Below are 144,179 nucleotides of genomic sequence, written 5' to 3'. Positions count from 1 at the left end.
TCACTAATAAATGGGTCAACAGATTGAGGGGGAGATTTTCAAAGTGGCACTGGGTGCAATTCCCAATAATTTTAATGGGAATTAAGCATCCAAATCCTTCAGACAGCTTTGAAAATCTGACCCTTCAATTATATAGATTTATGTTTTTAAAATCCCCTCTTCACTATATATAACAATTTCTGAAATTCATCCCAACCCCCATGCATAATAAAAAAGCCAATGGACTTAACATCCATGTGTTACTGGGCTCAATAGCATTCACTTATGTGTTAAGGAAGAAGAATTCTTGGCACTGTAGGAATCATTGGGTGAAGCTGTAGGACCTGTCTGAGGCCGGAGGTCAGGTTAGATGCTTTGAGTGGTTCAGTTTGGCCTTCAAATCTATTAACTATTGTCCAACTTTGATATCCCAGGATATCTCAGTTAAGAAATTGATCTCTGTTGACTATTTGGAGAACTAGCATTCTAACAAACCGATTACTAAGTTTTTGGTAAAGGTGCAGCTTCTACGAAGTTGTGACTAGGGTGGTGCAGAAGGTTTGTCCCTGGTTCATCAGAAGGTTTGACAAGATTCTGTGGAATTGGGCAAGTTTTGAAGAACCCAACAAGTGCAAGAAGAAGGAGAGGATCGTTTGCTCCCATGTGGAAACCATGCAGAACCAGACTGTCTTTACCCAACTTCACTTGGAATTTGGTTTGCTCATACTCCAAACTCAGGAGTTGCAGACCTGGGGGGGGGCTGTGGAAAAGCAAAGGTCATTGATACCCCTGCAAGTCCAAACCATGGAGCTAAATAGCTCTGGTAGGAACCCAATCAGTATTTTTTGGTTTCTTCTTTGATTTATTTAGTGTGTGCATAGTCGTCTAGCCAAGCGATGGCATCTTCAGTGGCGTGATGCAGTTCTTCTAGGCCACTGCTGAACCTAGTCAGCAGGCATTCATTGACAATGTGTGTCATCGTCTGTGTTGCACCGTAGCTGCACAAAGGTCTGTCACGAAGGCCCCAACGATACTGGTTGGCTGCGCAGAGCTCTTGCCCGGTCAGGAACCTGTTCAACAGGGACCATTGGTGATGGGGCAGGTCAAAACCAGATGGGCAAATTGTGGGGTTGGCGACGAGGGACTGGTTGGGGATTATAACAGATATCCATTCCTCTCACCAGAGGGTTTCTGCCCTAACATCCTGGCTTGGCGAATGGGACCATAATGGGCAACATGAGGGCAACTGTGCAGCTGGTGGTTTAAAAAGGTCATTGTGCAGTGGCAGGCTTGAGTTGGCGCATACTTTCTCTAGTAACTTGCCAGTGGCAACCTCTCGCCTGGTAGGAGGAGGGGCAATATTGCTCAGAACTGGAAGCCAGGGGAGTGGAGTCGGATGCAAGATGCCAGAGATGATACGCATGGGTGGCATGTAACTGCGTATCCACCAGTTTGGTGTGTGACAATTGACTCCAAACTGGTGTGCAGTACTCCGCCACCAAATACGAGGTGGCATGAGCTGATATCCGCAGAGTTGGAGCATGAGCACCCCATGACAAACCTGCCAGTTTGCTAAGAAGATTATTGCACATCTTAACCTTAGCTGCTGTCTTCTTCAGGTGGGCATGGTAACTCAATGTGCAGTCTAAACTCACACATACATAGACCATTGGGGGCAATGTATCAGCATCCTCATCACGCCACCCGCCAGTACCTGACAGCAGTCAGGGAAGCTAATGATTCAACCAGCGAGCCGAATTCCAAGAGCATCAGCTCAACGAATCCCGACACTGTCGTCACCGACAACCCCAACGTGCAGCCTGGTGACTTCTATGTCTTCTTTGATGATTGATGGTAGATTCTAACCTGTTAATACATTTTTACCATTTTATGGGCTTGTTGATGCTTAGCATGTGGTTGGTGTATAATGCAGTATAATGTATGATCTTGGACAAGTTTATCTTTTGGCTTCATTAGGGACCTTCATTGCGCCAGATTCTAAGGGTGCTGAAAACCAGACTTGAATTGAATTATTCCTTGGGGGTTGCAGGCTAATTCTTCTTTCATCTAAAGCCTTTTCATCTTTGTCCCCCTTATCTATAATGGGTAATTTGATTTGAACTGTTATTTCAAAACAATTTATTTTGGTTCCCTTTATGAGTTGAGAAAGGCAGGACTTAAGTCTTTAAGTATCAGAGGCTGCTTCCAAGATCTGCATTGAAAGGGGTGGGGGGTGGGGGCAAAATAACTAAAGCAGTAAATTATCGGCAGATTTCATTAGAATTCCATCTCACATTCACTTAAAGGAAGCTGGCACAGTGATGCAATCGATCATGGTCCGGTCTGTCAGAGCCCTTGTTTCTTAGAATCCCTGTTCAAAGTCCTGGTGCTGCTAGTCTGTTGAGCAATTTATTCCGAGTGTTGTGCCATAAAACTCCTCTAGTTAAACTTTGCTGGCATTTGGTTCTGGAGAGAGGAAAATAACACACAAACACGCAACCTCATGGCTCCCAGTCTCCCACTAGTCTAAAAATATGGAGTCTTGACTCTTGCCTTGGGTCTGGAGTAGCTTGTTTCCTGAGTTCACTAACAGGGCAGCCAGCAGGTAGCCGGTTCGGCCCTCCCTAAATAGGTGTTCGCCTTGCCAGCTGAAATTACAGAGCACGAAAGGATGTCAACATGCGCTGAGCAGCCAAGGGAGGGATAGAAAATCGGGGGTGGAGATGCCTGTAAAGAATTAGCTGAGAGCAAATGAATGATCTCATGATGACAAATGGCCACACGTACAAAACCACCTCTGATTTACACTGATTGGGAGGAAACACTCTCTCTCACACACACACACACACACACACACACACACACACACACCTGGGATTAACTGGAAAGAGAGCTAGAGACTAGAGTTTGTTTCTGCAGCACAGAACATAATCCTTGCTAGCAGAGATGAACCAAGGGGAAATCTCTGAAGTTTCAGACAGTGCCAGCATTACAGTATGGGAGGAAGTGTGAAATCTCTGAGGATAAAGAGAAAAGAATCAGTATTTCCAATCCCCCACAAGAAAAACCCGGCTGCTCACCTGCCCTCCTCAAGAGGCTTTCACCAATCTTATTTAAAAGAGAAATATAGTTTACAAGGTGAATAAGGTTATATCTTTTATTGGGACCAACTTCTGTTGGTGAAAGAGACAAGCTTTCAAGCTTATACAGAGCTCCATGTGATCTTGAAAGCTTGTCTCTCTCACTGGCAGAAGTTGGTCTAATAAAAGATATTATCTCACCCACCTTGTCTCTCTAATACCCTGGGACTGACAGGGCTACAGCAATACTGTTACAAATATAATCTATATCAATCACTTCTAACATGAGCATGGGGTTTTTGCTCAATGGGGTGTCATGTTAGAGGTGCTCAAAAAAGGCCAATTTTTTTTTTTTGTGGGGAAACTAAAATAATTCTTAATTTCCCATGGGAATTTTCTGTTGTTCCTCTGAAAAAATATGTTTGGTTACAATTCTCAGGTTTTGGTTTGGTAATATGAAAATCTTTACTGAAAACTGAGAATTTTCCCTGCCAAAGTTTTTGGGTTTTGTTTTTTCCTCTAAAAGAGAGCAAGACTTTAAGCCAAAATGAAAATTTTCTGTAAAAAAATACATAATTTTGTTTGAAAAGCCACTTTTCATCTAAAATTTTTTTCAAGTGAAAACATTTCAGCCAGCTTCAAGTTACTTGCAGTTGCCCCATTTGGAGCTTTCTTAGGACCAGCTCTGAGTTCAATGCTTCCATAATTTTTGCTAAAGACTTCCGGACAAGAAATTCTTGGATTCACGTGGAACCTGTCTGGTGGGACTTGGCTGTAGTTTGCTTGGAACCAGAGAGTGTAGAGATTTATGGCATGGAAAATGAAGTACATTGAAAATAAACATTCCCTGAAGTTGTGGTAAAAGACTGCTTAGAGTACAGGCCCTGACTGGGTGGTTTGAGCCTTGTTCTCTAACACACTTGTTAGAGAATTATGGGCTCTCCCAGACTAAGCACCCCAGGCCAGCAGCACATTCCGAAGTAGAGCTTTATATTTCACTAAAGAGTCTTTCTCTCTTTTAGGTAATGGAGCTCGAATTTCTTGGATACAATAAAAAAAATTCTCCCTCTTTCTAAATGATTCGATTCAGGTTTCCAGTTTAGAGGTGGCTGGGCTTCGTTTCACCTTCAAATCCAGATTGTTCCCATGAACAGAAACTACTGCAGTTACAGCAGGGAACTATGAATCGGGGAACCTACCTTCTGGTCCCAGCTCTGCTTTTTCAATGTGTGACCTTGGGTGTGTCATGTCCCTTTCCTGTGCCCAGGTTCTGCAGCTGAAAGGCTATTGCAGATTCATAGCCCCCTATATGTGGATTAACCACGAGGGGAGAACAGAGCCCCACAGTCTCTATGCATGGGGTACACAAGTATTAAGCTCATTTGCACTTCTCAGGGCTGTTTGAACGTGTCTGTGTGCATATGGCCTCAATGGGCCATTCCTGTAGTTGGAAGCAATAGGAAGTACAGATGTGCTCGGGCCATGTCCATTAAACTAGAAGCCCAGGAGTGCAAGTGGCACAGAGCTTGGACGTGCCTCCTACACTGGGGAAATTCCCAGCTGGGCAGATCCATCTGGTTTGCAGCCCCTTTGGGCTGGCAGAGCCACGCAAAGCTGGAGAATTGGGCCAATTTTTTTCTTTCAACCCCTTTTCTCTGTTACCAAGTTACTGGAGGTTCACAGAGACAGTAGATCTAAACAAAGCAAGGCCCACCTCCCCTCCCCCCCCCCACCTGCAAACAGTGCCTTGCTCAAATCCAAGGAGTTTAAACTCACGGAAATGTGCAATGCCATAACTATCCCTGAAAATGTCTTTTATAATCCCCTCCACCCTCCTGCATAGGTCATATCAATCCTAGCCAATCAGGGAGTGACATTTCCTATTCTTTTCTGCACATCTTGAGCCTGGAGGTCCACCACATCGCTGACATGGTCCACAGTCCTTCCCTCAATAAGGAGACATGGGAGAATTAGGGCCTTGGAAAGTCGAGAGCATTGGGCACCAACTCCCTTAGCCTTGGAGCTTTGCTTAATGTTTCCAATTCAGAACAGCTCTGAGGGAATGGATGCCTTTCATTTGGGGGAGAGGGCCATGTGATGATTAGCCATGTATTTTCCTTTACTGTTTCTCCTTGTTTCTCTGATCTATGTTACTCCATCAGCCAGGTCTAATCAAACACCCTTCTGCCCTAAAGTCTGAGGATGTTTCCCTGCGTTGATCCTGTATCAAAATCTTCATTACCTGCGTTCAATCCTCTGTCACTCAATGCTATCAAAGCTATTGGCTTATTACTATCCTGTCCCACAGAAAGGGGGCTCTAATGGATTTGAAATAAATATGTAGAAGGGGAAGGTGATTCCTGCAGAGACACTAAACAAACCAATCCTCCATTGGTCTGTTGGCATGTCACAGGAAATAATCTGCAGGATGCTGAAAATCCCTTTAGGACAAAGAAGCAGTGAGGCCAGACTGGGGAGGTAGGTCACTGGTTAAAGTTGGAGGAGTTATCAGCCTTTCTCATGACTCCAGGACCATATCTTTGTGCGTGCTTGTACAGCACCTAGCACAACCGAGCACTAGCAATGATGAGGGGATCTCTGGGTGCTAATGTAACCCAAATAATTAGCAGTAATAATAATAATGCTGTCTAAATTGTTTAACAATTATTTCCTATCCCAGGACTGTGTAAAATCATTGGCTTAAAATATTACATGTGACTCATATTGGTTGCTGGGGCCACTTCTAGACCATTGTCTTTTCTAATGTTGTACTTCATAGCAATCAGTTTGTCTGTCCTTTAGGAGTCTCTAAGTCACCCTGATTAAGGTGACCATATGTTACTGTTCAAACGGGACTGTCTTAGTCCTTCATATAGTGTCTGTGTCCTGGGAACATCAGTTGGGAACTCCTAAATGTTCCAGTTTTGAATTGAATCAGTCAGAATTTTGGGGGAATTTGTTTTATAACTAAGAAACGTGTGTACAAGATGTATAGCTAGAGGGAGTAGAGTTTGCTCTGGGCTGATCAGGAGCCACAATTCAGTGTAATGACCAATGTTTGGAGTGCAGAGAGAAGCTGAATGACTGTAGATCCTATTCTGTTGCTCAAAATGAATGGTAAGACTTGGTTAGTGGTTCATGATAAATACATATATACAGTAAGGCACAGAATCTCCACGGTATTTAAATGCCTAACTCCCATGGATTTCAATGGCAGTTCAGTGCCTAAATACATTTGAGGGTACAGGCCCTCATTACTGGGAGAGAAATATACTTGTGCTGTTGTGGAGTCAGAAGTTGGCAGTGGTGACACCAGCATGTATTTTTTTAAATAAAAGCATACTTTGATCTTGAGATGAGTAAGTCATGACCCTAAAAGATGTCCCTATTCTTGATTTCAGAAATACTGTCACCTTAGCCATTGCATCTCAATGTGATGTGGTAAGCGATGCGGTGTGGTCTAGCAGGCAAAGAGAGTCGAGAGATCTGGGGGGAAATCTTGGTCTTACCGAAGTCAGTGATGGCTTTTCCATTAACTTTAATGGAGCCAGGATTTCACCCTATATTCTATCTCTGTCTCTGCCCCAGGTCCGCTGTGTGATCTTGAACAACCCACTTCACCTCCTGCATCTGTTTCCTCGCCTGCTCTCAATCGATTGGGCTTGTCTTTGTTTGTTTGTAATCTCTGTGGGACCAGGACGCTATCTTACTATGTGTCTAGTCAGCACTCGGCTTGATGGGGCCCTGATCTCAGCTGGAGCCCCTGGGCATTATCCACACATACTAGTGAGTAAAATGAGCAGCAAGGGATTTTGCCGTCTCATAAGAAACTGGGGTAAGATGCACAAACCTTTGTCTCCTAAAACTGTTTGAGCTGTGCCCCTCATTTAAAAAAGCACAAAAACAAAACAGAAAAACTCCACATAGACATCACACAGAGAGACAAGCCTGGAAAATGTCAACCATTAAGATTGCCAGTGTTTGTAATGGGGAAACTCTTGGAAATGCCCTTAATGAGCGGGCAGTATAGTTTAGGCAGGCTTATTTGCTCTGCCTTGGGAGCAGATGGGGGAAAGAATATTGATGTTTATGAATAATAGGACCCCTGAACAAGAATGTGCCTGTGTAGCAGTATCCTTTCACCCATCTCAGCCAGACACGACACTCCATGTCACATCAGCTAGGAGCTGTGTCACATGGAAGCCATTTGCAGTGCACATCAACAATAGCTTTATTGATCCTACAAATGAATAATCTTACAGAGTTGTATGTACCAGTAGATGGCGTACTTTATATTAACTATCTGCATATACTTACACATACACATACAGCTACATCTCTGTTACATATGATCCCTGCAAAATCAGCCAAACACTTCTTCTCAAATTAAACACACAAAACCAATGGGGATAGCTCAGCCATTATGAACAATGAGACGCTAACAAAGCTCATGTTTATGTTTGTGATTGGGATGGGGTGGGGGAATTGGAAAGGAAACCTATGTCAGCTTCTAGCTTCTCTGTTTATTGTTCTAAAGCATGGGGAAGGGGACGTATAGTTGATTTTTTGGGTGGGGGGGTGGAGCTATGAGAACTGCAGATGACTCGATATCTTCTTAAACTGTATTCAAAATTTCGCAAGAGGGGCACAATTCCCTGGCTGAGCATGGCATGTCAGGATGCATGCGTGCAAACCCAGCTTGCAGCTGTGCATTGGGAGTCTGCATACCTCAGTCCCACAGTACACATGCACTTAGATGTAGGATATCTGAGCATCAATGTACATAGCTCAGCCCACTGTCTCTCTGCTATAGCAGGGCTGGTTTGAACTGAGACTCACGCCTGGTCGTTTTCCCTTTTGTCCTGCAGCTGTGTGTTGTCCGAACCCCTTTTAGTGGGTGAGGGTTTCTGCTAGTTTAATTGCTCCTTCCACACAACCTAGTGCTCAGTCCTATTGCTCTTCTAGTCATAGCAATGGAGATCTGGCTCTGGCTCCCCCGTTACAGAGATGACTGGAGGGGTCACAGTAGAGAGATGGGAGTTGCTCCTTCCTGCCCAGAGGTGGGACACAGTGCTCCTGGCCTGTAGTGATGGCCAGACCTAGCATCTGGCTTCCTGATCTCTTCCAGAATGGGACTTTGACTGAAGATTTTTGCTGGACTGATTTTGTTGAGGCTTTGTTTTAAAATGTGAATGTGTCACCTGGATGAGGGCAAAGTTTTCAAAACTGGAAGCTTAAAGTCAAGCCCCTAAGCTTCCAGCAGCAGTCAATGAACCCAGCAGGAGTGGCGGACAGAGATCGGAAAGTCAGGCTTCAGCTCAGTCCTTTCAGGTTAGCTGAGAGAGCTGCCAAAGGTGGATGTAGTTAGTCTACTGGCTGCGTGACTCTACACCTGTCCAGACCACCGCTATAGCTACACACCTTATAGTGCAAATCGATGGGCCTCTGGCAGTGACTGAATGACTGATATTCCAAAGGTGAAAATCTCCCATAACACAACCCCTAGAATGGCCACCTACAAGGTAGGATGGGACCCTGTAAGGAGATTGGTTTGACTCCTCACCACATGTGGTGTAACCATTGTAATCAATTAAGCCTGTGATCCTGCTGGATGCTACAGAGCAGCAGACAGTAGTGCCCATGCAGAGCAGCAGGTGTAACGAGTGTTCTGCCTGGGGGTCTAGCACTTCTCCTTTTCAAGGCTAAATAACCCTAGATTTTGCCATATCTCAACATATGTGAATTTTTTCCATTCTGGGGAAAGTGTCTCAAGTTTTGAGTCAATCCGTTTACCCGGGACATGGGGCTTTCTTAAAAAGTCTCATTTTCAGGGAAGTCACGGTGCTGAGTGCCTGACCAGACAGCTGCTTGCAGTGCGAGAACCCCTGTTGATTGCTACATCCCATCAAGATCAAACGGGAGGCAGGCTTTATTTGCAGAGGAAGGGACATTTGAATCAGACACAAGAAACTGCAGTGACGCGGGGAAGGGGGCTGCCAATTGAAGTATGGTCTTATGGTTAAAGCACTGGGCAGCAACTCAGGAAATTTGAGCTCAAGTCCTGCCTCTGCCACAGACTTCCAGTGTGGCTTTGGGCAAGTCACTTAGATCCAGATCCTCAAAGGTTTTTAGGCTCCTAACTTCCAGTGGGAGTTAGGCACCTAAATTCCTTTGAGCATTTGGGCCTTAGTCCCTCTGCTTTAGGTCCCAATCTTTAATGAGAGGATAACAATGCCATTTCTCTGCCTAGTCAGTTTAGATTGTAAGTTCTTTAAAGCAGGGGCTGGCTCTAACTGTATGTTTGTACAGCGCCTAGCGCAAAGTGGCCCCACTCCTGATTGGTGTTCCTGTAATACAAATAATAATACTAACCCTAGTCACTGTCATTTTGTATCATTTCTGTTCCCCTGGGGTATAGATCCACTGGGAAAAGCATGTCTCCCTGTAAAGTTCCTTAAGAGCTTGGTTCTGTTGCTCCCCCGCGATATTATGACAGACTCTTCTTTCTCTGAGATGCAATCCCGTGATGACAAGGCATGGCCTGTAAATCTCCCGTGCGTGGCTTTAAGCAGCCTGCCATTAGCCGCCCATGGTGAAGTTTAGTGTTAGCTAAATCAGCATGATTACGGTGCAGTATGCAGGGATTTAAGCCGCTGCTCCTATCCAATGCATGTCCCTTTCTGATCCTGACCCGTGAAAGCAGGCCATGTATGGAAGGGGGAGAAAGACTTTGAAGTCCAAAGCTGCTGTATCTCCTTTTGAAGTCATTAAGCAGGATCTCTACTTGATTGAATTAGCATTCCCTGCTTTCAATGGAGGTGAACGTGGGCCGCAGAGTGGCTGGGAGCACGCAGTCTGGCTGTGCAGACTTCAGTGTGCAGCACTTATTGTTTTGTTGCACTGGGTGCAAAATGGTATGTGCTGGCGGGACTGTCCACACAAAGCAGCGAGTGCTAGCATGACCCAGGAGACCCGGAAAGGAACCCAAAGGGAGCTGCCTCCTCCTGCTTGCAATCAAGGTATCCTCGTGCATACAGCTCCTTCGATTCTTAAGCTGAGAAGTAAAGACTGGGGAAGCCAAATGAATGATACTCAGTTGGGAGGAAGCAGAACCCCAGCTATGAGAAAGGGGGTGGGAAATCAGCTGAAAGGGGGGAAAAAAATCTGACCCAGCCCTGAACTTCTCTGGCAGGGATGTGAAATGCATGAGGAAATACGGTGCAGCCTGCGATTTCTCATTATATTAGAGGGAGCGACATTATTGGGTCCAGTAAATCAGCCAGATGGCAACACCAGGGATTATACAAGAAGGTGGGATCAACAACAGTGTGTTGTGTTCTCCCACCCTCCCTTAAAGAATTTTAATCACCACAAATTCCAATGTGCTGTGGTGGGTTTGTTTATAATAAAATCTTTACAATGCGGAGAGTATTTCTCTCTCTCTCTCTCTCTCTCTCTCTCTCTCTCTCTCTCTCCCTCCCTCCCTGCAGGACAATCCCATGCAGCTTGACACACAGGCCAGAGGGAGGGTGTGGAGGTAGTCACGTGTTCTGTAGGCTTGCTTCGATTACACTGGTCTACAATTTTTGAGAAGTCGTCTGCTTCAGAGATAAAATGTGCTATTTATTATGTATTTTGATGTGCTGAATTCAAATATGACAATTAAAACAACTGATTGGCTACCGTTTCTAAGATATTTACGTTTTTACATTTCATGTCTATGTATATTGTGTAGATAGTAGTTTTAATCATAAATTGTAAACCTAGGTCTTTTCATGTGTTTATGGTTGCTTTACATGATATTTCACCTGTCCTGTTTATGTAACACTTTAAAAATCAGCAAAATGGTTATATAAATAAAATGTATTATGAAACAAAAGGCAAAAAACTATTATGTACATAGTTTAGACCAATTCAGTGTCTACTCGGAGCTTCTTGGCTTGTCTCTTGTATTCATTAAATGGAGCATCTCTTATCACTGTCCAGCAATAGTCTGCAAGCATTGATGGGCTCCATTTGCCCTGATAGCGTTTCTCCATTGTTGCAATGTCCTGGTGAAATCGCTCGCCGTGCTCGTCGCTCACTGCTCCGCAGTTTGGTGGAAAAAAATCTAGATGAGAGTGCAAAAAATGGATCTTTAGTGACATGTTGCAACCAAGGCTTTTGTATGCCTTGAGGAAGTTTTCCACCAACAACCTGTAGTTGTCTGCCTTTTTGTTTCCGAGAAAATTTATTGCCACTAACTGGAAGGCTTTCCATGCCGTCTTTTCCTTGCCACGCAGTGCATGGTCAAATGCATCATCTCGAAGAAGTTCACGAATCTGAGGACCAACAAAGACACCTTCCTTTATCTTAGCTTCACTTAACCTTGGAAATTTTCCACGGAGGTACTTGAAAGCTGCTTGTGTTTTGTCAATGGCCTTGACAAAGTTCTTCATCAGACCCAGCTTGATGTGTAAGGGTGGTAACAAAATCTTCCTTGATTCAACAAGTGGTGGATGCTGAACACTTTTCCTCCCAGGCTCCAATGACTGTCGGAGTGGCCAATCTTTCTTGATGTAGTGGGAATCTCTTGCACGACTATCCCATTCACAGAGAAAACAGCAGTACTTTGTGTATCCAGTTTGCAGACCAAGCAAGAAAGCAACAACCTTCAAATCACCACAAAGCTGCCACTGATGTTGGTCATAGTTTATGCACCTCAAAAGTTATTTCATGTTGTCAGAGGTTTCCTTCATATGGACTGCATGACCAACTGGAATTGATGGCAAAACATTGCCATTATGCAGTAAAACAGCTTTAAGACTCGTCTTCGAAGAATCATTGAACAGTCTCCACTCATCTGGATCGTGAACGATGTTGAGGGCTGCCATCACAGCATCGATGTTGTTGCAGGCTACAAGATCACCTTCCATGAAGAAGAATGGGACAAGATCCTTTTGACGATCACGGAACATGGAAACCCTAACATCACCTGCCAGGAGATTCCACTGCTGTAGTCTGGAGCCCAACAGCTCTGCCTTACTCTTGGGTAGGTCCAAATCCCTGACAAGGTCATTCAGTTCACCTTGTGTTATGAGGTGTGGTTCAGAGGAGGAGGATGGGAGAAAATGTGGGTCCTATGACATTGATGGTTCAGGACCAGAAGTTTCATCCTCTTCCTCTTCCTCGTCTGACTCAAGTGAGAAGGATTCTGGTGCATCAGGAACCGGCAGTCCTTCTCCGTGGGGTACTGGGCGTATAGCTGATGGAATGTTTGGATAATGCACAGTCCACTTTTTCTTCTTTGACACACCTTTCCCAACTGGAGGCACCATGCAGAAGTAACAATTGCTGGTATGATCTGTTGGCTCTCTCCAAATCATTGGCACTGCAAAAGGCATAGATTTCCTTTTCCTGTTCAACCACTGGTGAAGATTTGTTGCACAAGTATTGCAGCATATGTGTGGGGCCCACCTCTTGTCCTGATCTCCAATTTTGCAGCCAAAATAAAGGTGATAGGCTTTCTTAACCATAGTGGTTATACTGCACTTTTGTGATGCAAAAGTCACTTCACCACAAACATAGCAGAAGTTATCTGCACTGTTCACACAAGTACGAGGCATCTCTGCTCACTTTGGCTAAACAGAAATGTGTCCCTTTGCAAAATCAAACACTAACAAATAAGAGAGCACGACACTGTATGATTTCTAGAGCTGATATAGGGCAATTTGTTCAGCAGAGTGATGTAAGCTTCGTTATGATTGCATCATCCATGACTTCTAGGAATAACATGATGCAATTCATATCATGTATGACGCAATACCAGGTTCAGATTGCATCATTCATTGTTTTGCCTAAAAAGCAAGTACTGTCCAAACCCAGTCATAGATTTATTCATAGATCCAGTCAAAGATGTATTTTAGTCATTTCTGGTTTAAATTGAGATCCCTTCCCTTTATAACTCACTTATCCTCCGCCATTCCCAAGTCAAGAGTCGTATATACTGACCCAATAGCATAACTTGAAAACTAGAGCCAATCAACAATTTTAAGCAACATTTTCGTTCTCAGTGACCCAGAATTAATACAGTTTGACTACATTTGTTTCAGAAGCATTTTGGCTGTAGAGTAGTGTTACCTATCTTTTGAAATGATGGTCTTGCAGGAAAGGTACCAGATGGGGAGACAGGAGGCCTGGATTCAATTCCCAGCTCTGCTACAGACTTAATCTGTGCCTCAGTTTCCATCTGTAAATGCAAATGCTAACATGTCCTTTCTTGGTTGGCTTGTCTGTGTGAGGTTTAATCCCATGTATTCCCACCACCCCTTTTCACCATGCCCCTGGGTGGGGTTGTCTGCAGGAAATGAGCCTGGCAGCTCTGGTTGCAAAAACTTGAGCCTCTCCTATTTGAGATAAAGACCTTGGTCCATTCATGAGGGTGTAAATTGCAGAGACGCATGTGGTCCACTACAGCAGGGACATGGATTCACCCTGGTATTCATGGGGGTCACACTTTGGCCCCACCTGGGTTGGAGCATTAGGAGTGGCCAGCCCTTCATGTCCCCATGCAGACAATCACTTGTAACAACTCCCCGGCCTGGGCTGTCTGTGGGGATTGAATCTGGAAAGCATATGTTGCAACTGCTGGAGCTAAAGAATTGATGTAGCATCTAAGGGACTGCCTCTTACAGCTCTCTAGCACAACGGAGCCCAGATCTCAGTGGGGCCGCTAGGCATTACTGTATACAAACAATACTGATGGGCCCCAGCCAGGCAGTGTCTGTTTTGTGCTTTGTAAGACTTCTGAAACAGCAGGGAAAAGAGTGTTCAAAAAAATAAAAGGAACCAATAAAAAACTCTGTGAAAATCAACTGACTGGCAAAGAAAATAGCTGGCATCCTTATTCTTGGGTTTGTTTATTCTCCATAGATATCGAAGCTGTCCTCTTTTTGGTCCATCACTCCAGGAAAAAATCCCTGACTGGCTTCATCTTTCATTGTCATTTAGAGATCGCTGCATTAACAGGGTAGCGCCCCTCCCCTCTTACCTGTGTCCAGTTCCTTTCAGCCCCTTATTTTCCTCTTCTCCTTTTCTGGCAGGTTTTTGCTGTGTGAGCTGTGAAGCATGGGCAGAATCTGCTGGAGCCGGGGGGGGGGGGTGTGCTTCCCCAAGGATTCTCTGTGATTTCTTGCAAATGTTTACAGGATTAATATTGGCAAAAATCAAACATGCAAACTACGGGCCAAGATATGACATCAGAGGGCTAACAGACTCGAGAGCTACTTGGCTAGATCTTGAAGAGATAAAAGGGTAACTGTGTGATTAGACTGGAATCCTAACTGATTGCCTGAAGTAGACTTAAGGCACTTTTGGGGAGGTAATAAATACTATAGCCTGGAAAGATGCAGCTTCAAACAACAAACAAGCAGATGGGTCAGCAACCCTTAAGAGCCCTGCTGAAAGTCCAACCATGACCAGAAGTTACAATGACCCAAAAGGAGTGTGCAGACTCGCACACAAATGATAACTGTCTAGCTGCAGAGATCCAAATTCTAGCAGCCCACACTGGGGCCTGCAGAACTCCCTGGCTGGTTTGTGGTGTGGTGGCTGAAAAGCAAGAGTATAGGGTGGGAGAGTCAGCTTTCCTCTTTACAGGGGGACAGGAATGAAATGGCGGTGGGGCATGAAAGACTTAGTCAATCTGAGCTAGTCCATGATGTGCTTCTGGCTTGTGGGCTGTTATTGTCAGGGTAGCTATAAGGTGGGATTTATCCAGCAGTTCCTGTCCTTCACTAGTAAGAGGTGCAAGGGGCGTGAGTGGGCAGCCCAAAAACAGGTGGACTGGGACAGGCAATGAAGGCGGCAAGAATAAATGCCTGAATGGGCATGCTGTCTTGGTGCACATGTAGCTAGCAGTGTAAAATTGTGTGGGTGTAAGTAGTTCAACAAGACATGCCAGGCTACACAAGTGCTGCCAAAGGGTAAAAAAGAGAGACATCTTGCAGGGACAACAAGGAGTCTGGTGGCACCTTAAAGACTAACAGATTTATTTGGGCATAAGCTTTCGTGGGTAAAAACCTCACTTCTTCAGATGCACGGGTGAGTGAGCTTTGCTCAGGACTGAGCTCCCATTGTTTGGGATGTGGTCCCCATTGTCCACTGGCACTGTCCAGCCCTGACCCGGTGGGCCGTTGCTGTGCAGCACCATGCCATCTCTGGCATCTCTCTTGTGGCTTCCAGGATTAGGCAGAGTTTCTCCTCTTCACTTTTTGGAAAAATGGTGCCTACCCGTGTAGCAGAGGATACGCAAACACATACCTACCCAGGCCCCGATCCTGCAAAGACTGCTAACCTGCTGCCTGAGAGTAATCTTATTGAAGTCAATGGAATTACTTATGTGTGCAAGGGGAGCATAAGTCTTTGCAGAATCAGGACTGAAGACACATCGATAAACACACTCATGTGTCATCTTATAGAATGGCACTAGCAGATCCATTTGGAAAGGAAACAGGTAAGCTAGATACCAGTGTTAACTGGACTACTTCACCACTATCTACTATATAAGCTCCCATTGAAAGTCTCATTTCCTCACTCATAACCCTAAGCCTGTCAACATGTAAAAAAATAGATCCTTCTGAGAAATTTAATTTTCCTTATCCCAGATGATTACAGTTTAAAACAGATGCACTTAGTTCAATGCAACCAGCAGGATCCCAAAGTCTGTGTATATTAGTAACTTCAGCGTTGAGAGTACGGCACTTGAAATTGATTTAGGGGCTTGTGTGAAAGGAAATGGAGATCTCTTGGAGCAACAGATGATTTTTAAAGTGATTAAAGCTGCCAGATTTAGAGCCTGAATTCTTTCATCCACTGGGCAGCTGTAGCATGGACTGTCTCCGTTTTGAGAGTCAAACTAGTTACCTTCAAACCATATACACGGTGTGGGGCATTGTGATTTTATAAACCGAAGGAATTAAATGTGGTACATATGTATATGTGAACTACTATCATCGCATTAGGTTCAGAACTGGTTTAAAAATTTGCATTCAGCCAGTCGGATGCAGTAAAAACACATTCTGTAGACACCTATTATAATGAAATGAAACCTGTGCATGTTTGTTTTAAACTGTGACCTTTTGGAATAGCATGAAGGAACCTGTGTTTCCCTGGGAGATATTTACTGATTCATTCTCATTTGAGGAAGCTAGATGCTCAAAGACATGTATTTAAACTTTCACCCAAGGGTACAAGCCCTTCGGAAAACACGGGCCTCTGTCTCTTTCCCTGTCCCGCAGCGTGGCAGAGAAAAGAGCCTTCTTCATGTCTTGGGTGATGTATTCAGTTATCAGTATTCTTCTAATAGGGGATATCAAGTGACCCAGGTCCCTTGCAGGATCTTGCTTTTCTTGATTTTCATCTGCAGAAATTCATCATATTCAAGCCTGATTTTCAGAAAGTGCTGGGCACTCACTGCTTCTTTTCATCCAACCCCCTGAAGGTGCTCAGGCTGAGAATCCGAAATCATGTCACTTTTTTGAAAATCTTTGCTTCAGTGACTTGCCCAAGGTCACACAGGAAGCCTGTGGCAGAGCAGGGATTTGAACCCATGGATCTGGGTAGCATCCTAACCACTGAGCCATCCTTCTTCTCACTCACCTTCCCACAGTGTCTTAGGGCTCGTCTACACTTAAAATGCTGCAGGCGCGCCACAGCAGCACGTCAGTGAAGACACTACCTATGCCTATGGGAGGGATACCCCCATAGTTACGCCACCTCCTGGAGAGATGATAGCTGGGTCAATGGGAGAATTCGGTCATGAACCTAGTTCTGTCTATGCTGGGGTTAGGTCGGGTTAGGTTAACAATCTAACTTCCTAGTGTAGACCAGGCCTTATTTCCAACTATTTCTGTGTTGGTGCTGTTGCTAACAGGTTGCTCCTGTAGTAGGAAGAGAGCCTGAGACATAATTGTGACATTTTTTCAGAATTTCAAAGCCATTTCTGTTTTGTCTTCAACATTTTTCAAAAGAACTACTCTTTGGGGGCAGCTTAGCTACATTAAGATGTTTCAAAACCCATCTTTGAACATCTTATCTTGGAAATGGAAAATGACAAAGCAATGAAGAAATTGAAAACAAAAAAAATCCATAAAATGTGCAAAAAATGCAAGGAAAACTTAAGAAATATTCTTTATGAGAGATTTCAATGTCGGCAAAAGGCCATTTTGAAACAAAAGCATTTTCCATTTTAAAAAATCCACCCAGTTCTAATAAGAACTTTTGGCAATTTGTCCGGGCTGAACCTTGGGCCTTTTTTGGGCTTCACTAATGACTGACACAAACGCCACTCCTCTGGAACAGTCACTGGCGCCATGAGCGAAGTAGCAGCTCTGCTCCATGTCTGTACCATTACCAATAGGGAACATACCAGTCTATACCACTTCCTCAGATAGGCTAAGGCTGGGAAAACATTTTTTTTATGATGGTAACTGTGATATTGGCAGGGCTGTGCTTGCCGGGCTGGAACTGGACACAAAGAGAATAAAGCAGAGCCCTAAGCACTGAGTGAATACTGTTCACCACAGTAGCACCAAGATGCCCCGACCAAGGTTGGGCCCCATTGTGCTAGTGTATTTAGTTTGAAAACTCTTTGGAGCAGAGACTGTCTTGTGTTTGTACAGCACCTAGCACAGTACCAATTCATTTCTCATCAGAGCAGTATGTGCTAGTGGACAGACAACACTGGGCTTGGATTCAGGAGAATGGAGTTCTGTTCCCAACTCTGCCACTAGTCTGCTTGGATGACCTGGGACAAGTCACTTCACCTCCCTATGCCTCAGTTTCCCCATCTGTAAAATGGGGATGATGACATGGACATCCTGTGTAATGCACTTTGAGATCCAGTGATGAAAAATGCTATATAAGAGCTAGATATTATTAAATAACAATAATGCATGCATGCAGTGAGACACAGTCACTGCCCCAACCAGTTTAAAGTCCAATCAATCAAAGAGGAGTAGGGAAACAAAAGTAAAGTCAGCTGTCTAAGGACAGTCGGTCAGTGGCAGAGTCAAGTCTAGCCCTCCAGTTGTTGGAGTTGCAATTCAGTGCTCTATTGACTAAACATGCTACTTTCCAAGTGCTTAAAGATAAGCACTCGCTTACCTGCTTCTCTAGAACAAGGCCTAACTTTACAGACCTTTCAAACTTACACAGAGCTCTGACGGGACCAAAGATGAGATCTGTATAAGCTTGAAAGCTTGTCTCTCTCACCAATAGAAGTTGGTCCCATAAAAGACATTACCTCCCCTGCCTTGTCTCTTTACAGACCTTGTCGATCAATAGTGGGCCACATGTCCAACCCAGTGAAGCTGAGCCATGAGGAGCCTCGATGCCACAGTTCTGATGCCGTTCAAAGACTTCAGTGGTGGGGATCCTGACCTGCCACTATATGTTGCAGATGGATCTTAGGCAGTGAAGATGGAAGCTCTCCAGCCGTTTGATGTGGCATTGGTAAAGTATCCCTGTCTCGCCGCCATAGAGGAGAGGGGTGTGTCAGGACCGGTGCAAGGTCCCTAAAAGTGGGGGAGGAGGGCACTGGCATCTGAACCATGTCCCCGCCTCCCCAGCACTGCCTGTTTCCCCCAAGGCCCGGCCCCCATGCTTCCCCTTCTCCCTGCCCCCCTGCCCTAATGCCACAAAAATCCCCCTGAGGTCCGCCCCCACACTGCCCCTTCCCCTGCCACCTCTTCCCCCCCGACCCCTCCACTTCCTCCTCCCCATCATTTGCCCTTATGGCTGGGAAAAAGTGGGGAGGCCATGGCCCCCTGCGGGCCTCCCGGTTCCAGCGACCCGGGTGAGTACAACAACGTGGTAGGTTTTTATCAGACTCCATGCTCCTTCCAGAACCTGTGGGTCAGCCTGACAAATGCCAAGCTGGCCTTTGCCAAGTGCTGAATGGTCTTATCCCACATGGCATGGCTGGAAAGCACGTTAGCCAGAGAACAGAATTTCCTGACCGAGTTGAGGGGGATGTTGTCAGTTGTGACTATGGGATTGTGGTGCTTGGAATGTTGATGGGCCGGTGCTGACTGGTACAAGACTCAGTCTTTTTTAGGCTGATTGTAAAACTGAAGCATTTTTAGGCATAGACAAAGCAGTCCACAATAAACTGAATGTCCTCGAGTGTGGGGGCAATGAGAGCAGAGTCGGCAGCAAACAGGAGCTCTCTTTATAGCTGTTCAATTACTTTGGTGTGGGCCCTGAGTCGCTGTAGATTGAATAGACCCCCATCAGTGGAGGTTTCCTGTATGCAGAAAGCAGTGCTCTGCAGCCAGCTGAACATAGGAACCTGCTCTAAGAGTCAACCCATCCTCAGATATAGAGACACCTTGAAGGCCAACCTCAAAGCATGCAAGACAGACATTAAAACCTGTGGACTTGTTGCACTGGACAGCCCTACATGAAGAGGTCTGTACCCTGAGGCCATGTCCGCTTGTGAGGATTGGTGTGTGAGGTGTCCGCAAGAGAGGAGACCACGTCGTACGGGCAGTGACTCAAACCCTCCCCCTAGTAACAACTACATTTGCAAGACATGCAGCCACATTTGCAAATCCAGGATCAGACTCGCTTCCCATGTGAGAAGCCATCAAAACAAACCTAGAACTTAAGTCAACATCAGCTGAATGCTCATCTGTCAAAGTGACGGGAGATGCCAACAACAACAACAAGGTCAACAGAGAAGGGTTTTCAGTTTTATAGTTTGAAAGTTGCTCTTATCAGGCATAAATCTAATCTTGTTTTTAAGAAATTTTGTAATGGTAATGATGAAAACAAAAGGAGGAATCTTTTACGTGATGTGAGAGTGGTGCCAAAGGAAAACTGCTGAAACTAGGAAACCTTTTTTGTAGCTACATGTTGACATCTCTCTGAGTACTTTTGTTTCAGATCAACTTAGACAAAATGGCCCTGAGTTGTCTTGGCAGTGTAAATCAGGAGTAGCAACTTTGAAGTCAATGGAGTTTTATCCCAGTGTGTGAGAGAGGAGAATCAGACCCCAAATTCCAAGCTGCATTTGGGGTGATACAAGCTGTATTGCTGCCTGTTACATCCCTCAAGCAGAAAAGTGTTTATCCAGCCACCACAGTGACTTACTGCTTTCATACTGCGTCTAATGAGAGATCCCAGAAACCTTACATATTTACAGAAATTAGACTGTACCATGTGATCTCTGGGGCAACATGATCAACAGTGGCATACAAAATATTTTAACAATAAGTAGAAATATTGTTATATTTTTTTAAAGTTTTCAAATATTTAAAAAGACTGCGAGGTAAGTGCGGATGCGCTTAGCAGTGTTATTGTGCCAGGAAGTCTGGAATGTGAAAGTTGTACTGCATGAAAAACCATGCCCTTATGGATATACAATGAATTCCAAAGGGAGCGGGAGATCTGAATTCACAGGGCCCAATTCTCATTTATGCTTAGACCCCCTTTTATCCTACTCTGGCATACAGGGGCCTTGGTGTCATTGAAAATCAGGGCCAGATTGTGAATCCTCTACACTGATGAGCAGTAGGGGTAATCCTACTGACTTCAGTGAGACTACGTATATGAGTAACTGATCCCCAGCAGGATTGATGTGGGGAGGAAAGGCGGGGGGGAGGGACAACTGTACTGGGGGCCCTTGCTCAGGCCCCCCAAAAAACCTCAGTAACAGGGTGAAATGGGAGGGGGTGGGCCACAGAAAGCATGGAGTATGGTGGCCCCAAATTTCTCTTGACAGGCCTGATCCCCAGTATTAGTAAGGAGTTCACAATCTGGCCCATGGGCATTTATAACATCAATGGGATGAACTAGCATTTCTTGGAGAACTGCTATATTAAGCAACATACCATATTCCAGCACAGGGCAGCGGTTACTCCTATCTCCACACAAGTCAATACCTCAGACATACCACAATCACACTCCTCCTCTAAAATATTTGTGGCTGATGGGATAACCTGACTCAACAATAACCCAAGCAAACATTGGTGTCAGTTCTCTGTCAACCTGAACCAATTACTGGGAAATGGCTGTCTGGGGTTGGACCTAATACTGTCTCGTCAGCATTCAGTCACCCAGCTGCCATAGCAAGAAGAAAAAACAGGAGAGAAGATTAAAAAGGAAAGCAGTGCAGGAGAAAATCATGTTTCTTAAAAGCGCAGAGGGCTTCTGCTTTAATGGCTGGCCCCCTGCACTCAGAGGTTCTCAGCTGAAAGGAAAGCATCTGACAGGGCTAGATGTGTTGTTACTGGCCTTATCTATAAGCTCCATTGTGCTAGGTATGGTACAAATACATTGTAAGACTTCCTGTCCTGAAGACCGCACAACCTAAATAGACAAGACAGACACCTGGTGAGAAAGAAACAAAGAAGTGACTTCCCTGTGGTCAGTGGCAAAGTTGGGACTAGAACTCGGGTCTCCTCCTGAGTTCCAGGTGATTGGCCTCCCACCTGGATCATGCTGGGTGAAGAAAATGGTGACTTACACATAGCTGTGTCCATCTAGCCCACAAGTATTGGCAACTATGACAAGCATGAGCACAATATTGTTACCCCTTTTGACTTGAGAGGTTAGCCAAAATTCAGCATTTAGCAGATTGTTTCAGTTAAGAGATGAAATCAGTCATAAAAGTCAGGTGTTTCTTTGATGCAATCCTGTTTAGTTACAAAGAATGTACAATGTCCTGTTTTCCTGAGCATGGCAGGAATTGAACAATAGGAAACAATTTCCTTCATCACAGTTCCACGTCACTTTCCAGCCAATCGCTCTCTCTCTCTCTCTAGGTTTTTCTCAGGTCATGTTCCCAATGCTTCTCCTAACTGCATCATTGGCTTTCTGATGTTTCCTTCTCAGCATCTCTGGGGTTTCTTCTGTTTCTTTCCCACCCCCACCCGAAATCCACCAGTCTATGCCCTTGCCCCTGCATTTACTATCTCAATCCTCAGGGAAACTCTGTGGGTCACATGGGTTGGCTTCTACTCCAGTTTTCATGAGTCTGTGTTGTAGATTGAGACTCCTATTGTTTCGGCCATCTGGTTCCATAAAGGAGCTTCATTGTTTCTTATATTTATCCCGAATGAAGGGTGGCTGTTACACCCACCAGTGTGTGGTTTAATCCAGCCAGTAACAGTAACATGCATATATCCTGGGTGGGAAATCTCTCACCAGTGTGTGTAGTTCCACTGGTGCAATAGTGGAGACTGGCTGCTGGCATTTTGCTGTACTAGCATTTTGGTACCAAGGTAGCAGTGTAAGGAAGCCTAACTTCTATTTGTGCCTTTGAAAATCTCCACCTCAGTCCCCAGGTTGCCAGGACAACTGCAGAAAGTTCCATCCCAGGCCCAACCTGCACAGAACACCAAACCTCTTTCCTCCGGGCCTCCTACCCATCCCCTTTCCGCTCCAAAGCCTGGCTCTGTAATAACAGCCACTGGAGTCAGTGGATACTGACCCCTGTCGTGTGACAGGGCACTCACCGTTTCTAAGCCTCACCCATGGCTGCAGCAAGGAAATAAAGTGCGGTCCCTTACCAGCACTGCCATGTGTCAGACTCTTGTTAACACACTGCCCCTGCACATCCCTGGTCACTCCCGGTGGCCTGTCCAGATCCCCATCTTTCCTCCAGCTTCTCTCTCCACTCATACTAACTCTGGATCCCTGAGGAGGCAGCCTAGAAACTAGAAGATGGAGCCCAGTACGTCCACTGGTTATTCTTGGAGCAGCTCTTTATAATATTGGACCAGATTGTGATACCTTCACATTGAGGCTCAGATCCTCAAGGTATTTCGGCACTGAATGCCCGCTGAAATCATCCTGATTTGTCGAAACTGAAATTGTTCACAGCAAAGGGTTGGCTTTGGCAAAATCTCCTGATTCGTAACATGTTTAAATGTAGTTTTTAAAGTGTCAAAACGGGATGCGTCGATATTTGGTTGGAAGCGACTTTTCATTTCGAAGTTTTTAGTTAATATAGGCTAACAAATGGTTAATTTATTTAAAAGGCCAAAACCCAAACAAATCATTCCAAAATTATTGAAATGAAATATTTCAGTTGGGCCAATCTGAAATTTTTTTCTGATTATCGATTCATGAAAACTTTGGAGATTTCGTATTTTTGTCCCAATTTTGGATGGGAAAAAATTTCAAAATTTCAAACATTCTCCTGGGTTGGGAAAACCATTTCCTGATCATCTGCTAATACCGTAGACAACTCAGTGGTTCTCAAACTATGGGTCGAAACCCCATTTTAATGGGGTCGCCAAGGTTGGCGCTAGACTTGCTGAAGCTGATGCCCAAGCTGCCCCACCTGCCTGGGGCTGAAGCCCTTGGGCTTTGGCTTTGCCCCCCTCTGCCAGGGGCAGTGGGGCTCAGGCTTTGGTCTCCCCTCCTGGGGTCGTGCAGTAATTTTTGTTGTCGGAAGGGGATCGCAGAGCAATGAAGTTTGAGAACCAGTGTTAGGGTAAAGGCCTGGCCCCATTGAAGTCAATGGCATAAATCCCAATGACTTCACTGGAGCCAGGATTTCACACTTAGTGAGCAATATGTGCAATGATGGATATACCAAAGAATTTTCATATCAAACCTTATCTATTTACATATTCTTTTTACAGTGCCCTTCGGTACATTATACACGGTACAGTGTAAACAGTCCCTGCCCAGAGTTCCTTTTCGATGTAACATGACAACTGGGCGTAACAAACAGTTCAGGGTGATGGCGTGAAAAAGACAATTTTTACAAAAACAAGATAGTACAGAGACTGAGCCTTTGTGCCTTTACAAGGTTCGGATTTTATATTTTGTCCTTTGCTTGTTCTTTTTAAAATAGTGTAATAACTGAAATGATATGAGTGTATCGGTTCTATAGTTAATGTTTGGTAATGTGTTTCTTGTTGGGTTAGGTTGACATTAATTCCTGCATCTGCCTACTGCCCTCATGCCTCATGGGAGCTGAATTTCCAGATTCTTCATACCCCCATTCTTCCCTATGGCCCTTCTCTCCAATCTCCCTACATCTCCCATGAGGTAAAGCAACAGCTCAACCACAGGGAGAGACTGCAGTGCATCATGGGAGATGCAGTCTGGCCAAGCAGCATTGTCAACTCTGGTTGGATGTATTCTGGGAGGTTTCACCATATGCCAGAATGGCGTTAGGGATTGAGCTACTCTGAAACTCATTTACTGTGGGGCGAGCAGTTTGCCCCCAGTGGGTGTCTATCAGATTTTTCATGTGCACTTAAATTTCAAGCACATTACACAACTAAACAATACTGAAAAATCACCAGTTGTAATAATGTGAACCTTATTTTTACAAGGGTGATGGGATCTAGACTACCAGCATCAGTACACCCATAGGATGGTTGAGGGGAGGGCAAGCTCAAGTTGCCTTGACATTTCAAACACTGGCAGGACTATGGCATCTCCAGGAATGTCTGAAACTAACGACAAGCTGATGACAAGGTAAATCTGATCCACCATTCAATATTCATTTTGAGAATTCCCTATGATCTTTCTCCTGGGTTGCTTGCAGCCATGTTCAGGAGGTTAATTTTCATTTCCTGGAGACTCCAGGACAATCCTTGAAGAGCCACTGGCAAGAATTGGGGGCATGAGGGACCCATAACTGTTTCCCAATGGAAAATGTTGCCAAAATCAATCTAGTCCCACAGAAAATTTCCATGTCAATGGAATCCTTTTTCCAACAGGAACATGTTTTCTTCTAAAATTTTTGGCCAGCTCTAGAAAATACTTTCCATGTGTAATGCACGAGCCCTGCATGGGCTATGTGGGACTCCCAGCAGAATCAGCCAGCTACAAAGTGGCCAAGCAGGAGTCGAGGTTTCATCATAGTCCAGTGTTCTGGCTGATTTCTCTTGCCTGGAGGGTGCATCCACATCTCTCCAGAAATTGTTCTGCCTCTCTGACCTCCTCAAAACACAAGTCTTGCTTGAGTAGCTTGATACTTATCTTCACAGGAGCCAAGATGGCTGCCACAGGCCTTCTGCCAGGAATGCCTGCTTGAGTGGAACTGAAAATATCCCTTGTTGCCTCTGAGCAGCAGAATCCAGTCAGGGAAAAAACCACAGGTTTTGAATTAGCAGAGGCTTTCTCTCTTTCTCATGCCACGCTTGCTATCCTCTCTTTGTCTTTCAGGTCTGTTTCAACAGCCCCTCCAGCTTGTGGTTTATTTTGTTGTTCTGACTTCTTCCGAAGAACCCAGCTCAAATCAGATCATTGTTGTCTTCTTCAACATGGGAAACTGCCACCCCTTTCCCGCCACCCACTCCTGAAACTAGTTAGATCTTCGCCACCCACATTAGAATTGGACACTTCAATTTGTGAGAAGTGAATGCCAGTTCCACCCAGGTTGAATGCTGATCTGATGAGATTCCTGCGGTGTCTATAAACAGTGGTCATCGGTATGGGGAAGCCTTCATGTCCACACATTATAAACTCCATGGCTTGCTATGTGTTTGTATCATGGACTACAACTAAATAATAATATTAGTACAATTTCCAAGTAAATGTGTTCTATATAGAAACGTATGCTGAAAACGTGCATGTATTGAACTGAGAGCACCTTACTTATGCCTCTAGAGCCTTTTACATAGGTTTGGCAGAATTTGATTTTTTTATTTTCAATCACTTTGATAGTTAATCTCAATGTTTATTTTAAAGCATTTTTTAAGAACGTTATCGATGTACATTTTCAGTTACACAAAGTTATGGGTTTTAATAATTTGTATTTATATTTATCAATGTACATGTTCAGAGCTGCGGGAAGTCATGGGGGGGACACCTAGTGAGGGGGTCAGACAATAATGCTTTAATGACAGTAGATGATTAGATTCCAAAAGTTAAAGCTTTATAACTGTTAAAACACTAATTGTCAACATCACGTCAAACTATACAAAGTGAATATCTTTAAATCAAACTCTATTAAGTTCTCCAGCAGCATTTTTCTTACTTTGCCTATCTGAAAAAATTGATTTTATCAAAGTAAATATTTTTGTTGGTTTGTGTGTGCACCATGAAATCGATGTTTACCAATTAAAAAAAATCTTTCCAAGCCTACGTTCACAATACTAATCAGCGTGACAACAAGTTACCCTCTAACTCCCCCTAGTGGGTATGTAGCAGTAGCTGATAGTCCTATTTGTGTCAATGACCACAGAGGGGGAAGTGAAAATAATATCCTGTTGTATAATGGGTTGTTACGTGTTAATGGTGTATGAATGCTGCGAGATTGGAGTCTATTTAGTTTTGAGGTGGACACACACAGAGCATTTTCACTGCTGCCAAGTTTGGATTTGACCTGTGACATGGTGTGGGGGAGAAGGGAAGTCACACCCTGCAGCTTCCTTTCTTATATGGGTAAAGCAAAAGTGCCAAGAATTAGATTTGTTTAAAGAGGAAACTCAAAGAAATTAAATTGGACTTGGCAACAAGGCCTTCCCGCCCCCCCATACAAGTTAGCTGAGTCTGAATGTTTGTTATTTGGAGAGTGGCTCAATAGTTCTGACACATAGAAGAAAGAATGAAGGAGAATGATGTTGTTAATCTGATGCTGTGGCTCAGGTTTCTAATACTCTCAGTTCCCCAGGGAGTTAAAATGACTATGAGAGAATACAGCCTTCTGCACTGGTGACTGAATAATAAGTATCATGCGAGTAGCTTCCTTCGTTTTCCTCCTGTAGCCCCAAGAGAAGTTTCAGAAGTGGCTGTACTCTGTGTTTCACAAACAAACCAACCATTTTTGTGCATATCCTTCTCACTGAGCTTTTGGGAGAACTGTACAGGCTCCTGATGGTGAAGGAACTGAGAATGCTGGCTGGCTCCAGGCTTAGCCTGGGGTCTGTTAGTGTCTATAGACAACATCGCCATACCATTTCAGGTGGGACCTCCATGTACTAGTCTAATCTGAGGCAAGAGTCCTGCAGCAACCGCTACTGTGGTTTAATGTTTAAATCCCCACTCGGGCTTACGTTAGGACCTACCACGCTCATTTCACTTTTGAATTGAAGAGAAGGAAGTGAGACATGGGACTGAAAAACTCCCAGTTCCCCCCTCCCACCCAAACCATCAGCACCTCCTTGTCCCTGGGAACTGAATCCCTTCCCTGGGAATCTGTTGTGCTGCATAAAGTAGCTGTAGGATCAAATCTAGGCAGTTCCATGTGTATGCAGTGCAGATGTGTGTGCATTCCAGCCTCAGACGCAGATTTTCAAAGCCCCAATATTTTTTACTTTATGCACCGAGCCTGTTTAACAGGAGGTCTGAGGCAAGCAATTGACAGTGACACCACTTACGAGCTGTTGAACTCTCCATGGCTTTCAGGCGAGTCTTTTTCAATTTGTTGTTTAGAGACCCCCCTTCTAAGGGCCGCAACATTTCAGTCAGTGTTGGCTTCTAAAGCTAAGCAGACCCTGTCCCATTGATAGGGCAGTGGTATGAACTGAAAATGAATCTGGTGCTGAATTACTGAGCTGTTGAGAAGAGGCCACTCCAGAGAATTCTGTATTGATGAGTTAGAGCTGGGTGAATAAGAAATTTTTTCAGTTTGCTGGCAATGCCAAAAAAAGGGGAAAAGTATCATTTTGAGTCAAACCAAAAAGGAAGCTTTTCAAAACTGTCAGCAAACCAAAACTTGAAAAAATAATTCATTTTGGCTTCAATGGAACGCTTCGTTTTACCTAAAACAAAATGTTTCATTTTAATTTTGATCACTTTAAAACTGTGGGGAGGGATAGCTCAGTGGTTTGAGCATTGGCCTGCTAAACCCTGGGTTGTGAGTTCAGTCCTTGAGGAGGCAACTTAGGGATCTGGGGCAAAATCAGTATTTGGTCCTGCTAGTGAAGGCAGGGGGCTGGACTCAATGACCTTTCAAGGTCCCTTCCAGTGCTAGGAGATAGGATATCTCCATTAATTTATTTATTTGTTTTAAGGACATTTTGAAATGAAAAGTCATTTTAAAAAAATCAAAACATTTCATTTACAAAATACTGAAACAAAAAGGTTTGATATTTTTCAGATTTTTGTTTCATTTTAAACAAAATTATTTGGCGAAATTGACACAAATTCATGAAAACTTTCAGACTTGCCAAAGCTGCACTGTTTGCCCGCCCCCCCCCCAAAAAGTTATGTGTGAAAAATGTTGCCCATCTCTACTGATGAAGGCTCAGTTAGCAGAATTTTTTTAATTTAAAATTTAGGGCTGTCAAGCAATTAAAAAAAAATTAATTGCGATTAATTGCACTGTGAAACAATAATAGAATACCATTTATTTAATTTGGGGATTTTTTTTTTACATTTTCAAATATATTTATTTCAATTACAACACAGAATACAAAGTGTACAGTGCTCAGTTTACATTTATTTTTATTACAAATATTTGTACTATAAAATACAAAAGAATTAGTATTTTTCAGTTCCCCTATTGCAAGTACTGTAGTGCAATCTCTTTATCATGAAAGTTGAATTTACAAATATAGAATTGTGTAAAAAACCCTGCATTCAAAAATAAAGCAATGTAAAACTTTAGAGCCTACATGTCCACTCAGTCCTACTTCTTGCTCAGCCAATCGCTAAGACAAACAAGTTTGTTTACATTTATGGGAGATAATGGTACCCACCTCTTATTTACAATGTCACCTGAAAGTGAGAACAGGCATTTGCATGGCACTGTTGTAGCCAGTGTCACAAGATATTTACATGCCAAATGCCCTAAAGATTCATATGTCCCTTCATGCTTCAACCACCATTCCAGATGTCCATGCTGATGATGGGTTCTGCTCAATAACAATCTAAAGCTGTACAGACCGACGCATGTTCATTTCCATCATCTGAGTCAGATGCCAACAGCAGAAGGTTGATTTTCTTTTTTGCTGGTTTGGGTTCTGTAGTTTCTGCATCAGAGTTTTGCTTTTTTAAGACTTCTGAAAGCATGCTCCACACCTCATCCCTCTCAGATTTTGGATGGCACTTCAGATTCTTAAACCTTGGGTCGAGTGCCATAGCTATCTTTAGAAATCTCACACTGGTACCTTTTTTGAGTTTTGTCAAATCTGCAGTGAAAGTGTTCTTAAAACGAACAACATATGCTGGGTCATCATCTGAGATTGCTATAACATGAAATATATGGCAGAATGCAGGTAAAACAGAGCAGGGGACATACAATTCTCCCCCAAGGAGTTCAGTCACAAATTTAATTAGTGCATTATTTTTTTAGTGAGTGTCCTCTGGAATGGCCGAAGCATGAAGGGGCATACGGATATTTAGCATATCTAGCATGTAAATACCTTGCAATGCTGACACAGACGTCCCATGCTGACATAGACGTGCTGACACAAACAGCCCTATTAAAATTAAACACTTATTGGGCGGCCAGAAACAAGTCGCTATTACAGCATGAGTTTTCCACTGATCCTTTATCTCCTTGCCCTACAAAGCAGTAATCGGCTTCAGTGGCATATGGTAAGAGTGCCTTCCTCTTAGGGTACGTCTACACTGCAAAAAAACCAAACCTGGCAGCATCGAGTCTCTGTCAATTGAATGAGCACCTGGGTCAGTTAATTTGGGCTCCTGGTGTTCAGGCTGTGGGGTTAAAATGAGCAGTGTAGACGTTCCTGCTCAGGCTGGACCCTGGGCTCTGAGATGCCCCACCCTTGACAGGTTTTGGTGCCTAAACCCCATGAGCCCAAGTCAACTGACCCAGCCTCTGAGACGCAGCGCTGAGGGTTTTTCTTCGCAGTGCTGATGTGCCTAGGAGTCTATTTCTACACTGCAGCTGGGAGCGTGCTTCTCAGCCCAGGTAGACAGATACATGCTGGCTCAGCTCAAGCTAACACACTAAACATAGCTCGGGCTAGCCGCCCAAGAATGTGCATCTGAGCTGCCGTTCATGCTACGCCCTGGCTACACTGATAATTTTAGTGCACCAGCTTGAGCAGAGCTTGCACGCGTCTGCCGCCCTGCTCTTGGAAGCACACTCCAGCTGCAGTGTAGACATACACTTAACTGCAGGAGATCAGTTTGTAGTTTCCAGCCCCATTTCACCCCTCCCCTTGAAGCGTAATAAAGAAGACGCCCCTGCAGTCTCTTCTCCCCTGCACTTCCTTTATATGGCGTAGATCCCTACTTCCTCCGGTGAGGACAGGGAAGAAGACTTCATCTGATATTCCTGAGCCCATACCCTCACCATGGCATGGGGGAAGAGAAATTTCCTACTGTGCTATCTCTCCAGGCTCCAATCCAAATTCTCCATTGCCTTCTCTGGGCTCTCCCCCTAAAGGGCTCTACCGTGCTCTCAAAGTCAGAGGTAAATCTCCCATCAGTCTCCAAGGGGGGGATGAGCAAAAGAAGAACTTACTTCTCCCAGGAGGGGTCAGAAGGAGCCATGCCACCAGAACATCTCCAAGGCAGGTATGGCTGGCTGTATGCCAGATACGGTTGGCTGCTGAAAGCCAGGGTCCCATCCACATCCCCAAAATCTCTGTGTAGCATCAGCTCAATTAGTTGTTCATAGGACAAAGAAACCTCCAAATAATAAATAAGAAAACTCAGCTGAGTCAATCAAAATTCTGGCCATCTGGCCAAACCTGTGCCCTGTCTTGCCCCTGTGTGGGCCATGCCAAGCTCCTGCGCCAGCCTTCCTTGGGAACATTTCTTTATCAAAGAGCCTCCATTATCACTCTGACCTTTCTCCCAACTGCACTGATCTGGGGATGTTCTCAGTTGTATGATTACTGAGATTCCTCTTTTTATTGCTGGGCTCCTTCCAGCATGAGTCACTGTCCGCCTCTTCTCCTTAATTCGTGCACTGGGAGTTGTAAGGATGGCTGGTGTAGTCTACTAGAATTAATCAAAATATATCTTACACATTGAAATGCAGTAAAAACCATCTTCCGGCCAAGTCACTCTCCACTGGCACACGGACAATTCTAGCCTCTGTCCTCTCTCTCCCCCTCTGCTCTTTTCCCCCCTTTAGCTCCGTTTCCCACATATGTTAATAACTTCTTTTCCTCTGGTGTGTGCGCGTGCATGCTACATTAACTTGTACATTAACTGCTCAATATTGCTGGGTAGGAACTGGATTTTTCATTTCATAGGAAATCTGTGATTTTGAAAACTCCTATTCCAAAAGGGAACAAAAACGAAACAAAACAAACGTTTAAATTTCCTCCAAAACTAAATACAAATTTGTTATGGGTCAATCAAAATGGTTCATTATGATAACAAGGAAATGTTCTGACTTTGACTTTTCTTCACTGTAGATAATAGTTTATACAATTAAAAAAAAATTGAAATGAAAAGTTGTATTAAAACAGAAAATTGAAACATTCAATGCCAAAAGGTTGGTTTTTAAAAATTTTTCTTTCAAAATGTACTTTTTGTCAAAGTCGATGTATTTTCGCATAACAGTTTGAGAAATCAGCATTTTCAGAGAGAAAAACGTTCTGTTGGAAAACTGCCAGTCATCTCTGCCTCTCAATGCCCCAAATTCTCATTAGGCCTTGATATTTGGTTAGTAAACTGGTGCTGGGAGGTGAGGTGGCTGGGAAATTTACAGTGATCAGGGACAATCAAATGTCAGGAGCTCAGGAGGCAGAAAGCTGTGAAGAGTCGTGCTAAGAACAAATCATGCCAAACCAGCTTGATTTCCTCCTTTGACGGGGAACTGGTTTGGTGGATGGGGGAATGCAGTGGACATAACATACCTGGACTTCAGCAAGGCTTTTGACACAGTCACACATGACATTCTGATAAGTTAAGATGGAGAAATGTGGGCTTGGTGAATGTACCATTAAGTGGATACATAATTGGTTAAACAATCACAAAGCGTAACTGTGAATGGAATGATGTCAGATTGGAGGGAGGTCTCAAATGGGGTTCCACAGGGATCTGTTCTGGGTCTGGTGTTGTTTAACATCTTTATTAATGACCTGAATTTAGGAATAGAGAGCAGACTGATCAAACTTGCAGTTGACATAAGGCTGGGGGTGTTTGCCAACACTTTGGAGGACAGAGGGGGGGGAGGGATAGCTCAGTGGTTTGAGCATTGGCCTGCTAAACCCAGGGTTGTGAGTTCAATCCTTGAGGGGGCCACTTGGGGATCTGGGGCAAAATCAGTACTTGGTCCTGCTAGTGAAGGCAGGGGGCTGGACTCAATGACCTTTCAAGGTCCCTTCCAGTTCTAGGAGATGGGATATCTCCATTAATTTATTTATTTATTAAATTCAGAGGGAGCTTGATAAATTGGACAACTGGGCTATAGACAACACAATGAAATTCAGCAAAGACAAATGTAAGGTGCTACAGTTAGGGAAGATAAAATAAATGCACAAATACAGAATGGGGGATAACTGGCTTGGCAGCAGCACTGTTGCAAAAAAAAAAAAAAAAGCAAATGCAATTTTAGGTTGCATTAACAGAGGCATAGCACACAAGTCATCGGAGGTGATAGTACCGCTCTGCTCAGTGTTGGTTAGGCCTCAGCTGGAGTACAGTGTCCAATTTTGGTCACCACTGTATAAAAGGATGTCAAGAAACTGGAAAGGATTCAGAGGCGAGTGAGAAAGATGTTCAAAAGGATGGAACACGAGCCATATGAGCAAAGGCTGAAGGAACTGGATATGTTTAGTTTGGAAAAGAGAGGATTAAGGGAGGACATGACAGCAGTCTTCAAATACTTGAAAGGCTGCCATAAAAAAGATGGAGAAAAGTTGTTCTCTCTTGCCACAAAGGACAGGACAAGAGGCAATGGGTTCAAACTACAGCATGGCAGATTTAGATTAAATCTCAGAAACATTTCCTAACTGTAAGAACAGCAGGACAATGGAAGAGACTGCCTAGCGAGGTCATGGAAGCTCCTTCACTGGAGGTTTTCAAGAGGCGGCTGGATAGCTCTCTGGCTTGGATGGCTTAGACACAACAAATCCTGCATCTTGGCACAGAGTTAGACTAGATGACCCTTGCAGTCCCTTCTAACCCTATGGTTCTACGACCCCATGGTGGGAGTCTGGGAGCTGGGAAGGAACCAGCAGAGAAGGGGGAGGGGAGGTTAAGTATCTAGAGAAAGAGACACAAGAAAGTTCATGATGTTATATTTCTTTCCACTGTTTCTGGCTGCTCTCCATTGGTGCTGGTTAACTTGGACATGGTATTCAAATTTCAGTGGCAGGATAAATCAACGTTCTTACTAGCTATTCTAGATACTGTGACTTGGGGTCAATAGAAGTCAGGTCCTAAGTTTGCTGTTGTTTTATGTTATGTAGACAATGTAAGATCTGATAATACTTCTAATTTCTAGCTAGCCCAAACTCTGCTTCAGCACTTCTCTACTTTGGACACTCATGGTGTGGTGATGAATTCTTGTACAATCACATGGAATTGGCTTGATCTACGAATTGATATTTTCCCTTGTGTTACACCCCTTGGAGCCTGTTGCTGGGTACTATCCTAGATTAGAATAACTGATGGGGCTGTGGGTGTATGGTACAGTGTATGGAGTCAACTTCACCACACTGTGCTATTTTAGTTATTACTTACATGTATTAGAGTAGTGCTTAGAGAGTTCAACTGAAATCAGAGTCCTGTTATGCTAGGCGCTGTACAAATGCATAGGGATGGATTGGCATATTGCAATCAGGAAGTTGCACTGCCCCAGGAACAGAGCAGGGGCTGAATCATGACTGTGATTCACAATCTGTGCCATGCTTCCCCCTTGCTCCAGGGGGAACCAATAAGTGCCATTCCTTTGCCTGGGCAGTTTACTTCCCACTCTGCCCCTGCTCAGCTAGCTACCCGGGTCCATCTGGGTGCAGAGGAACAGGTTAGCTCTGTCCAGTTCTGAATTGTGAATGACAGTCCCTTTCCTGTCTTTGATGTAACAGACAGACACAAGAGGGACAAAGAGTTAGGGTTGTAACGGAGGGGGAAATACGTTTTTTGTTGATGTGCTCAGGGTACCTGGCAATAGACTCATAGACTCATAGACCTTAAGGTCAGAAGGGACCATTATGATCATCTAGTCTGACCTCCCGCATGATGCAGGTCACAAAAGTTGACCCAACCCCTATCCCTTGACTCTGTTGTTGAAGTCCCCAAATTCTGTCATTTAAAGACTTCAAGTCGCAGAGAATCCTTCAGCTAGCGGCCCCCGCCCCATGCTGCGGAGGAAGGCGAAAAACCTCCAGGGCCTTTGCCAATCTACCCTGGAGGAAAATTCCTTCCTGACCCCAAATATGGCGATCAGTAGAACCCCGAGCATGTAGGCAAGATTCTCCAGCCAGACCCTCATTGGCCATTGATACTATTTACCAGCGATGGCACGCTGTTGATTTGACTAAAATCACATTATCCCATTAAACCATTCCCTCCATAAACTTATCTAGCTTAATCTTAAAGCCAGACAGGTCCTTCGCCCCCACTGTTTCCCTCGGAAGGCTGTTCCAATATTTCACCCCTCTGATGGTTAGAAACCTTCATCTAATTTCAAGCCTAAACTTCCCCAATAGCTCAGGCACAGATGGATGCTCAGGGCTGGCAGGTTGGCCACAGCAGCTGTTGCGCTAGACCCAGTTTGGGATACCAACTGGCTGGTCTGGTCAAGCAGGAGAGACATAAGCTCGCTGTGAGTGGGGGGTGAAGGGACAGGAGGAGGAGCGAGGAAACTTGGCTCTAGGGGAGGCAGCCAGCTGCAAAGGCAGTCGCAGCTGCTCTTACTTGCTAACTAGCTTGATCCTGGATGCTGCAGAGGCCACTCCAGCACCTCCAGGTGAGTTTATGCAGGGGTAGAGCCCTGCCAGTATTTCCATTGCAGGGGCGCTAGCTCCCACTGCCCCTGTGATCAGGTCCCTCTCCTTCACCGATCTTTCTCAGGCTGGGCAGGGACGGGCCATCTCGTCTCATTGTGCTGATGCCATGCAGTGCATCAGGTGAAAAGCCAGGAGAGAGAGAGGACCAGGAGGAAGATAGTGAGGGATGGAAAGGACCACCCAAGAGAGGGGAAGACCAAGAAGGATCCCACATGTATCGGGCTGGGATCCTTGTGGGTGCAGCGGTGATGGTCAGGTGTCCCCAGGGGCATGGTGAGGTCTGTGTGTCACAATGAAACGGTTGCTCATGAGGCTCGTGCCCAAAGGACAGAGTCCTTGTAGTGATGCGGAGGCTTGGCAGCCTGTCCCTCGGGACTCTGCCAGGAATCCATTCCCCATTTGATCCCCACAAAGGCTCTCTTTTCCGGACTCAAGGGCGAGATGGTGGGCGGACCAGCCCATCCTTTCATTATTTTGGCCACCTAGTTTCCAATACACCAATTTTAGCTCATCCATTGCTGGTTCCATTCTCCTCTTGTTTACCAGACGTGATCTCCACGCTGTCCTTGCATTGCGTCCATTGTTTGGACTCACTCAATTTTTCTATCTCCCTTTTGGACTTCATCCCATTGACATTGATTGTGATAGGTGACGGGAACATTTTATAAACTTTCACCCACTTTCCAACAGCTGAGCTCACATTTGGGATAGGTCTGTTAGGCCCCAATTATGACAACAGTTTCTTGGCCTGCGTTCTGCAGGAGGTCGGATGGGATGATCATTACGGTCACTTCTGGCTTTAAAATCGATTAAATGCTGGCTGCTTTCCCACTGCTGGTATTTTCCCTTTAATAAAATGCCTTCTGATTTCAGTGAGAATTTAGTGGTTTGTTTCTTCTGAGCATTTACTAAGCTCCCCAAACAGTTCAGCGTTACAAAGCGTCCAATAAACAATAGATATGTATATAAAATTAAACTCCTGCCCTCATTATCCTCAGTGGAAGGATAAACATGGTGGTGTTCCTCCAAGTAATGACAGCCCTTCCCTGCAGAGATCTACAGCTTCACAAAGCGTGGCGTTCTCTTCGGCTGGGAAAGCAGTGGCTGGGCTGTGGACCCCTTCCCAGGGGTCAGCAGTCATTAAACACCTTCAGGAGCTAACGGTGTTTCTCTTGCCTGTGGCTCTTGAACTTCGGCAATGGCTCCCTGGGCCGGGGCGGAGCAGAAATCGAGCCTTCCTGCAGTGCATATGTGGAAAGTGAGACAGGATGGTGATATCAGCATGACTCAGTGAGAGCATTTGCTCACCAAGGCCTTGGGTATCCACAGTCTGAGGTGGGCTCTGCCGGGCTAGCTGATACACCCCAGCATGTGGCTTTTAAATAAAAACATGCTTCTCTTGCTTGGGCCTGGCAGGGCTCTGCTTACAGTCATTCCAGCCAGGCACTGCATTCCAGAGGCTGCACTCAGCTCTGACTAGCTCTCTTGCTCTGTGGCCTGGCTGTGGAGGGGGGACTCATGATGAATGTGCTGTGCTTTCACTGTCATCTGTCTTCAACCCATGGCGGTAGTTCCCAGGCAGCAGGAACATGAGCAAAGGGGAGGTGAAGGCAGGGTGTCTTGGCTCTACACGAAAAGCCAGAACACGCACCTTGCCTTCTTCTTAGGATAAATGCACAACTGGGGTGTTCAGTCCATCTGCCGCCACTGCCTTGGGCTGAGCACATCCCCTAGGTTGTGTCTTGCTGAATGCCTGGGGGCTATGAACACTCGCTATTTACATCTGACTCTCCATATGCCTATAGGTCTGATCCAGGACCTAGCTACAGGGTAGCCTGGCACATGTCAGAGAGCCCTGTTTTTACTTCCCTAATTGTATAGGGCAGCTGGAATCCAGTCCTCATCGCTGTGTAGGGCAGCTGGAGTCATTGCCGCATATGCTCAGCTGCCCTTGGAACGGGTGGCACCAAAATGGCATTACTGTAATGAAGGAAGGCAAGCTTGCGAGAGGGGTGTTCTCACAGTGTTACCTATGCAGGCTCCTCAGCTGCCCTTGCCAGCAGTTGGGTTCTAGACCATAGTGAAAAAACATGTGAGCAGTCATAGGCGCTGATTCCGTGGGTGCTCCGGGACTAGAGCACCCATGGAAAAAAAGTAGTGGGTGCTCAGCAGTCACTGGCAGCCCTGCAGATCAGTGCTCCCCCTCTCCCCCAGTGCCTCCGGCCTGCCGATCAGCTCCTCCCTCTCCTTCCCAGGGCCTCCTGCACACCGCGGATCAGTTGTTCAGTGGTGTAAAGGAGGCGCTGGGGTGGGAAGGGAGAGGAATGGGGGCAGAAAGAGATGATGTGGAGGTGGGAGTTTGGGACAAGGAATGGAGTGGGGGTGGGGCCTGGGGAGGAGCGGGGATCGAGCCCCCCCTCCGGGATCTGAGTAAGTCGGCACCTATGTGAGCAGTGAGAGGTTTTAGTGGGGCTTTTTCAATGTGAGCCAAGAGAACCCGACAGAACTGCCCTGTCCGGGGCCGGCTCCAGGCACCAGCTTGCCAAGCAGGTGCTTGGGGCGGCCACTCCTGAGAGGGGCGGCACGTCCAACTATTCGGTGGCAATTCGGTGGACGGTCCCTCACTCCGGCTCGGAGCGAAGGACCTTCCGCCGAATTGCCGCCGCAGATCGCGATCGCGGCATTTTTTTTTAATTTTGTGCCGCTTGGGGTGGCAAAAACCCTGGAGCCGGCCCTGGCCCCGTCCAATACTGCAGCCTCACCCAAAATAGCATGCTTTCAGTCTCGGGCATGAAAGAAAGCTTGGTCTGTAACCACACAGAACCCCCCACACCCGTGGCCATCTCACTGCCCACCCACCTATTCCTGACACCTCCCTGGTTGCAACTGCCCTGTGTTTGGTTAAAAGGTCATGTTAGGGCATGTTAAAAAGGAAAGGAAACTCGCTTTCGTGCAGCGGGGAGAGCTGGTTTACAAAATGGTGAAGAACTTTCACCTCAAATTAGAGATGTTCACATCCATTGTAAGGTGGCAGTTTTTGAAAAACTGCGACCAGTCCTAGTGCTGGGTGCTGCCACACTCCATCCAATCTGTCCCTGCAATCTAGGGCTTCACACCCATACTGGATCTTCTTGTCTTTTTATACCTGTAGCTGCCACTGCTCTAGTCACTTCCAAACTGCTAGGAGATTTTCAGACACACAGGGAATGGTCTCTACATTCCCTGCTAAGTGAACTGGTATATTGCACTCCTCATCCATCTATATATACTTCTGCTCACCTCTGAAGCATGTGGGGAGTGAAAAATAAACATTTTACAAAGAGGTAAGAGCCATATGTTCATCCCATTCTTAAGGAGGCATCTGTTTCTCAAGGCACAACTTTGATTCAGTTGGGATGTGATCCAAAGCCCACTGAGGTCAATGAAAGACTTGTATGGATAATAACAATTAATAATACCTAGCTCTTCTTATCAGAAGATCTCAAAGTACTTTACAAAGGAGGTCAGTATCATTATCCACATTTTACAGATGGGGAAACTGAGGCATGGGGAGGGGAAGTGACTTGCCCAAGAGGCCAGTGGCAGAGCCAGAAATAGAATCCATGACTTCTGAGTCCCAGACCAGTGCTCTAGTCCACCTACATAGCTCTTATCCAGTGATCAGACCCTTAGTTATTGAAGTACCTCATTCATGGCTGCAATCAGGTAGCTCAACTTCGTCATGAGAAATTTCACCTGCAAATAATTGTTAGTGCAAAAACGGAGGGTGGCATTTGAAAATCTAGGAACTAATGAAGAGGGAAAGAAATCTTGGTCTCAATTCAGGAAAACATCTCAATTCAGGTCAGCACTTGAGCACGTGCTTAATTGTAAGCATCTGCTTAGAGATCAGCATGTGCTTAAATGTTAACCTGAACAGGGACAGAGTTAAGCATGTGATGAAGTGCTTTCCTGAATCAGGGCCTTTATTTTCAAGCTTCTAAAGGGGTTTGGCAAACAATGAAGAAAGAGAAATGAAGCCATAGAGTAGTTGGCAATAACTTTTTAATTGTGAGGCCTGTTCGTTGTATAGGTCAAAGACATATGGGAAAAATGCAATACATTCATATTCAATGTGTAGCATTTGGAAATATTTACTTTGAAACAGAAAGACTGCTCATCAATGAGGCTGAGTAATTCTCTGGTGCAATGGGCTGTATATTGTGAAAAAACGGTTTATACACCATTCCAGCTCACTAATGGGCTACAACTTTCTGATTGTGGGAGGTAATGCAGGGTGCAATAATAACACATTAAGAAACTCATTCCCAAATCAACTAATCTCTTGAGGCCTGACTCACAGCGGCGGCTCTATGTTTTTTACCGCCCCAAGCATGGCAGTCAGGTGGCTTTCGGCGGCACGCCTGCGGGCGGTCTGCTGGTCACGCCGATTCGGCGGCATGCCTGCAGGAGGTCCACTGGTGCCGCACCTTCGGCATCCCTGCTGCCAAATTGCCGCCGAAACCGCGGGACTGGCGGACCTCTCGCAGGCATGCTGCCGAAGGCAGCCTGACTGCCGCCCTCACAGGGACTGGCAGGCCGCTCCCCGCAGCTTGCCAGCCCAGGCACACGTTTGCTGTGCTGGTGTCTGGAGCCGCCGCCGCTGACTCAACACCCCTTGTGTTGTCAGTCTTCCCTCATGTGAATACTCCCATCAGTTGCCACGGAACTACCCCGAGTGAGAGTTTGCATGATTGGGCCTTCAGACTCGAGGTCTCACTCTACTTCCTACTGGATGTTTGCCCATGTGGTGCCTACCTTCTGGTGGCCAGGCCACCTGAGCAGACACCTTGTTGGCAAACTCTCCCATCAGCTCATGTAAAGGCACAGGCAGTGGCTGTAGTACTGCCGTGTGTTCCCTCTGTACCTTCTCTCAGCTAATTCAAACCAGGGCCCATGTGACCTGCTCTCCTAGAGCTAAGAAGCTGCCTCCCCTGGCAGAGCCAGAGCTGTGTTAAGCTCCTCTCAGCTGGAAGTCACTCTCTTCATATCCTGCGGGCTCCGTTACAAAGCCAGAACAAAAAAGCCTTGGCAAAATAGTTGGGAGAAAGGAAAAAAAGGGGTGGGCAGGTGGTGTGCGTGGGAAGTGCCGGAGGTCAGAATTAAGGCATAGCTGTCTGATCTGGATGCCGTGAGCTTGAACAGTGCCTGGCTTTAGTCATCCTTCCACTCTTCTGAGAACCAAAACAGTCACCCTCTTCAGAGAGAAATGATGAGTCAGGGTGGATTCCCCTTAAAGGCTGGTATATTCAAAGGAGTCGGTGCCTAACTGCCACCATCAGTGGGCGGCACCTAATTCCTTCAGACCCCACTGAGTATGGCTTGGATTGGGATTTTGAATGCACAAAGGAAATCCTAGCCTCAGTACTGGCTATTCCCCTGTTCATCATTTGGCTCAGTTTCAGATTTGGACTGGAATAGGAGAGGGGGAAGCATGTGATCTTTCATAGTAAATATCAGCAGGGGCTGACCCCATGTCCTCCACGCCAGCTGACCCTGGAGTGACTGGGCCCTGCAGAATATTTATTTTTAGAACGATGGGCTGTAAATCATTGGTGTTAGCTGCTTTTTGGTGTTTGCATGTGTTTCCAGCAGAGGAACTGGCCTGAACCACTGACCAAAGCAGCTGAGAACTGGCCTGAACCACTGACCAAAACTTATAACTGAACCTAGCCTAAGGTTAAAAAAAGGTTGGTTAACTTTTCAAAGAATATTTCCTTGCTCAGAAACCAGGAAACATTGACAATCCTGGGAAAGCAGTACGTTCCTGTGAGGTTTCCAGACCAAAAAACCTTGGATAGTTATACAAGGGTGAGCCTCTTAACCTTTTGAGCTTAGTTTAGCATGACATCCAGGTCTGAGTTTGAGCCTGTGTCACTGCATAGGCCTTGTGTACCTGTAGGGGAGAAGTCCCACTAGTGATTTGATGGGAGGTGCCTTAGTGTAGACAAGGCTCTGGTAGCTCCTGGCATTTCTATCACTTTTATTAATGAAATTGGTTGGAGGAAGGAAGGAGTCTCAACATCATAATGGATGAAACGGGTACAGAGAATGACTCACACAACCCCTAACCACTGTCTGTCTCCATGTCGCTTTCTAGCTTGCTTCCTCTTGTCTCTGCTGTTCCTGTTAGATATGTGCAGTTGAACTGGTGGTAGCATTGGCGGGGAATTTTCTGTGCAATTCCCTAGTGGAGACCAGAAGAGAAGGAAACAGAATATGATTGTATAGCTCATGCTACACAAAGCTCTTGTGTTTGTCCCTGGTATGCAGTGATTCAAACTGTGTAACAGAGAATAAAAGCAAAGTCCCAGCATTACTAATATGAGTGTGACATTGCATCAGATAATTTTTAATATATTTATTCCTGTGTGGAGTTTATATTTAGATACAAGTTGACTTTGATGTGTTGGTTATTACACAGAGAGGATTTCGATTCACACTGGCAATACCTTACCTAAGAGTAAAAAAGTAAAGGCCAGTAAAAGAAGATGGGCAACATAAGGTAAAATTTGTAGGCCACCATCAAAGGTAAGTCTTGTCCTAAACAATGCCACTTCCTAAGACTGGTTAATTGGTAATGTGATGTGCCAGGCATTCCCTGTCCCTGCCAGACCCTGTTACTTCAACACACTCTGTCTTCAGAAGCATCCCTTTAAGAAAAGAAGGGCAGTGAGTTTGGACTTCCAGAGGTTGCCTAGAAAAGCCTCCCAAGGTCAGGAAGACTTAGCCCTCCAGAGGCTAGAAGGGGTGGGAGCAGGCAGAGGCCAGTCGGGGCTCAGTAGGCCAGATGATAAGGGCTGTCTGCTTCTATCAGGGGGGCAGTTCTGGGTGAAGCCAAGGGTTGGATGGAAGGATCCTCCCTCTGCCTTTGGCCAAGAAGCCAAGCCTGGTGAAAGCGTAATTCTGACTGCATTTCATCTTTACGTCAGTGAGAAACCTTTGGATTTTTTGTGTGGAATCTGAAGCCCCGGCAGGCCATCCCGAGTTAGACATTAATTGGACTACTGAAATTAGGCAAGATCGCTTGGCCAGTGACATGACGGGTATATTTCTATTTCCTGCCTTATTAGAGTTATTCTTATTAGAATTATTTGAATGTTGTAGATTTAGCCTGGGATTTTCAGAAGAGCCCAAAGGACTTTGTTAAAAAGTAATTTGGATTAGAAATACTCTCTCTGGAGTACTTTTTAAAGGTAATGTTTGGGTTACTTGCTTTTGAAGATGGAGGGCTAATAAAAACAGCTAAAATTGGGCCTACAATGAGCAGGCATGGGGAAGTGGTATGCTCCCAACTTTATACCTGGGCCTCATTTTTCACCTGCATTACTATACTAGTGGTTACAAAACTACAAATGTCAAGCAGAAGATGCATGCCCTGCTCCAGTGCTCTTAAGTGGAACTTGGTGGTGTGTTTAGATGTTGATAGATGTTTGGCTGCGTGTATTCCCTTTGTGTGCCGCCCCATCCCTGCACAGACAGCTGGCACGGCAGACCTTGAGTGAACCGCCCAATGATCACAGGATTCGTTAAGGGATGAAGGCACCCAGCCAGGCTAATTGTTGACAAAGCACAGTACTAGTATCCCACAGACTCTATCGGACCACTAATATACATGTATGCCTATAACAATGGACCAGCTCAGTGAACGGTGGGACTTTCCAGTCCTCCCTAGGCCAGACAAAGAGACTCTCTCTGAGATACATCTTTATAGCCCGATACAAACAAGTGAGTACTGCCACTCTGCCCTAGCTAGTTACTGCCCCCGTGACATGGCTAGTTATTACCCCTCACCTTGTACATGTTGATTCGATTAAAACATTTTTATTATGTACTGTCATCCTAACCTTATCTTTTAGGAGGGGTCAATGTGTTCCTGTTATTCTTGGGCAATGTTTTTGTATCATCCTTGATATTGGGATGTTCTGGTACTACTTGATATCGGGATGTGTTTGCATGAGTACTCTGTGACTAGCACTTCTTAGGAATGTGTATTTCTGTAATATCAGCCCTGTTCTTGCCAGATTCTGTGAGCAGGTCCTGCCTTATAACTGGCCTCTGGTATAAGGGTTAATGTCTCAGGCTCTCTTCCTACTACAGAGGGCTGTGCCATGGCACTTATGTTCACTAGGGACTAAGTTGGAACTACAAAATTCATTTCCATTTGTGACCTAAGGCAGGGTTTGAACTCAGACCTCCAGTGCACTAAGCACCTTGAAGAATCAGGTTTTTCAGGGGAGACCAAGGGCATTTGACTTTGAGTAGGATTTGAGCACCTAACTCCCTTAAACTGCTTTTGCAATCCCAACCTAAATTGCCTAACCCAACATATGGGGAAAGGCTAATTTCTTTTCCCAGGTCAAATGGCCTTTGGAATTTCCTTTTAAACAGCAGGGGGCGCTGCTACCAAAGTGCCTACTGTGAATTGCTTGCCTGGAACATTTGAAAAGGTGGAATGCGAGAGTCCAGAAAAAGGGCTAATGCTGTGGAAATGCAGAATTACAGCAACCACGTGTCCTGCTTCCCAGAGCGAATGTTTAGCAGTAGGCTTCTTTTCTCTCCTGGAATCACTCTTTCTCAGGGAGAATCACAGAGGCATTCAGAAGCTGCACAAAATCTTAGTGGGTTTGGTTTTCAGGGATTTCTCAATAGCTCGAACACTTGGGTTCAGATGAGTGAAACTAGTGAAAATGAAACGAATCTTTTGAATTTTACCTTGTTTCTCACAGAAACATACCAATTCTAATGGTACCAATTTTGCTACTCTCTGCAATTATGGTATAGGAACAGCTGAGGGAGAGAATAAAAGTGGACAGCCAGGAATCTCTGGGTTGCTGAGTTCCAGCTGGTTCAGTTTAAAATCGTTGCAGTATGTGAGGGTGGGAGATCATATTGTATTTGTATTTAAAACCTTTGCCACCGTTATTTTTACAGAGTTCCTCATTGACACTTTGTAAATTAAGTGCAGGAGCTGGGCACTGACAAGAGCTACAAAAATACTCTAGGATTAATAAAGAAGGAATGACCTGATGGTTTTAGTGAATGAAATATCCCTTTTGTTAACGCAAAGGAAAAACTAGTGGTACAAAATGAAAATTTATGTGACAGCCTCTTTGAGGGGAAGGACAGGGGGAGGTGTTGGATTTGTTTAAAAGTGAAATCATTGAGCTGGGGCCTAACCTCTGATCTCTCCTGACCTTGGTACTAATGAAGGGGAAAAGGCCTGGTCATATAAACATGTCACAGCATGAGGCTTGGTAAGGTGAGAGCTGATTACAGCACAGCAAAGGAATACCAGGGCGGAGTTGAGAACAGTAACAGCTCCCAGTGAGGGCTGAGTGACTGCTTGAGGATCAGATTCCCCAAATTGTTCCTGGGTTGCTTTATCCCTAGCAGGACCTGAGGATCCCAGTGGAGGGAATGTAATCAATAGCCTGCTTTCTCCTGTCAGTCATGTCAGCCTTGGCTGATGGAGGTTTTGCTTTTAAATTTTGGAGTCTCTGCCCAGCTCCCCCTACTCACCCAGAGATGCAGTGGTGACAGGCAGGTGCAAAATGCTCCAAACTGTCACATAGCTGAAATGCAAGTGGTGTGGCCCATTGAGTCATTTCCCCTTGTTCCCCAACAGATGGCAGTAGAGCGCTCGCCCCCCCCCCCCCCGCCCCCGCACAAAGCCCCGGGCCATCTGGAGTTCTCAGGCAGCTCTGGGCCACTCTTCTCCCTATTCACCAACAGGTGTCAACAGTGAGTTCCCAACTCTCTCAGCGTTCAGGCCACTGGGCTTACGTAGTCATACAACCCCCACCCCAAAGACAAACATATAGAACATATAGTATTCATAAATAACCATAGAGCAAGCCCATGTCCAAAACAGAGCCTCTATGCAAATACCTTCCTAGCTGTGCAAACCTGACTGGCATGTGCCACTTTGAAAATCTGGGCCACGTATGGAATTCCTGTTCCATGGAAGTCAATGGCCAAACTCCATGTTGGGAACAGAGCACGTCTGAAAATCTGGCCCCACATTTGTGAAATCTATTGTCATTTTTTACAGTATCAAAGACCCATCTGCTGGGGAACAGGGGGAAATGACTGAATGGGCCAGGCCTCATTTGCATTTCAGCTATGTGACAGTTTGGGGCATTTTGGTTAACATATAGATAAATTCTGAGTTTGGGAGCAATAAATATTGACCCTGTTGGGAAATGAAGGGGTGAGAGATTTATACCAAATATGTCTGAGGTGAGGGGTCTGAAGCCTGGTACAATTGGATTAAGGATGACTGGGCATTCCTAAAAAAGGAGAGGGAATGAAGGAGGTTCCTGCTTTATGTTAGCAGTGCCTTGCTGGTGGTAAGGGCTCTGTCAAGGGCTCTGAATATTATGGATTCTTCTCTAAAGAGCTGAGCTGAGATTACTCTGAAAATGTGGACTGGGTTGAGCTCATGTGGTTGTGAGACACAGGATGGCACAGAGCTAAGGTGCTAGGGCTGAAGCTGCAGAGAGAGCAGTAGCTTACCTGAGGGACAGGCTAGCCCTACCCCGCAATCAAAGCTGACATCACTTCAGCTGGCTCAGGTGGGTAGAGCCCTTGGAGCAGCCCAGGCAGCCCTGACATGCCAGAATCAGTGGGCTCCACCAATTCAGAGCCACAAACTGTGAGTGGGGAACTGGGGAGGAGGGAAGTCGCTAGAATCATTCAGCTGCTCACCACAGCCAGAGGAGGATTGAGGTTGAGGCCATTGCGAAGACACCCTGTGGGGATGGGAAGTCGCACCTCGTATTGCTAATTTATTAATTGCTGACTTTCCCAAGTTTAGTCTGCTCTCCCCCACCCAGGAAAGTTCACTTTGTTGTAACCCCTGGTCTCAGTGCTTGTGAGTGGGGAAATATTGCCTATCAATGGTGCCCATGGTCGTATATATAGTTTTAAGGGCAGGGAGACTCAAGTGAGTGTTGTTTAAGTTTTGAGACAGAATCCTTAGAAAATTCAGTCTGGCCCTTTTGCTGCCAACAACACCTGGCGGAAGGGTTACGGATACAGGGTGTTACTTCAAGGAGAGGCTGGCTGGCAGGAAAGAGTACAACAACTTAAGATAGTGGTAGGATGACCAGACAGCAAATGTGAAAAATAGGGATGAGGGTGGGGGGTAATATGAGCCTATATAAGAAAAAGACCCAAAAATCGGGACTGTCCCTATAAAATCGGGACATCTGGTCACCCTAGATAGCGGCGCATCTACCAAATTGTGGAGGGGTGCTACAAGAGAATGGGAGAGCAATTAGCCTTGATGAGGATGGCTCAACCCCCCACAGTGCTCACCAAACTGGTGTTAGGCAACAGGTCCCAAACTCAGAGACTGAGGGACTTTTGGCAGGTTAAAAGGACTCTCTCTGGCCAAGGGTCAGTGAGCTGTTGGGGGAAACAGGCTGAAACCCACCACGGTGTCAGAAGGAGCTAGGTTTTCATAGGCTCCCTTCACAGGCGGGGTAAGTCTCCTGTATGATAGACATGCATTTAGACTGTTTATTGGGTTAAAATTCTTTTTCTCTTATGTTTTGCCTTGTTCCTACTGTTAAGATTAAACAATCCTTGGGTTTAAGAAGGCTGTCTGGTCTCTGTATCCATCACTGGTCACAGGCTCCCAGTGGTAAGAACCGCGAATACCCAGGGGGACTTGCTGGGTAAGTACTGTTGATCCACAGGGTGCTGTAGCCCAGGGTCCAGTGTAAGAGTGGGAGAATCATGGGAGTCCACCTTGGCAGAGGGGAGGACATAAGGACATAAGGGAAGGACATGTGAGGGGGTCATTTAGAGACAGCAGAGGGGGTCAGAGCAGCAGCCAGGCTGCAACTGTGACAGGGCCCCTGAAAGTGTGAGCCAATATTAATACATGTTCTCAAGACTCTTTTAAAAATGTATTACACCCTCAGTTGAACCACTTCTTTGCAGCATTTGCAACAAAACCCAGAGTCTAAGCAATATTTTCGTTAGGATAATCTGAGGTTATTGTTATTACCCACAGGTAAGGGCTATTTAAAAAAATACGAGTGCCCATACTCCACTGATGTAAATCAGGGTTGCTCTGTTGAAGTCAATGGAACAATGCTAATTTACCCCAGCAGAGAATTTGGCCTGTGATTTTTATAACCTGACAGTAACTTTTTAGTTAAATGGGTCTGACGATATTACTTGCCTGTTTAGTTTTGTTTACCCTCCCTTCTGGCTTGGATATTTTTTTTCTTCCTCCACACTCCTTATTTTGCTTTATGCGTAAAAGACACATGTTTCCGTTTCATGGCAAAACCAGTTAGCACTCAGCCACCACCTAATTAGTGGTACTTCATATTAAAGTAGGCAGTGGAAGAGTTATGCGAGAGAGGTGAATGCCATCTAGTCATATTACTAATGGGTAGGATCCTTGCTCAGTTTGCCAAGGGTCCCCTCCATGGCACCATTTCCTCTAGCCTGGGAGCCAATGCAGAATGTGTTGCCACGTTGCCAGAAGCCCTGGGAGGGGCAGAGACTGAGTAGGTCAATGACAAGAATGGCTGCGGGGGGTAATGCAGTCCTGCCCAGGGGTCCAGGAGGTCAGAAAATCCAGTGGACCCACACTGCAAGGGATCTGGAGGGGGAACCTGCCAGGAACCAGAGCAGCTGTGAGGGCCTCCATGCAGCTAGCTCTGTGCCTCCTGTGGACACCCCAGGCTCTGCAAGGATTTTGAGGCATGGCCTATGGTCTATTCCTCTAAAGGGACAACCCTCCCATCCCCATAGGATAACGAGGTTGCAACTCTATTGGGAGAACCTTATGTAGGTTGCCCCCCCTCTCATGGGAAGGGCAATATTTGGGGGTTCCATGTTCTGGGCCTACTTGTGCAATATTTATTGCGCAGATGCAGTAACAACAAAGAGCTGTGATGTGAAATCTATTGATTTTTTTGCTTTGCAGAGGTGCTTATCCGTGTAGTTTCTGAACAGCTCACCACACACCAATCAGACAGGGAGTATTACCCCCATTGTGCAGATGGGCAAGTGAAGCCTACATTTCAGTGGGAATTAGGTACTTAAATACCTTTGAGGATCTGGGGCAGAGAAATGGGACTGAAAGTCAATGGAACTTGGACAGCTAAGTCTCTGAGGCTCCTATGAAAACGTCAGCCTAGGTAACTGGCCACAGGTCACACAAGAAGTAGAATCTGAGGCGGAATTTCTGAGTCTGGCTGAGCTGGGCCTAAGGGAGTTAGGCTTATGGTCAATATCAGTGAGAGCTCCTCACAGAAGGAGGTTATAACATGGCCCTTACAAAAGGCAGCTTCCTTGCTGTTCTTATGGTGGAGAACAGGAAGGTGAGGCCTGTCTGAGTGAGCCAAACCTGGATAGTCAGATGGGAGCACTAGCTGATAGTTCATGAAAAATGGTTCCCCAACCACTTCCCCCGACATAATTTATCATCCCCTATACAAAACAAACAGATTGGAATGAAATGAATATTCCTTTATGGCTGAGATGACCAAGACTCAGGCCAGGCACCCAAGGTTCTAGAAAAGCAGATCGACCCATTATTATAAAAAGCAGGGAAAAAGACCTTCCCAGAGAGTACATGAGAGAGAGGTCTTGCAGGAGAAATCCCTGAAATGTTCCTGGATTGGGAGGATGCAGAAATTCTTCAGTCTGAAATTCATTTGAAGCTTCGTGGTTATTTATTGTCTTTTGTGGCAGGAGGGGAGATGAAAGCCAATTTCTCTCCCCTCCCTTGTTGCCAAGACACAGCATTCCAGCTCTGGTTCCCAAATCCTTTAAGCATCTTTGCGGCATCCAACTCAGTGGTCTTGGATGACGCAGAAAACAGCCCACCAGGCAGACTTCCTGATCGCCTGTGTATTGGGAACCCATTGGAGCATGCCATCCATCTCCAGCAGATGCTAACAAGCCCGAAGGAGCCTCTCAACACAAAATGCATCCATTCTCCATAGGAGCACTGTTACTGGGGCTGCACAACTTTATTACTGCAGTAGGATTTCAACAGTGCCCCTGTCTATGTGCAGGGCAAAAGCAGAAGCTGGGCTCATTCAGTGACTGAGTTGGAAGTGCTGCAGGCATGAGTGCGACTGGAGCCGGAGCTAGTATACAGAAACTGTGAGGAGTTTTGATCTAGGAGAGGGAATGAAGGAATGAGAAAGGGAAAAATTATGAACAGAAACAAATGGGGAGATTGGAAGCCTCACTTTCAGTACAAGGATTGCAAAAGGATGACTCTGGGCTAGCGCTGAGCAAGGGGTGGGGTCTAAGCCCCCTCATCCTAGGAACAGGCCAGGGAGAGGCTGTAACTAGACACACCACTGAATCCCAATTCTTTCCCTGATTCCTGCTGACCTATACCAACAGCACATCAGAGTATGTGCCCGTGCTAGCTCGGCTGCACTGGCCAGTGAGTATGGGAATGTGGAGCCAAGGCTCTGCCCATTTGCCAACCCTCTCCACACACTCCCTGCCCACCTCTTCCTTGTGTGGGAGTGTGGTTCAAGTCACAACCTAGCCCTATGTCCTGCCACTGCCTGGATCTGAAAGGATGCATGGCAAGAGAAGGCTGTTAGAGAGAATATGGGGCACCAGGAATTTCATTCTTATCTGGAGGCCACATTTTAAACTGGACAGATTCTTCAAATAACTAAGCGAACAAATCAAAGATATCACAAACTGCAAGTTACCAATGAACCCCCCATTGCTTCTGTTGTTGGGAGAGCCAATGCAAGATCAGCAGCCTCTGAAACATAAAGATTTAGTACCTCACTTATTTAGTGAGCTTTTTGAGTACCAGGGCCTAAATATAGATTTAAAAGTCTAACATTTTTTAAAATGTTGGCCATGTTACTGTCTTAGAGAAATAAATCATTTTCCGGCAAATGCTTCATGCAGAAAGATATTTGTTTTGTTTTGAGTGTTGGCAAATTCACAGCCTTTGGCGTTAGCAGGCATTTCCCACTCATGATAACTGGCACTTGAGTAGGAAAAGACAAAAATGAAAGTATATAATATATTTAATGATATACTCTACAACTGAGTCAGTCTATGAGGTCTCTACTGGAACAGGATTCACACTTTAAAGGTGAACAGCAAAGGAAACCCCAAGCAAGGATGTATGGACAGAATGCTCCTGCTAACTTGCCTCTGATGAGTATTCAACACAGGAATCATAGAATATCAGGGTTGGAAGGGACCTCAGGAGATCATCTAGTCCAACCCCCTGCTCAAAGCAGGACCAATTCCCAACTAAATCATCCCAGCCAGGGCTTTGTCAAGCCTGACCTTAAAAATCTCTAAGGAAGGAGATTCCACCACCTCCCTAGGTAACCTATTCCAGCGTTTCACCACCCTCCTAGTGAAAAAGTTTTTCCTAATATCCAACCTAAACCTTGAGACCATTACTCCTTCTTCTGGCATCTGCTACAACTGAGAACAGTATAGATCCATTCTCTTTGGAACCCCCTTTCAGGTAGTTGAAAGCAGCTATCAAATCCCCCCTCATTCTTCTCTTCTGCAGACTAAACAATCCCAGTTCCCTCAGCCTCTCCTCATAAGTCATGTGTTCCAGCCTCCTAATCATTTTTGTTGCCCTCCACTGGACTCTTTCCAATTTTTCCACATCCTTCTTGTAGTATGGGGCCCAAAACTGGACACAGTACTCCAGATGAGGCCTCACCAATGTCGAATAGAGGGGAATGATCACGTCCCTCGATCTGCTGGCAGTGCCCCTACTTATACAGCCCAAAATGCTGTTAGCTGTCTGGGCAACAAGGGCACACTGTCAACTCATATCCAGCTTCTCATCCACTGTAACCCCTAGGTCCTTTTCTGCAGAACTGCTGCCTAGCCATTCGGTCCCTAGTCTGTAGCAATGCATCTGTATAATCTTATAGACAATTTACAAATTCCATGAAAACTTCTGTCCAGTTCTTGGTTCATTTTTGTCACCCCTTACTACATAAATCTGGGACATCTCAGATACCACATGTTGTACTGTCTAGCTAGGGAATTATGTGACCATCACCTCCACCAAATCTGAGCACCTCATGACCATGAATAGATTTTAGCCTCACAACTGAGGTATTCTCCCCATGTTCAGACAGAACAGTGTGGAACAAGGTACATTAAGTGACTTTCCCACCATCACACGTGGAATCTGTGGCTGATCCAGGAGCAGAACAGAGATCTTTTAAACCCTAGTTAATGCCCCAATCACAGGAGCATCTTTCCACTCTAATGACACCAGAGACCCCATGAAAGTCTCGGTGGCTGACATTTTCAATGGGACCTAAGACCTTTGAGTTTTCAGTGGGAATTGGGCTCCTAGAGAGGTAACTAGTGATGTTCCCCAAGGGTCAGTCCTAGGACCAATCCTATTCAATTTATTCATAAATGATCTGGAGAAAGGGGTAAAAAGTGAGGTGGCAAAGTTTGCAGATGGTACTAAACTGCTCAAGATAGTTAAAACCAAAGCAGACTGTGAAGAACTTCAAAAAGATCTCACAAAACTAAGTGATTGGGCAACAAAATGGCAAATGAAATTTAACGTGGCTAAATGTAAAGTAATGCACATTGGGAAAAATAACCCCAACTATACATACAATATGATGGGGGCTAATTTAGCTACAACTAATCAGGAAAAAGATCTTGGAGTCATCGTGGATAGTTCTCTGAAGACGTCCACGCAGTGTGCAGTGGCAGTCAAAAAAGCAAACAGGATGCTAGAAATCATTAAAAAGGGGATAGAGAATAAGATGGAGAATATCTTATAGCCTTTGTATAAATCCATGGTACGCCCACATCTTGAATACTGTGTACAGATGTGGTCTCCTCATCTCAAAAAAGATATACTGGCATTAGAAAAGGTTCAGAGAAGGGCAACTAAAATGATTAGGGGTTTGGAATGGGTCCCATATGAGGAGAGATTAAAGAGGCTAGGATTTTTCAGCTTGGAAAACAGGAGACTAAGGGGGGATATGATAGAGGTCTATAAAATCATGAGTGGCGTGAAGAAAGTGAAAAAGGAAAAGTTATTTACTTGTTCCCATAATATAAGAACTAGGGGCCACCAAATGAAATTAATGGGCAGCAGGTTTAAAACAAATAAAAGGAAGTTCTTCACACAGCGCACAGTCAACTTGTGGAACTCCTTGCCTGAGGAGTTGTGACAACTAGGACTATAACAGGGTTTAAAAGAGAACTGGATAAATTCATGGAGGTTAAATCCATTAATGGCTATTAGCCAGGATGGGTAAGGAATGGTGTCCCTAGCCTCTGTTTGTCAGAGGGTGGTGATGGACGGCAGGAGAGAGATCACTTGATTGTTACCTGTTAGGTTCACTCCCTCTGGGGCACTTGGCATTGGCCACTGTCAGTAGACAGGATACTGGGCTGGATGGACCTTTGGTCTGACCCAGTATGGTCATTCTTATGTTCTTATGTTCCTAAATCCAGGTAGTCTCTAGAAATCACAGCTTTTATTCTTAAATGGCACAATTTTCAAAGACAAAACACCCCAACTCCCATTTACGCACTAAAATATTTAGCCAGGTTTTCAACAGAGCTCAGCACGTTGGGTACACAGCAGGAGCTCTTGGGTGCTGAGTTTTTTTGAGAGTCTGACTCCAAATGTGGGTGCTCGTTAGTTGAAATCTGGTCTCACCCAGAGTAATAACTTTAAAAAGCTCATCTCTGCTCTGGATCTTTTGCCACAGAAACCAAAGCTGAACGGATAGATCTGTATTTAAATACGAATCGAGCACCTATCTTACTCTTAATTGCATCGTTTTCTTTCAAGGTTTACCTTGAAACTGGCAACATACTTGCACATATTTAAAGTGACAGGAGAGTCCTGGAAAAAGATTTAGAAGGCACTTTCACTCCAAGGCTCTGAAATACTACAGGAAATCATAAAAAGGCTTAGTGCACTTTACTATATTCAAAACAAATTCTGAGACTACGAGACTGAGTCTGAAAGGGCATTGAAATCACAGTGTAAAGACACGGCTGAAACCCTGCCTAAGCTGGAACGATTGCATTCGAATTCTGAACAAACAGTTCTCCTTTCACTCGACTTACAAAACAGTTGTCTCCTGTTGTGCTATAACGTGGGAGAAATTATTACTGATGAGAGATTACATGGCAGCTCTTACCACCTTGTGGGGACTGCATATGTAAATAATAACGTGTACTGGTCTGGAATAGAGTCTTCTGATAGTTTCACAGCTCACTGCCCTTAACCTTTCCTCTGGCTTATTGTACCTCCTGGTAGAATTTCTCATTTCAGGCACTCGCTGAAAGAATCAGAACAGTTTTAAACTAGGTTTATCTGAACATTGTGCAGCAGGAGGTCAGTTAGCATTGTAGGGGTTGATTCTCCACTGAAATTCATGGGTATGCATCACTGCTTACGTTGGCCAATCCCGTGGAGCCCGATCTGGAGTCGCTAAAGTCAATGGCAACACTTCCTTGGGGTGTGCCACTCTGTATAATTCATGACCAAAAACGTAAATTGCTGCTCTTTGATATTTTGAGGAGCAGTTGCAAAAGTTCAAGGAACCTAGGCCCAAATTTTCAAAACTGGACACTACGTTTGGGGGTCCTGATTTGGGAGACACCCATAGGAGAGAATGTAGGTAGGCCCGGGTGAGCAGAAAAACCTCTGGCACAGATTACTTGCTACTGTGTGATGGCTCACCACTGTAGACCGGTGTATTGTGAGGAAAAGGGCAGAGGGAGGTTGAACATTGGCTCCCTCCACTCCCCAGGATGACCTGTTAAGCATCACACATCTCACTTGACACTCATGCAGTTGGCAGTTCGCCTGCTTCTCAGGGAAAATGTCTGATATTTTTAAGACATTGGGAGAGCTCCTCCGTAATACAATGCCCTGTACCCTAGGGGAGTATTCGGTGAGCTTCAAGCCAGAAGGCTAAGCACTCTAGTCCCAGCTTCTATGTTGATTGCTGTTAATGCATCTATCCATAATGCTTATTAAGTAAAGCCTTCTCTCTTATTTTAGAGGAGGCATTCACCTGCAGCTACAACTGAGAAGTTGCAGGTCATGTTAAGCAGCACTATGACTAGAACCCCAGCCTCTAACATGGCAGAGACAAGCCTTAGCCTCGCTTTGTCAGGTTGTTCTGAAGAAGGCATGTACCAAAGTATGTGCTTGGCTGAGTTATCTGTACCCACTCGACTACACTCTGCTTCCAGGGCCAGGAATTCTGAAACACAACATTCCAGTGTTGGCTCACCAGTTGCTGTGTAACCCACTGGCAAGCTGTATGTCGTTGTAATCCCTCTGGGGGTTGTCTGAATCCCAGCTCCTGGAGCTCCTGTCTGAGAATGTAGGGAGCCTTACCAAAAGGACTCCAATTAAGATGGCTGCCAAAGTGTCTGACTTCATTCCCAGCATGCTTAGAATCAGAGCTGGTGACAGAAGGAACTAGAAACCCCTGCTGGGGCTGATAAGGAATCTTCTTCGTGGTGTGAGCTGTCCACTGGACCAATAAGACAGGGCTGTGCAGAACCCCTTCCTACTGGGGGACAGCCTGACTACACAAAGGAGAGAGAGTTTTGCTTTGGTTTTGGTTTGGAAGCTGGGAGAGAGACAGCGTGGCATGTGGCATCCCAACTATGTGCTTACTGCCCCCAAAGGGAGTTCTCTCAGACTCTAGCTCCAGCATTGCAGTGACCAGTAGCCAGAGAAGGAGAGAGCCCACCTAGCACTGGCTACCAAGAGCCAGCCAACACCCCAGGAAGATTCCAGACCAGGAAACCCAAGAGTCTGGCTGGAGTCAGAAGAGTACTCCAGCCTGAAGAGAAAATAAGGTAGCTTTTCGTTAAGTCAGTTGATGCCACACTGCTGCAACACTCTGTCTCAGGACATGCCACCTCAACAGTGCCATCCACCTCAGGAAGGCAGCTGGGGTAGGAGGAGTTTGAGCACGTTAAGAGGTGGGAATTAACTCATTTATAGATATTGGTTAAATATTAATTAACTGTAGCCCGTTACTTCCCCAGATCCTATGTTCTTGTTCCCAGTAAAGTCACTCTCTCTGTTGTCCTGTTATTTTATTCCTTTGCTGGGGTTCATTTTGTTTAATTTATTGTCCCCTGTGTACTGGGCTTTACACTCCTTGCCAGCTTGTAGTATTCTCATTGATTTCTCAAGGCCACAACCCCTGAGTAGCTGGCACAGGGGGAAGATGCTTTGTGCGGAGGCACCAGGTGCCAAGTAAAAAGTACTCAGGACCTGCTGTATGCAAGGAGAGAGGAGAGGCACTCCAAAGACTGGTGATTGCAGGCATCTGGGAGAGAAAAGGGAAAAGGCTAAACCAACACCTTGGGGGAAGGGCTGCATTATTTCCCTCTATGGGCTGTCTCACAGAATAGATAACATCCCATTTATGCCGCTGGTTGCTACTGTACTATTCGTAGGACTGGGGTCGAGTGTGTGCCGGGTTGCTACTGTAGCTGAGGTGGAAGAGGTCTCTCGTGGACTCTGGAGGCAGTGGGTTCAGAGCCTGCTGATGAGTTCCAGGGGTGACAGAGCATATGCCTGTGATTCCCTCTTAAGTAAGTATGTGGTTACAATGACCATCTGAAAGAACAGGAATTCAAGCTTTCTATGTTTTTTTAATCAAAACTGCAATGTAATTTAAAGAATGAGCTGAGATTTCAAGTCAACCGCCAGGCTTCTTACCTGAGATCTGGGTGCAATGTTTCTGCTCAGCAGTGAGTGATACCGCACCTACATTCCCCCGCTCTGCTTGCTGATTTAAGACTAAATTAAGCCTTTATGTCCAGCCCTGAGCAAGGGCCAGTATGTAGCTGCACAGCAGAATACACCTTAATTTTCTCCTTTTTGTTGGGTTTTCATTTCAATGAGCTTTCAGTTCATCCAAGGCTTCAAGTTAATGGGAGTTTTACCCTTAGGACCGGATCATGCAACTGGCTGCCTGCAGGGGCGCCTCTTCACCTGCATGCAGTCCTGTTGAAATCAGTGCAGCTCAACCTGTCCCCAGTTTCTGGATGAGGGCTTTAGATTGTAAGCTGTTCAGACCAGACGCTTCATCTTCCCTGTGCCTTTGAAGTGCTTAGTACGTTATTGGTGCTATAGAAATAATGCTAACCATTTGCTATAAACAACAAATTGACTATTTCTATTCATGGTCAAATATTAGTGGGGATTGATTTTGTTTTCCAGAAATGTCACTTGAGTGGTCCCAGCAGAGCAAGGGCTAGACATTGATAAGTGTCTCTGAGCAATTGAGAGCACTCCCTTCCTACCTCCTTCATGCTGTCAAAACTCAGGCTCGGAGGGGGTTAGGAGATTTTGCTTTTGAGAGAAAGTCTGTTAGGTTTTATTTTTATTTTTATTTTATTTTTTTTGGTTTGGAGCTGAGAACTTGAGTCTGAAAACTCTTTTTTCCCTTTGGAAAATCAGGCTTTGGTTGGCCTTTGCCTGAATAAGGTTTGAGAAAAAACTCAGTAAATCTTTGTTGAAAGGCGGCTTTTGAATAAAGGTTACTTTGCAGTTTTGTAGGCTCGCAGCTCATTACAGTGTGTGTTGAATGTTTTCTGTAGTCTTGCATTTGTGTGTGACCAGTTTGGCTATAATATTTAGACAGTCCCTGAATGTGTGTGTGTGGTGGCTTGAAGAACTTACTATTGTGAAAAAGGATGGTCGTGTGGCTTAGCCCTAATGCAGTGCATTATGGGATGTGGATTTTACTCCATGTTTTACTATGCTTTCACTGATTTCAATGGGAATTAGGTGCCTAAATGCTTTCAAGGATCTAGGTCTCAATCTCTCTCTCTGCCCTGTTTTCTATTACACAGGTGTGTTTGTGATTGGAGCAGGGACTGTGGCAGTGAGCACCATAAACAAACTATAAATAAAAATGAACACAAAATATGTGAGTGGTTAGTTATAGCGCATTAGGACAAAGCTGTATTGTTGGTTCATTATTTCACCTTGACTGTTGCTTCTGCTTACTTTGTATTTGCTTACTTGTATTTAATTGATACATGGTGCTGACTGAATAGCTACAATTCATAATGAACAATTTCTTAGACAAATGTAGCCCTTTTTCTCTGTTAATCAAAATAACTGACTTTTTCTCTGTTAATCAAAATAACTGACTTTTCAAATGTATTTGCTATTCAGAGTTGTTTTACGAGAACAAATTTCAGTTCACAAACTGTTTGATATTCACGACTCAATATTGGGGATCTGTGATTGGTGACTTAAATCACATGGCATTCTTCTGTTTTCTCACTGGATAACCAAACCATTAGTTTCAGGCAGAAAAAGGTCTTTATAATTTTGTTTAATCATTATATTGATTTAGTTTCATGATTAAATCAATATTGGCTATGGGCCCCAAATTTGCTTTCTATGAACATTCACGTGAATAAACCTTTGCTTGACCAAAAAATCATGAAAAGTCCATACTGATGGGTGTTTGTGAGTATTTATTTTCACTATTTGCCCAGCTCTAGTTACAATAGATTTTTAAAATTGGTATGTCCTACACAAAGAGAGAGCTTTAATCCGTCATTCGGTGTACTTGAGCACATCACTGTGAAACGAGGAGTCCAGAGCATCAGAAAAAAATAGCAAAACATGTTGATGATTTGATTTTAAAAATCTTTTCCCACTGCAGAATATAGAACCTTTCATTCCACTGGGTTCCATGAGCTATGGATTGGGCACTTGTGCCCCTTGGTAACATTAGCTAAGGTAACATTAGATGGCAGCCTTAGCAGAGACGGTAGGTTTGAGGCTTCAGTGAAGCATTTAAGCATGGGTTAATAACTACAGTGTGTGCTTAAATCTCACTGAAGTCAAGCCTGTGCTTGGGTGTTTGGCTGACTAATGGCCTGGATGTGCACAGAGAATGAATTACCCTCTTACTCCGAGCTGTGTTCCCTGTAGCTCAGTGTTGGCACTTGTGAAAATCAGGCTAACATTTTGCTTCATTGAGATTTGGACTCAATTTATCTTTGAGCATCATTAAAAGAGCAGCTGCGAAAGGAAGGGTGAGTGTTGCATGGATTGTGAGAAATCTAAGACCAGACACCCACTGTGAAAATCTACCCACTGCACTGTTGCGTGACCTATGTTAAATATATCTTATTGAATGGTACCAGAACCCAGACGGAGATGTCAATTACCTTTTGAGGCAATAAAGACTTTTAATTGTTTGGTTTGTTTTATTCCATGCAACTGGAAACATTTGGGATTACAGTTTTAAAACCTACCAAGCAAATAATGCATTTGATGCACATATGTATGTTCTCTGTCCGGTGTGTTGAAACACTTCTCTCTGAAACAAGTTTACATGGACTCATTTTATTTCTGGTTGAAATAACTGTAAACCATCAAAGAATTATTTTTCCATAGTAAAACGTCCTTTTCTATCTTTTTTGGACACGTCGTATTTGTCTGTTTCCAACACAATCTTTCTTATGAGGCTATCTTTTCTCTCTTTGCAAAGATGAATTGATACTGCGATCACTGAGTACTGAGACTCAGACGTTGTCTTTGTTAGAGACCCTCCATTTAATCAATCTAAAATAATTTTTCTCAGGCATCTGTGTTGTCTCTGAATATTTCAATCCCGATGTTCTCAAATAGGCACGATCAACTGGGGGTGTTAGTCTAGCACCGAGAGGGCATAAGAGCAAACAGTCAATTTTGATGATTAATCCCTTTTTTCAAATCCAAGGTAAGTGTTTCTTAAAGGCGTGCCTATTAAGAATGATTTCTTCTTATGGCCTGGAATTTGGAACCTCTGCTTCATAATCTGTAGCACCAACAGGTTTGACAGAAAACCTCTGAATGATGCTAAAAGGAAGGTCAGTCTCTGGTAAAGTAGCCCTACCTATGGTCTATTGTTTATTATTTTGGTGCTAAGGTGAATTGTAAGACAGAGTGGATAAGCAATGCTGACAAGTACATCTTTCCAATCCACACAGCTTCAGTTCCACAAGGTTCTAGCTAACAGTCTTTAGCTAAATAGGAGCATTGAGAGGAAGAATGGTCCAGTGGTTAGGGCACTAATCTAGAAGTTGGAAGACCTGTAGTCAAGTCGCTGCTCTGCCACAGACTTCCTGTGGAACATTGGGCAAGTCATTTAGCCTTCCTGTGCCTCAGTTTCCTATCTATAAAATGGGATAACAGCACTTCCGTACCTTGCAGGGAGTTGCATTCAAAGATTGTGAGGTGCTGAGATACTATAATGATGTGAGTCCTATAAGTAGATAACATGAATTGGGCTAGAAAGGTCTCTGTCCTGGGTATAGAGTATATGTGGATGGATGAATGATGATTCCACAGCCAAACTAGGTGACTTTATTGTAATTTTCTTACATACCTTTTTATTTTAAATATAGGCGTTCAGTAGAGCTGTTTGAAATTTGATGGAAAAATACCTTTTTGATCAAAGCAAAAAAAAATTTGAGAAAATATTATTTTGCTCAGAATGTTTGAATTTTTAACAAAGAAAATGGAAATGAAAAATGTTGAATATTTTAATGAAATTCAATGTGTTTTGATGGAGAAAAAACACTTTCTCTCACATTTTTATCATTTGCTGTAGAGAGAAAAAAGTCAAAAAGTGAAAGGAAGTGAGGTTTTTTTCACCCCACTGAAATTAAACAAAACTTTTCAGAGAATTTTGAAAAATTAAAACAAAAAATCATGGGAAATTCCAGACAAAACATTGAATATTCTTTGTTTTTTTGTGTGAAATATACTTTTTTTTTTTTAGCAGCCTTAACATGTAGTAGTAACAAGGACCAACATGATAGAACATGGTATGCATTCTGTTGTTCCATCTAACAACAGGGATTTATTGGAACTGCCTGTTTCCTTCACTGGGTCATACTAGACATCCCATTAAAGTTAATGGGACTACCCAGTCTTTGCAGGACTAGGACCTGCGTCTCTGTACAGTAATTTAGGATCACAATATTGCTTTTGCAAAAGCCACTAACAACTGTGAGCTGATACTGAATTGGAAAATGTGTGACAGACTTGGTGAACCAAGCCTCCCTCTGAGCAGCTTAGCTTTGGCAACATCCTGCTATCCAATGTTCATTGGCAAAACACCACTACTGCCTTAGCCTTCCCACACACACACACAGTTCATGAAGACTTCAGAGGTTTGGTAGATAATCCACTGCTTTGGCAGTTAACAGACCTAGTTTATCTACTGATATGTTTTGTGACCCAGGGCAATTCACTTCTCTCTATGTTCTGTTGTAAGCTCTTTGGGGCAGGGACTTTTGCCCACTATTTATAGCCCCTAGCTGACAGAATCCTCTAGGTACTACCATTATAGAGATCGTACATAATAAAAGAAGTGCTAATTTTTAGAGAAAGCAATTCAGAAATAGATACACGGTTAAGTGGCATTATATTTTATTTAATAAAGACTTTGACTTTAATAAAAGTTGCACCAAAGGTATGATTTAAAATCAGTTTAGTTAAACTAGTGCAAACCCCTCAGACGACACTCTAAAACTGATTCAAATTTGGCTTATATCCATTTAGCTTAAGTCAGTTAGTAACCAAATATAAGACAGGTTGAAATCAATTAAACATAGAGGTTTGCGCTGGTTTAGTTGATTCCAGGGTCAGAAGGCACCATTAGATTATAATCTAATCTGACCTGCATAACACAAGCCATAGAATTTTACCCTATTACCGCTGTAGTAAGCCCTATAACCTGTGAAACTGATTTTAGTTACTGGTGTGTCCATTTAAATGTAGACATAGTGAAAAGAACAAATAAAGAATTTAGTGTCCTTTTTGCTTAAGTGTTGGATGGTGAAATCACAAAGTAAACCAAATACCTCCAGTAGCTGCAGGACAACTTTATTTTTAGTGGCAAGAGAAGCAGTATACACAGCCACATTGCAGTCTCGTAGCTTGTTAAAAATATCTCAATAAATAAAACAAATAAGCAACATATACACTGGAACAGAAAATGAAACATTAACAAAGGGTTTAGCTGTAGCAAATCATGGAGCAATTGGAAGAGGTGATGAGTGTGTGGAGAGCAGAATCTGTAATCCAGACTTTACTTGAAACAAATCATGCAGGATTTGGGGAGGCCATGATGTTTTTTTTCTGAGCGCCTTGGTCCAGTTTTGATGTTACTGTACAAGAAATCATTTTGAGTTAAAAATATACATTAAAAAAAAAGAATACAGCAAAGGGAAGATAAAATCCAACCCGAAAGATTTCTCATAAATGTACTCCTGAATTAAGATGTTCAGAAAAAAAAAAAAAAAACCAAACACACCCACAAACAAAATCCCAATGACACTACACAATCAACATGGTTTTCTTTTCTTTTTGGGTCAGTCTCTTGGGGAGAAATGTTGCAAAATTTCAGCCCATTCCCTTCGGTGCTGTTTTTCCACTCAGTCTAAGTGCTCTGCAAGAGTTCAGAGCTAGGGAGGTCTAGAGGGGTCTTTTGGACCAGTTTACTTGAGGTTGTTAAGGTTTCAGAAGCTACAAACTTGGATACATCCCAATTCCTCTTCAGTCTCAGATACAGGACAGTCTAGAATAAAAGAGAGGAAAAAAAAACAAGTCATACTGGACATCTTCCTATGCATGTTCTCTGATAAGCCCTTTTCTCTTACAAATCAAGGCAATGATTCAGGACAACATATGCCTAAATCTATTCTTGTTCAGGCTAAAATGACACACACCCAATGTTTACTCCCCACCCCACCAGCAGTCTTTTAGGCCTCCATCCATTTTAAAAACAAGTCCACTGATTTCTATATAGGCTTAAAGTTAAGCATGTGTTACAGTGCTATCCTGAACAGAGCGGCTTTCATGAATCAAGATTCATACCTACACACGCACCCATAGAGGCATGGAAAGCCTTCTAGATGAGAGAGACTTCCTGACAGCCAGGGAGGGGAACTTTAGGATTAGTTGAGAATTATTTAGCTTAGTGAGGACACAAACAAGAGCTAACATAGTAGAAATAGATGCTGGATATAAACTTGCCATAGAATCATAGAAGATTAGGGCTAGAAGAGACTTCAGGAGGTCATCTAGTCCAATCCCCTGCTCAAAGCAGGACCAACCCAACTTAAATCATCCCAGCTAGGACTTTATCAAGCTGGCCTTAAAAACCTCTATGGATGGAGATTCCACCACCTCCTTAGGTAACCCATTCCAGTGCTTCACCACCCTTCTACTGAAATAGTGTTTCCTAATATCCAACCTAGACCTCCCCACTGCAACTTGAGACCATTGCTCCTTGTTCTGTCATCTGCCACCACTGAGAACAGCCCAGCTCGTCCTCTTTGGAACCCCCTTTCAGATAGTTGAAGGCTGCTATCAAATCCCCCCTCACTCTTCTCTTCTGCAAACTAAATAACCCTAGTTCCCTCAGCCTCTCCCTCATAAGTCATGTGCCCCAGCCCCCTAATCATTTTTGTTGCCCTCCGCTGGATTCTCTCCAATTTGTCCACCTCCTTTCTGTAGTGGGGGGGCCCAGAACTGAATGCAATACTCCAGATGTGGCCTCACCAGTGCCGAATAGAGGGGAATAATCACTTCCCTCAATCTGCTGGCAATGCTCCTACTAATGCAGCCCAATATGTCGTTAGGCTTCTTGTCAACAAGGGCACACTGTTGACTCATATCCAGCTTCTCATCCACTGTAATCCCCAGGTCCTTTTCTGCAGAAATGCCACTTAGCCAGTCGGTCCCCAGCCTGTAGCAGTGCATGCAATTTTTCTGTCCTAAATGCAGGACTCTGCACTTGTCCTTATTGAACCTCATCAGATTTCTTTTAGCTCATCCTCCAATTTGTCTAGGTCTCTGTGGACCCTATTCCTACCCTCCAGCATATCTACCTCTCCCCCAGCGTAGTGTCATCTGCGAACTTGCTGAGGGTGCAATCCATCCCATCATCCAGATCATTAATGAAGATGTTGAACAAAACCGGCTCCACAACCAACCCCTGGGACCTACCCCTGGGGCTTGATACCAGCTGCCAGCTAGACATCGAGCCGCTGATCACTACCCATTGAGCCCGATGATTTAGCCAGCTTTCTATCCACCTTATAGTCCATTCATCCAATCCATACTTTTTTAACTTGCTGGCAAGAATACTGTGGGAGACCCGTATTAAAAGCTTTGCTAAAGTCAAGATATATCACGTCCACCACTTTCCCCATATCCACAGAGCCATATCCACTATCTCATCATAGAAGACAATCAGTTTGGTCAGGCATGACTTGCCCTTGGTGAATCCATGTTGACTGTTCCTGCTCACCACCTTCTCCTCCAAGTGCTTCAAAATGGATTTCTTGAGGACCTGCTCCATGATTTTTCCAGGGGCTGAGATGAGGCTGTAGTTCCCCAGATTCTCCTTCTTCCCTTTTTTAAAGACGGGCACTATATTTGCCTTTTTCCAATCATCCAGGACCTCCTCTGATCACCATAAGTTTTCAAAGATAATGGCCTATGGCTCTGCAATCACATCACCCAACTCCCTCAGATGCATTAGATCTGGACCCATGGACTTGTGCATGTCCAGCTTTTCTAAATAGTCCTTAACCTGTTCTTTCATCACTGAGGGCTGCTCTCCTCCTCCCCATACTGTGCTGCCCAGTACAGCAGTCTGGGAGCTGACCTTGTCTGCGAAGACCAAGGCAAAAAAAACATTGAGTACTTTTCCACATCATCTGTCACTAGGTTGCCTCCCCCATTCAGTAAGGGTCCCACACTTTCCCTGACCACCTTGTTGCTAACATAGCTGTAGAAACCCTTCTTGTTACCCTTCACGTTCCTTGCTAGCTGCAGCTCCAATTGTGCTTTGGTCTTCCTGATTACACCTCTGCATGCTCGAGCAATATTTGTATACTCCTCCCTAGTCATCTGCCCAAGTTTCCCCTTCTTGTAAACTTCCTTTTTGTGTTTAAGCTCACCAAAGATTTCTCTGGTAAGCCAAGCTGGTTGCCTGCCATATTTGTTATTCTTTTTGCATATCGGGATGGTTTGTTCCTGAGCCCTCAATAAGGCTTCTTTAAAATACAGCCAGCTCTTCTGGACTCTTTTCCCCCTCATATTAGCCTCCCAGGGGATCCTGCCCATCAGGTCTCTGAGGGAATGAAAGTCTGCTTTTCTGAAGTCCAGAGTCCATATTCTGCTGCTCTCCTTCCTTTTGTCAGGATCCTGAACTCTACCATCTCATGGTCACTGCTGCCCAGGTTGCCACCCACTTCTACTTTCCCTGCCAATTCTTCCCTGTTTGTGAGCAGCAGGTCAAGAGGAGCACGGCCCCTAGTTGGTTCCTCCAGCACTTGCACCAGGAAGTTGTCCCCAACACTCTCCAAAAACTTTCTGGATTGTCTGGGCACTGCTGTATTGCTCTCCCTGCAGATGTCAGGGTGATTGAAGCCCCCCATGAGAACCAAGGCCTATGATCTGGAAACTTCTGTTAGTTGGCATCTTCAAGTCATGAACCATGGGTTTAGAAACACTAAGGCTCAGATCTACAGTTATTTAGGCTCTAACTTCCACTGAAATCAATGGAGGTTAGGTGCCTAAATACCTTGGAGGATCTGTGCCTAACTACCCAAAGTTAGGAGGACAATTCCTGCTTATATATGCTATCATGGGGGGTTAGCACTTGACTGTGAAGAAGCATCTGGCGTTGGCCAGTGTTGGAGACTACTGGACAGATGGACCTCAAGAATGGTCCAGTCTGGCAAGTCCTATGTTCTTTCACCCTCACCTTTACACCTTGCTCTAGGCTGCTGTGATGGGAAGTACAAGCCCTGTGCTGGAAAGGAAGGGGTTAATGAGGTACTTTGGGTCCAGGCACCCCACCCTGGTTGGAGGAGGCGTTCCTAAGGAGGTGCTCCTCAGGAAACCAGGCCAGCTCAGTAGTAGGTGGCCTGGGGAAGTGAATCCATCTACGCTTTTAGCTCTATGGAGGCAGCACTGCCTGGGACCTCTGCCTATTGTGACTCTGCCAGACCCACTTGAGAAAAGGGACTCAGATGGTCTGAGATTGAGCTTTGATTTATATTCTTTCATGTCTGTACTTTGCCTGTTGGGAGAAGGGGGCTGGGAAGTAGCAATTCAGGGAAGCAGCAGTACAGAAACCTTTGGTGCAGACCTTAGCCACCTGCCCCAGGGCTGTGAATTGGAACCCCGTGGAGTGGGTGGGTCTGGGCTCCATGACCAACCCCTAGGACGTGCAGAGGGCGATGAGCGTACCCTGACATATGAGAATCGAGATGGACAACAAGGCCTTGAGACTAGGGGAGTAGGGCCTTCAAGACATAGACTCAAGGGAAACTTGGAGAACTCTTGACAGATCCACAACCAGAATCCTTTGCATATCCTGAGTGGAGCAAGGCATGATATGACTCAGGTTTTTGTTTGCTTTTGGGGCAATGGGAGGGTGGAGGTGTTGAGCTTCTGGAACTAGTGTCCCTTCTGAGTGATTAGAGGCAGACTCACCCTAAGGCTCTGTCCAGACATAAGGGAGTGCCCTTTGTAAAGTGCTTTCAACAGTCACTAGTTAGAGCCCGGGCCGTGATGTGCCATGGCTGTTTACAGCATATCACTGCTGGCATCTGGATTGAAGGACCATTTAGCCAGCCCTGGGAGATCCCTCCCACCAGAGGGGTGGCAGAGGAAGCATGGCTGGAGGGGAAAGGAAGCGTGGGTGGGTTTCCCTACTACCCACTAATTGCTGACTGCTGTATCCACCTCTTGATATGCAAGAGGACCTGCCAAGCACACAGCCAGCCCAGGATCAGGGCAGCACAAAGAGCACTCTGGCACTCTGCCTCTGACCCATGCTGTGTGCTCCTCAGGCATAGCTGAGGATCTGAGCTTGGCAATGCAGTTACTTACAAGCCGGACTAGTGTTATGCTCACAGAACACTGGGGCATTTCATCAATTCCCTAAGAAAAGTGCTATGGAATTTTATCATCTGCTAAGAGAAGGACAGAGGGGATCTCAAGGCAGTGCCTGTGATAATTGCAGCACTCTTTGTAAGTACCTTACTGTGCAACAGAACCAGCTCTAGGTACAAGCTAGGGCTGTGCAAAAGATTTACACCAAAATCTGAAAACCTCCATGGCTGGGGGTGTTGACATGAATCTGAAGCTCCAAGCCCCCCTCTGGAGATTATGAACCCATGAACCCAGGTTATGAACCCTTTCTCTCTCAGAAGGAGAAAGAGGAGTGTCCATGCACCAGCAATGGAGATACAGGTGAGCAATCGTTTCCATGTTCTCTCTACAGGTACTAATGCGGAGAATGGACTAGATGACCCATCTGAGGGAAGGGAGCAGAAGGAGACTCCACCGATTGGAAGGCAAAAGATGCACTGTCCTAGGGATGGGGGTTCCACGACCACCATTCCCAAGAGGAGGGTGGTGGTGGTCGGGGACTCCCTCCTCAGGGGGACTGAGTCATCTATCTGCCGCCCCGACCGGGAAAACCGAGAGGTCTGCTGCTTGCCAGGAGCTAGGATACACGATGTGACGGAGAGACTGCCGAGACTCATCAAGCCTTCGGATCGCTACCCCTTCCTACTTCTCCACGTGGGCACCAATGATACTGCCAAGAATGACCTTGAACGGATCACTGCAGACTACGTGGCTCTGGGAAGAAGGATAAAGAAGTTTGAGGTGCAAGTGGTGTTCTCGTCCATCCTCCCTGTGCAAGGAAAAGGCCGGGGTAGAGACCGTCGAATCGTGGAAGTCAACGAATGGCTATGCAGGTGGTGTCGGAGAGAAGGCTTTGGATTCTTCGACCATGGGATAGTGTTCCAAGAAGGAGGAGTACTAGGCAGAGATGGGCTAACGAAGAGAGGGAAGAGCATCTTCGCCAGCAGGCTGGCTAACCTAGTGAGGAGGGCTTTAAACTAGGTTCACCGGGGGAAGGAGACCAAAGCCCTGAGGTAAGTGGGGAAATGGGATCCTGGGAGGAAGCACAAGCAGGAGAGCGCAAGAGGGGAGGACTCCTGTCTCATGCTGAGAAAGAGGGACGATCGATGAGTTATCTTAAGTGCCTATACACAAATGCAAGAAGCCTGGAAAACAAGCAGGGAGAACTGGAAGTCCTGGCACAGTCAGGGAATTATGATGCGATTGGAATAACAGAGACTTGGTGGGATAACTCACATGACTGGAGTACTGTCATGGATGAATATAAACTGTTCAGGAAGGACAGGCAGGGCAGAAAAGGTGGGGGAGTTGCGTTGTATGTAAGAGAGGAGTATGACTGCTCGGAGCTCCGGTATGAAACTGCAGAAAAACCTGAGAGTCTCTGGATAAAGTTGAGAAGTGTGAGCAACAAGGGTGATTTTGTGGTTGGAGTCTGCTATAGACCCAGGGCCAGCTCTGGCTTTTTTGCCACCTTAGGCAGAAAAGCCACGCTCCGCCTCCCCCCGCCCCCCAACGCGGCAGGCCAGAGCAGAGAGCCCCCGGCGGCCAGAGTGCCAGGAGCAGGGCGGAGAGCCCCCGGTGGTCAAAGCACCGGGGGGAGGGCGGAGAGCCCGGCTGGAGCTCTCCGCTCTCCCCGGCGGCCAGAGCTCTCCGCTCTCCCCGGCGGCCAGAGCGCTGGGGGGAGGGCGGAGAGCCCGGCTGGGGCTCTCTGCTCTCCCCGGCGGCCAGAGTGCTGGGAGCAGGGCGGAGAGCCCAGCTAGGGCTCTCTGCTCTCCTCGGCAGCCAGAGGACCGGGGGGAGGGCGGAGAGCCCCCAGCGGCCAGAGCGCTGGGAGCAGGGCGGAGAGCCCGTCCGGGGCTCTCCGCTCTCCCCGGTGGCCAGAGCTCTCCACTCTCCCTGCTGGCCAGAGCGCTGGGGGGAGGGCGGAGAGCCCAGCCGGGGCTCTCCGTTCTCCCCGGTGGCCCGAGCGCTGGGGGGAGGGTGGTGAGCCTGCCGCTGCTCTCCGCTCTCCCCGACTGGCTGGCGCGCCCGGCCGGGCCCCGCTCTCCCCGACCGGCCGGAGCGCTGTCGGGAGGGTGGCGAGCCTGGCCAGGGCCTGCTCTCCCCGACTGGCTGGAGCGCCGGGGGGAGGGCGGCGAGCCCAGTCGCGGCCCCACTCTCGGGCCGGAGTGCCCTGCCGCGCTGCCCCACTCCAGGCGCTGCCCCAAGCACATGCTTGGTGGGCTGGTGCCTGGAGCCGGCCCTGTATAGACCACCAGACCAGGGGGATGAGGTGGACGAGGCTTTCTTCTGGCAACTAGCAGAAGTTGCTAGATCGCAGGCCCTGGTTCTCATGGGAGACTTTAATCACCCTGATATCTGCTGGGAGAGCAATACAGCGGTGCACAGACAATCCAGGAAGTTTTTGGAAAGTGTAGGGGACAATTTCCTGGTGCAAGTGCTGGAGGAACCAACTCGGGGCAGAGCTTTTCTTGACCTGCTGCTCACAAACAGGAAAGAATTAGTAGGGGAAGCAAAAGTGGATGGGAACCTGGGAGGCAGTGACCATGAGATGGTCGAGTTCAGGATCCTCACACAGGGAAGAAAGGAGAGCAGCAGAATATGGACCCTGGACTTCAGAAAAGCAGACTTTCACTCCCTCAGGGAACAGATGGGCAGGATCTCCTGGGAGAATAACATGAAGGGCAAAGCGGTCCAGGAGAGCTGGTTGTATTTTAAAGAATCCTTATTGCAGTTGCAGGAACAAACCATCCCGATGTGTAGAAAGAATAGTAAATATGGCAGGCGACCAGCTTGGCTAAACAGTGAAATCCTTGCTGATCTTAAATGCAAAAAAGAAGCTTACAAGAAGTGGAAGATTGGACAAGTGACCAGGGAGGAGTATGCAGGAGTGAAATCAGGAAGGCCAAATCACACTTGGAGTTGCAGTTAGCAAGAGATGTTAAGAGTAACAAGAAGGGTTTCTTCAGGTATGTTAGCAACAAGAAGAAAATCAAGGAAAGTGTGGGTCCCTTACTGAATGAGGGAGGCAACCTAGTGACCGAGGATGTGGAAAAAGCTAATGTACTCAATGATTTTTTTGCCTCTGTCTTCACGAACAAGGTCAGCTCCCAGACTGCTGCACTGGGCAGCACAATATGGGGAGAAGGTGACCAGCCCTCTGTGGAGAAAGAAGTGGTTTGGGACTATTTAGAAAAACTGGACATGCACAAGTCCATGGGGCCGGATGCGCTGCATCCGAGGGTGCTAAAGGAGTTGGCGGGTGAGATTACAGAGCCATTAGCCATTATTTTTCAAAACTCATGGCAATCGGGGGAGGTCCCAGATGACTGGAAAAAGGCTAATGTAGTGCCCATCTTTAAAAAAGGGAAGAAGGAGGATCCGGGGAACTACAGGCCAGTCAGCCTCACCTCAGTCCCTGGAAAAATCATGGAGCAGGTCCTCAAGGAATCAATTATGAAACATTTAGAGGAGAGGAAAGTGATCAGGAACAGTCAGCATGGATTCACGAAGGGGAAGTCATGCCTGACTAACCTAATTACCTTCTATGATGAGATAACTGGCTCTGTGGATGAGGGAAAAGCAGTGGATGTGTTATTCCTTGACTTTAGCAAAGCTTTTGATACGGTCTCCCACAGTATTCTTGCCGCCAAGTTAAAGAAGTATGGGCTGGATGAATGGACTGTAAGGTGGATAGAAAGCTGGCTAGATCGTTGGGCTCAACGGGTAGTGATCAATGGCTCCATGTCTAGTTGGCAGCCGGTTTCAAGCGGAGTGCCCCAAGGGTCGGTCCTGGGGCCGGTTTTGTTTAATATCTTTATTAATGATCTGGAGGATGGTGTGGACTGCACTCTCAGCAAGTTTGCAGATGACACTAAACTAGGGGGCGTGGTAGATACACTAGAGGGTAGGGATCGGATACAGAGGGACCTAGACAAATTAGAGGATTGGGCCAAAAAAAACCTGATGAGGTTCAACAAGGATAAGTGCAGAGTCCTGCACTTAGGACGGAAGAATCCCATGCACTGCTACAGACTAGGGACCGAATGGCTAGGTAGCAGTTCTGCAGAAAAGGACCTAGGGGTCACAGTGGATGAGAAGCTGGATATGAGTCAACAGTGTGCTTTTGTTGCCAAGAAGGCTAATGGCATTTTGGGCTGTATAAGTAGGGGCATTGTCAGCAGATTGAGGAACGTGATCGTTCCCCTTTATTCAACATTGGTGAGGCCTCATCTGGAATACTGTGTCCAGTTTTGGGCCCCACACTACAAGAAGGATGTGGAAAAATTGGAAAGAGTCCAACGGAGGGCAACAAAAATGATTAGGGGTCTGGAGCACATGACTTATGAGGAGAGGCTGAGGGAAGTGGGATTGTTTAGTCTCCAGAAGAGAAGAATGAGGGGGGATTTGATAGCAGCCTTCAACTACCTGAAGGGGGGTTCCAAAGAGGATGGAGCTCGGCTCTTCTCAGTGGTGGCAGATGACAGAACAAGGAGCAATGGTCTCAAGTTGCAGTGGGGGAGGTCCAGGTTGGATATTAGGAAACACTATTTCGCTAGGAGGGTGGTGAAGCACTGGAATGCGTTACCTAGGGAGGTGATGGAGTCTCCTTCCTTGGAGGTTTTTAAGGCCCGGCTTGACAAAGCCCTGGCTGGGATGATTTAGTTGGGAATTGGTCCTGCTTTGAGCAGGGGGTTGGACTAGATGACCTCTTGAGGTCCCTTCCAACCCTGATATTCTATGATTCTATGACAACCAAGCCATCTGACCTGGTTAATTAAAAACCCCGTGAACCCTAATCGACGAGCTCCTCTGAGCTGTCGCGTGACCCCAAGTTGTGGTGCAGAACTGAACCCCCGCAGCCTTCTGGCCCAGAAACAAGATTTCTGCTACCTGAACATCCGTGACACCAACGTGCACCTGGTAGCATTTATTCCCAGCATTTTTAACTCAACCCAAACCCTTTAATTCCTTAGAAACCTTTTCCAAACAAAGAACTACCCAGGATAGTTTTGCCTGAGAAAGAGACTCAGTGACCCACTGTATATAATTCAATACCTATTTTAATTACATGTTTAAAGTGTGTGTCATGTTATATATTGCATTATGAAATCAAGCCAATGGTGTCTGTGTGTCAGTGTTACACATTGAGTACCTGGCACATCATTTTTTTTTTTTTTTTTTTGCTATGTGGGCTAGTGAAGGAATACTGTACAAAGGCAAAATGCCTTCACTTTATCTTGTGCTGATGGCTGCATATTTGGAATGTTAAATTACAGATGGTATTTGCCCTGTCCCCATTCCCTCATCAGCCTGGAGAATTCAAAGTACCAGAAACCCTGCACGGAACCTGTTAATCAAATAACATGTGAAGATCTGATGCTCTGCTCAGGTGAGCTTGCCTATTTTATGTTACATTTTAAAGCAAAATAATGTAAAACTGCCATTGACTTCCATGAGAGTGAGGGTGGGCCAATGCCGAGCACCCCCTTTCAGTGACTACGTGTTCTCCCTGTATGATGAAACTGACCCTTTTGCAAATACACACATTTACACCCCACCCTTGGGGGGCAGTAGCCTCAGGCTTCCATGCATTTAAAAACCAAGTCCACTGATTTTTATGCCACAGTAGGCTGCACAGCTTAAATCTAGTCTGTAGTTCTACAGCCTCTCCAGGGCATATGGTATGATGGCAGCGAAAGGGTTAAATCCAGAGATGGAAGCAACACCCTCATCATGCAGCCTGTGCAGTCCCGGGTCCAGGTCCGTGCATCACTTTCCTGGATCCTAGGGAAGCCGCAGGGCTACCATCCTTCAAAGCCAGTCAGTATCTCTCATTAGGTGCTGGACTGGCTGTGTTGTTTAACCTTCGCCATTCCAGCCAGTCAGCAAATTTCAGGTAGATGTCCCTGGGAGAATCCAAAGAGCCAGGGCTCTAGGGCCTTTTAAAACATACAGATAAGCTCATCATTTCAATCCAGCTGTAGCACTTCAGCCTAGCTCCACGGCTCCATCCAACCCACAGTGTCTCCGAAACACCCTTTAGGCTCAAGCGCCACACAGGTTAAATCTCACCAAGGGGTACTGAGCTCATCTCGCTTAAGCACGACTGGGTCACGCCGCAGGACAACAGACGCCAGCAGACGCCTTCCTGCGCAGAATAATGAACATGCTGCTGTTCATTTGCCCAGTCCAGCTCAGACTAACGAGGCAAGCCCTGTAAGCCATGACTGCCCAGGGGACACCCCGCGTAATTTTTTGGCTTTTCATGGAAGACACTGTATCTCCCCTCCGAGGGCTGACTCAGCTCACATATCAAAAATGATATATACTTATTTCCTCTCTCTAAGGAAAGCTTCCATTTAGCCTTTTAAAAAAGTTATTAATTATCTAATTACACCCACATTCTGCAGAAGAGTTGAGGACTTGACTGACTGCCCAGGGCCACTTAGAAAAGTTTACATGTTGGGCGTGCACTGACAGAAGTGGCTTGTATGTGTGGGGGTGTGTGCTGGCGGATGACAGACAAGGCTTTCCTTTGCACTTGTGCACTACAGCCCTGTTCTTTGTGTGTGTGTTCTGCAGGGGGAATAACGAAGCAGAGGAAGGAGAAAGACACCACGGGATAGTCCCTTGCTTGGGGTGGAGCAAATGTTAAACGCTGCACTTCCTTAAATCCCTGTGTCATGTGTCCAGGGAAAATGCTATGGTAGTACTCCTAGCTTTTATGCAGCACTTAGCATCAGTAGGTCTCAAAGGGCTTTACAAAGGAGGTCTGTATCATTAACCTCATTTTATACATGGGGAAACTGAGGCATGGGGAGGGCAGGGAGCCCAAGATCAGCTATATACTGGGTTCCACCATGATTTCAACAGCTTCCACCCCACCATCAACCTCAGCCTGGACCAATCTACATGGGAGGTCCACTTCCTAGACACCACCGTACAAATAAGAGATGGCCACACCACCCTATACCGAAAACCCACCGACCGCTATGCCTACCTTCATGCCTCCAGCTTCCACCCCGGTCACACCACACGATCCATCGTCTACAGCCAAGCACTGAGGTACAATCACATCTGCTCCAACCCCTCAGACAGAGACCAACACCTACAAGATCTTCACCAAGCATTCTCAAAACTATGATACCCACACAAGGAAATAAAGGAACAAATCAACAGAGCCAGACGTGTACCCAGAAGCCTCCTCCTACAAGACAGGCCAAAAAAAGAAACCAACAGAACTCCACTGGCCATCACCTACAGTCCTCAGCTTAAACCTCTCCAACGCATCATCAGTGATCTACAACCCATCCTGGACAATGATCCCTCACTTTCACAGACCTTGGGAGGCAGGCCAGTCCTCGCCCACAGACAACCTGCCAACCTTAAGCATATTCTCACCAGCAACCACACACCGCACCATAACAACTCTAACTCAAGAACCAACCCATGCAACAAACCTCGATGCCAACTCTGCCCACATATCTACACCAGCAACACCATCACAGGACCTAACCAGATCAGCTACAACATCACCGGCTCATTCACCTGCACGTCCACCAATGTTATATATGCCATCATATGCCAGCAATGCCCCTCTGCTATGTACATTGGCCAAACCGGACAGTCACTACGCAAGAGGATAAATGGACATAAGTCAGATATCAGGAATGGCAATATACAAAAACCTGTAGGAGAACACTTCAACCTCCCTGGCCACACAATAGCAGATGTAAAGGTAGCCATCTTACAGCAAAAGAACTTCAGGACCAGACTCCAAAGAGAAACTGCTGAGCTCCAGTTCATTTGCAAATTTGACACCATCAGATCAGGATTAAACAAAGACCGTGAATGGCTATCCAACCACAGAAGCAGTTTCTCCTCCCTTGGTGTTCACACCTCAACTGCTAGCAGAGCACCTCACCCTCCCTGATTGAACTAACCTCGTTATCTCCATACTGATTTATACCTGCCTCTGGAGATTTCCATGACTTGCATCTGAAGAAGTGAGGTTCTTACCCACGAAAGCTTATGCTCCCAGTATTTCTGTTAGTCTCAAAGGTGCCACAGGACCCTCTGTTGCTTTTTACAGATTCAGACTAACACGGCTACCCCTCTGATATATACTGGGTGTAGAGATGAAAGTGGTTCAGGTTGATATTGGGGAGGTATAGGCAGCAGTACTCTGCTTTCCTGCACAGCACCTGGTGTAGGAGTGGCTGGAGGTGTGGCCAGAATGCTCTCTATTCCAGTTAGTTTGGGCAGTTGAATTTAGCAAGATAGAGGCCATTGGGCTCCTCTAAATTACACTAGGGATTTAAGTCCCCAGCAAGCCCAGCATTAGGTGGGTGTAGAGCCACCACTGTCCCTGGTGTGCCTCCTGCATGGTGTAGCACAGAATCTGGCCTTAAAGGTTTGGATAAACCTGGGGAATGGAAGTGAACTGGAACCTAGGGAGTCCTGGGATCTCAGCTGGCTGTCCAGAATTACAGCACTTTGCATCAGTAGATCTTATAGCACTTTAATTAAACATTAATGAACTAAGCCTTCCAATACACCACTCAGCTAGGTAAGCATTAGACCTGTCTCCCATGTTTCCCAGGGGAAACTGAGGCACAAGGGCTGGTGGGGGGAAATGGGCATGTCACAAGCTACCTTGAAGGTGGATTTTGGGGGGCATTGTGCCTCACTCACTGGCCCTTCACAGTCTGGGAATGGGGTGTTGGGCCCACCGTTCCCTTCCCTCAACAATGATGGAGGAGAGTGTTCACAGGGCTACCAGGCCTCCCCCTTCAGGAGGTGGCTGGAGTGCATTGGGAGAACAGAAGTGTGGCAAGGAGGTTGAGGAGCAGGGGTTAGTACCAAGGGGATAGAGCAAGGGACTGGGACTTAGGATACATGGGTTTAATTCCAGGCTGGGCCACTGGCCTGCTGTGTTACCTGGGACAAGTCACTTCCCCTCCCTGTGCCTCAGTCTCCTCATCTGTAAAATGGGGATCATGATGCTGACCTCCTTTGTAAAACACTTTGAGAGAACTACGGAGGAAAAGTGGTCTGTAAGAGCTAGGGATTATTACCATGCATCAGACTAGATGATACAACTATATAGTATGTCAAAAAGCAGAACCCCCCAGGACCACTTTATTTGAATCTGAGTACTGGGGTGCCAGCCCTGCCGTAACCTGGTATCGACTTTTTAATTTACAAGATCTTTCCTTTGACAGTATGGCTTCCAATTGGAAAAGGTGCAGAGAAGGGCTACTGGGATGCTCCGAGGAATGGAGAACCTACCTTATGAGAGGAGACTCAAAGAGCTTGGCTTGTTTACTCTAACCAAAAGAAGGCTGAGGGGGGAGATATGATTGCTCTCTATAAATACATCAGAGGGATAAATACCAGGGAGGGAGAGGAGTTATTTAAGTTAAGGGCCAGTATGGACACAAGAACAAATGGATATACAGTGGCCATCAACAAGCTTAGGTTTGAAATTAGATGAAGGTTTCTAACCATCAGAGGAGTGAAGTTCTGGAACAGACTTCCAAGGGGAGCAGTGGGTGCAAAAAAAACCCTAACTGGCTTTAAGACTGAGCTTGATAAGTTTATGGAGGGGATGGTATGATAAGATTGCCTACAATAGTATCCGGTTTCAGAGTAGCAGCCGTGTTAGTCTGTATCCGCAAAAAGAACAGGAGTACTTGTGGCACCTTAGAGACTAACATACAATAGTATGTGGCCCATCTGCAACTGCTATTAGCAAATATCTCCATCGGCCAGTGATGGGACACTAGATGGGGAGGGCTCCAAGTTACTACAGAGATTTCTTCCCAGGTATCTGGCTGGTGGGCCTCACCCACATGCTCAGGCTCTAACTGATCGCCATATTTGGTGTTGGGAAGGAATTCCCCCCAGATCAGATTGGCAGAAATGCTGTGGATTGTTGCCTTCCTCTTCAGCATGGGGCACAGGTTCCTTGCTGGTTTTAACTAGAATAAATGGTGGAACTTTAAACTATGATTTGAGGACTTCAGTAAACTCAGCCAGAGGTGAGGGCCTATCACAGGAGTGGTTGGGTGAGGTGCTGTGGCCTGCAATGTGCAGGAGATCAGACTAGATGATCATGATGGTCCCATCTTGCCTTACAGTGTGCAAGACGGAGCGCAGGGAGACTGGCCTACCTGGTAAACAGCAGCTAGGCTGGGCCCTAGGTGTAGGATTTGGTTTCACAGGGCACGGAGTGCTTTGGAAAGGGATGAGAGAGAAACTGGACTTATAACGCAGTGACTGTGTGGGCAGATGTGGCAGCTGCTATGCACTTAGCCATGGCTCACGCACAGGCTATGATCAGAACCATCTTTGTCTGGATCACAGGAATAGCTCCTGCTCTTTTCAATACATGCTATGAGACCCAGACTTTCACCTGGGGTCAGGTGAACAGCACCTCTGAGAGATCGCATCTCCCCTCAGCTCTGCATTGGAGTGGCTGCCTTTTTGAGTGTGCCAGGGGGGAACTTCACCACATAGAGTACGTCTATACTTACCGCCGGGTCCGGCAGTAAGCAATCGCTCTTCTGGGATCGATCCCGGAAGTGCTCGCCGTTGACGCCGGTACTCCTGCTTGGCGAGAGGAGTATGCGGAGTCAATGGGGGAGCCTGCCTGCCACGTGTGGACCCGCGGTAAGTTCGAACTAAGATAGTTCGACTTCACCTATGTGGTTAACGTAGCTGAAGTTGCATATCTTAGTTCGAAGTGGGGGGTTAGTGTGGACCAGCCCACAGTCTTCTGGCCCGTGGATACTAATAGAGTGACTGTGGCCCATAGCCTCCTTAAAGTGCTGTGCAAACAGGATTCCCCGGGGCCCTACCCCCATGGGAGTGAGGCACCTAAATACCTTTGAGGCTCTGGGCCTGTGACACTGCAGATTACATGGTATGGGTGAGAGGACTTCAAAGCAAAGCCAGGCAGTGCTGGGCACAACCAAACAAAGATGGGCCTCACGATAAGGACAGGATTCACTGCTGGCATAAGTAAAAGCAGCTTAATTGAGGAAGTGGAGCTGTACCCTTACACCAGGGTGGAGCAGACTGCTGTGCAGAGCTACTAATTTTCACTCTGGTTCCAGCTAGCCTTCCTCACTGTGGTGTCTGAGCAACTCCCAGTGGACGTCATTCTCACCTCAGTGAGGTAGTGAATATTGTCTCCCATTTACAGATGGGGGGACGGAAGTGTAGGGTAGACTAAGTGACTGGCCCAAGGTCCCAAAAAAGTCTGTGAGGGAACCAGGAATTGAATACGTGCCTTTATATTTGTGAACCCATGCTTTACTTATATAGCTCCACAGGTCCTTGGGAATCCGAGCCAGTGTGGAAACGTACATAAAACGAGGGCATTCAGCCCTCTAAGTACAATTACAAAGTTGCTACTGATAGAACTGTGCTACTTCCACCTTGAACCTGCTTTTCAAATTGAAATGATACCTGCTCCCCCCATGGAATCTGATTTGCCTTTTCAGTAGCATTTCAACAGGAAAATGTTAAAAAAATGTCATTTTCACCCCCCATCCCTCCCACAGACCCTTGTTTGTTGTTGGGGCAGAAATGTTTTCCACAAGGAGCACCTGGTCAGGATTAGCTACCTATTAATGCTTGCCTTGAAACTTTCCTGGGGGTCTAATTTCAAAGGAATAGGGCAAAACCAGTGTGTCGTTCAAAAGAGAGTGCATTTTCCCATGCCTCCAGTGTTACTTTTATGTCTCAAATAAATAAATAACAAAATAGCCCTACTCTCAGGTGCCTGTATCTTCTCTTATATCCTAGTCTAAAATGTCATTTTATTTGATGGGTTGGTGATGCTTCCAGAAACAATGATCAGCCCCACAAGGAAGCAGGTCTGACTGGCAGCAATAGACCCATATATTAACCGCAATTGTTGTTTCTTTATTCAGAAGTACCTGCAATGTTTTGGTACTGTGTGATATTTTGTTTATTTGCATGGGTTAAAAACTCTAGGCAGTATCTAAATGTAAGAAAATAAATCAGTCGGAAGAGGGGAGCGAGCTATACTAGGGATATTCTCAGCTTCCAAACGAAGTGCACCACAACTGACTAAAAAGCATTTGTCTGTGATGCAACTATGCATTCAAGATATATTTAGTAAGGCCATCAGCAATAGTGCCACTTAGGGACTTCCAAGAATATTACAGTACCCAACTCACTAGAGGAAAAGGCAGTGATAAAGCTTTGTGATAATGCTGTTCTTGTCTGTTGTACTGTTAGATGCTGAACTTTTTTGAGAAGCTGGTCATCAATATCAAAATGGGAACTGCTGAATGCTGAGATATTTTGAAACTCTGGTGCGAGGAGACTGGGCTGGGGGGTAGGGAGGGAGACAGGACTAGGAGAATGACAGGCTGGAGGGAATGTGTAAAAGAAGTCAGGCTTAGGGGAAACAGGAACAGAAGAACTGTGGCTATTAGAGAACACTGCCCTCAAGACCTGGAATGGAACCAAGATTTCTGAGTCTCACCATTCCTCAGCTGTCAGTAACGATGTCTGAAATCCACTGGCAAAGTGTGTGTCTCATGCCCCTACAGTGGCTGGTCCATATAACAATAATAATAATAATACCTAGCTCTTATATAGTGCTTTTCATTCATAGACCTCAAACCGCTTTATAAAGGAGGTCAGTTTCATTATATAGAGGATGACAACCTATTATTGCTGTCAGTTACTTAATTGGCTCAAGGGGCAGAGGCCTGTGCTGGGATCTAAAGAGTCCAACCCTGCTGATGACCCATGTGGGTGTTAATGTGATTCCACATGAGAGAATTTCTGTATTTTCAGTTCACTTTTTAAATTACCTAGGAAATTATACACAAAAAAATACATTAAAAGAACATTAGGGAGGTTGCAAAATTAAGTACTCAAAAGTTAGGAAATGCCCGAATTTTTGCTTGTGACCTTAATTGAGCCCCTTTGTGGGTCTGCAGTTCGATACAATCTTTCGTTACATGATCACATTCTATTTTTTTCTCCATTGGACACCTGTCTCATTCGGTGCACAGGATGGACCAGCTCAGTGGGTGAATTGGGGTTTTGTAATTCAGGAGACTGTTGTTTGTCAGCCCGCAGCCTCGTGTGTTGCTGTAGTTGGAAGGTGTGCAGTAGGAGGAGGGGGATTACAGGAAAAGGAAGAATGGTCTTGTGGTTGAGGCGGTTGAAAACCTGGAGAACTGGATTCTATCTCTGCCACTGAGTTGCTGTGTGTGGCTGGGTAAGTTGCTTAAACCAAATTTTTAACATGTGGCCACTAACTGTGTTTCTCATTTTCTGAATATCCAACTTCAGACCCTGGGGGCTTATTTGCAGATGTGCTGAGCACTCACAGCTACAAGTGAAGTCAATGGGAGCTGTGAATTGGACACACAAATTGCTTTATAATGCTAAGTGTTCTGAAAAACAGGTCCTAAGTGTCTCAAATCGGCATCCAAAATTAGTGAATACTTTTGTCCTTAATCTCTCTGGGTCTGTCTACACTGCAATTAAAAAGTCATGGCTGGCCTCTGCCAGCTGACTCGAGCTCATGGGGCCTGGGCTTGCGGGACTATTTCATTGCACTGTAGACTTCTGGGCTTGGGCTGGAGCCTGGGCTCTAGAACCCTATGAAGTGGGAGAGTCCTAGATATAGGCACTGACTCTGTGGGTGCTCTGGGGCTGGAGCACCCATGGAAAAAAAAATAGTGGGTGCTCAGCACCCACCAGCCAACCACCGATCAGCTGTTCGTCAGCGGGCAGGAGCTGCTGGGGGGAGGGATGAAGCGGGGCTGGGCCAGGAAGTGGTGAATTGAGGGGGAGCCTTGGGGAAAGGGGAGAAGTGGGCGTGGAGCACCAAAGGGAAAAATGAAAATCAGCGCCTGTGATCCCAGAGCTCAGACTTCAGCCTGAGACCAGAAATCTACACTGCAATGAAACAGCCCCACAGCCCAAGTCACATGAGCCTGAGTCAGCTGGCACGGGCCAGCTGCGGGTTTTTAATTGCAGTGTAGACATACCTCAGTTCCCCATCTGTAAAATGGGGATAATATTAGTTCCTCATCTCTCAGGGGTGTTGTGATATAAATTCATTCATGCTTGTGAAGCACTCGGATACTACAGTGAGGAGCATAGAAAAGCGCATAAGGAGAGTAATAATTCCGTCTTCAGAGCAGGGTTTGAATAGTATGCAGTAAATAAGCCTAGGGCGGAACACTGAGCAATGAGGATAAAACACAATATTGAATGGCTGCTCATTCTCTGACCACTGTCTGTCATGGGCACTGAAAAAGGCAGGGGTCTTGTGGGAAAACAGTATGTGATCATGTAATTAAAGACTGCCTCATACTACATACACACTAGGGGGCTGAGTTAAGGATGTGCAAGCCACCTTAATCCTGGCATTTCCTACCCTTTTTGCCCTCAACACTTTTTAACAGTTTTTGTGTGTAGCAGAACTATAGGCCGGTATAATCTGTGAAACGCTATAGGACCAAATCGTCAACTGGTGTAAATCGGCATAGTCTCATTGAATTGGTTTACATCAGCCAAGATTCAGAGTCTTGAGTGTTTTCAGAGTTTTCTATAGGACTTTGTTTAATTTCTATAGACTCCTACTGGCTTCATCAAGTTATACCAACTTTTCTGTGGTGTCTCCCACACCTTTCACTTACTCGCGCAAGGTGCTGCTACACATTTATGATCCTTTTACCCAGGAGGGACTGAGGAAGGCACTCTTCAAAGCCTGTCAATGGATTCAGCTGGTGGCTGCTTTTGAGGTACTCATTTGCTCCCTTCCTGACTGCATCACTTACACAGCTTCCCTAACTCCTGCTGGCCCTGGGGAAACCAGCAGACTCTGATCTCATGTGTGGCAGTGTGGAGTAATAAGAGCCCGCTTCAGCTGCCTACTGTTTCAGTGTAGCTCTCTGAAATGGCAGTATAAGTGTGTATTGCCTTTAGAAACTCTGCACAGCTTGCTGCTTACCAAGCTCATTGTAAACCAATCCATTCAGCTATTTTTCGTATGGTTTTCTGCTGCTGCCGCCACCTATAGAATCATAGAATATCAGGGTTGGAAGGGACCTCAGGAGGTCATCTAGTCCAACCCCCTGCTCAAAGCAGGAACAATCACCAGACAGATTTTTGCCCCAGATCCCTAAATGGCCCCCTCAAGGATTGAACTCACAACCCTGGGTTTAGCAGGCTAATGCTCGAACCACTGAGCTCTCCTCCCTAATCACTGTGGTATCTGAGTGCCTTCCATATCAAATCAATAGCAATAGCAAAGTCCTAATGGACGGCTTGGAATCACTGGCAAATCTTCCTTTTCAGGGTCAAAATTTTGCTTGTGGTAGAATCATAGAATATCAGGATTGGAAGGGATCTCAGGAGGTCATCTAGTCCCACCCCCTGCTTAAAGCAGGACCAATCCCCAACTAAATCATCCCAGCCAGGGCTTTGTCAAGCCTGATCTTAAAAACCTCTAAGGAAGAAGATTCCACCACCTCCCTAGGTAACCTATTCCAGTGCTTCACCACCCTCCTAGTGAAAAAGCTTTTCCTAATATCCAACCTAAACCTCCCCCACTGCAACTTGAGACCATTACTCCTTGTTCTGTCATCTGCTACCACTGAGAACAGTCTAGATCCATCATCTTTGGAACCCCCTTTCAGGTAGATGAAAGCAGCTATCAAATTCCCCCTCATTCTTCTCTTCTGCAGGCTAAATAATCCCAGTTCCCTCAGCCTCTCCTCATAAGTCATGTGCTCCAGCCCCCAGTCATTGTTGTTGCCCTCCACTGGACTCTTTCCAATTTTTCCACATCCCTTTTTGTAGTGTGTTGCCCAAAACTGGACACAATACTCCAGATAAGGCTTCATCAATGCCGAATAGAGGGGAATGATCACATCCCTTGATCTGCTGGCAATGCTCCTATTTACATAGCCCAAAATGCTGTTAGCCTTCTTGGCAACATGTTGATTCATATCCAGCTTCTCGACCACTTTAACCCCTAGGTCCTTTTCTGCAGTGTAGGGATAGCAGACAGAGGGACCTAGACAAATTAGAGGACTGGGCTAAAAGAAATCTGATGAAGTTCAACAAGTGCAGAGTCCTGCACTTAGGATGGAAGAATCCCATGTACCGCTACAGACTAGGGACCGAATGGCTAGGCAGCAGTTCTAGCCATTCGGTCCCTAGTCTGTAGCGGTACATGGGATTCTTCCATCCTAAGTGCAGGACTCTGCACTTGTTGAACTTCATCAGATTTCTTTTTGCCCAATCCTCTAATTTGTCTAGGTCCCTCTGTATGCTATCCCTACACTCCAGCGAATCTACCACTCCACCCAGTTTAGTGTCACCTGAAAACTTGCTGAGGGTGCAATCCATGTCATCCTCCAGATCATTAATGAAGATAATGAACAAAACTGGCAACAGGACCGACCCTTAGGGCTCTCCATTTGATACCAGCTGCCAACCAGATATGGAATCATTGATCACTACCCGTTGAGCCCGATGATCTAGCCAGCTTTCTATCCACCTTATAGTCCATTCCTCCAGCCCATACTTCTTTAACTTGCCGGCAAGAATACTGTGGGAGACCGTATCAAAAGCTTTGCTAAATTCAAGGAATAACATGTCCACTGCTTTCCCCTCATCCACAGAGCCAGTTATCTCATCATAGAAGACAATTAGGTTAGTCAGGCATGACTTGCCCTTGGTGAATCCATGTTGACTGTTCCTGATCACTTTCCCCTCCTTGAAGTGCTTCAAAATTGATTCCTTGAAGACTGTTCCATGATTTTTCCAGGGACTGAGGTGAGGCTGACTGGCCTGTAGTTCCCCGGATCCTCCTCCTTCCCTTTTTTAAAGATGGGCACTACATTAGCCTTTTTCAAGTCATCCGGGACCTCCCCCGACTGCCATGAGTTTTCAAAGATAATGGCCAATGGCTTTGCAATCACATCCACCAACTCCTTTAGCACCCTCGGGTGCAGCCCCATGGACTTTTGCTCGTCCAGCTTTTCTATATAGTCCTGAACCACTTCTTTCTCCACAGAAGGCTGGTCAACTCTTCCCCATACGGTACTGCCCAGTGCAGAAGTCTGGGAGCTGACCTTGTTCTTGAAGATAGAGGCAAAAAAAGCATTGAGTACATTAGCTTTTTCCACATCCTCTGTCCCTAGGTTGCCTCCCCCATTCAGTAAGGGGCCCACACTTTCCCTGACCACCTTCTTGTTGCTAACATACCTGTAGAAACCCTTCTTGTTACTCTTAACATCCCTTGCTAGTTGCAACTCCAATTGTGATTTGGCCTTCCTGATTTCACTTCTGCATGCCTGAGCAATATTTTTATACTCCTCTCTGGTCATTTGTCCAAGCTTCCACTTCTTGTAAGCTTCTCTTTTGTGTTTAAGATGAGCAAGGATTTCACTGTTAAGCCAAGCTGGTCGCCTGCCAGATTTACTATTCTTTCTACACATTGTGATGGTTTGTTCCTACAACCTTAATAAGGATTCTTTAAAATACAGACAGCTCTCCTGGACTCCTTCCCCCCTCATGTTATTCTTCCAGGGGATCCTGCCCATCAGTTCCCTGAGGGAATGAAACTGCTTTTCTGAAGTCCACGGTCCATATTCTGCTGCTCTCCTTTCTTCCTTGTGTCAGGATCCGGAACTCGACCATCTCATGGTCACTGTCTCCCAGGTTCCCATCCACTTTTGCTTCCCCTACTAATTCTTTCCTGTTTGTGAGTAGCAGGTCAAGAAGAGTTCTGCCCCTAGTTGGTTCCTCCAGCACTTGCACCAGTCCCAGCCCAGCCCTGCAGGGTAATGGACCCCGGCCCGGGGGGGAAGGAACTAGCGATCCCTGCCGCTCACCATGCCACCGGGCTCCCTGGGATGCACCACTTCCCGCTGCCTGCACCGGCCTCCGCCTCCCGCGCTGCTCTGAGCCCGGCCCGGCCAAGCTGCCTTTAAAGGAGCGGCTGAGCCAGCACCTCCTGCAGCCCCCGGGAAAGGCACCCAAAGGCCGGACGGGGAGCCCCTCTTAGGGTGACCAGATGTCCTGATTTTATAGGGACAGTCCCGATTTTGGGGTCTTTTTCTCATATAGGATCCTATTACCCCCAACTCCCATCCCGATTTTTCACACTTGCTGTCTGGTCACCCTAGCCCCTCTCACCCGGCTGTAAGTGGGCTGCAGTGCTTGGCTGCCCACGGATGAAGGGAGCGGGCGGGCGCCACCCTTCACCCCCCCTGCGAGCCACCTTGACCGCCCTTCATGCGCTCCCCGTGGCTGCCGTTTTTTTTTTGCTTGGGGCGACAAAAAAGCTAGAGCCGGCCCTGGATCCTGCAAAGAGACAGCACCCATGGGTCTGTGGTTGTGAGCTAGCCTTCTCCCCCTTCCTTAGTCAGCGCTATAGCTTTTGTTTTCCTAGTGGGAGTGGCTCTCAGGTCTCATGCTGCCAAAGTGACAGCCCCTGGGAGAGGAGGAGCAATGGGCAACAAACTGGGGCACTTCTGCTGTGTATTTCTCCGAACCGGCTGCTCACAACTGCAGCAGATGTTATTGATTTTTGCAGCCACCGAGAAGTTTATAGCCTGTTTCCTCCCCCTGCCCTTAATCTTGGGGAAGTAAAATACTATGTAGGTCAAAGGCAGAAAACCCCTATGCTTCACCATTGGTAAAAGAAGCCAGAGAGGAGTTCCCATTCTGTCCAGCGGCAGCCCGGTGACTGGGAGCAATGGAAATTGGAGCATTTACCTTTGTGGCTATTCCGAAGGGATGTGGTTTCTGACCAAACATCCTTCATTGCCAGACTGCGTTTGACTTAAAACAATAACAGAGTTCCTATTACACAATCGCAGAGTGTATTTTGAACCGAACCCCATCTGCTGCTGTCTGTATGAGCAGGGGTCATAGAAATCCACAGGTGCAGAAAGTCTATGGCTCCTCAAGGTGTTGCTGCAGATTTTGCTGCATCCTGCAGAATCCAAGCTGCTGTTTTGTGTTTCCCTCCTTTAATACATTTCCCTTCTCAGACTGCCTCTGCTCTCGAAGTCTCCTGATGCTATTCATTTTAATGGTATCTTTACTTCAAAGCTAATTTTTGACTAACTCTGGGGCTTGGAACTGTGAGCTGTGTTTTCAGCCGCTCTTCTAACTTTCGAGTGACAGCGTTGCCTGCTGATTAGATAGGATTTGGCATCACACAAAAGCACCACCAAAAAAACCCAACAACCAATACTGTTCATGTGAATGTTTTCCGTTTGCCCTAAAACCATCTTCCTCCCCCTGAAACAAAACACACGTGGAAGAAATTAATATTAAAAAAATAAAGGGCAAGGGGGAAAAGAGAGAGCCACAGAATCAAATCAAAAGATCAGAATCAAATCTCCCCAGTCCACAGTGAAAATCCATAAATAAAAGGGAAACAAAAATCCCAAAGGGAGAAAAGCAGGAGAAACCCAAGACAACAAGGTGTTCAGATTATCCTTATAATTATCATCATAATCCCTAGAGGGTCCCATCATGCCAGTTGCTATAGAAACAGGATTTCCCAAGGCCCTACCTCCATGCTACGGTCCTAGTGTGGGATTTGCTGAGGGCTCTTCCCCTATCAGAGAGCCAAAGGCAGTAGCATGAGGTCCATTTCACCACCCAGGAAAAGCAGCAGGGCCACTTCCACCCATGAGCAGCAAGGGGCCACCCAGTACTTGCTTCACTGCTGTGGTGTGACTGCTTGAATGGGTCATGCCTGCTGCACTCTTCTCTGCTAGACACACTCCAGTGCAGTGGGTTCTGGAGGTATCTTAGTGAAATGAATGAGGGAGTCCAGTTGTGTCTCAGGCTCTTGGCAGACTCAGGCAGGCAGCACTGCAGCGGCTATGCTCAGGTAACATTTTCAGGCTTTAACTATGAGAGCTAGAGACTTAGGCCCAGATTCTCAAAGGTATTTAGGAGCCTAGCTGTGAATAGAGAAGTTGTTTACTCGTTTCCACAATACTAAAATGAAATGAACAGGCAGCAGGTTTAATACAAACAAGAGGAAATACTTTTTTCACATAATGTACATTAACCTGTGGAACTTATTGCCATGGGATGTTGTGAAGGCCAAAAGTATATCTGGGTTTAAAAGAACTATGTAAGTTCATCGAGGATAGGTCCATCAGTGGCTATTAGTCAAGGTGGTCAGGGATGCAATCCCATGTCCCTAAACCTCTGACTGACACAAACAAGGAGGAGAAGACGAGTGGCTCTCTCCAAAATTGCTGTGTTTTGTACACTCCCCCTGTAGCACTGGCCACTGCTGGAGACAGGATACTGGGCTAGCTGGATCATGGGTCTAACCCAGTGTTTCCATTGGAATTAGGAACTTAAATACCTTTGAAGATTTGGCCCTTACTGTTTTTAAAAAGCTGGGACTCCGATCTAGCCGTGTGACTCTGGAAGTCTTGGGCCCTAGGCACAGTCCAATAGAACCTATCCCTTAATTTATTCCTGCTCCCAGGTGCTGTTGTCTCCCACAGAGCACAATGTGGGGGTGGAGAAGAGCCTTGCTGCTGGAGAAGAGGGGCAGCTCAGGGCACAAGAGAGCACCAGGTCCAGGAACCATTAGGAATATAAGAGCAAAGTCCCATGGCACTAACTACAGACCATTACAGAACTAATGTCCCACCTGCTAGGGACCAGACTGAGAGGAAGCGTGACTGGGGGATGCTCCCAGCCTCACAGGGCACCCATGGCTGCTGTTCTGTGCTGCATTGGCCCAGACCCCAAGCTAGCATACTGCCCATCTCACAGCCAGCCAGCGGAGACTCCGTCTGCTCCCTCCTGCTGCCTGCATGGATACTGGACATGCAGCCCACACTCCTCCCCACGCCTGGACTGCCTGGCTGTCTGGAGGCTGGGGCCATCTTGTCTCTGTGGCCTGGCTGCCCAGACTCAGTCAGAATGGAGATCTAAGGGGTGAGGGCAAAATCCTTCTTTCAGATCTACGTGGAAATAACTCAGCTTTTGTTAACTGGTCTCTGTCACCTGTGCCTGTATAACCAGTGTGTGTTACATGTGTCCGATCCACAGGGGATATACATCCGTCCCCTCTGGACTGGGACACTTCAGCTCAAGCTGTAGTGACTCAAGCTTGACAAATTGGAGGATTGGGCCAAAAGAAATCTGAGGCTCAACAAGGACAAGTGCAGAGTCCTGCACTTAGGACAGAAGAATCCCATGCACTGCTACAGACTGGGGACCGACTGGCTAAGCGGCAGTTCTGCAGAAAAGGATCTGGGGATTACAGTGGACGAGAAGCTGGATATGAGTCAGCAGTGTGCCCTTGTTGCCAAGAAGCCTAACTGCATATTTGACTGTATTAGTAGGAGCATTGCCAGCAGATTGAGGCAAGTGATTATTCCCCTCTATTCGGCACTGATGAGGCCACATCTGTAGTATTGTGTCCAGTTTTGGGCCCCTCAATACAGAAAGGATGTGGACAAATTGGAGAGAGTCCAGCGGAGGGCAACGAAAATGATTAGGGGGCTGGAGCACTTATGAGGAGAGGCTGAAGGAACTGGGTTTATTTAGTCTGCAGAAGAGAAGAGTGAGGGGGGATTTGATAGCTGCTTTCAACTACCTGAAAGGGGGTTCCAAAGAAGATGGAGCTAGACTGTTCTCAGTGGTGGCAGATGACAGAACAGGAAGCAATGGTCTCAAGTTGCATTGGGGGAGGTCTAGGTTGGATATCAGGAAACACTATTTCACTAGAAGGGTGGTGAAGCACTGGAATGGGTTACCTAGGGAGGTGGTGGAATCTCCATCCTTAGAGGTTTTTAAGGCCCGGCTTGAAAAGCCCTGGCTGGGATGATTTAGTTGGGGTTGGTCCTGCTTTGAGCAGGGGCTTGGACTAGGTGACCTCCTGAGGGCTCTTCCAACCCTAATCTTCTATGATTCTGTGATCTCTGGTGGTCTCCAGTTCCTTCCCTGCTGGTGGACAGCACGTAAGTGTGTAGGTGGGGGTGGGGATGATTCAAGTGATTGGGTGCCTCAGATAGCCTGGATGAGCTTTCTATGGCTAACCCAGAGGTTATTTGTCCCACAGCTCTCACATTGGCTTTTAAGTTGTAGCTGCACATGCTTGTACCTCTGGAAATCCCTGGTTCAGTCCTTGGTGTGGTGGCCACGATGGTGGGCAGCGAACCCAGCTGCTGTGGCAATGGTTGCTTTAGCTAGGCATATTGTACGGAGCTGTAACAATCGCAGCCGCAGGGTTGCACAACAGTTTCCATCCTAACTCCGTGCTTTCATCTGCTTATCGTCGCTTGGTGAGACATGCTATCTTTGGGCTGGAATTTTCCATGCCTGAAGGTGATTTGTTTTTGTTTTTAAAGTCTGAGCAAAAACGGTCCAGCTGTTTTTGAGCACGAGGGGAGTGGAAAGCACACTTTATCCTCAAATGTTCCTTCCAACCATGTTTTGAACATCCTTAGGGCTGCCATGGCTGGGACCTGAAAGCTGTAATCGGGTAAGGAAATAGCCCGCACGGAGGCGCAGGGTCTGACCTAGTATGGGAGGAAATTGATTTTGTTTTGACCTACTTATGAACCTTCCACAGTCCTGCTTCTGAGCAGGCCTGGTAGCTCTTTTTCATTAAGACTTTGAAGTGTGCACCCAAGGAAGGCAGCATGTGGCACTATTTTGGCTTGTGCTGTATCTGGGCTGGCACTGCCATAGCCAGTCAAACACTGCTGCTGTGACTTAGAAGGGCTATCGCAGGCTAAGGGAATGGGTTTCTAGATGCCCTGTAAGGTGAGTCGGGAGCTGAGGAAGAGTTTCTGTGGGCAGCTGCTAAAATGAGCCAGAGTGGGACTCACTCCTATGTCCTTTAGGACATGCTGGGTGAGGCTGGCTGGGGATGCATTGCAGTTGTGCACTAATTTCTGTAACATGGGATTAGGAAAAGTGCGTACAGCCCCCATGGGTCTGGAAGCTGGGAAGGGATGAAGAAGGAAGTGTACAGAAGAAAGCCCTGTTCTAATGAAGTGTATGTCTACTCTGCAGCTGGGAGCAAGTCTCCCCTCCTGGCTGCTGCTAGGAGGGCTCAAGATGGCATGCTATTGTTTGCAGGCTAGTGTGAGTCTCTCTACCGCGGCTTTGAGGCTCATTTCCAGCTGCATTCCCTAAGAGCCCCACAATTGGGGATGCCTGTCCTGCCTTCCTCAGCCGCAGAGCACCTCACGTTTTTGGAGAAGAGAATCTCCCCGGTGGAGCTCCTTAAGATCCCAGGTCAGTGAAGTTCTTATGCACATACCTAACGTGCATAAAGTTAGGCAGGTGCTTAGGTGCCTTGCTGAATCCAGGCTTAAATCTGCCACAGAGGGCTCCCTCCTTTAGCCTTTTTAAAGGGTGTGTGAGTGCTGTTCTGGTGGTGTTGAGGCAAACAGATCTGGACTGGAATCTCATGCTACTTGCTGGGTTTGGGGTACATTCAAAGTTTCCTTGGGGGATGGGAAAAGCATTTCCCACCTACCTCTATCCAAAATGTTTGCATAGCTACTGATACACAAACACAATATCTCTGTGTGTGCGCGTGCTGGCATATGTACACAACACTATCTACACAGAGCACACTCCGCTTGATGTCTCAGCATTTGATGGCTGCCTGCCTCATGCTTTCAGAGTTCATTTAAACAATCATGCCGGGGTTGTGTTCAGGTTAGCCTCGAAGAGCAGAGTTTCTTAATTCTCATGAAAGAGTCAAGGTAGGTAGTATATAACAAATCCATGTGTGCAGACAACAAACACACTGTATAAATCACATGTGCATCTGATATCTAGAACCATTTGTCCTTCTGCTCCCACACCACTAGTCTCTATGGAAAATTCCCATATCTCATAGCAGTAGCACCTCTTTAACCCCACTGTGGGCCAACCACTAGAGGGCAATATCACACTGGCATGCACACAGAAAAGGCAGTATGTTTTAGTAGGAAAAAACGAATGAGGAACAAATTTAGGGTAGCCATATGCATTTAACATCTGGAGCATTTCAGAAAAGGAATGTCTACTGCTTGTTGGTAGCATGAAGGGGGAATGAGAGAATGATGAGGAGCAAAAAATGGATATCTAACTTGTGTCCTTGCACATGTATATTTTGCAGGCAAACAGATAATTTTATGTATAGGCAACCTGACTGTTGTTATTCACATTACAGTTATGCCCAATGGGCCCACCACTCTAGGCACTGTGGAGACATATAGTGAGAGACAGTCCCTACCCCAAAAAGCTTACGGTCTGGACAGACAAAGGTGGAAGGGGCAACTGAGACACATGGGGAAGCCAGAAACAGAATCCAGGTCTTCTGATTTGTAGGTAGTTCCCTGTTCACTGGACCAAGAAGAGGTCATAATACCTAGCTTCTATATAGCATTTTCATCAGTAGATCTCAAAGCACTTTACAAAGGAGGTCAGTATCATTATCTCCATTTTACAGATGGGGAAACTGAGGCACTGGGTGATGACGTGACTTGCCCATGGTCACCTAGCAAACCAGTAGCAGAGATGGGCATAGACCCTGGGTCTACTGAATGGTGGCCCAGTGCTCTTTCCACTAGGTTACACTGCCTCCCTGTATATACTCTGTGTGTGTGTGTGCGCGCGCGCACAATTATCCAATTTTCATGCCCATTTTCCCTTACTCATTTGCCAAGTGTGCATTATGTTGCAGGCACAATTTGGGCACCTGCTTATTTAAAAATGTGGTCCTAGCTTGACAGAAAGTAGCTGAGCAGCAGCTCCGAAAGCAGAGCCACTTTCTCTACACTTGCATAAATGCCCAGAGTTTGCCTGCAAGGTTCAGGCATGAGGAAGCAAGTGGAGAAAGGAATTCAGATAATCATAAAAATGAGGAAAAAAAAGAGATCAAATCAGATCCAATGCCGTGAGTGAGGATAGACTGAAAACAGATACCCCTTGCTCATGTTTTTCTGCTTCCACTGGTATGAACTCTTATCGACGTCCACTACTGAAGTCTTGCAGATGCAAAAAAGCAAGCCACAATTATGTGCCTCTTACATCTGGGAAACCATTAAATAACATATCTCTTCCAGCCTCTGATTCCTGAACAGCAATCCCTTTGCACTATCACCAAACTCTCCCCTGCTCCCTTGGTTTTCTCCAAACATTCTTTGCAGACAAGAATAAATCCTATAATCTTAATTTACCTCAGGCATTTCAGATCTTGGAGGATTTATCTGCCCCCGTTCAGGAGTAATGGAAAATCTCCTCAGCTGTGTCCTCAGGCTCTCCTGCAGGCTGCGCTCCCATTAATGGCACCGGATAATGTATGACTCAGAGGCAGTTTACCACAAGGGAGAGAACAGTCTACTCCCCCTTCACTAGATGTAAACTCCACGCCCCTGCCCCATACCTGCTTCCGCTCCTGTTCACTGTCAAGAAAAGCTGATTTAAGTTAAATGCTGCCCACTGGGGTGGGATGTGGGCTCACCCAGGTCTAACTGCCCTGGAAAAATAGCAATAACAAATATCCCTTTTTAAAACCCCAACTCATGGAAAAATCATGATTCCTCCTCAGCCTTGTGGCAGTACTTCCTATGGGAAATACAACCCCAGCCAGAAAGGACACTTTGAGCCAATTTTGTTTCTGCTGGGTCCTTTATCAATGAGCATTTCCACTCCTCCTCATCCAGGGTCTGTCTCATCTGCCCTTCTTTTCCTGCCTTTCCCCATTCCTTTATCTTCTTTCCCTCTTTGATTTGGTTGGTCTGGTTTACCTTTGCAGCCAGGCCCCTTTCACACCCCTCTTGCAGTGGAAAGTGGGCACAGATGACACGGAGACTCACTTTAAGGTTCCTTCATGGAGCAGAGTAAATGGGATCTTAATGTTAATAGGAATCAAGGCCTGTGAATCCTAAGTATTCGATGTATACATATGGATGGCATGCCTCAGTCTGTGGCAGCAAAGCACAACTTAGCGGTGGCCGCATTATTGGCATGGTTTTGCTGTTAGAGTGGTAGGCAGGTTGGCCCTAACAAATCCTGAAAGGACAGGTGGTGAAGCCCTGCTTAAGGCTGTCTGAAGTACCATGGGGCCAGGCAAGTTCACACCACACCTTACCAAAGGATGTGTCTTTGTGATGGCCCCTATCTTGGCTGACACACCAGGGACCACCAGAGCTGACAAAGCACAAGCTGCTACTGCTTGAGTTAAAGCACAACAACACACTCACAACTGCAGATTGGGCATAGAGGGTAGCAAACACTCATTGATGGATTACACCTTAATGATACAAGTGAAACCTCCAGTTTTCACTGAAGGTAATGGAAGACTCTCTGGCATAGGCGCCGATTCTGTGAGTGCTCTGGGGCTGGAGCACCCACGGGGAAAAATGAGCAGGAGCGCCGCGCCCACCAGCAGCCAAGCTCCCCCCGCCCCTGCCCCACCTATTCTCCGCCTCTTCCTCCCCTCCCAAGTGGGCCAGGTCCCCGCTACTCCTCCTCCCTTCCAGTGCTTCCTGCCCCCCCAACAGCTGTTTGGCAGCATTTAGGACTTCTGGGAGGGAGGGAGAGGAGCGGGGATGCCGCGTGCTCAGGGGGAGGAGGCGGAGAAGAGGTGAGGTGGGGAGGGGGTGGAATAGGGGCGGGGCGAGGGCAGTGCAGGGGCAGGAAGAGGTGGGAAGAGGCAGGGCAGAGCCGGGGAGGGGTCGAGCACCCACTGGGCAGAAGGGAAGTCGGCCCCTTATGCTCTCTGGGATCCAGCCCTGTTATTTTTTTGTGGGAGGTGGGCGGGGAATTTCCCATGACACTCTGTAGCAGTACAAGCTCTCAATTCAGAGTAGGGAGCTGCCATCATCATAGTTGGAGGTGCCATTGTAACCACATGCCTTCTGGGTGTGGTGTTGTCCCATCTAGTGGCACTGAGACCACTTAGAGAGAGAGAGAGAAAATGAGTCTGCTCTACAGCCTTAGCTAAGCACAACCTGGCTTTTAGGGCATGTGGTAGAGGCTCATGCACTAAGGTCCCCGGTTCAATCCCGCATACTGTATGAATTTCCAAATACTGCCCAATCAAATGAGATTCTTTATCACCTCTACACATAGAGTAGTTTTTGTTTTGCAATCTGAAGTTTCACACCCCCTCTCCTGCAAATCCCAGGCTGTGGATTTACATGCACATTTTAGGCCCTGCTCCTGCAAATATTTACACACATGGTCAACTCCATGCATGTCAGGAATCCCACTCAAGTCAATGATCTGCTGACAGTGCAAAAGTCAAGCACATGTTTAAGTGACTGAATGATCAGGGCTCTAAAAATTGCAAAATGCATGGAAGCCAAAAGAGCAAGTCTCCCCTATGTTAAAAGCTGACACCAAATAGAGGGACAGCTCCTCACCTGATGCCTGGTCAGGATGGCTGTGGAGAGCTCTGCTGATCTCCACTGAGGATGAAGTAATTTCTGTGAGTCTGATGGAGGTCTTTGGATATTCTTGAGAGAGGGGACTTACCCTTGTGGCTCATAATAAAATTCTGAAAAGCCATTTATTTAGCCTTTAGTTTGGACCACACTGAACCAAATATCAACAGATTTCCCTTCTTACACTCCCTTGCCCCACTCTACTTCAAATTAAACAAGCTGAACACTGTCCTACACTAGCTATATACTCAGTCTACTTTTCAACTATTCCCAGACGTGGGCCTTTAATAGGTCTACTCCAAGGCACTGCCTGGCCTCATGGGTATAAGTGTGACAAAGTCTTTTGCTTTAATGGAAAAAGAAATGAATAGAGGATTCTTCACACCCCACCCTTCTCTGCTTGCATGGGACAGGGGGTTTGTTGCAGGCAAAGGGATGACTTTTTAGTGGGAGCCCCTTATTAAAATATTGGCAACACATCACTGAAAGCAAGGCTAGAAATTGCCAAAAGGCGGAATCTGCTAATGAGAAGTTGGAGCAGGAAAAAGCAGGGCCGTTTCCGAACGCTAGAGGACCATCTGAATTTGCTCTCCGGCTGTACCCACCCACCTTGTTCTTGAGCAGCATTCCTAAGAATCAAAACTCAAAAAGAAACACCCAAGTCTTCTGGCAACAGAAACTGCTTACGATGCTAGAGACCATGGACAGCAAGTATACAGTGACTCCCTGATGCATACAAGATTGGAATAAGAGCAACGTAGAGTTGAGAAAGGGACAGACATTACTGTTTAATGTCATTTGCAGCAAATCATACTACATATGCAGCTGCAGCTCATCCATGCAATTGGATTTCTTTCTTTCTTTCTTTCTTTGGTGGATTCTCTTTTTTATGGACATGTTTCTTTAAAAACAAACAGACAAACCCAACATGTCCATGGCTTTGTGACACTTTATGCAGAAGGGTGAATAAGGGTATGTTCGGGTGGGGAAGATGGAAAATAAGATTGTAATTTTGAGTAGCTCCAGGAAAGTGTGTAAATCAGAGCAGTAAGACTGATAGGGAAAGGTGGGTGAGCGAGAAAGAGGATGGAATATATATATACACATACATACACACACACAGTCATATTCATGCATAGTTAAGGAATGACACCGGCATTAACAAAGTATGTGCCAAACATGAGCTCAGTCATTTTGCTTGTAGGTTGCATCCATGCCTCCCTCCCTGTCCTTTTCTTTATCTGATTTTCTTTATTTTTCATGACTCCTGCTTCAGTGTAGGATCAGGGCAGTAGATTGAAAGCAATCTGGGGCAGGCACCTGCCTTATTTTCTGCCTGAAGTGCACCCACCACATTTTGTGGACTTAAAATCATAATCAATAATTGTAATTCATGGCAATGTGACATCTAAAATTAGATGAGGAGAGCTAGCGTTGTCACATGTGGCTCAACAATGGATTGAGCCGTGCTATGTGAAATGTTTATGATGAAATCTATGTGCAATACATCTAGTTCAGTCATAGAGTCGAAATGCCAACTAAGTCGTCTCAAAAGACCATAAGAGTGGCCATCTTGAGTCAGACCAATTGACCAATCCTGTCTCAGTGGCCAGTGCCAGATGCTTTAGAGGGAATGAACAGAACAGGGCAATTATCGAGTGATCCGTCCCCCATCATCTGCTGGCAGTCAGAGATTTAGGAACACCCAGAGCACGGGGTTGTGTCCATGACCATCTCGGCTAATAGCCATTGATGGACCCATTCTCTATCAACTTATCTCATTCTCTTTTTAACCCAGTTATACATATCCTCTGGCAACGAGTCCCAAAGTGCTTCCTTTTGTTTGTTTCAAACCTGCTGCTTATTAATTTCATTGGGTGACACCCTGATTCTTATATTATGTGATGGGGTAAATAATACTTCCTTATGCACTTTCTCAACACCATTCATGACTTTATAGACCTCTATCATACATCCCTTAATCATCTGTTTTCTAAGATGAACAGCCCAAGTCTTTTTAATCTCTCCTGATATGGAAGCTATTCCATACCCCAATCATTTTTGTTGCCCCCCTCTGAACTTTTTCCAGTTCTAATATATCTTTTTTCAGATGGGGCAACTAGAACTACACACATTATTCAAGGTGTGAGTGAACCACAGATTTATATAGTGACATCATGACACTTTCTGTCATCTATCCCTTTCCTAATGGTGCCTAATATTCTGTTTGCTGTTTTGACTGGCACTGCTCACTGAGTGGATGTTTTCACAGAACTTCCATGATGACTCCACATTCTCTTTCTTGAGTAGTAACAGTTAATTTAGACCCCATAATTTTGTATGTATAGTTGGGATTATGTTTTCCAATGTGCATTATCTTCTACCTACCAACTCTAAATTTCATTTGTCATTTTGTTGCCCAGTCACCCAGTTTAGTGAGATCCCTTTGTAACTCTTCACACTCATCTTTGGACTTAACTATCTTGAGTAATTTTCCATTGTTGTATGCAGTGTTGTTGTAGTTGTGTTGGTCCCAAAGTTCACAATCACCGATATCCAGTGGCTATAGTGTACTTGGACTATCAGAAAGCCTTTGACAAAGTTCCACACCAAACGCTCTTAAGCAAAGTAAGCTGCCCTGGGACAAGAGGGAAGGTTCTCTCATGGCTCAGTAACTGGTTAAAAGACAGAAACAGAGGGTAGGAATAAAGTCCATTTTCACAATGGAGAGAGGTAATTAGTGGGGTCCCCCAAGGATCTGTACTGGGACCAGTACTGTCCAATGTATTCATAAAAGATCTAGAAAAGTGGGTAAAAGAGGTGGGCAAAATTTGTAGATGATAAAAAATTACTCGAGACAATGTGGGTGAGCTAATATCTTTTATTGGACTAACTTCTGTTGGTGAGAGAGGAGGTGAAAGCACGATTTGCCCCAAAGATTACTGATAGGGGCTCTAATAAAGAGCAGAGGGCCACCTGTCATGCCCCACGAGCTCTGCACACTTTCATAGATTTCAAGGCCAGAAGGAACCATTGTGATAATCTAGGTTTCAGAGTAGCAGCCGTGTTAGTCTGTATCCGCAAAAAGAAGAACAGGAGTACTTGTGGCACCTTATCCGAAGAAGTGGGCTGTAGTCCACGAAAGCTTATGCTCTAATAAATTTGTTAGTCTCTAAGGTGCCACAAGTACTCCTGTTCTTCTTTTTGTGATAATCTAGTCTGCCCTCCTGTATAACACAGGATAGAGGACTTGCCCCAAATATTTCCTAAAGCAGATCTTTTAGAAACTACACTACAATGGTGTCAAGTATCAGAGGGGTAGCCGTGTTAGTCTGAATCTGTAAAAAGCAACAGAGGGTCCTGTGGCACCTTTGAGACTAACAGAAGTACTGGGAGCATAAGCTTTCGTGGGTCAGAACCTCACTTCTTCAGATGCAAGTAATGGAAATCTCCAGAGGCAGGTATATATCAGTGTGGAGATAACGAGGTTAGTTCAATCAGGGAGGGTGAGGTGCTCTGCTAGCAGTTGAGGTGTGAACACCAAGGGAGGAGAAACTGTTTCTGTAGTTGGATAGCCATTCACAGTCTTTGTTTAATCCAACACCGACCGCTACGCCTACCTTCATGCCTCCAGCTTCCACCCCGGTCACACCACACGATCCATCGTCTACATGACACCATCAGATCAGGATTAATAGCAAAGCCAAGAATGGATCCCACAACTTCTGACTCCTAATGCAGTGTGCTATACACTAGGCCATACTGCCTCCCATTAGGTGCAATAGTTCATGCTAATGGAGCTTGAGGCAGGATTTGGGCCTAATTTAATAACAAGTAACAGTGTGAAAGAACTTATTTAAGTCAGATGCTAGAGATAATATTATTCATGAGCCCATCTGATTCCTCATAGAAAGGTAGGTTTTCTGTGGTACAGTTTGACTGCTATAATTAATATAGTCAAGTGGAGGGGAAGGATAAATGAAAGACAGCAATCGTCTCTAATGAGTAGTTATACAAGGTTTTGCTTAACATAAAGGGCCAAATTCTCAGTTGGGGTAAATTATCATAGTTCCAGTGACTTAAATGGAGCTTCTCCTTTTTTACACAACTGGGAATTTTATCCCAAATTGTTCTTAAAAATAAAGAATTTACATTATTTTTCCTTCCTTTAAGAGGGTTAAAGAGGACCATGATACTAAGGCTAACTGGTTAAAGGGATGCTATCAGACGGAAAACCCTATTTTATTTCCTTATCAGTGTTACTAGTAACAACTCAGATTATAGAGGAGAAGAGAATCTTTACAATCTAATTTGTTCCTTGTTCTTTTGGCCCTTCTCTCTGCAGGGGCCATGAGAATTAAACTAGCTAGCTTTCACTCTTGTTTGTAGTCCATTTCTAGCGCACTTTTCACTTTCAGGTTCTTATGTACTAACACAGTCCTGCAATGTTTGGGTTGCAGTCAAGGCAGGGGAATGTTTAATTATTGGAAACACTACTGTTCATCTTGTATGTTTCAGGCCAAATTTAACGCCTTCCACATCTTGCCCATCAACTTGTATCACAAAGGACAATATTAAGGCATCCATTCTGACTAACAGTCCAAATTTTGATCTGGACACACTGCTCGACAGGAAAAGGCCATTTGGCCTAATAGACTTCTTCCCTTTTAAGATCTCTCATTGCCCTTTTCCTTCAGTGTTAGTGTATCTTTCATCTCTGTCTCCCCACACCTGCTTTAAAAAGGGCTAGCTGTCTGAAACTCATCTAAAATCAATTGCTTTCTCTGCTTATTCTCTGGGCTGTCTAGTATGTGAATGAAATATATTGTTCTGCTTTCTCTGTTGCATTCTAACGTTCTAGTTGGCAACAGGGTGAGAAGCAATATACATTGTGAAGACTCTCTGCTTGTCAGCTCTTGTGAGTTTCATAATAATTGGTGTTTTTCTTAAAACCTCAGCTGCTGGAGTCATGTGAATCACACCCTTGAATGTTAAAAAAAGTAAGTTTCTAGCTCTCATGGTTGCAGAGAATAGCATGAAAGTGTGGCCCCCATGGATTCTACAGGCACAAAAACCAGAAAGAAAATGAAAAGGGCCCAACATTTTTTTGCTTGGTTTTAAAATTCCATGATTTTAAGACAACCAAGATTTAAAAAAAAAAAATGTGACTGGCAATCCTGGATCTCTGCAGCTCTAAAAGTCTCTACTCTAATATTCCACTAACCATTGGTGTGTGCACCGTGAATTAGAAAGGGACAGCACGTACTGCAGTTGTCTATTTGATTTTGTATTCACTCTGCATTTCGTGCCTCCACACTGAAGGTTATCAGGATAAGCCCTTGTAAAGAGTGGGTTTGGCCCTGATTTTCTTCTGCCCTATCTGTTAGGTAATCATTTACATCTTGGCAAAGTGGGTGGGTAGAAAATGATACCATATCAGGCTGGTAGCTACATCCAATCATTTTTCACAAGGTCCTGGCAGCGGAGGACCAAGATGTTCTTTAGTGCTTAGTTCACATCACCATGTTCCCCTGTGAGCTACCAGCAAGTACAAATGAAAATGGTGGGTCTCGTGCATCTGTGTTCTCCTTCCCTCTGGTACAACGTACACATTTTGCGAAGTTGTTCTCCTCAATAAAGAGGTGGCTTTGTTTTAATTAGCATCTCCTCACTCACTACTGCTATAATGCAAAGACACTTACAAAGAAGGTGACTTATGTTGTCCATGTATCCTGTCAATGACCCTCTGAACGATTCCCAGAGGGGCGCACTCAGCTTTTCCGACAGCACTTTCTATTTCCTTCCCTCTCCAAATTATCTATGTGATGACTCACATGTTCAGAAGATACAAAGTGTGCGGGGGTCTGTGTGGCAATCTCCTCTCTCAACCAATTTGGAAAGCATGACTCGCTGACTACTGCAGCTTATAAACATGGGGCCATCTAGGGATATGTCACATTCTCTCTGTGGCATCATGGATGGTGCTATGTATTTGTTGTTTCATCGATGTTGAATTCGTGTCTACAAGCTCTTTATGGGCCTCATTCTCATATACACTAAAGCCCCTTTAAGGGGCCTTCAAGTGGGTATTTATCTCTATTCTTAGACCCTTTTGCACTGCCAGAGAGTGGTGTGAAGGGCCTTTAATGCAAATGAGAATCAAGTATTTTAATTTCCAATGGCATCGCTTCACAGTAGATGGGGCTGCACTTTATTTATATATAAAATGGGAGGTTGTATGATTTTGAAGAGCCATTCTAATCCATTGCAGAAAACAGGGGAGGGATGGGGAAAGCAATTTTTACAGGAAGAAAACGGTTATGAAAAGCAGTTCTTCCCAGGAAGTGAAGAAATCTTACCAGTGTAAAGTCCCTAAAAGACCTGAGGTCTAATTCTCATTACACTAAGGCCCCTTTAAACTGCAAGAGCAGAGTAAAGGGAACATCATGTAAATGAGAATTGGACCCTTGACCTTTTGCTCGGAGGTCTGCATGTCTCCATACCTCTGTTTTCTGGCAGAGACGAGAACCTTGCCCCCTTCGTCAAATTCGTGAGTAATAGCAAAGAGAGAAATGGTAGCTTGGCCCAGCTTTTCTTTACATGAGGCAACATTTTAAGAATGTGGCCTTTCTTGACCACACCCTGCTCCATTATATCAGAAATTTGACTTGTTAGGCCTAATCCAATGTGTGTGTTACACACCAGCAGGTGCGGCCTTTTTGATAACCACAGAGCTCTGAGTAACTCTGGTGATTCAGTGGAGATGTTACTCATCTGTTGGAACTTCAGAACCTCCCACCCAACCCCTCGCTGGTGTCAATTGGCACAGCTCCGGTGGAGTCAATGGTTCAGATCCCAAGTGCTGTAAATCTGCGTAGCTCCAACGAAACTAGTACAATGTACACCCGTTTAGAATCTGGCCTGCCATTTTTTTATCAATAATGGCCAATTGATCCACAGGGCTGTATTGTGTTACCCTTGGGCAGAATGAAAATACCTTACCCATCGAGTCATCCCATCAACAGGATGAGCTGTGGAGCAAGTTACTATTCAGTGTAAGGATAAGACAATCTGGCTCATGAGTAACTGCCCGATTCCCTTGAATTACCTCCAAATATTCATGTACTGTTTGTCCAATGTGGCTCTCTTTAAAATTCAGATTGTGCGATCAAAGCAGTTTTTATACACTATGCAAATGGTGGTAGTGACTGCTTGGTTAAAGAATACTTTAGAGACAGTTATAGTCAAATGACCTCAGACTAGAAAACCAATGAGGACTTTTTACAGAGTATTTAGAATTTTGATTCATAGATCTTAAGGGCTGGTCTTCACTACAGGGAGACTGATGCTGCTGCAATCGATGCAGCGGGGGTCAATTTAGCGGGTCTAGTGAAGACCCGCTAAATTGATGGCAGAGCACTTTCTGATCGACCCCGGGTACTCCGCCTCTCTGAGATGAGTAAGGGAAGTTGAACAGAGAGCATCTCCCATCGATGCAACATAGTGAAGACCCTGGGGTAAGTCGACCTAAGCTATGTTGACTCTGGCTATGTTATTCATGTAGCTGGAATAGTGTAACTTAGGTCGACTTACCCCAGTAGTGTAGGCAAGCCCTAAGGCCAGAATGGACCATTATGATAGAGTCTGACATCCTGCATAACGCAGACCAAAGATCCTGTTACATATATTCCATATGTGCATATTTGTTACATATCTTAGGCAACAGAGTACAAGATTATATTATTCATTATGTGTATCACACAAATACATAGACTGAGATTAGGGCCCTGTTGTACTAAACACTGTGCATATATATATAACAGGAGGCAGTCCCTGCCCCCCAAGAGCTCACAGTCTAAATAGATAAGATGTACTAAAGATGGCAGGGGATATGGGGTGAAAGGACTTGTGAAAAGTCACCCAGCAGGTCAGTAACTGAGCCAGTAATTCTGTCTAGAGTTCACCAGTCTCAGGCCAGTGTCCTAGCATTATACTACACTGTTACCCAATTTGTTTTGATAATTCAGCATTTCCTAATTTTGGCTCTGATCCTACCAAAAGTTATGCGTGCATGAACTTAGGCACATGCTTGACTCATTCCTATCCAGTTAAGCACTTAAACACATGATTAATATGCCTCAAAGATGTGCTTTGCTGAATAAGGAGGGACTGCTGAAAGGGAGCTTAGAAGTCCAGCTTGATGTAACATATGTGCAATAAGTTTGTGAAAGCTCTGGAAAATTGGTTTCCATGGTCTTTTCCAGGCTGTCACACTGTAAAAGCCAGATATAGATTTTCTTGCCTCTGGTTTTTAGATTTTTTTGTACTGAATGAGTTAAATCTACACTTTGAACCAAATTACTATTGGGATGACTAAATTCAACACCAGCTGGTTTGTCTTGTTTAGGATTGCCATCTGCAAGCTAGACATGTTTGAACCTTTGAGTCTGAACCCTGCTATGCTCCCACTGAGCTATTTGTCTGTATTGCTGTCAACTCTCAAGTATCCCATATCTCTTCTACCCCCCCCCCCTTTTTTTTTTTTGCTCCTTCTCTCTGAATCTCCATTCTGATCCAAGCAATTATTCATCTGACTTACAAGTACTTTCGGATTTTCTCAGACCATGTTCTTGGTTAATATCCTCCTAAACTTGTGCTCTTGCAGATCTGGGACTCCACTCAAGTTACCGCTTGTGTGGTTCCCAGTCCTACCTGCCTGCCTGCCTTTCTGAGAGAGATGCTGAACAGCCTCTACCCTGGACACAGCCTGCTCATTTTACATGCAGTTTACACATGTAAAATATAAATGTAAACCACTTATATATACACTGCCATTCCCCCAAGTTAAAAAAGTCACAACATTAAAATGTTTGGGTGCATACATCACATATATGCTTGTGTGATGTATGAATATAATGTGTACACAATTACATATGTTTGTCTACAGCTATAGACATATGCTTAGCCATATGTAGCATATAAAATACACATAGCGGATGTAATTAAAAAGTTTTCCTTTATTCTTTTACATTGTTACCAGGTCTGATCAGGTATTCCAGTTTTAGTTGTCGGAACTGGTAATATCTTATGTAGCACTAAAAAGATAAAAGAAAACTTTCCAGTTGCCCCTCTGTGAGTGTGCATGTAGGCAAATATCTGTACAGATGTACATGCATACATGTAAGTATAGGTATATGTCTGTGAGAGTGCATACACACATACAGTAACTCGTCACTTAACGTTATAGTTATGTTCCGGAAAAATGTGACTTTAAGCAAAACGATGTTTCATAGACAAAAGACTATATATATATATACACACACACGCGCACACACACACACACATACACAGAGTATAAGTTTTGAACAAACAATTTAATACTGGTACACAGTGATGATGATTGTGAAGCTTGGTTGAGGTGGAGGAGGGAATGCCTTACTGCTAAAATGATGAACTAGCAATTGGCTGAGCCATCAAGGGTTAACTCTCACACTCTATAAGGCAGCAGGAATGGAGGGAGGGGAGACAGCATCCCAGAGAGAGAGATGCCCATTTCCCCTTTAAGTACGCTGACCCTACTCTTAAGTACACTGCCTTGTTAATTAGATCAGCTGGCTGAGTCTGCAGCTGTTGCCAGCAAGCTCCCTCCGTCCTGAGCTCTGTCCTGTGTCCCCCCGCTCTATGGAAGATGGGGTAAGCGGGATGCAGGAGCAGAGAGGAGGGGGACACCCTGACAGCCCCCCTTTTCCTCCCCTCCCCCCCACAGCAAGCAGGAGTCTCGGGGAGCAGCTCCAAGGCAGAGGCAGGAGCAGCGCATGGCAGTGGGGCGAGGGACAGCTGAACTGCCGGCAATTGATAACCTGCTGGGCAGCTGCTGCACAGGGAACTTAGGGGAGGGGGGAGCTGATAGGGGGGCTGCCGGTCCACCCTGGTTCCAAGCCCCCACCAGCTAGCTGCAATGGGCTGTTCTTCCTGCAAGCAGTGGACAAAGCAGGAGGGTGCCAAACGATGTTAGAAGGGAGCACTGCACAACTTTAAACGAGCATGTGCCCTAATTGATCAGCAACGTAACAACGTTAACTGGGACGACTTTAAGTGAAGAGTTACTGTATCGCCATATATGTAATATAGCATGTGTCTGTATACGTGTACCTATCTACCAGACATTCAGCTGCTTGGGAACAGACTGTAACGATAACAGGCAGGTCTAGTGATGCGATCTAGGTGTAAGCAGTAAAAAGTTTATTATGCTGCTGCTTCATACCTGGATGGAAGCGATTTACTCACTGCCCATTATCACCTTAAAGAGAGAGTTTCCACCTAGTAAAAAGAAGGACAGGAGTACTTGTGGCACCTTAGAGACTAACAAATTTATTAGAGCATAAGCTTTCGTGGACTACAGCCCACTTCAGGGCTGTAGTCCACGAAAGCTTATGCTCTAATAAATTTGTTAGTCTCTAAGGTGCCACAAGTACTCCTGTTCTTCTTTTTGCGGATACAGACTAACACGGCTGTTACTCTGAAACCTTTCCACCTAGTAGTGATAAGAAGTCCTCTAACTTCCTTTAACATGGCATACACCTTAGATTCAGTTAATTCTCAAATGACACCCAATGTTAAGCTCTCCACCAGCCTGTGCTCTCCAGGGTGTCCACAGCTCAGATGAAATGGGAATAAAACAGTGATTTTACAAAGTGCTGCTGCTAGTTCTTTTGACTCAGATATGTAAAAACTCAATGAAAAATAGAAACCCTCCTGTCTCATATACTGAACTGTAGGTGGAGTGTGTTCAGGAGTGGAGAAGTGCAAAGGTGTCCATAAGTCACATTTATTTCCCTCTCCCCTGCTCCAGTGGCTGTCCTGATGCCAGTCTAGTCCCTGGCTCAATGGTAGAGCCAGGACTAAGGATCCTGAATCAGAGCCCACAGCACCATCTTGGATCACTGTACGAGGCAATGGATCCTCTGGTGGCAGGAGGTGCTGGTGCTATGGCAGGTCTGCAGCAGGGATAGATGCAAAACTGCCCCCAGGGCACTAGAAGTTGGGGGCTCTATGGGTTATAGTGGATAACCTTTGCTGCACATGCAGCTGCATGGATATAGCTGACTCTTTAGGTATGTGTGTAAATCCTCAGTGTCTAACCTGTGGCCCCTAGATCATGTTCCTTCAGGGTAACCCCGACAAGAAGAAAATGCATGTTTGATTATGGATTGAAAACGTCCTCCCCAGGTTGTGCCTTGTGATGTTTAAACTGAAGTGTTTAATCAGCCTCATAGCTAAGCGGCCGACTAGTGCTGCCTTCTCAACTGCCTCCCACTACTATCCCTGTGGCTCAGGCTCTGGAGTGAGCCAGGACTCCTGCGCAGAACAGCTGCTGTTCCTTTCCTGCTGCAGCTGCTCAGTAGCTCGCCTACTGGTCACCTGCTGCATTGCAGGGGAGGGAGAGGAAAGTACTTCTGGGGGCTGCATTGCTGCCAAGCTGTGGGAGCCACGGGAGAGCAGGATCTGAGTTTGATGGACAAGGCACTTAGCAAAGAATAGTTCCTCCCTCCCATACAGTCACCCCTGGAAGCATAGGAGAATGGAAGAAGCAGAGAAGCTGAAAACCGAAAACCAAGCAGGGCTCCCTTGTTCTTTGCCCAGCCCATCCTTTTTGATGCAGGTTATACTGCTCTACAGCCAGAATGCTTCTGAAATAAATGTAGTCAAACTTTACTAATTCTGGGTCACTGAGAATGAAAATGATGCTTAAAATTGTTGATTGGCTCTAGTTTTTAAGATATGCTATTGGGTCAGTATATACAACCCTTGACTTGGGAATGGCCGAGGATAAGTGAGTTATAAAGGGAAGGGATCTCAATTTAAACCAGAAATGACTAAAATACATCTTTGACTGGATCTATGAATAAATCTATGACTGGGTTTGGACAGTACTTGCTTTTTAGGCAAAACAATGAATGATGCAATCTGAAGCTGGTATTGCGTCATACATGATATGAATTGCATCATGTTATTCCTAGAAGTCATGGATGATGCAATCATAACGAAGCTTACATCACTCTGCTGACCAAATTGCCCTATATCAGCTCTAGAAATCATACAGTGTCGTGCTCTCTTATTTGTCAGTGTTTGATTTTGCAAAGGGACACATTTCTGTTTAGCCAAAGTGAGCAGAGATGCCTCGTACTTGTGTGTGCAGATAACTTCTGCTATGTTTGTGGTGAAGTGACTTTTGCATCACAAAAGCGCAGTATAACCACTATGGTTAAGAAAGCCTATCACTTTTATTTTGGCTGCAAAATTGGAGATCAGGACAAGAGGTGGGCCCCACACATATGTTGCAACACTTCTGCAACAAATCTTCGCCAGTGGATGAACAGGAAAAGGAAATGTATGCCTTTTGCAGTACCAATGATTTGGAGAGAGCCAACAGATCATACCAGCAATTGTTACTTCTGCATGGTGCCTCCAGTTGGGAAAGGTGTGTCAAAGAAGAAAAAGTGGACCGTGCATTATCCAAACATTCCATCAGCTATACGCCCAGTACCCCACGGAGAAGGACTGCCGGTTCCTGATGCACCAGAAGACTTCTCACTTGAGTCAGATGAGGAAGAGGAAGAGGATGAAACTTCTGGTCCTGAACCATCAATGTCACAGGACCCACATTTTCTCCCATCCTCCTCCTCTGAACCACACCTCATAACACAAGGTGAACTGAATGACCTTGTCAGGGATTTGGAACTACCCAAGAGTAAGGCAGAGCTGTTGGGCTCCAGACTACAGCAGTGGAATCTCCTGGCAGGTGATGTTAGGGTTTCCATGTTCCGTGACCGTCAAAAGGATCTTGTCCCATTCTTCTTCATGGAAGGTGATCTTGTAGCCTGCAACAACATCGATGGTGTGATGGCAGCCCTCAACATCGTTCATGATCCAGATGAGTGGAGACTGTTCACTGATTCATCGAAGACGAGTCTTAAAGCTGTTTTACTGCATAATAGGAATGTTTTGCCATCAATTCCAGTTGGTCATGCAGTCCATATGAAGGAAACCTATGACAACATGAAACAACTTTTGAGGTGCATAAACTATGACCAACATCAGTGGCACCTTTGTGGTGATTTGAAGATTGTTGCTCTCTTGCTTGGTCTGCAGACTGGATACACAAAGTACTGCTGTTTTCTCTGCGAATGGGATAGTCATGCAAGAGAGTGCCACTACATCAAGAAAGATTGGCCACTCCGACAGTCATTGGAGCCTGGGAGGAAAAGTGTTCAGCATCCACCACTTGTTGAATCAAGGAAGATTTTGTTACCACCCTTACACATCAAGCTGGGTCTGATGAAGAACTTTGTCAAGGCCATTGACAAAACACAAGCAGCTTTCAAGTACCTCCGTGGAAAATTTCCAAGGTTAAGTGAAGCTAAGATAAAGGAAGGTGTCTTTGTTGGTCCTCAGATTCGTGAACTTCTTCGAGATGATGCATTTGACCATGCACTGCGTGGCAAGGAAAAGATGGCATGGAAAGCCTTCCAGTTAGTGGCAATAAATTTTCTCGGAAACAACAGGGCAGACAACTACAGGTTGTTGCTGGAAAACCTCCTCAAGGCATACAAAAGCCTTGGTTGCAACATGTCACTAAAGATACATTTTTTGCACTCTCATCTAGATTTTTTTCCACTGAACTGCGGAGCAGTGAGCGATGAGCACGGCGAGCGATTTCACCAGGACATTGCAACAATGGAGAAACACTATCAGGGCAAATGGAGCCCATCAATGCTTGCAGACTATTGCTGGACAGTGACAAGAGATGCTCCATTTAAGAGACAAGCCAAGAAGCGCTGAGTAGACACTGAATAGGACTAAATATGTACATAATAGTTTTTTGCCTTTTGTTTCATAATACATTTTATTTATATAACCCTTTTGCTGATTTTTAAAGTGTTACATAAACAGGACAGGTGAAATATTATCATGTAAAGCAACCATAAACACATGAAAAAACCTAGGTTTATAATTTATGATTAAAACTCTACTATCTACACAATATACATAGACCTAAAATGTAAAAACTTAAATATCTTAGAAACAGTAGCCAATCAGTTGTTTTAATTGTCATATTTGAATTCAGCACATCAAAATACATAAAAAATAGCACATTTTATCTCTGAAGCAGACGATTTCTCAAAAATTGTAGACCAGTGTTACAGCAGCCTGGAGGTTGCTCTAGCCTGCTTCAGCTGGCTATGGTCTTCCTGGGGAGAGAAGCACAGTACACTGCAGTCCTTCTGTCTCCCTGTCCTACCAGGTCCTCTGCTCTACATCCAGCAGGGGCTGTGCAGGCAGTTACTGCTCCCTTTGCACCACCTGACTGTAGTTCACAGTGTTGATTGTGGCTCCCTGACCATGGCCACCCTCTGGACAGAGAAGTTCAGAGACTACTGCTCTAGATCAAGTCTTGCTCTCGATAGCAGTGGGAGTAAGGATGGCAGGTTTCAGCTCTAAAGCTCTGGCTTCAGTAAGGCATTCCTTATGTGTTAAGTTTATTCTAAGTGGGACTTAGAATAAACGTAGTCAGTAGTTGAAAACTTTCTATTAATGTTATTCCAACAGAAAATGACTTTTTCAATGCCAATTTATGCAAAAAGTTTTCATTTTTGTCAAAACCTGAAATTTTTTGTGTTTGAAAAATGAAAACCAACATTGTCCTGTTTTAAACCTGAAATCTTTGGTGGGAAAAGAAATCATTTCCTGAACAGCTCATTCAGTTATTTGCACATGTGGTTAGTTGCACTTGAAAAGCTCCAGTAAGGGCTTGTCTACATGGGAATCCTCAGGAAAATTAATCCCAATTAACTAAAGGTGTGAATTTAAAGTGGATTAATTAAACTGTATTGTATCTATGTGTGCACTCTTATTCACAATTAAAGTGGTCTTAATTTTGTTTAGTTTAGTAAACTGAACGGAGGCCACCTTAATTCTGAATAAGAGAATCCACATGGGGATTTTATGGGGGTTAACGAATCCACTTTAAAAGTTAACTTTGCCAAGTGGGCCATGTAGACAAGTTGTGCTTCCAGGGACTGTTGTTCCACATAACAGCTCTCCATGATAACAAATTATATTGGCCCTTTTAGGAACCTTCCTTTCAAACAGCCTCAAAGTACAAGTGAGTCTTTAGTGCAGTCTGACTAACAGGAAAATGGGGTGAGGCACAGGGACTGATTCTTGAAGAAAAGGCTCTTACCTCAAAGGTGGAGAAATCAGGAAAGAAAGGGTAGGCAAGTTAGCTAACAGGTGACAAAGATGCCAGACATTCAGCTAGGAATGATAAAGACCCTTAACCAAAGCACAGTGATTGGCTGGAGCTTAAGTGGGTTTTAGCCCATGAAAGCTTATGCCCAAATAAATTTGTTAGTCTCTAACTCCTTGTTGTTTTTGAAATATATTTGGAGTTTCAATCTACTTGAACTGCAGAAGAACCCCCCTTTCACCCGTAGGAACTCACAGAAAGTTCATAGAACTCAGCTCCCAACACACAAATGACAAGGTTCGTGCATTCTCCCATGCCATGCTCAGCATCAAGACAGGTGATCTGCAAGAGTTGGTGAGGATTTCAGATCACACTCTTCCCCCAGGCGTGTGTGTGTGTGTTTATTTGCATGCACAAACCCAGTCTACAGCCATTTAATCCCCATACAGCCCGCAGAACAAAGCAGGTTGTGTCTTCTCTGGTGCTTTTTTTTCAGTTGACAGCACAAAGTGAGCCTTTAGAAAGTCCCATCAGGAGGTCACACAGCTGAAATAATAACCAATGAATTTTTTAAAAATGGGAATTTTGATTATTAAATGGTCTTTTCCCCTGTTTGGTGTGCTGAGAGGAGGGGGGAAAGCTCAGATCGGACACTGAGGGGTGTTTCCAAAAACTAGAGCAACTGCCCTTCTTCTTTCTATAAGGAACAGTCCTGCTCTTAAGCTAAAGTCCACGGAGGGCAGCCTCAGAACTCAGTGGTAGCGGGAATTGTTGCAGAACAGCGAAGTTAGTTGAGGGACTCTCTTGGCACTTGGCAGCATCATTGGCAGCGATCTTTCTTCTTTTGGACTCAAAGCTGTCTCTCTGCTTGGCTCCCACCACTTTGTCTTACTGTTTTATCCTCCTGGATGCTCTTATATGCAGTCACTGCAGCTCAAAAAGGAGGGACATAACTGGGTCAGATCCTCAGCTCCTGTAAATCAGCATGGCTCCACTGATGCTAGCTTACATCGTGTGGGACTTTGCTCGTTGACTCCAGGGGCACTGTGCCGATCTACTGGGGGTCTGGCTACATATGTTTATTGATCATATCGCCATACGGGCAAATCCGGTCTCCTCCTCCATGGATGTGAAGGCTCCCTGGGCAGCCTGGTTAAAGATCTGTCTCTAGGGTGACCAGACAGCCTATATAAGAAAAAGACCCAAAAATCGGGACTGTCCCTATAAAATCGGGACATCTGGTCACCCTATCTGTCTCTGAAGCTGCACCAGAATAAGAGTCTTTCAGAGCAGTGTCTTCAACAGTACATCAGGTGGGAGCTCTGTTCCTTTCCTTTCAGGAAAGTTCATGCAGCCATTCTTGAAGAGATGCTTTGACATGGCTCGGGGGAGGAGAAGGGGAGTTGCAGAGGAAGTGCAGCCATGCTCCCAGGGAGCTGGAGAGGGCAGAAGGCCACAGAGCGGGTGCAGAAGCAAAGAGATTTGGCAGGTTGGTTCATTTCATAAAGGGAGGCCCCTACCCACATGACTGAGCAAGCCAAGCAGAACTCCTGTAGGTCCTCCTGAACATGGGGGTGATCCGGCGTGTGGATAAAAATCTCATCTGCTTGTTGCAATAAAAGCGATAGGCTAGGGGTTACAGTCTGAAATAAACTCACGTGCAGAGGTTTGCAGCAGAGTAAAGTTTCAAAGCTCCATAGTGGAGATGCCCAAGAAACACACCTGCCATACCGAATGTGTCCATGGACCTCTTCAGGCCTGTTCTGTGAGATGAGGCATCATGGCCTCAGTAGGAATAAGTCAGGAGGGCTAAAATTTTCATCTCTCCCATGAGCTGTTGTAAAACCCACTAGGAAATCTACTGACTAGTCTGGAATCTGGGAAAAAAAAAAAAAAGGCTACTTAATATACCTTAGAGCTTGGGGGGAAAGGAAGAACCCTGACTTGGGAGACCCAGGTTCAAATCCTCCTTCTGCTTCTTGTAACCTTGGTCTGCCTTTGCCTCATTTCCCCCTTTATAAAATGGGGTTAATAGCACAGTTCTACCATAAGGGGGTGCTGTGAAAACAAATGCATCAGAGATGGCGAGGTGCACAGATCTTAGTTATTTGTCTTCTCTTGTGGGCAAATGCCATCTGTGTCCAGATCGCGTGCACTGAGCTGGTATTTGCCTTGTTGAGCCCACAGAGACCCAGCCAGAAAAACTCAGATTGTCACACAAAAAAACACTTCAATTGCGAGCCTGTGGAGGGGAATTAATAAGGTGTTCAAAAAACCTCAGCCACCGGATGAGATTTAGTCAGAAAAGCTTAACAACTTCTAGGAAACAATTGGGTACATATGAGCCAGTTCAAAACCAAGTCTGATCTTCTCCCAGCAGTCAAATTCAACCTTGTTTAAAGGGAACATTTTGGTAAAGCCTTTTTTTTTTTTTGGGGGGGGGGGGGGGGGGTTTACAGATAAAATTAGAAGCTGAAATGGTGAAATATGGCAATTAAAGTTGGTGTTGAATATGTTCAGTCAGACCAGAAGTACTAAGTGTCTGAAATTTTGGGAGAACCTCGTTGAGCCCTATTGTACCCTAAGAAGCCTCGGATCTGCATCTGGGCTGGTATTTTTTCCAGGGGTACAGAAGTTAGGAACCCAAGGGAGTTGGATACCTTCACAAATACTTGCCCTGGACTTCAGTGGCCCCTCTTTGAACTGGACCTCCAAACTTCTTAGGTTTGCTGTCACGTCTAACTGTATATCAGAAACTATAGTAATTATAAATACAAATCAGAACAGAAAAAAATTATGTTCCATTGAGTATTGGTGGAACTATTTCGTCAGGAAGCTAGCAGCATGTATGTGAGGCTGCTCCACTGTGGGGATCAGGTGCACGGTGCTATATGGAAATAGTTTTATCTTGGTTCCAATCACTCACTTGTTTTTTCCTTCTGTGGACTTTTTCTTTCATCCGTTCTCATAAACAACTTTTTTGCCCTATGGATGTGTGAGATACGTCCTCCACAGGGCTGCCCACTCAAAGGATGCAGCGGTATGTGAAATATTCACAGTGCAATATGAACCTTCCCAAAACTCCCTGGGTGCCAGATTTTGTAACAAACTTAAAACGCGGACTAACTTTGCTGAAGTCCACAAAGCTAGTGAGGCTGGACTGAGCTAGCCGGGTTGATATGGGGATTCTGAGAGAAAAGCTGGTGAAACTTGGTTTCAACAAAACTCTGTTTTGAGTTTGGAGGTGTTTGTGTCCTTACATTCGCTCCTAGTCTGCAGTGATTTTTCTGGAACACTTTGTATGTCCCTCTCCTTCTCTCTCACTCTACTCGTGTGTATCTCCTGGTGCGCATGCATGTTGGTTTTTGGAAACCTCTCATTTCCAGTTGTATTGCAGAGCTAGATGGGTGGGATTTCTGGACTTAGTCTCTGTTGCATTCGATGGCTGTCCAGCTTTCTTCTCCTTGGCCTGCTTGGAGGTTGCCCAGAATGGTCATTGACATTTACAATTTGTTTGCACATACTTGACCAAAGCTTTTTTTTTTTTTTTTTTTTTAATTGAACTCCATCTGGAGAGGACAGGGAAAGCTGAATAGTTAGTTTGGTTTCCTTAGAAATGTCAGTCTACAGTCTTACTGTGATAAACCCTCCAAGAACTCCCCTTGGGGAACCCACCCTATCTTTGAGGCTTTGCACTGCAGACACTCCAGTACTTCCAACCAGAGGTACTGGAACTAGGAGTGCTACGGGTGCTGCCACACCCCTTGGCTTGAAGTGGTTTCCAATATATCCAGGGTTTACAGTTTAGTTCATTGGCTCTCAGCACCCCCACTATACAAATTGTTTCAGCACCGCTGCTTCCAGCTGAGCAGGACTGGGTGGGACTCTGCTCAGAGACTGTCAAAACTCCCCCTTAACTGGTCAGCAGGTTCACTGTGAAGCAACACAAACCATTCTCCCAAGGGCAGGAGAGACCAGGGTCAGAACCTGGCAGTATAGAAAGGGCTATGCCGATGACCTTGTAGCAAGGCTCTATCATCTTGGTTTTTAAACTACACTTCCAAGTCACACCATATATTATCATGTTTGTCTATATCTTGATGTACCCTGTGTGCCATGTAAAGAGTTGGAATTAAAACGTGCAAATATACTTTGTGTCTCTTTGTGTGTATTATAACTGCAGCATTGGTGATAATTATCTTTGAGGTTGTCTAAAAACATCTCTATTACGGCTCCTTATTTTCAGTTCCTTATAACTGTCCATAACTTGCACCACTCAGTATGAAATGTTCTATGCCTGAACTCTGCCCAAGGTGTTATATCTTTGGAAAGATTGAACGAAAATAGCTCAGCTACTTTAGGATTTGGGGCGGGGGGAATAAACAACCTAATGCATAACCCATTAAAAATAATCTTGCCAGTAAAAAAGCTCTACAGCCAGAGGAGCTGGGAGCAGAAGGTGGAAATGCTGATAGGCAGATAGTCCTCACTGAGGAGAAAGGTCTTTGATGGTTCTTGTTACAATTGGCTTTGATTTGGCTGATGTAGGAGACTTTGAAAAATCATACTGAATGCACAGGAGTGAGGGCCAGATCTCAGCGGGTGAAAGTGGATGTTGCTGCACTAAAGTCAAAGGAGTAATGCAGATTTACACCAATTGAGGATCTGACTCTATATTTAGCCATAAATATATAACTTGTTTTGTCAAACAAAAATTCCCCACATTTTTGGTTTTCAAAACCAGTTTTCAGTACAATTTTTCAAACACCAAAATTTTTTTACCAAAGCCTGACATTTTTAACCAGAAATCCCAATCTTTTTCACTTTCCATTTTTTGGTTTATCATGGCAAAAATAGAACATTTCAACCCCAATGAAGATTTTGTCATGAACATTTTTGCTTTGGTTGAAAAACCATTTTTTGTTGGAAACATATTGGTGAAAATATTATAGCCAGCTCCACTTTGTAAGCTGATGGTCCCCATCTAGGAGATGTAGATGAAGATAGATCATATGCACTTTTGGTCCTTACATCCTCCTTCTCCGATTTTAATCGCGTGTCTCTTGCTCACATGATGCCTCAACTCAGCTCTAGTCCATATGAACAAGGATTTTGCTGGGTGTGTGTCAATGAAATATTTATAGTATCACTAATTGCTTTTTTCAAAGAGCTCCCTCTTTTCAAGAGCACGAGGGTCTGCTGGAGAAATTTACATACTACCCCAAAGTAGTCGGTATAGACTGGGATTTTTAAAGGTGTCTATGGGAGTGAGGTGCCCAAATCCAATTGGCTTCCAATGATTTTCAGTGGGAGTCAGGTGTCTAATTCCCTGAGGCATCTTTGCAAATCCCAGCCATGATGTCTGGTATGGATTCTGTAGAAAGGCTCAGCTTTCCCAAGAGCCCATCATACATTAGGACGAATGCAGTGTCCCACTTCTGTTATGTGTATTCTGTCTCCTGTAAATACCAGGTGTGAAGTAAGGAGGGCCAGTGCCAATAGACAGTTTTAATAATTATTAATAATAATAATTATTATAGACCTCCAGATCATTCTCCCTTGTTCTCCCCTCACACTGTCCCAGTAAAGAATGACCTGCTGTGTCATTATTTAGTCAGTGTTTTCAGTGCTTTCAACTTTATCACAAGCCTCACATTTAGTGTTTTTCTTCAAGCCCCAGTTCCTGGAATCAGGTGATGATGTGAGAATTTGAGCTTTCTTTTTAAAAACGTTTCTGCCCCTTATGATGGTTCAGAAAAGCTTGAAAATATGAACTCTAAAGATTTCCGCACCAGAAGGCAAAATAAAAAGAACCCCAAATGTATGATTTAAAAAAAAAATCTCATGACAATCTGGAGCCTGACTCATGAATTTTCAATGCTTGGGATTGACAATAGCGCATATTTAACTCGTAGAGCTTATGGCATGGGGTATTAAAAGTTTAAGAAACCGGACAAGACTGAGACTGTTGTAAGACATGATATTAAAAAAAAAAAAAAAAAAAATCTGAGCAGGCGGTGAACTGTGCATTCAAAGATGCCCATACGATAATGGTTACCTCAAAAGTACTTGTAAATTCTGCATTTATTTGGGCACAAAACCTTACAGTTGTCTCTTTTGCATGTTCAACTGCCTGTTTGCCAGCACAAATTGAGGCTCTAAGAGCCATAATTTTGCCAGCCAGTTTAGAAAATGTGGCCCAAGATGCATTTTGCTAGAAGCCAGAATTACTATTTAAACTAACTGGTTAGGGTACTATTGAAGCAACTGTTCAGCCTCAGATCTCAGCTGCATATTCATGTTTCATGCATAACAATGAATTATTACTCTTACTTTCAGCCCCGATTCAGCTAGGTAGTTAAGCACTTGGGTAACTGCAAGCACGTGAAAAGTCCCATTCATTTGACTAGGCTTGTAGCATGATGAGTGGAACTGGAGAAAGAGTATCAGGTTTCATAGATTGATGTGACATCATGGGATGAGGTGAGGTGGGGTTCTGGAATGTAAACTGGGGCTAAGGTGTTATTGGACAAACACAGGCCTCTTACCATGCAACTCTGGCTGCTATGCATGGTGAATAAAGAGCGCTTTCCTACAACTCTACCTGTTTGCTCCATCACATATTGTCGGTGAAACGGGTCTCATCTTTAAATGTAACCTAAAATTAATATTTGATCTGTACCTAAATATTCTCACAGAGTATACATATTGTGACCTGAAATCTGGTCAGTTTAACTGGTTTAAATATATATTCAATCACATATTTTACGCAATGTAATGGTGGAATATATTTGGCCAATTTTAAGGGAACTAGACATTTTCTTAACACACTGATCTGAATGCCAAAGCATTAGAAATTTAAAGCCCATCTAACTCTTTGGGACACTTTACACAGGCTTTTTAGTGAAATTCTGCTTCAGTGTGAGACCTCAGATGGCTCTGGGTTGTGCCCTGAGATCCGCAGATGCTGACCTTCTTATAAACTCCCACTCCTTGACTCAAATCCCCGAGAAGCCAGTCCTTCTGTTGCTACATCCCCGGCACTTTGAAGAGAGACAGATTGCACAAACTCTGTCTTGAAATCAAGGTTCGTATATTTCAAATGTCTTCATAATTTGAAGTGGCTTTAATAGCAAAGATGAGTGACAGACAGAATATGCAAGCTTGTGTGTATCTTTAACATAGAGACATATATTCACCCAAAATGCGTGTTGAGCCTAGCTCATGTGCATATTGCAAAGTTAGTTCACACATTGACACTGTACATGTATGTCATGCGCGTTAGCAATGACACGGACGCTTTTCCTGAGTTATGCCATTTATCCAGGATTCGCTTTCAGCCTTGTGCTTCCAGTGTGTACTGAACACGTAACTGAAGTGAATTAGTAAATTACTTGGGGCTACATGTACCATTTGGTTATAGTTCATAATGGAGGGAGCAGGTATGGAATTGCAGATCCTGGGTGCAGTGAGTCACTCCTCCATTTTGTAGTGGGTACATGTGTAAAAGTGGCAGAGCTGTAGCCCCCTTCCGAACCTTTTGGAACTGCCCTGCACTCCCACGATAGTAAGGGCAGAGGATTCTCTGTGCTCTGCCATGCACAGGGGCTGCAATGATGCCTGGCTCTTACATGGTCTCCTTATGCAATGCCCTTGTGCATGTGCATAAGGGCCACTTTGCTAATGTTTACTGGTTTGAAGATGCAAAGTACTATGTGTAAGTGTTGTTGCCAAGGCTGGGCCTATGCACTAGCATAGCAAGCAGCAGCTGGATCCCCACTTGATGGAGACTCTGATCTGGTTTGTGTCTGATTCAGTGGTTAATGAAACAGACACTATCAGCACATCAAGGAATTCCCCCCTCAGTGTGTAACTCTGCAACGTGCCCAAGGGTTTGTTAAATGGAAACCACACCTCCAGAGCCAGACCCCTTGCCAGTGAGACTTTTGCTATCGACTCCAGTGGGAGCAGGCCCAGGCCCATCTTTGCTTTTGTCATTACACTGTAAATGACAAACACTTTGCCCCATGCAATCCATCTTCCTGTTTGTTTGGAAAGCCGTTGCTCATGCTGTTTGTTGTACTGAGCTCATTGGATCGGTTCCCAGAGATCAGTACAGCCTACAATCCTCATTTTCTTTGCTATCTGCTTTGTTAATTTGTGTGTCTGTCTTTTGCCTTTCATGTTTGCTTGTTTTTTTTCTCTTCTCTAGGTCACCCCTTTTGGGTCGTTTTTTTACTAGCTGCTCGGCAGTGTTTTCAGATTCTTGCTTTTCGGATTCAAACCTTTGTTTTAGGAGCTAGAATACAAAAAGTAAATGGCTTTGAAACCTTCATTCAGCATTTGCTGCCCAAGTAAGTTTCTAAACCAGCAATAACTCTTATTAGAGTGACTCACATTGAGCTGTTTAACCTCGTTGTCCGCTTTTATCTCTCTCCAAATTTGAAATGAACATCTGTAATTTAGATTTATGAAATGAAAAGCTGTTAAATGCATCTAAACAGAGGCAGCTATATTAGTTGGAGACTAAAATACATGCAGAGAGCAATTGTTTATTTGGAGCCAGAGGGTCAAATCCTGACCAGCTTTAAAAAGCAACTGAAAACATTAGACCAATGTAAGTTTGGCACCCGAAAAACATAGCTAGTAGGGGGGAAGAATCGTCTTCTGGGTCAGACCTAGGAGAGCTGGGTTCAGCTCTGTACAGACATTCTGTGTGACCTTGTCACGTAATCTCTCTGTGTTTGTCCTGCCCCAAAGATCTTACAAACTGGACAGACAAAAGATGGGACAAAGGAAGTGTTATCATTCCTCTTTTACAGGTAGGGAAGCTGAGGCATAGAGGTTAAATGTCTTGAGCAATGTCTTGTTTGACATCCAAGCCAGGAGACTTTTCAGAGCAATGCCTTACACACAATATTAACCTTCTTCAGATAACTGTACCAACTACAGCGCTAGGTGGAAGCTGGTCCTGACCAGAAAGCAGCGGTGGGGCGTGTGCAGCACTACAGCAGGAAGTAACCACCAGGTCACCAGGATGGGAAAAGCAGAAGAGGGATGATATGTACAAAGCAATAGAACATTGGACACAAGCCTGCATGTTACAGCTGATAACAGCTGGATGGCAAGAGCAAAGCCAGCAGGAAATCCCTAAGTGGCCCTCAGGGGAATCAAACAAACACACAGCAGATGCAGCATTGCCTAGCAGCCTGAGCATCAGAGCTGAGGCATGACAGTAGGCGCCATAGCTTTTTTTCTGACTGCCATCTTCCAAGGTGCTCCCTCATTTTTCAAGCCATGTAGTGCTCCGGATCTAGTGCCAAACTGATGTGAGTGAATTGCCTTCCCTGGTAGTTTGACCAGCTAGCCACGTTCATTCATTTGAGCCAATGACACCCTTGGCAATATATGCCTGTCACCTTACCCCACTTTTCCATTCCAGGGGCCTGTTTTGAAAAGCTGCCTACTGAAGTGCAGTTCTACTCTGAACAGTGCCTCTATTGTGTGGTTCCAAGCACCTCTCAGTGATCTCACAAGAACCGTGCTTGGACAGCCAAACATTTGAAAGTGGGTTTTCAACTAAACACCATTTTTCATTTTCTTCCAAATTGTGTGATTTTTTTCAACTGAAAAATGAAGTACATTTTTGAAATGTTCATTTTGTATTGGAAGAAGAAATGTTTCCATAATTTTTGAATAAAATGAAAAAAAAATTCATTTCTTTTAAAAGATTGCTCAGAAAATACTTCCCATTTCTCCAACAACTGTACTGAGTTTACAGTTGTGAGGGTAATTTCTCTGTTTGCCAGCCCTGCACACTTTATATGGACTCAGATTCAAGCTGGGTTCTTCCCGCCTCACCCATCACCAGTAATCAAGACTCTGCAGACCATCAAGATGGCCGTGGCTGGAGATGGGACATTGGATGGGAAGGGCTGGGTCTCCGAGGTGGCACTGAGAATTTTCCCTCTTAGGTGCTTGGCTGGCTGGTTCTTGCTCACATGCGCGGGGTGTAACTGATCACCATATGTGGGGTTAAGAAGGAATTTTCCCAGGTCAGATTGGCAGTGACCTTGGGGATTTTTCACCTTCGTCTACAGTGTGGGGGTAAGGGTCACTTAACCATTGTGGGGCCTCGAGCACTGGTGTACCTTGATCCCCCCCCCCCGTTCTCCGTCTGTGGCACATCATAGTCTAGTCTCCTGAGGGGAGGGCTGTAATATTTTGGCCTCATTACGGTTGTTGGGTTCAGGGGCAGGTGCTGGGTGGCCTGTGCTATACAGGAGGTCAGATTAGATGATCTAGTGGTCTCTTCTGGCCTGAAACTCTATGAAATGCTCAGTCTAGATTCCACAGCCACTCTCGTACAGATAGAAGTGAGGGCACAATTTGAAGGCAATAAGGGCTTCAGAGATTTACCCAGAGGAGAATTTGGCTTTTAGATTTTTACAACAGGTGATGAGATGTGAGAGGAAAAGAACCCAGCTTGACTCTCAGCCCAGATTGAATTTGCTGGGCTGACAGCACTAGTTGGACAAAGCATTTTTTTCGTTGTGGAAAATGATGACAAAATGAAAATTAATTTTGGCAAGAAATTCAAGATGGAAAAATTCCAGCAGGAAATCAGACATTTTGATTCTGAAATGTTGCTGCAGTGCCTTATGGGAGTTGTCTTTTTGGGTGCCTCGTGGCCCGTTTCTCCTCTATGAGTGGCCAGAATACATCTCCAGTGATGCACCATAATGTCCCCTCTTGGTGAGCTGCCCCACTGCATCATGGGAGTGATGTGGCTGCAGCATTTCCAAATTGAAATCTTCTGTTTTTCAGCCAAAATTCAGTTTTCAGGTGCTCAGTTTTTCAATGAAAAGTTGGTTTTCTGAGGACAGTGGAACATTTTAATTTAGTCAAAAACCCAATTTTCTATTTAAAAACAGTTTTGGCAAAAAAAAATTGACTCATCCTGCTGACAGGTTGTAGATACCCTGAGAGGCCTGAAGCCCTAGAGAGTTGGGAGCTCGCTATTGACACCTGTTGGTGAACAGAGAAAAACAGCCCATAGCTGCTTGAGAACTCTGCATGGGCAGGAGATTTAGTGGGCAGGGAGCTCTCTGCTGCCATCTGTTGGTGAGCCAGAGTAAATGACTGAATAGGCCAAGCCTTGTTTGCATTTCAGTGACATGACAGTTTGGGGCGTTTTGATTAAAATATGGCGAAGTTTTGAGTTTGGGGGCACTAAAATGCAGTTGACCCTGTTGAGAAATGAAGGGATAAGAGATCTACAAAAATGTGTCTTTGGTCACCCTGGCTGAGCCTGCTTTTGGGCACACTTGGATCAGAGAGCCAGGCTACTTGAGAATCCTAAATGTGACTGATCTCTCTCTCTGTGGAGCTGAGACTGCTACAAAACAGTGGGTGGTGCAGAGGTGAGGTAGCTTCAAAGTGACAAAGGGTGCTGAGCTGAGGTGACTTGGACTTCAGCTGCAGAGAGGGCACCTGCTTCTCTACTCTGGAATTAAAGCTGTAATCACCAAAGCTGGGTCTTGTGGTGGAGTTCTGGGACCAGCCAGCATCCTTCAACCCCACAAACTCTGGGCGACAAAAGGTGAGTGGGGAGGAATGAAGGGGCTAGAATACATCAGCCACTTATAATTGCCAGAGGATGATTGAGGCTGGGACTCCTGGGGGGTGGGGGAAGAGAGAAGTCTTATCTAGTATTATTAGTTTATTAATTGCTGGCTTTGCCAAGTTTATTCTGTTGCCCCTCTCCCAAATCAAGTTCTGTTTTAATCCGCTGAGCTCACAGCATGTGAGTAGGGAAGCATTGCCTGTCAAGGACCTGCGAGGAACATACACAGCTTCCCAGGTTTCTGGGTGGGGTCTCAAGCGGTGGTGTTTAAGTCTTAAGAAGAAGCCCCTAGAAAATTTATGACACTCGACAGAAGGGTTACATGTGAAGTGAGCGTGTTAAGACAGACAAAATATGGTACCATTCAAAGGGGGTTGTATTTTCCGAGCAGAAGCACATTTCAGCATCTATCTTTCACACGCACAAGTCTCAAGACTGCGATAAGAATAGGGTGACCAGATAGCAACTGTGAAAAAACAGGACAGGGGGTGGGGGTAATAGGCGTCTGTATAAGAAAAAGTCCCAAAAAATGGGACTGTCCCTATAAAAATGGGATATCTGGTCACCCTAGATAGGAATGGATGCCATGAGAGGATGCACTGCACTTTGTGGTATGCACCATTACAACTGTACATGTAAGGGGCACAGAAAGAAGTGGTTTCCTTCTTTTTTGCTTAAAAGGAATAAGGATCTGTCATCTAGGGTGGAAGAAACTGTGACTAATCTCAGGAACAAACTACGGAGCTAAAATTCTTTCACCAGGCTCCGGTTTATTAATATCCATCTGTACTATAAAGGAGCCTGAGACCTGTGTAGGCTCTTGTGAGCTGTTCACTATGAGAGCATAGCTTATTTCTTGTGGTCATCTGATCTGCTTAGTTACTACAGCACATCACAAGAGCAGATGTTCACAAACAAGATATATTGCTTATGTATAACCTGAATTTGTAACTTGTATTTCATTTTTTAATAGCTGATCCTTTAGATACTTTTACCTTAGTCATGTGACATGACTTGAAACCATTTTTTGTAACCCTATGTTAGTGTACTGACATGTTTCAAAATTAGGGCACACTTTTCTTATTAGATTCTTGTTAGTCCCGTAGGGCCCAATGCTCATCTTACTATTGCCAGGGTTACACTGGTTTGGTGTTCGGTGGAATTACTTCTGTTGCACACTGGTGTAAATTAGACCAGGAGAGCAGGCTGTAAGAATTTGTCTCAATTAAGCACCTGCGCTGATTGTGATCAGAGGAAATTGTTGGGAAGGTTGACTTCTATTTGCTATCCAAGCACAGAGGAGGAGAGTCTGTTATTTTCCATTATACGCAGAATCCCATGTCTTCTATGATTTTGTGGCTGTGGCATTTGCAATAGAATTCATGCCTTGCCGTAGAATTGTGCTACTAAATCTATGTTTTAATTTAAAAGGCAAACAAACAAATATTGTTTCTAGCCCTTCTGGCTTGCAAAGAAAACATCTCAGACTTGAATTGCTGTAGTGCTGCCTTCCTGAGTAACAGGCAGCTTCTAATTGTATCTCTGAGAAGTATAAACTTCCCTCTCTCATCTTAATTCCACCACCCCAAAATAAAGAGCACAGGAGGCTACAGGAGGATGTAGGCACCTGGTTGCAGAATTTAGGTTCAGCTTGCTGTGCAGTAAAGGAGGTCTTGATATCAGAGCTAAGCAATGTATATCTGGTGGGGGTAACAAATGCTTTCTTGGTATACTTGCAACAAATGTGTCCTTTGCCTGGGCAATAATAAAGTCTGTGCCATCCATTTGGACAATGCACTCTGCCCTCTAGTGCTAGGTGTGGCATAAAGTAGGCAGCGAAAGCTGAGACAGCATGAAAGTGGAGCCACAAAGACAGACCCTGTGTACTCTCTGCTATTGTGTTCTGTATTCTCTTTAAGGACGTGCTGTGGCTGGGATATTTGGCCACCTTTAAATGGTGAGCATGGGAGGCTGTAGAATATTAACCTGCTGGAAAATGAAGAAATATTGTTTAATTATATTTGTGCATTGGGGGAGGATAGTCAAGAAAACCCCTTTCAGACTGTCAGAGAGGAGATCAAGTTACCACTTATCCTATAAACAGACCTGTCCTGTTCCCACTGGCATTCAGAAGATAAAACACCATCCTAGATAGAGCTGATCAACAAATTTACATTGATAGGTTTATTTTGAGGAAAACTGATTTTTCAACAATTGGTTGAATTTTTTTTTTTTTTTCCTTTTCAATAAAGCACTAAACTGGACAATATTCCAGCGGAAGGAAATGGAGCGAGAAACAAAGTGAAAATGGATGTTTTTTTCCTAAAAAAATGTTTCAATTTTCAGTTTTTGTTTTGTCCAAAACATGAGAAAATGTGAACAAAACAAAACAAAAAATGTTTCCTTTCGTTCAAAATTGTTCGCAGAAAATAAATAGCATTTTCCAACCAGCTCTACTAACTATTGTCTGGAACCGACACTAATATTTCAAGAGAGACACAACGTGGAGGACATCATATCTTTTATAGGACCAACTTCTGTTGGTGAAAGAGACATGCCTTTGAGCTATCCAGAGCTTTTCAGTCTTGAAAGCTTGAGAGCTTGTCTCTTTCATCAACAGAAGTTAGTTCAATAAAAGATAGGATCTCACCCACCTTGTCTCTCTAGGATCCTGGCACCGACATGGCTACAACAACACTGCAAACAGCGAACGTTTTAGGAGTTCTCTCTTGCTCTGCTCCTCCACTGAACCCAATCCAGCGGAATTCCGCTAGGCATCCTTCTGCTTGACATGTCTTTCTCCTTAGCTGTGCATTTTGAATTTTGATTTCTTCCCTAATAGTTTTAACATTTTTATAAGCCACCAAAAATGGTTCAGTAGAAGCAGTGAAATAAATGACCAAAATCTCTTCTGGTATAAATTGATGAAGCATTACTGAAGTCAGTGGAACTGCATCCTTTTCCATCGGGTGGAATTTGGGCCCAGAAGGTATGCTGTAGACTCTTTGCCTGAGGGGTTGCTGTAAGAGTGTGGGAATTCCAGGTAGGGCATGTTCTAACAATTGGGAGACCTTGTTACAAGAACAAATGGGGCTGCTGTTATTTCTGTATGCTAGTTGGATGCTTAAAAAGGCACTGCGATGCAGCACAATGTATATTACTTCCCCCCCTCGGCCATATTAGAAACCAGACCTAAAATGTCTGAGATTGGGGGGGATGTTTAAGAGGTCACCGATCATTTTCTTCTGAGCTCATTGTATAAAGTATTAATGCTCATATAGCTGTTAGGGTGTGACTGTTTCTTTAAGGTCACTCCAAGAGGGAGGACTAGTACAAGCAATGTGGCAGTTATGGCACTTTCTACTTGCTTTTAACATGCATCTCAATGGTAACACGACTTGCTAGTGAAGGAGGAACAGCTGTCCAGGCATTTGCAGTGAGATTTTTACACTTTTCTTGTTGTCAACTAGTTATTCCCCCCCCCCCCCCCCCTTTTTTTCAATGTAAGTGTTTTCTGTTTGGGATTCAGGGGATGTCCCCTCTTTCCCATCTGATTCAGCTTCCAGGCAGGCTAATTTGCTTTGCACGGTGGGAGCTTCAGCGCGAAGTCGGAAAAGTGCCTAGTACTGAATTCCAGTCACTACACAGCCCCTTTTTCTAGGTCAGCACAAGCATTGTTGAGATTAGATGGAATTTTTGTTCTCATATTAAGAGTTTAAAGGCTCCCTATAGTTTTTGGTGCCCAATTCCCACATCAATGAAAAATGGGTGTGCAAATCCCTTAGGTACCTTTCACGGTCTAAATAATTTAAGACCCTAAGTGTGACAGGTTTACACTTGTTTCCCATTCCTTAGATGGGTTCCGTCTGTGGTGTGCTCTAGATACAAGTGCTTAGTGCAGCGTATGCAAGAGGTGAGCTAGCTAGAAAAGGAGAGCGCCCTTTGAGGCACCCCCTCACACACCTCTGCTGGCCAGCTCTCTCATTGTACTAAGTGCTGTAAAGCACCAACAGGCTGCGCTGTGGCAGGTGCTCTATCAGCAGCTGGATGTCAGGATGCTACAATGAAATAAAATTTTCTCTGCAGTGTTTTATGAGACTCTCAGACCAACCCCAGAGAGGGATTGCGCAGCAGAAATAGGGTAAGTGACTTGTCCAAAGACAAGCAGCAAGTGTGTGGCAAACATGGGACTAGAACCTAGCGGTTTTGACTGCTGTTCCCCATTACACACCACCACTTCTCACTTCACTATAACTGGGCTTGGCAGAATTTTGACAGGTAATATCAATGTTTCTTTTTAAGAGTAATTAACCATTGGAACAGTTTACCAAGGGCCATGATGGATTCTCCATTACTGACCATTTCTAAATCAAGATTGGCTGCTTTTCTAACAGATCTGCTCTAGGAATTATTGTGGGACAGGTCTCTGGCCTGTGCTATACAGGGGGGCAGACTAGATGATTACAATGGTTCATTCTGGCCTTGGAATCTATGAGCTATAACCTGAAAACCAAGCTGGTGTGGGCTTGAGAGGGGGAGAATTATCTTTACATTCCCCGCCCCCCTATTCTCACTAAGGAAGCCATGAAGTTTAACCAGGAGAGTGAAAAATCCAAGCAATAGGACCTTAGTTGTGATGTCCTTTTGCTACTGATTGACATTGGACTTCTTGGATCTCAATAAGCCCAGCTAAAAAAATCAGTTAGGGAACAATACTTCATTAAAAAAGCACATCTGAGCTAAGGGACCTTGGGGTTACAAATTGCAAGTTGCTATTAATATCAATAATAGATGGTTTACATAGTGCTGCAGACAGAGAAAAGCAGACTTTTGAGGGCATGTGAATAAGATGTCGTGTAAGAAATGGTAGATTTGGGGATATTAGATAGAATGTAAGAGATTGCAGTTATTTATACTAGGGCAGCTCCTAGAGGGAGTGCTAGGTGCTGTACAATCATGTGTGAAGATAGAATCTCTCCCCAGAAGATCTTACAAGCTTATGTTTGGTGGCTGTCAAACAGAATGTATTGGAATGGCACATCTGAAATAACTGCAAAGCCAATGGTTCTGAAATCTTTCAGCAGTGTATGCCATTGATCAACGTGCCTGAAATAAGAGGTAAAAGGGGAACCTAAAAGGGCAGACTGATCAGTTGAGTGGTGGTGAAAAGAGTTTTACTAGGGGGAAATAGGTCTTCTCGCTAAAAAAGGAGGTTTTAATCAGATTTAATTAAAACTACATCTCATAAATCAGTTTTCTGTGTAGTGGAGGATAAAATGGAAGAATTTGAAAAGATATGGAATCCATTTGGGTAGATACAACTGTATGACAGCTGAGTTGTGCTGTGGGTGAGTTTAAAATATTGGGAAATAGGCACACAACACACACGCAAAGGGAGGGAGCCAGCATGGACAGGGAATTATTAATTACTTTGTAGATATACCATCGGTTACACTTAATTTAAAATATGGAGCAAATGATTCATGAAGTTTTAAACTATAATAAACACTGTTCAGTACTGATATTTGAAAACAATCAAGCAAATGCCAATAAAAGAAAAATAAATTAAAGCATTGTATTTTTAAAAATGCAGGCAATATTTCAGTTCTTATATAGTTGACAGTGAAGTGTTAAATAGGTAAAATTTTCAAAAATGCCTTAGTCCCATTGTCAAAAGGAACTTAAGAGGTTAGGGGTTATATTTCAATAGCACCTAAAGGACTTAAGCACTCTTGAACATTTTACTCTGTCTCATTGAAAGTCAATGGGTCTTAGGTGCTTAAGTACCTAAGTACTTGTGAGTTCAATCCTTGAGGGGGCCATTTAGGGATCTGGGGCAAAAATCTCTCTGGGGATTGGTCCTCCTTTGAGCAGGGGGCTGGACTAGATGACCTCCTTAGGTCCCTTCCAACCCTGATATTCTGTGATTCGAAGACACTTTTGAAAATGGAACTTACACATCTAATTCAATTTTGAAAATCCAATGTCATTTATCCTCTGTGCATAGTTCAGGTAAATACTTAAACCTAACAGAGTGGGCATCTATTTGCATTTATCCTATTGGACAAAATGCTTGTTTTGCGATGTTCTCTGTTATGATGTTTGCATTCTTTTGCCTCAGTGCAGGATGGTGTGTGGATGTCACAGCATTCAGGTGCCCACCCAGTACATCAGACTGTTGCATTGCTCGGAACAAATCTGGGGCCCTTTCAAAATACTGCCTTGTGCAATGAGTTTTCTTATAAGGGTGACTGATCATGAGGAAGATATCCCTAGAACTCCCTTTCACTTGTGACTTAAACTGGAGCTTGAGCACAGGTCGCTACAGTTCAAAGACCAGTGTTTTGAACTGCAGCACCACCTAGCCCTCCCTCAGTCAAAGCGTAAGTGTAATTTAATTTCTCCTCTTCTTGAAATGCGGTCACACACAGGTACTACAGATCCTTTGAAAAATGAAACATTTTGGACATGTGAAAGTTCAGTGCATGATAGAAGTCCTTGTATTATTTAGTGTCAGTAGTAATAATAATAGAATCTTAGATTTAAGTAGCCCTTTTCATTGCAAAGGATGTGAAAACTGCAAAATATTCATAAAACCCCACTGAGAAAGTTGGGAGCTCTGAGTGCAGACAGACTGCAGTATTTTTACTCTAAAAATTAGAGGGATTGTTACTCTAAAAATATGGTACTCTAAAAAATAGAGGGATTAAAAAGAACTGACGGTATGAGATGTTTCCTTACCTAATCAGAGAAAACAATATAAATTGTCATCTTAAAAGCTGACACCTCAAATCTCCAGTAACAGTGTTTAATGTGATGTATGGTGTATTGAATTTGATCTATTTTTATACTATATTTTTTTATTTTATGTACTGGAATCTTTTTGAGATTTTTTTCTTCATGGTGGTATATGCGGGCATCATAAATACCATGGCGGCTGCTACAGCATATGACCAAAATTTTAGTTGGGTAGAAATATTATTTCATTGGTCTGATCTTCATCAGTTGTTTGCATGAGTAGCCTCCTGTGTGTGTGGCATGCTGACAAATTGTTAGGTTAAATCTGTATTGGAAGAAGTTCAGCTCTGCAGTGTGTTTGGCAGGGAGAGGATGAGAGGTTTGCAAGAACTCACAAGTCCAATGAAATGAACAGAAATACATGCAATGACTTCCGTAGTTTTTCATGACTTCCGTAGTTTTTCAGACTAGGTCCATAATGAATGTGTCATGGTAGGTGTGTGTGTGTGTGTGTGTGTGTGTGTGTGTGTGTGTGTGTGTGTGTAAGAGTGAGAGGGGGTTAACACTGCATGCTGAAGCCTGATGTACTCACATTTTTTGTACAGATATAACAATATCATCTAGGAGTGTAATTTTCTTTTTTGCCCACCACAATAGTTATACTGGTACAATCCCAAGTGTGGCCACAGTCATCATACCATTATCAATGTGCATTGTACGGGTATGTCTTATATACAGGGATAAGCTATACAGGTATAAGGCACCTTTATACTGTATAACTGTGTCCCCACTGGAGTGGTTTGTACTGCTTTAACTGTATTGTTACAGTGGTACATATTTGAATGTAGAAAAGACCCAAGTGTGTACCTCCTATGCTGCCACTAAGTATGCCTTGATGATCATTATTATTTCTATTATGTCAGCACCTAGGGGGTGCCAGTCACAGACCATGTCCCCACTCTGGTAACCACCATACAAACATGAATCTGATCCCCCAGCCCTGATCTTGTCACCCCCTATCAAATCAGAGTCTCTCGTCAAGTGGCAGCATTTATTCTAGAAAATCATTGCACCCCCAGAAACAAACAGGCTGCCCTGTGGCATGACCGTTCTCATGTCACTGGAGTGAGTGGGACTGTCTGACCTGAGTCTGACTGGGGCCTGCAGCCGTGGCTGCTGCAGTATAAATATTAGGTAATAATAATGGCCCCGATTCGAGAAAGCACTTAGGCATGTACATGAGTGACCTCACTGAATAAGGATGCTTTTCTGAATCTGGCCCAATGTTTCATTGGGATCTCAAAAGGGTATACCGTACAATATAGCAGCACAGAGAACCAGCAGTGAAATGCTTAATGGCCAGATATTAAAAGATATTTAGACACCTACTGGGATTTTTAAAAATGCATAGGCAAGTTAGGTGCCTAATTGCCATAGATTTCAATAGGAGTTAATTGCCTAATTAATTTAGGCACTATTGACATTCCCACCAGCTGCCTCTCTTCACCTTTAGGCACCTAAACACTTTTAAAAATCTGACCCTAAATTATTAGTAGATAGGTGGCAGTTTCTGAATTGAAACTTTTTTTTCGGGTTCATGCCTGAGTTCAGGATTCATTATCAAAACCGCTGCTTGCTTTGCTGATAGTTTTACAGCCAATCAGGTACAATGGATCCTAAAGAATGCCACAATCCCTGGAGAAATAATTTGCTGTTGAGATTCAATCCTGATGTAATTATTTCACAATCTGAATTAGTGCATTAGATTTAAAACAGAATGAATGTTCTAGAAGAAGAGCTGGGATCCAGTAACAACATTTCAGGTGCTAGTCTTTATATCGTCATAAATGTGGTGCATCGTTTGGAGCCTGATTCTGCCTCTCTTACTCAGGTTAGGTAGTGTCTTGTACCTTGAGTAACCCTGCTGCTTTTAATGAGGCTGCTTGAGGATGAAGGTTTGAGGAAGAATGGCAGAATGTGGCCCTTAATGTTTAGAGAGCTTAAAGACTAGTTGACGCCTGATGGTGAACATTAGCTTTAGAGAGAAGTCTGCTTAGCTGTCATTCTATTTTCTTATAGTCTTTTTTTATTGCCAGAAGAGGATTTTTGTTTTAAGAGCTTATTTTGCCCTTCAAACTCAGTATATCACATCACAATTGGTTACTGTAGAGAAAGTTATGATGTCACAAACCAAAGTGCATGACCAGTGGGTGAGGAGAAGGCAGCAGGAGTTGATTCATTGTTAAGTGACAAAGATTTGTAATATCACTAGCACAGGGATCGGCAACCTTTCAGAAGTGGTGTGCCGAGTCTTCATTTATTCACTGTAATTTAAAGTTTTGCGTGCCAGTAATACATTTTACATTTACAGGGGCTGGTGGACGGAACCCCAGACCGGCAGCAGGCTGAGTGGGGCCAGTGACCAGTAACCCAGGCCAGCAGCAGAGCCCCCAGGGACAGCGGCCGGGACCCCAGGCCGGCAGCAGAGTGCCACTGAAAATCAACTCGCGTGTCGCCTTTGGCACTCGTGCCATAGGTTTCTGACTGCTGTACTAGCATCACAAATGAGAGGCAGACATTTGTGTTTCAAGGGGCAAGTCACAGATATGTTTACTAGTATATCTATCATAAGATTTTCTACACCACTGGTCACCAAAGGATCTAAACAATTCCTGCACTGTACATGCCACAATACAGTTATTATCCGAGCTGTTACATAGATTCAAATGCAGAGTTGTTCCATTTCAGTTGGCACACAAACAGCAGGTATATTGGGAACAGGGACATTATTGACTTAGTACACAATTGTTTAGAGTTGATGCAAAGGATAGCGATGTTATGTGATATCTACATGCCCCTAGGAAGGCTTGTGTTTGTAGTACTATATATACAGCTGCATAGTTGACTACGTTTTTCTTAAGTCTGTCTCATGAGTCTGCTAAGACCATGCTTTCTTTTTCAATTGATCATGATATTTTCTAACCTGATCTGTGATTTTTTTTTTAACTATTCCAGAGTTCTCCTCTTTTACTTATGCATATCTTTGGTGTAGGAATTTGTTTTGTGGTCCGTAATACAGCAATACATTTCCTAGCTGCCATTTATACCTTGAATAAAGGTCATTCTCGGGAGGTGTGTGGGGTATATGTGAAGGGGATGGGAGTGAAAGAGAGAGAAGACTACCTCCCAGAATGTGGTTCTACTGTGTTTTTAGTCAACAGGCTGTTGGAGTCACTTGTGAGCTGTGATATAGCTGTGATTAGAGTGTTGGGCTCTGAAGCCAGACACAGGAAAAGTCATGTTTGTGCGTGTATGTGTGTGTGTGTGTGCGTGTGTGTGCGCATGTGCTGAATGATTGGCCTACTGTCCAGCACAGTTTGGGAGTGTTTGAGTACATTTTGGTCCCAATCCTGCCAGCTAGTGCATGTGGGCACAGCCCTGCTGAAGTCAGCACGGCTCTGCATCGGAGCAGTGGTCCAGCCCCAGGGATTAGCTTGCCAGACTCAGATCTTGGTGATGTCTGGTGTGTAAAAAGCAACATGCAATCACTTTCCATTGGTGGGATGTGTATCTGGATGAGGAGAACCCAGGGAGTCCCCTGTGGTAGTTTGAAACGTCTCCTTTCCATTTCTCTTAATTAAATTCCCTCACTCTCCAGAATTTTCCATGACGGGTCAGCTGACTTGTAACAGGGGTGCTGTTAAAGACTTGATCCCTCTGTCTGTCCTGGCTATGCAATTAGGTTTGTTTGTATTTTAAACACAAACATATGATTTTTAAAGTATATCCAAACAGCTTAAACCAAAAGAATGATCACATAAATTACAGCATACAGAATTTTGGTGGTCAGATTGATCAGAAACTTAATTTCACATTTTAGAGCACATGTTTGGCAGGTCTTGTATCTTTTAAGGAAATGCTAAACTTTTTCTTGGGGGTGGTGGTTATCAAGACAAAATTATCTTATTAAGAATTCAATTAAAGCTTGCACAGGCTCACTGGAACGAGTCCAGTAAATGTAAATCAAACCGAACTAGCAGACATCTGCCCCCTTTTTATTTTCCAAGCTGCAGTTTAAAGGCAGAGAAGAGAAGAACATGGAGGTGGGGCTGTTGCTCATTTCTAGTTGTATGTATGCAGAAGCAGCCAATGGCAATTTTCTTTTTGTTTTCTGATCACTTCTGTGTGCCCCACAGAACCAGATCGGCGTCGCTGCTGTCTTTACATAACTTGTTGAGTTAAATGCGTTTGATATCAGGGTGCCTCTGGCATTGAAACTTACAAAATTAAAACAGAACATGCAAAAAGTCCCCCTGTAGAAGCAGAAATGCAACTCTAAATTGTAGACTTATGTTTTCATGTTTACAAAATAGCTCCCCAAAAGGAAGAACTCCAGAAACTTTTTCTTTTGAGAGCAACAGAACTGCAGTCAAACTACCTGCTGCCCTTTCCTTTCCACAGACTCTCAGTGAGACTATGTAACAGGGACATTGCAACTTATTTTGATCTAGCATCTTTTCTACAAATAACACAGACATTTTCTATCGAACGCTTTACCGAACATGGTACGAATGCTCTGCTTCCTCTAGGCTGTGCGAAAGAAGGAAACATACTGTGACGTTGCTGTGTTGAAAAACATACGTTGTCCTTTGGGGAGTTGATTTGCAACAGCATTACAATAGATACAGTCTGGCCTCTTGACTGGACTAGATGAAAATTATTAAACAAAAAAGTCCTTGCTCTCAGAAGCATATCTCCAAAGTTTAAAAATATAGGCTCTGACTTCTAAAGGAAAGTCAATGGTAGTTGGGCCTATAGTTCCCTTCAGCTCCTTTGAAAATCCCAAGTATATATCTATAAGTAACACTTACCAGCAATATTGTTATTATGATTGTTTCATATTTGCACTGCAGTATTGCCAAGAAGCCCCAATCAGGGATTAGAGTCCCATTTTGCTAGGCACTTTACATGTATTTGAATCCATTGCCGCACAGGATATAACAACACTTCTTTTAGGCTCTAACCTCACTTACATGGATGCAAATCCACATTTCAAATGATTGATCTGGCTTTTCCCAGTGTCAATGTGATCAGGAATAGGCTCTATTTACAAGGCAAAATGTTGGAGTCAGCAGACTCTAAACTGGTGATTTGCGTGGAAGTTCAAGTGGCTTGCACTATTTTCCAAAAGAAAGCCCTGGTCTAATATAAAGGAGGAGAGACGTACATTGAAGAGCCATTTTAATTCCTCCCCACTAAAAGTGAAGATTGTGGGCCAAGGGCTACTCTCTTGAATCCATGCAACCCCGTTGACACCAGCTGGGTTATATGTGTGTGTAAACAAGAGCACAATTTGACCCATACATTTTCTATCTACATAAAAGGCTCAGCAAGGGCTCTGCCTTGCAGTATTCAAAGTCAAGCTCCCACAAAAGTCAAATAAAGGACAGGATTCAGCGCAGAGCCGCAGATAAATTGATGTCTGAGAGTTGAGCAAATGTGTTGCAAATGAAGGCCCTAATCCTGCAGTTGTAACTGCTCAGGGAGTTCCTTGTGGAACCTAATTGAAGCCTGATTGCAGGATTGGGGCCATCATTAGAATAAAGTGAGAAGCAGAGAATATGTCACCATGAAAATGAAAAAGCCCCATTAGTATCTAATGCACTAAAGAATCATAAAATTCGGCTGCTTAAGGTTGGCTCCCTGATTTGTTCATTAGAGCTTTCAAAAATCCTGACTGACCTGTTTATGATCATTTTATCCAATATGTTTGATGGGGTTTGGGGGGGGAAGTTGAGGGTACATGTGTGGCGGTGTGGGAATCTCAGGGATTTATTGACTAGCTGAGTTAATTCATTATTTGTAGGTATTAGTTTTCACTGCTGAGTGGTCATCACCTTCAGCTGTAAATCCAATTCATTGTTGGGGGGGTCTAGAGTTTTTTTGGGTGGACTTTTTTACTATTTGATTCTAGCATGATAATAATTAATGACTCTGATGACGTTTGTCAGCTGGAGAACATCCCAGTATTCCTCACTTCTAAATTTCCTTAAGACGTAAATCATAAGCGTTGGCATATAGTATTCTCCAGTCACTTAGAGTAATCCGTTGAGATGTTCAGCTAGATTCTCAACTGGTGTTTATCGATTATGTCGATTTACACCAGCTGAGAATCTGGCCTGCTATTCTGGGGTTTTCTTTCTAATAGCACAGCTGTTTTTTTACGATTAAATGCATTCTGCTTTTACTTGGTGCCTACTCAGAAAGCTAAAAAAGAGTCTATGCTTTCACCAAAAGGCAACTTAATTTCCTGCTCGTGTGCATTGATCTATTTTTACTCTGGAGTTCTGTAGTGTTTTCTGACCTGTTCCCCGACTCATCAAAATAGTCCTTCTGCTTGAACTGAGACATACAAACTTTAGATTTGGAGATTTCAAAGCCACGCAGAAATGCGTCGCAGAACTACAGCTATAAACGTAACTTTATTGCTAAAAGAAAAGTGATACAATATGTTACCAAAAGAGATTTCAGCTGCAGTTATAGAATCCATCCTTGCCCCATTGCATAGAAGATGGTGCAATGACCAGCAAGCATGTTTTACTATTTCATCTATTGCTATATGTATGAAATAAGCCTAACAAAAGCTAAAGGAAGGAAGATATAGAAAAAGAATATGAGGACAATCCGCAGTTCCTTGTTGCAATATGCACATTTATATTTTTAACAAATAGAAGTCTGTATTCTCTAAATTTGAAGCTATTCAGTGCAGATGACCACCAAATTAGCTAAAGTGTATACATTTATATTTTTCCTTAATGATCCTTCCTTGTGTCTCCTTCATGACGGGACTTTCAAAGCAGAATTGACTTCAGTAGGTTGAATAACAAAACGTTTGTCATTGTTCTAAAGTGTCCTTCTGTTTCAGGCCAAAATGTCTCTCTATCGTGCACAGACTTGATATTTTCTAACTTCATATGATCAAGAAATGTACATCTGGGATTCTGAAGCATGAATCATGGACGATAGAAAATTATCTTTCATGTATGTGCAAATGCATGTATGAATGTGTGTATGAATACGTATAATGTGGGTGTGAATGTATGTATAATACTTAGTACATTGACTTCTTACACCATTTCATGCTTTCTTCAGTATTTTTTCTTGTGTCTTTATTTGGGTGGTTTGTCTCCCATTAGCTTTGGCTGGTTGACTGCTATGTATTTGGTTGATACTGTGTAGCAGATTTATTCTTTCCCAAGAAAAGACACAAATGTAAACAGACCATCTAGAATGCATTTTGCAGGGCTTTTAAATATACCAGCATGTAAAAACTAAACCTATTAATGTAAATACCAACTTTAAAAACTTTCCTGTCAAATAAGTATGTTTACATTTTTAGTGGTGCATTTAAAAAAAATTGGGCTTTTGAAAAAAGATTTAGTTATAGTATCATGATACAACCAGTTAACAACAGTTAACCAGCTCTACACTTTGAGTGGTTTCCAGAAGAAATTGTTTTGTTTCTATAAGGACAAAACAAAATAGAGATCCTAACCAATCTACTCACTTTTTCCATTGAAGAAACTCCTAAAGTCATAGTCAAATCTTAAGGAACAATCACCTGGATGTTATAAAATACACCCATTTACTAAAACCTTCTTCCAAAATGAACAAGGTTGGCAAATGCTTTCATAATATAAGGATCGATTCATGTAACGTATACAGCCTTTTATAAATATATAATCCCGCCACAGTCCTTACTGGTAACTCAAATGTAAAAAGTAATGCTGACAAACAGATCTTACTAACATGCTGGTGTAGAACTATATCATCATCATTGGCTGGTGCTTGCAAGGTTACACTGCTTTAGTTCTGGCTTTTATTCTTGTCCTACCGACACCTCTGATTAGGTACTATATTTCCACGCTTCTTACCAAAAGAAATAATGGAAAATAATCTTTTTTTTCTGAAACTGTTGACTGTTTGGAACATCTCAGACATTCTAGCTTCCAAAAAAATAATTGAGTGGGGTGAGGTGAGGTATGCAGGTGCTAGGTAGTAAACAGCTGGAGTGCTGGTGTGTGTGTGTGTGTTGCCTGCATTTGTATGTTTGTTTAAACATCCTATAGCTTGATATGCTAATTGAAGTGAAAAGTTGTGTCTGTTTCATGTGAAATTACAGGAGTATGTTTTCTTTAATTACATGGAACAGACCAGAAAAATCTCTGATTGCTGGATAAGTCAGCAATGGTCACCTACCTACTGGCATTCTCAAATGCCAGGTGGCATTTCCCCAGTTCCCAGGGCTCTGATTTTCTAATAAAAAAGAGCCTCTGATTTTTCTGTGGAACAAGCTCTTTAGCTTCTTCAAAGAGAAATCATTTCTTGCCTGTTTCTTTTCAAAACCCAGGCTAAAGCAAAGAAATGTGGATAATATAATTAGTAACAAGCGCCTGATCCTTCATTCTGTCTCATAGTGACATTCCTCAGAGTTGCAGAATTCCTACAAAATACAGGATCAGGCCCCAAATTTGCTTAGCCATTTCCTATGTTTTTTTCTTTCACCCCAACAACGTAGCAAACGTTCTTTTTGTGCATCAAAGTTTCCTCTGATGGACAAATGCACACAGGATTCCATGCTAAAAGGATAAGCCACACTTGCAAATTTCTCCAAGTTTCTGGAAGCACTTGTAGCGCTGGAAACAATTGTTTCTGCCTATAAATGATTGACCCAGACACTTGCCACACTGCTCTTTGGCAATAATGTTTTCAACAGTGCCACCACAAAAAAACATTTTTTTTAAATGGAAGGTTTTGGTTTATTTACTATGAAAGGAAATAATTGTTAAGTCATGTAAGGAAAAATAAGAAACAAATAGACCACTTCCAACATTTGCTAGGAGGCCAAGTTACAGAAAAGATACCATATACCAGTTCAGCATGAACCAGATGAATACGTACTGTATACGCTTAAATGTGTTCTTCAAAGGTCTATTTGGATACAAATAATTTTCAACTCTAGATTTAGCTATTTCATTGTTATTAATGAAATTCTGAACTCACTGTCTAATTCCTCATATAGGGACTATTTCCTAGTGTTCGCATTCAGTATCTTTCTCATCAGACCAATCTGAACTCTAGTTCTGTTGACACTGCACTTGAAACATTGTTGTTGTTTTTTAAGAAAAACGTTGAAATACCATTATCTGCTCCTAATGTACAGAGGGAAGGATATACAGTAGATAACAGATTAAAATAAATTGACTAATGACAGCAAATAATTTAGGAAACAACAGAATAAATGCATTGTTCCATTGTAGAGGTTTAGTATTCAGCCAATCTAAACTCCTGAAGAAATATGTGTTTGAGACATTTTACATCTGTTTTTGACAAAGACAACAGAAGATTCCCATAAAGGAGGTTCCCCCCCACCCTTCTTATTGCCTTAGCCTTTTTTAAACCCTATTAACAGAAGGAAAGGCAATGCATTTTATAAACCGAAGTTTAGAGTTTGTTTGAAAAAGCTACTTTGTTCAGTTGTTTGCAGCTGAAGCTACAGCAAAGCCACATATGTATCAGGGGAGACCTGTCTTTTTTCTGGCCATGATAACAAAAGTAGTTAACTTTAAATATTTAAATTGCCTGTTAGTGTGAGATGGATAGACTTTTTAGAATAATGAAACTAACTTCTTTCTAGGTTTTCATGAAGGGGTGATAGAAACTCTATTGAAGATATTAAAATACAGAGTATTTCAAACACAAATGAATCATGAAGTTGTTAAAATGCTGTATAAAATGTTTAAAATCTACATTTTACTCCTTTGCCTATTATTGCCTAAATATTGCCTATTTCAGATTAAATGTTGCCAATTGCATCAAGTTTCTTGTCTGTGTCCTAGTTATTGATAAAACAAATATGGATTTGTATAAAAAAAATTCTGGCTAATGGACCAACCTGAGCTTTCTTTATTCTTTTAAGGAGTTAATGTCATCTGGATAATTAACCAATTTCATTTACACTACTGCATGTTGTACTACAAAATGTGAGTGTCCCCTTACTTTCATTTCCTTGTTTAGTGATAAATATTTGTAATTGTATGATTATCTTATCTGTCTTTTGGTCTGTATTTTATCTTTGGATGTTCTGTGCGAGGCATGCAAACAATAGGAATAGATGTAAACTCTGAAATACTGCATGATTTATAGATGACTGAGAGGTGTTTCTTAATTAATGTAAAGTTATGACATCATTTAGAATAATTTAGGGGGGTTGCCTAAGCACACCTCCTCTCCCCCTTCTGCCCTCCGGACTCCCCCACCCCTCAAAAACCCCAACACAATTAAAAAGGAAAGATAAGAGGAAGCTGTTTTCTGGTAATGGAAACTGATGAGGACGAGTTCAGTGCCCCGAGTAAATAAGAAATGATGTTCAAGTCCATAAGAGTTTGATACCAGCCTTAACTTTACTCTAGGGAAGAGAAACCGAATATGAACTTGACAGTGGGTTTGTTCTATCTTTGTTTGCCTTTTATTTGTAAGGGGGGAAGGGAAGTGGACACAGCACAGACAAACAAGTACAGAACATCTGCTGATCATACAAAAATGTTACTAAGATCAGAGCAGAAATTATTCTTCACAGGATCAGCTGACCCCCCCCTTCCCAAAATGGCAAAATTGTAAAAACACTTAAAGCCTATTTTGTAGGTGCTGGTTCTTTTAGAGCACAGACATACACCAAATCCAATAAGCAGCTGTTTCAGGTCTTGTCAGTGTGTTTTACTGGCTGTCTTTTTCCTCTCTTTTGAAATTCTTCTCTAAGAAAAGTACTCTTGCAAATTTCACACCATTCGCCATTCAACGTTAACAGCTCCCCTCTTGGTAGCAAACCGTTTAAAAGACAGCAGCAGTGTATAAACACATTGAATTTAAATCTGAACATATCAAATGTTTTACTTACTAGAATTTTCTCTTATTTTTAGATTGGGGTGAGTGGAAGGGGGAACAAATGTAATCTTGATCTTTAATCTAGTTGTTTGTGGCCTACACAAGAGAATAATTGAGACACTGTGATGGAGAGAAATGTTTTCTCCCCTGTCTAGATTATCATCTGAATCCTTTCTGTCTTACTTCTGGACAGCTGCTGGATTTTCAAGGGGCTATAACATTTTGGGTTCCCCATTTAAAATAAGCTTAATATTTACGTTATAGCATAGACGATGTGAAGCTTCATCACTAAAACAAGGAGACCTGTGGCAGAATTCAATAAGATGCAGTTAGAAGTAAAAAGAAAGAACCAGGTACCTACCCCTTTGGCAGTTGTATTTGCTTTTGCCCAGGTACTGGCTAGTGGGAGGCAGACATGGACCAAGCTCCTTCCATCCTCCACACTGAAAAGGCATAACTAAGCCGCTCATGGGCCACATAGCTGCAGCTTGTCATCTTATTGTCCATCTCGTCACTCTGTAGGACCTGGTAGAGGAAGTCTATGTACCTGGCTGCGAGTTTGAGAGTCTGGATTTTACTGAGTTTGTCAGAGGGCAAAGTAGGGATGATTTTCCTCAGGGCTGCGAAGGCTTCATTGAGGGACTGAGTCCTCTGCCTCTCTCTGACATTGGCCAAGATCCTTTGGCTTTGGAGTTCTTCATAAGATTGGGAGCTGGGACTGGACTTTTTCCCCCTCTTGACTGGGTTGGGGCTGCCATCTTCACTGGATTTCTTACTGTATCTCCTCTTCCTGCCAAATCTCTTTGGCTGCCTTTCCAGCTCCTCTTCACTGGTCCCCAAGCTATCCACAGGGGAAACAGGAGAACTGGAACTTTCTTCCATTCTTTCTGCAAGAAGGGGAGGGGAAGAGACTTTTCCCCCCTCCTGATGTGGTGTGAGTGTGTCTTAAATGTGTTTTAAATTCCTGAGACAGATCCTTTGGAAAAAAACAGGAGTTTTTTGCTGACCAAACGTTTTCCAGGTTGCTTGAAGGGCTCTTATTTCAAGGACGGGGTTGTGCAAAAACTGAGGTCTTGGAGAGAGGAAGTTATTCTAACTTTTTTGGAAACTTTAGCTGGGCTCGGTTGCTAAATAGTTGTCAGAAGTGAGGGAGGTGCAGGGCTCCTTTCTGATTGGACAGCCAGGCCAGTGGGAGGAAAGCTTTTCTCCTGTTAAACTTTCACAGTTTTATGTTACACTTAACTAAAATCTTGGGAATGCACCTCCAATAAAAGACAGTTTGCAACCACCGCTCCTCTCTCCCCCTTTCGATATATATTTGCAGCTGTGGGACGCCCTCACGTGCTAATTCAGTGGGGGTTATTTTGTTTGTAAACTTTGCAAAGTGCCTAGGTTCTAAACAGGCATGCAACGCTGTGTCATTAAAATATCCAGTGCAGCCCCCACTGATAATGCATTAGGACAATGTCACTGCGTATTTTCAACCTGAAAGATAAAACTTCAGGCTGCATCACCAGGCTATAGTTTCCGCAAGAGATTATGACACAAGCATTTTATTGGTACCTGGAATGAGTCTTGCAAATGGGCTCTGCTTAAATACTCATGTCAACCCTCTGATCTAAAATTTAATGAGGGAGGAATAACAGACAGACACCCCCTTACACCTCCCTCCCTAGCTGTTTGAATGCACACAGTAATGACAATCTTGCTAATAAGGTTTACACCACTTTGCTCAGTTTAACAGCTTCTCTGTCTTCTTATAATAGACAAAACACCTAATTTTTTCAGCCTTTAGGACATTCATTCTGCCACTTCTTTCACAGTAGCTTAGGGAAGTAGCTCATACCTTTGTGCTGTGCTAGGCTGATGGGAAGAAATCATTGTCTAAGTCCCAAAGTTTCAACTGTGATCAAAGTGATAAAAGTCAATTATTTTATTTTAATGCAAAATGAGAGCAACTCCTGCAATTTACAACACAATGATCTAAACTGATGAGGATTATTAGTAGTAATATTTATTATTTTTACAGAACCAAAAGGAGCTAAATACATCGTTGCCAGCTATAATATATAGCACAAAGTGGAACCAAAGTATTGAATTTTGAATGAAGCAATGAGTATTTTGAAAGGGTGCTGGGTGCATTTTATATGGGTGTATCAATATCCTATTTGATTTTTTAAAATAGATAGTATGCACATTAACAAATTTATTAGAGCATAAGCTTTCGTGGACTACAGCCCACTTCTTCGGATGCATATAGAATGGAACATATAATGAGGAGATATATATACACACATACAGAGAGCATAAACAGGTGGGAGTTGTCTTACCAACTCTGAGAGGCCAATTAATTAAGAGGGAAAAAAAAAAAAAAACTTTTGAAGTGATAATCAAGCTAGCCGAGTACAGACAGTGTGATAAGAAGTGTGAGAGTACTTACAAGGGGAGATAGTCAACGTTTGTAATGGCTCAGCCATTCCCAGTCCTTATTCAAACCGGAGTTGATTGTGTCTAGTTTGCATATCAATTCTAGCTCTGCAGTCTCTCTTTGGAGTCTGTTTTTGAAGTTTTTCTGTTGTAATATAGCCACCCGCAGGTCTGTCACTGAATGACCAGACAGGTTAAAGTGTTCTCCCACTGGTTTTTGAGTATTTTGATTCCTGATGTCAGATTTGTGTCCATTAATTCTTTTGCGTAGAGACTGTCCGGTTTGGCCAATGTACATGGCAGAGGGGCATTGCTGGCACATGATGGCATAGATCACATTGGTAGATGTGCAGGTGAACGAGCCCCTGATGGTATGGCTGATGTGATTAGGTCCTATGATGATGTCATTTGAATAGATATGTGGACAGAGTTGGCATCGGGGTTTGTTACAAGGATAGGTTCCTGGGTTAGTGGTTTTGTTCAGTGATGTGTGGTTGCTGGTGAGTATTTGCTTTAGGTTGGGGGGTTGTCTGTAAGCGAGGACAGGTCTGTCTCCCAAGATCTGTGAGAGTAAAGGATCATCTTTCAGGATAGGTTGTAGATCTCTGATGATGCGCTGGAGAGGTTTTAGTTGGGGGCTGAAGGTGACAGCTAGTGGTGTTCTGTTATTTTCTTTGTTGGGCCTGTCTTGTAGGAGGTGACTTCTGGGTACTCGTCTGGCTCTGTCAATCTGTTTTTTCACTTCAGCAGGTGGGTATTGTAGTTTTAAGAACTCAACTTCCCCCTTTGTCCCCACATGGCTTGTGGCTGCTGGGGAGCGCAGGGGGAAATGCCCAGTGCCAGAGTGCCCTTGGCTCCCCCCACCCCTGCCAGGCAGGACGCTGCTGCAGAGTAGGCCCTGGCTGCCAGAGCTGTGCTGAGGCAGCCCAGGATCAGCATCCCCTCCCCTCCCCCGCACAGCCAGCAAGAAGGGGCATCGGGGGGGGAGGGGGAGGCAGAAGCTGGGAGGAAATGGCAGGAAAAGCTGGGGAGGGAGCCTGGGAAGCAGGGGGTGGAGCAGGGAGTCTGGGGGTGCAGATGCTGGAGGGGGGGCAGAGGCTGGGGGAGGAAATGGCAGGAGAAGCCTGGGGGGGGCAGAGGCTGGGGAGATGGAGTATGGAGTTGGGGGGGGCACAGATTGAGTGATGAGGGGGGCTTCTTGAGAGGACTATTTGGGGACCAGGAGGAGGCAGGGAATGTGGGGGTTGAGTCTCAGTCGGAGGTGCCAGAGGGTGAGGGGTCACAGCATGGAGTAAAGTTCAGGGGACATAGGTACGGGGGGGACAAAGGAGGAGCAGGGGACAGAGAGAAGTACAGGGAGAAGCAGAGGCTGGTGGGGCTGAGTTGTGAGCCAGGGAGGCAGGGGGTGTGGAGAAGATCTCAGGAGCAGGATCTCTCTCTTGGCTAGATATGAGAGATGGAGGTGACAGACACTCCCAGACAAACCCATCACAACCTGAACTATGGCTCACTGAAAGAGCAGGTGATGCCTTGTGGAAAACTCTGCAGAGTGCTCCCTGGAGAGACCGTGCTGGTTAGTTACCGTATCAGGTTGGCATTTCGCCCTGTGTCCTGCTTCTGTTGTTAATATCCATGGCGCTGCCATGAAAACAGGAGCCTTGATATCTGCTCCTCCCGTTTTTTCCTCTCTTGAAACCATGGTGCTCGGTTTGTGACTTAAAAAGGACAGTAGTTGCCATAATGATTATGATGCGGGAAACTGATGAGAAAGGGTCCAATCCTGCTCTCAGTACAATATTATAAATCTGGAGTATCCCTGTTAGGTTCACTGGAGAAAATCCCGAGTAAAATGAGAACAGGATTTGGCCCTGTGACTTCAGTTGGAGAATAAATAGCAGGAACAGATGAATTCTTGAGCAGCAAAGATCATGTTTTCAGTTATAATAATTTAAAAGAAAAGGAAAGAAAAAAAATCCCAGGAAAAAATTATATCAGAAGAATTGTTTCTGAACAAATTTCTTTGCAGAGTTTTCCAGTGAGCATCAACACTTATTAATGGAAAAATAATGTCTGGTTTGAGTGGAAAGCGCTTTGCTGGGTGAAGGAATGCCTGGAACTCACTTGACTAGTGGTAGGTAATGTTTATAGTGGAAAGACTTCCCCAGGGAAAGCCTGTGTTTGTTTTCCAAAGGAAAGGTTTTCAGGTGCAGCACAGAAGTCCGAGAGCCACGGCAGTTTTGCAAATAGACTTTTAATCCAGTTGAAAACCCTGTGGAGTCAAATGTGAGGGATGCCTCCTACCGTAGGTTGAATTCTAAGGCCAGGTTTGCAAAAGAGTTCAGGGCCTGGCTGTAAAGGCTCAGCATCTGCAGCTGGGGCCAGATTTTCACGAGGGCTCAGCACCCAATATACCCCACTTTGCTGAGCTCTTTTGAAAATCTGGCCTCACTTGCTAAATTCCATGGGAGAGCCAGAGCAGATGGTGACTCTTAACACTGTGCAGATCTGGAGAAGAATTTTGCCCTTCGTTAAGGACAAATGGAACATGCAGTGAGAAGTTAATAGTGATGAATTCTGGTGTGCTAGTTTATAGTTACTATGCCATTCTGGTGCCACTGGAAGTAACTCCATTGAAGCCTTTGTAGAATGTATGCTCTAGTTCAGTCACAAGTTACTGGCCTCAATGGAGGAATCACTGGGTGAATTTCCATGGCTTACATTATGCAGGTGGGTGAACTGCATGGTCATAATTGTTGAAGCTACGAAGTCAACGGAGATACTCCAATGTGAAACCAGCCTGACAGAGACCAGAAACGCTCCCATAAATTGTATTAATTATGTAGCTAATGCGTTTAGAAATCTTATAATCTCAGTGTTTGGGGTGATTTTGAAGTATAAACAGAATCATAATACACAGAGTGACCCAGGGAAACCAGCAGTGAAAATTCCAAGGAAAAGTCTCTTTGTCTAACCTCTAAGAGCAAGATTAGATCAGAGTGAGCAGGTTAGCAATAAAGGGACCTGGTTCTTCCATTTCTTATGCTGGATTTGCAGTGGTATAACCCTGTTAACCTCAATGGAGCTATTCCTGGTGTGCAAGGTTGATCACTAAAACCAATTCAATTGTGACAGTGATGTGATTAGATTGGTGTGGACCAAATGTGTTGTCAGAATACGTAGACACATCACTGAAAGTCCTGCAAGGACTGGTGGGAGAGGAAAGCCTGATTGTGGTTTGGAATAATACACAGGCGTGAGAGGAGGCATATGGCCAACCTGGATTATGGTTGGAGTCTACAAGAATAAGAGGACACGTGATCCTGCTTGCTGCCCTCCCAGAGCAGGTGGGTGAGGAGGCATGGCAAGTGGACAGATATTTATAATGCACTTTCTTCTGATTTCTTGCAACAATTGCTGATAGATGGTCGTGTTTTGACACCTTTCCTCATGCTGAGTAGTATCTTACTTCCCTAATTGAAATGGGACTACCTGGAGGTACTGCTCGTCGTCATGAATAAGGATGGTAGAAGCTGGCGGCAAACAACTGTGTTTTCATACCAGGTGCCAAATCTGCAAGGCTGCATTGTCTAGTGCGTAGGGCACTGGACTGGGAGTCAGGGGATCAATTTCTATTCCTGGGTCTGCCACTTGCCTGCTATGTGAGGTCTTTGGAGCGGGGACTTTCTCGCTATGTGAATGCACAATGCCTCCCTAACACAATGGGGCCATGATCTCACTTGGAGCCCGGAGACACTAATGTAATATAAATAACCAATAACAAATCCTGCTTGCCTTACTCATGCAAGGGA

General features: G+C 44.6%; 1 protein-coding gene across 1 annotated transcript; it reads right to left on the bottom strand.

Annotated features, from left to right (window-relative positions):
* Window positions 1-60,834: 60,834 nt before the first annotated feature.
* On the bottom strand, window positions 60,835-139,024 carry TWIST2 (twist family bHLH transcription factor 2). The gene is made up of 2 exons (XM_054044192.1): window positions 138,305-139,024; window positions 60,835-61,545 (listed from the first exon to the last, which is right to left on the bottom strand). The coding sequence occupies exon 1, from the start codon at window positions 138,823-138,825 to the stop codon at window positions 138,343-138,345; it is 483 nt and encodes a 160-aa protein (XP_053900167.1). The 5' UTR covers window positions 138,826-139,024; the 3' UTR covers window positions 60,835-61,545; window positions 138,305-138,342.
* Window positions 139,025-144,179: the final 5,155 nt, after the last annotated feature.

This window comes from Malaclemys terrapin, chromosome 11 (assembly GCF_027887155.1).
Source record: "Malaclemys terrapin pileata isolate rMalTer1 chromosome 11, rMalTer1.hap1, whole genome shotgun sequence".
In the NCBI taxonomy this organism is placed as follows: domain Eukaryota; kingdom Metazoa; phylum Chordata; order Testudines; family Emydidae; genus Malaclemys; species Malaclemys terrapin.
The sequence above is the reverse complement of the archived record's forward strand: the minus strand, read 5'-3'. Positions and strand labels throughout refer to the sequence as shown.

Coding starts and splice junctions, on each gene's coding strand:
- TWIST2 (XM_054044192.1), bottom strand. CDS start 138,825: ATGGAAGAAAGTTCCAGTTCTCCTGTTTCCCCTGTGGATAGCTTGGGG.